This window comes from Sciurus vulgaris, assembly GCF_902686455.1.
Source record: "Sciurus vulgaris genome assembly, chromosome: 12".
NCBI lineage: Eukaryota > Metazoa > Chordata > Mammalia > Rodentia > Sciuridae > Sciurus > Sciurus vulgaris.
The window spans coordinates 95,227,730-95,371,908 of NC_136473.1; positions in this window are offsets into that span (position 1 = coordinate 95,227,730).

Consider the following 144,179-nt stretch of genomic DNA (forward strand, 5'->3'; position numbering starts at 1 on the left):
GATTACATTGTCTCGTCGAGGGACCCGAGGGATTTCATGTTGAGTTGACTCACTTTCTCTGAAAAAAAAAAAAAAAAAAAAAATCATATAAAATATTTTACTGTGCATCTTACGGACTGCCCATTCAAGTCTTTGTCACAAGAGAAAAAAATTTGAATTTTGGGAAACATTGTCATCAGAGTCATATAGTCTACAAGAGACAGTTCACGGGTGTTTTCAAGACTATTTAGGATTTTATCAGTATTCCACAGAAAGCATTTCAAACTCAACATAGCAGAAAACTGAGCCTCTCTCTGTCAACCCTCAGAGTCTACTCTTTCCTAGAGTCTTTATCTCCATTCATGGAAGCTCCCAGTCAGTTCAGGCCCCGATGTCATATCCAATGTCAGCAAGTCCTTTTAGATCTAACCACAAAATGTCTGGCAGTCAACTTAACTCTCATACCTCTATGCTGCTACTTACTCTCCTCCAGGTTACTTATCTCTTATTTGGGTTACTGTACAGTCTCCCAACTCACCTGCCTCTGTCCTTGCCCCCTGCAGTCTACTACCAAGTTAGCAACCAGAATCATTCTAATAAAACTCAAGTTAGCAACCAGTCATTCCAATAAAACTCGAGTGAAATCATCCCATGCTCTTCTTGTATTCATCCAGTGACTTCCCATCTTGTTCAGAGAAAAATTCTAAGTTCTTACTCTGACTCTAAGAACCACATCCAAGCATTGCCTTTTATTCCTTTGCAATATTTCTTAGCCAAGCAAAAACTCACAGATTACTTCAGTTTAATGGTTATTTTCTGTTCTTTGTGATTTTACGTATCATCTAAAGTGTGAACCTCGATTTTACTTTGACAAGGCTTCTCTTAATTTTAGGGCTTGCCTGTGTAACAACTAATAGACGACACTAATTGAATTAGCCATGTTTAAAGCTCATTTTCTCTTAAGTGATGTTGTGCCACAGAGAAGGAGGATTCCATATCCACAAAATGTTTAATAGAGAAAATGTAGGGGAAATGTCTGTTTTCTTTTAAAATCTGTGATCTTTAAGCTGAAATATCACTAAAGAGCAGTAGTGAAGGCATTTCAATTTTGTATAAGAAGCAGAGGGCAAAAACTGTGTATTCAAATTTCAGAGATAATTAACCTTGGATGAACAGATTGAGCAAATCTAAGGCTTGAAGGGAATATTTTCAAGGCAAGATCTTGATCTCAAGAAAGAGGCTAGGAAGAGCCTGGGAATCCTAACACCAACTTCAGCTTCCCGGCATCTTATTCCTTTGCAAACAGACAAGGAAGGATCTGCTTCATGGTTACCATGGTTTACTCCTCACCCAGATTGCCTATGAAAACAACAGTGTGTTCTCAGACTCACTTATATTTGATGATAGATTTAAAGAGTATTTGAAGAAAGTATGTGTGGATTACCCTCAGTCCCTGCCTAGAAATAAAACTCTACCCATCATTCAGAGCATGGTGTTCAGGAGGGCAGCCACTGGGGCCACCATCTTGGTTATGAGACCACCTCCAAAACTTACATATTCTAACTATAGGCAAGTTATCCAATTTCTCATTCCCTATTCTTTTCCTTCAAACTTCTGTTGATGATAACAGTTTTAATCTAATGGGGATGCTGTGAGGAGTTAACACATATGAAACATGTACCTGTAAGAGTACAATGAAGAGTATTTTTATGAACAGCTGCTACTCCTACTCTAATCTCTAAATATAAATAAATTAGACAAGTAGTTAGTGAGCTTATATTTTCTTATAAAAGATGTGAATTTTAATCTATGTGAATACTCTTACGTTTCAGTAAAGATAAACACAATAGCACTAAATCATTCTTTCCCCCCATTTATCAGTGCCTTTTTCATATTAATATATAGACTATTTGGAGGTGACCCCCAAAAACTCCAAGAGGAGAGAAGAAAAGTGAGAAAAAGAGGTTACTATGGAAGCCGAAACAATCAATCAAATCCCACTGGTAAAATCTGGGAGCCAGAATAGAACAGAACTTCAGCTATACCACTTAAAAGATGAGCAAGCAGGAGTACCCTGCTCCTGGATAGCATAGGCAAATCCAGGGTGACTCAGGAAAGAGCCAGTTCACAGGGCCAGGGAACATTCTCAAACAGAATCATAGATTCTGGCAGTTAGAAATCCCATTTCCATGCACTGGCACTAAATGCTCAGAGGCCATGGGCAGGGCACTGGCAGCATCTGGCAGCATCTGCTACTGAGTACCAAGAAAGGTCAGAACAAAAACACTTTTAAATTTCCTTACAATGAAACATCTATGTAGAATGTGTAGGTTTCCTATTTATATAGGAAATTAATCTTAAATTTAATCTTGGACGAGTTTGAGAAAGGAGAATTTTGAGAGTAGTTTATATTTTAAAACTCCCCTAAGAAATAACTAAAGAATTCATTAGAATCATAGAATGGAATAGAAAGGAAACAGGAAAAGCAAAAGAATATGAGTTTCCAAAGACATTTAGTGCTATTCCAATTCCTCACATAATGATGAATTTTATTGCACCGTAATTCTTATTTATTAAAATTTTTGTGTTTCAACAGCTCCAATGAGATGCAACTTTTTGTTTTTATGTTGGTCCAGGGAGCATTAGAGGACACCATACTCATATAACATATTAAGCACGCCATCACTTGCACATCAAACTCCAATAAATTTCTGCATCTTGTGATTTAAAATGAATGCAAGGTCCTGAAAGGTTAGAATGCATTGCAGTCTTAAATTTTCAAGTGTGAAACTCTGTGTCTGTAGAACTTGTAAAGAGTTTGAACATTAAGTTTCATGTTTGCCTGATAAAGTATTATGCATGATAACTTCTGGTTGATTTTAGTCTTTAATGACCCCTACAAGAAAAGAAGAAAATGTGAATTTATCAGGACCAACGAAATCTAGCAATTATGGCAGGCGGGGAGCAATATTAAAAATATAATAAAATATTCATAATTTATCATAATACAGGGACAAACCTGTTATGAGTCCCAGCTTTGGAGTTAGGTAGGACAGTTTAGTATCTGCTATGAAGAGCTGGGTTACAGGAAATTCATGAATGTACTAGATAAAGATCCATGCTTCATGAACATTGAAGCAAAAAGAGCAAAAAAGATAGTGGGTTACTGTCTGGCTAAGTACGGATAAATCTTAATCCAGAGCAGTGAATGACCATGATAGTGTTCAAATTGCTCTTGAGTTATACTTGTATACAAAGAAGACTATAAATATTTAATCAAAAGTATAATTGAATAAGTATGGGCATTTTTTTCCACCATGATACCATCATAATAATGAAAGTAATAAATAAATCCATCACATCCAAAAGTTCTTGTGTTCTTTTGTGGGTTTTTATTTGTTTGTTTTGCTTTGTTTTTAAATCAAGAACATTAAACACAAGATCTACTCCTTAAGTTTTTCATTGAAAAGTACTGTATTGTTAACTGGATACACTGGGTTGTACAGTAGAGCTCTAGAATTTGTTGTTCTGTATAACTGAGACTTCATACACATTGTGGAACAACCCCCAATTAACCCCTGGCAATCGCCATTCTATCCTGTGCTTCTGTGAGCCTGAGTATTTTAGATATCTCCTATGAGAGCAACTGAGTGACACGCTTACTTTACATTTCAGTTAGAATGAGGTCTTCTGGTTTTATAACTGCTGTTACAAAATAAAAAAGGAGTTCTTTATTTTTTAAGGCTGAATAACATTCCATTGTTTATAAATACTCCTTTTTTTTCTTTATCCATTCATCCGCTGTTTGTCGTTTTGGGGTGTTTTCACATATTACCTATTGTGAATAATGCTGCTGCTGGCCCACACTACAGAGCCATCAAAGCAGATTCTGTCTTTCAGTCAAGACAGGAGAAAAATCAGGATGTTTAATGGATCCTACTCTCACATGCTCAAGACTCAAATCTTTTTCAATCTTAAGAGTATTTAAATATCAAGAATGTTCTCATCAATTCAAAACATTGATAAGAAAATATTTGTCCAAGAAGCTAACGCCCTGTGTCACAGAAGACAAAAGGTGATGTAAAGACGAGACGATGCCAAAGTGAAAGTATTTCAAGTGATACCAGTTAATGAAAGTCATTAAGAAAAAGTAGCTGATGGACCACCAATAGCACTAGAGGAGATGAGATACTAAACAGTGGGCAAGTTCAGATATTTTGTGACATTAAAAGTCAGCTTGAGGGGCTGGGGTTGTGGCTTAGTCATAGAGTGCTTGCCTGGCACGTGTGAGGCACTGGGTTCAGTACTCAGCACCACATAAAAATAAATGAATAAAATAAAGGTCTATCAACATCTCAAAAATATATTTAAAAAGTCAGCTTGACAATTTAGTCTCCTCATAATCATTTCTCCGAGATGTAAATTGCTAGGTACTTATCTTCCTGACCTGTCTACATTGTCTTACTGGGCATGCACCGGGTCTGGCACATAGTGAATTCTCAAAAGATAAAAACAAATAAATAAAATGCTAAGAACCAAATGTCTTAAAGAATTAGTGGCTAAAAGAGACAACAGAGTAAAAAGTATTTACATAATATGTTAATTGGAAAAGCAACATAAAAATTATATGCCGTACAATAATAATGGTTTGAACATTTATACAGAAAAAAATCAGAAAATTTAGCAAAATGTTATCAGTAGTGATATCAATGTACTTATATTCTGAAATTGGAAAATTGCCCATTTTTTATTCTTAGTTTGTAGATGTTCTCAAATGAGCATACCTTGTTTTGTATTAGGAAAAATAAGAACGTATACAGCCTCATAGACAATTTCTAATACTGAAAGTCTCATTATAAAACAGCATCATGTCTGGCACTGATATAGTCTTATATCTCATTTTCATGTTAACTCAAATCGGTATAAATATTAACTAAATACAAGTTCAGACAAAATGCAAGATGAGATGACCCTCCTTGAAATGGTTTTTAGAGGGTGAAAACATTCCTATAATTTTTGGGTCTTTTCCTGATGCCTACTGTAGCAGCAGGCCATAAAATGTATACACAGTAAATATTGATGACTTGTTTGATCAGAGACTTAAGGGAAATTTAAGATTTGAGTTCTGGGAGATGAAAAATAAGGTATTTCTCTAGAGAGGGAAATGTTTCTTCATCAACACAGAAGTGGAAATGACACAGAGCATGGGAAAACTAATGGGTATTAAAGAAAATGTTGAAGACTTAAGAAAGGCTTTATTTCTTTCTAAATATTCCTTATAGACAGCCCCCATTTATTTCACAACCCCAATGGGAGAGGGGTCTGCCTTCAAAACTTACTTTTTAAAACTTTTAAGTGTCACCTGAATTACCCACTAAAAAGAAAAAAGAATATCTATGCTACTAATTATAAACTTAATAATTTCACTTTATTAGGTTCTATTTTTAGAAATAGAACATTATATCCTATTTTTAACATTTAATACAAATGTATTCATCAGACCCTGACTATAGGTGACATGGAGTTCTGATTGTTATCTTACAATTATATGAAGATTTTTTTTTCTTGCCTAAAGTATTCTGTGTAATTATGCCACCCACATGGGATGAACAAAAATGCCCTTGGATATAAATGGCAGGTTATTTATAAGATGAAAAAACAAGAGATTCCAAAAATACCCTTAAATTTACAAAACCTGTTTTTTACAATTTGATTTGCATTTCCAAATTGCTATCATTTCTGCCTTTCATACAAGTTATTTTTAATTGCATTTGTCATCCACTAGGTATCCTCATATGTAAAGTTCACTTAGAAAAAAAATCCCATGATTAACTAATTCAAACCCCCTAGTGAAGTAACTGGAGTTACATTCATCGTTTGTGTTTGCTGTTGATCTAGTTGCCTCCCTGTGTCAGTGATAGCTCTGAGACCAACCCTGCTGTCTTTCCAAGGACAAAAGGGGGGGGGGGCACAAAAACAACTTGCCATTTCCTATAGCAACAAACAGGGTAGGCACATATTTTATATAAATCTTGAGGATCTTGGTACATATATACTGTTTAAATTCCTTTAGTATTTTATTATTTATTTTATTAAGACCCAAATTCATACTTACTAATTTTAGCATTTCTGTTGACTTTGTCTTCATAAATTGTAAGTTCTCTCTTGGGACTTAGTGTATTCGATGCCAAAGATACAACCTAAATTAATTATGGGAGGGATATAATGTATACACAAGAATGGTAAGAAGACTAACAGTGATGCAAGCTATGTTTTCACAAATTAGTAGCTGAAAGGTGGAAGAGCTCTTCATTACCATTTCCAATTCCACTTCAAGCAGTTAAGTTTTTGCTTTCCCTTCTCCCTTAATTGCTTAGCATTTTCAGAGAAAATGCTAGCATTTGACTGCAATTTTAAAAGAAAATATGAATAAAAATAGTTTAACACATTAGACTATAACGTTCTTGCACATACATCAGCTCATGATTCACAAAATCCTATGAGTTTGATAGTGCAGGGATCAGGATACCTGTTGTACTTTGTTCTATGAAAATATGAGACTCATACAGGCTAAATAATTTGACCGAGGATTTCAAGACTAGTAATTAATTATAGATTAATTTTAACATAGGTATACTGAGTGTAAGAACTACATCTACATTGTTGGCTACTTTATCCCTATGCCTGCCAAAGTGTTTCAGCACATAGAAGGTGCTCAATTCAAATCCTAGAGAGGGTCTTGTTCTTGGAGACTGGAAGCCCTAACCATTTTTGATGCTAGTTTATAGTTGCTCTAAGGTCAAAACAGTGTCTAAGTCAGTGACAGAGAAGTAGAATACTGGGAAGCATCTTCCTGTGAGAGAACATCAAGGACTACTACCTGGACGAGAAGTATGATTTCAGCATAAGTACACATAGGTAATTACTAGGGCAGGATTTGCCTTGCTTGTGTTGGGTACAACTTAATGATGCTTTTGGATTTGGATCTCTAGATCAAGGGTAATAAATAGGTCTGCACAAAAATCAATCCTTCCCAAGAATGAGAATACTCCCCGAAATCACCCAGGACTCTCATAAGGTCTGGCTGTGCTTGTCACCTAACTGGGTACATTACATATAGGTAAAATCTGTAGTGGTGCCGGCAAGTGGAGAATAGAGGGCAGCAGATGTCTTTGTTGAAAATGCAAACATAAAGAATTTTAAGTTCTTTTCATTTTAGTGCCGAAAGTCATACCTGGCACCTCGTTTGTGCACAAATGCACAATTTTTATATCAAAAGTTATTTCACAGATCTATGCAAAAGGTCAGTCACCTGAAATCGGGTCAAGATTGGTAATGAATGGCGAACCAGTTGGGATGAGGGCATTGAGGGATTGTCATTAAGAGAAAATTCTGTAAAGTATGGTAAGGACATGAAGGTGAACTTCCATCCCTACCAATTCCCTCCCAGTGACCAGACCTTCATATGTGTGTACATATGTGTGAGCTAAGGTAATTAACAGATGACAATAATTATGAAATGGAAAAAAAGACTTCAAATATAAGAGGTAATTTAAGATTCAATGTGATATATAGCAAATATTTAACTCAATGTAAAAGTTAGAGTGATAAAACAATTTTCAAACTATTTTTGGAATTGGATCTGTGATCTGTATTAAGCTATTAAGCTGCATTAAAATAAACTTTAAAACATGAATTGATATCAACTGATAAGAATTATTACAGGTAGAAGAGAAATATAAATACATTGTCTTTAAGAAGGTGAAGGAAATTATGAATAAGTAATAACAAGGGCAGAGTTGTAGCTCAGTGACAGAGCACTTACCTAGCACATGTGAGGCACTGGGTTTGATCCTCAGCACCACATAAAAGTAAATAAATAAAATAAAGGTATTATGTCCATCTACAACCAAAAAATTTTTTTAAATAACTGGGGCAAAAGGTGTGGTGCTATCAGTACTAAGAAATGGAAAGGAAGCCAGGCAGCATGGCGCATGCCTGTAATCTCAGTGGCTGAGGAGGCTGAGGCCGGAGGATCTTGAGTTTAAAGCTAGCCTCAGCAAAAGTGAGGTGCCATGTAATTCAGTGAGACACTGTCTCTAAATAAAATACAAAATAAGACTGGGGATGTGGCTCAGTGGTGGGGTGCCCCTGAGTTCAACCCCAGTATCTCCCCCCAAAAAAAGAAATGGAAGGAAAAATTTATCTGAGCTATAAACATTAATTAGAAATAAATTTAAGTAAATCTAGAATGTCATTTAATTTTAGATTGTCTATCATTTTCCCAATAAATGGAATATAATTAAGCAATATGCATTCATTGTGTTTTAGTACATGTTAATATTTTGCCTTATTTTTTTCAGAAACTACTCTTTCCCAAAATGAATAAAACTGGTGTATATCATCACTATGCAGTTTTGTATTTATCTCTGTAACTATATAATATCAGTAATCTTGAGAAAAATTGCAACAATTTTAAAAAGAATAAACCAATTATGTCTATCAAAAGTTTTGAAGCATATTATGAAAAACAAAAGATAGACATAAATGTTTAGATATATTGCATTTATTACTAAGCAGGGGTTTCCCTCTGGGTGTTTGTAGCTCTGGGGATCAGAGTCTTTCCAAAATGTTTTCTTGAGACACAGAAATTAAACTACAAATAAAGATGCTTCAATTATATAAATTATCATACTTTCAATAGAACTGAAGGAATATTAAGGGGGAATCATGAGACATTTTAACAAAATGTCATTTGTTATTAAAAATGTTTTAAGCCATTAAACTCAATAGAACAAACTGCATAGTTAATTCTTTCCTCAGAAGAGGCCCTTAACAGGATTACAAAAAGTCCCTCATGTCTCTTGGAGACTCATTTATGTCTGAGATAATAAGAAGTCATTAGTTTTGCATCAAGGTTGAAAGACAGACACACATAAGAGTGAACTCTGACTAAAAGCCAACTCCCAGGTGAAGCATTAAACATGACAAGAAAGTTAACAGCCAATGGGAAAAAAAAAGAATTTGTCATGCCTCAGTTCAATAAAATGTTTATGGCACAGTTATTGGATCTACTCATATATTGCCAAGAAAAGAAATATGATTAAAGTTTCAAAAAGAAATTGACATTGAGTCCCCATTACCAATCCTCTTTTTAAAAAAGTGCCAATAACATCAAATCAACAAACCAAACTATTTTATCATGATAAAATAGTCAATTTTGCACAAGAAATTCTACATTGGAGTTAGATAAACATTAATAGCAATTGTGCATCAAATTAAAAGTTTTTTTTACATACTTCTCAGTGAAGATGAGACACTCAAAATTAATCATCACATTCAAAACACTCTATCAAAAGTGGCTATAATAAAGAATCATGTATGGTCTTCTGTTTCTTATAGTAAAACACAGTTTTTATTAACTATTTCTAAAATATTTTACTCCATTTATTTTCTAAATATTTTATTCCTTTTCTTTTGTTTCAAATTTTATTTTGATTTTTTAAATGTATTTGAAATATGGGGAAAAGACGTATGATAATTCAAATAAATCAGAGCTCTGGATCACATTACCATCCCCACTATTGATCAACTTCTTAACCTTGAACATGCCACCTTTAATTTTGATAGTCCTCAGTTCCCTAATATTTAAGTATTATGAGATTATCTTATAACATAATGAGGACTTTCTAATACTACCAATTTATGATTCAATATTTTGCATTAGAAGTAGAGCACTGTAAAAATTCCCAGATTCTAAATTCTGCATTTCCAAAGATACTTTGTTTCTTGCCTCCTGCCAAATCAAACAAGTACTTTCGGAAACTTTTTTAAACAGGGTGCTTTGATTTGAATGACCCCACCAAAACTCAAGGTGAAATTTAATCCCCACTGTGAGATGAGAGGTGGGAACAGGTGGAACTTTCAAAAGGTGATTAAAATGCTCTAACTAAATGGCTAGTTAGAGCTGTTCTTCTCTAATGGATAATGTCTATGGAAAGGATTATGTGAAGGTATTTTATATTCATTTTAGTATTAAACATCTTATGACTTCCTTCCTTGATTAATGTAAAATACAAGAATTTGCATCCTTCATCATGCCTGAGTTCATCATCATGTGAGATTTATGTAAATGTTAAGCCCATGTCATTCTGATACATTCTGGAAAATAATTTAAGTGCTATTCTTGATGTTAAAATATCAAAAGTATCCAGGTCTATCTGGGAAGTCTTTACAGAGCAAACTAATGGGTAATGGAAAGTAGAAGAGCTTCTAAGATGAAGGCAAAAGCTTTTCCCTTTTCTCTCTCTTGATGGAAGTTTCCGTAGTTTGGAAATAGAAGGGCTGAATTAGGAGGAAATCAGAAAAGTATTATAATATAGAAAAGGACCTAGGCCACAGAGACTTCTGGAAGTTCCAACACTACTGAGGTGAGATTGAGGCATTTGTTTTTACTCCCCTGCTAACAGTTGACATTTCATGAAGAGAAAACCTCTTAGGAATCTACACATTAAATTGAGCTTTGTCTTCCTCAAATCAAACCCTAGGGTGTTCCAATCCACAGAAATATGAGAGAGGCAGAGGCAACAGAAAATGATGAAGACTTAGATGTAGCTCCAAATAAAGGATGTGGAGTGCAGGATGGAGCAGGTGAGAAAGGTTTCCCAGAGGAAAAGAAGACTGATCACTGCTAATTACTGTTTATCCTGGAAAAAGTTGCTTAATTTAGCTAACCCTCTTCTTTCACTATAAATCAGGACCAAACTGACTAATTTATAGATATAAGACAGATATAATGATAGTAGAAAGAGAGATGCTGATATAGGGGGGAAATCAATAGATGTAATGCTTGAATTTATGTCATGAAAGAATGCAAAGATGACTGGCCATTTGAACCTGGGATGGAAAGAAAATGGCGGCACAATTGACATGGATTTTGAGCTCCTTTAAAGAGATTAACTGTACCCATGAAAGCTTTCTATTGTGCTGCTCTGTAAGCTGCTGAGGTTTCATGCCATGCCATGTGATATGAGGTTGTTTTCCAGTGAATCATAGTTTAGATCATTTTTTGGCTTCATCGCATTTGATAACCTCACTTCATCTAACATACAATTGCTACTTAGATACCCACCGCTATTTTGCTCAGGCTGAAATCAGTACGCTCAATTTTTTGCTGTGCCTCTTCAATGCCAGTAAACTGGTTACATTCTAAGACTTTGTTGGTGTTGCTTTTCATCCTTGATCCCTTGATGCTTAGGAAGAACACATAGGTGGCATTAGATATCAAAAACTGAGACATGATCTCTGTAGCAGGTCCACAGCCATAGCTTTGGGAACTCCAGTGCTTCACAGAACTTTTAATTTGGCTTCAAGCTACATATCACAGTGACACATTGCTCTCTCAGTCTGCCAAAGGACACATCGGACACACTTTTATTTATTATTACTCCTTTTCCAGCTATGGTTAATAAGGAACAACTCTAATTGAACATAGCTCTTTGATCTCTTATAGCATATTGCTTTGAAAGAGTTTATTACAGCTGTTAAAAGAAGCTGTAAAGGCACAGATCCTAATAAAACATCTTATTTGGTTAAACATTAGGGCAGGAGTTGTTCAATAGTTGTTAATATTTGTTTTCCTCATAAAGTTATTCCTGGATCTCAGATTTCACAGGATATAGCCAATTCAATAAAATAGAAATTGTTTCTATAATTTGACACTGGGTGCTATCTTTGTGACAGCAATAAGCAATGAATGGCAGGTCCCAGATGCAAATGCTAATAATCAATTTTTATACAGTGTCCAAAAACATGGCCAGTTACCATTTTATTCAAATTGTTGAGATGGGTAGAACCTGGTAAAGCAGCAGAGCATTGCAATGGGCAAATTGAACAAATGTTCAAGGTGTTCAAAATGGATGTGGGTAGCCAGCAGATGCTTGGGAGTTTGTGTGCTGGTGGTCAGGTATCTGCCACTGAATTGGCTTTTAAGGAAAGGGCCAGATCCCTCAGAAAAGAGATGTACAATAATTCATGTGGGTAAGGGACTTCAGTACTAAATGACTTGGACAGAAATTCAAGAACAGAGGTTTAGAAAAATCAGGAGTATACATGGATGAGCAAATAATCAGGTCAGGAAGTAGGGAAAGGGACCAATGTGAAAGAAATAGGGCATATGGGAATTATTACATCATCTCCCTGGACAGAGTCAGTTACTCTAATGACTAAGGCTGCCATCTCTATCAAGGATGGAAAACAAAATGACATTTTTCTCTCCCTTTCTCAATATGGTAGACGTTGTAAATACATCATGAGCTCTGTGCTATTGATCCTAGACCCAGCCTCATAATTCTTCTCCTTCCACTACTTCAGATAAGCACTGAAACAACTTTGCTTTACTAGTGAAGCCTTTTTTATATTCCAGATATATTCACAAAATTAGAAGCATAAAGGTAGGTAGGTAAGCAGGCAGATGCACATACATATGTAGATATTGTTGGTCCATAATCTATAACTAGCTCAAACTTGGACTTTTGTAAAGAACATGTTATTCTTTTGTTGTTGTTGTTTGCAGTGCTGGGGATTGAACCCAGGGCCATGTGTGTGCAAGGCAAGCACTCTACCAACTGAGCTATATCCCCAGCCCATGTGCTAATCTTTTGGATTCCCTTTATAATTAAATATTATTCTCCACAGAACAAAATAATAAAATAACTACAGAAACACCCTTAACTCATTTTTCTCCTCGTCTCACAATTCGATCACGGTTAAAATCCTGCTGTTCTCTCTTAGAATGCTCTTAGACCTGCATCTAGATCATTACAAAACTTTGTACTCTTCCCGTAAGTTTCTGCCTCCTTCTCAGACTCCTAACTTCTGTCAGAATCAATGTTATTTAAATTTTAATTTCAAGAAAACTCTTCCTATTTTTATAGAATTTGCAAAGTCTTAGTTGTCAAATGCATAACTAAACTTGGTATCAAAAAGCCTTCTTAATGTAATCGATGATTGTTTATTAATCAGATATTGAGAACACAAGCTATGTCTGAAATGAGAGTATACAACTGATGTACAACATGTCAATCACTTGTAGGCTATGAATGCCTAAAGTTACTTAGTGGTTTCTGTATCACAAGGGCTCAACACAGTACATTGTAATATGTGTTCAGTGAAAATGAATATATAAATATAAATACATGAATATGTATAAGAATCCTATTAAGGTAATTTTGTGACTATCAAATTAATAGTGACTGGACACTGCATTTGTCAGTAAGCTTTCCTTCACTATGATAAAAAACACAGAGATAAACAATTTAAAAGAAGAAAAGGTTTATTTTGTCCTTTGGTTTTAAAGGTTTTGATCCATGGTCTCTGGCCTGGGTACTTTGGGCCTATAATAGCCCGGTACCTGACCAAGGCAGGAGCATGTGTTAAAGAAAGACTATTCAGCTCATGGAGTCCAGGAGCAGAAAAGAGAGAGGAAGGAGCTAGGGTCCCCACATTCCCTTCAAGGGCACACCCCAATGACCAAACTCATTTCCACTAGGCCCCACCTCCTAAAGATCCCATCCCATCCCAACAGCTTCAGCAGCTGGGGACCATACTTTCATCAGAGGAGCCTTGGGGGACATTTAAGATCAAAACCATAACCCTGCATTTCTAAGCACAGGGAAGAAACTGGTTACGTCTTCCAGTCTTCCAACTGGTGATGACCCTGGAAACTTGGAGCAGAGGAATCCTTCAGGAAGAGACTCCCCACAGGGAATAGGCCAACAGAAGTTCCACCCCTCCCTGTTTTAGAATGTCCTGGAAGTGGGCTTATTTCCTTCTCTCTGCTACCTCCTACCCAGAGTTTTCATGCAGTAATGGACCAAACTTCTAATATGGTCATTTCTATACCTCTCTGTTTCAATCAAATTATTGAAGTTAAAATCCATATTTAGTCTGTTTACTTGGTTATTCTTTGATTTCACAAGTATTTATTAAGGTTCAGGCTGATGGGTGCTGGGGGCATGGAATGCTAAGCACCACACAACAGACGCTCTGTCCTGGCTCTAACGAATGTTCCATCTCAGTGAAAGCTCAGGTGATGGGACTTAGAGGCAGGGACACCCTGGGTAAAAAGTTTTATCTAGTACTTGCTAGTTCTGGATCATGAGGAGAACTTTAATTTCTTCTAGCTGCTTTTCTTAATGTCTAAATAAACCTTTTCTCTGGATTCCAAGAGCAGTTTCATTATTCTGAAACCTATATTAACTTAGATTTGGACAAAGAAATAAAATATGTATCTCAACAGAGCTAGTATTTTCCCCTTATTATATAAGTCTTTCATGGAGTATTAAGTTCTCTATTATAAGGGAGCATCAACAAAACATACACATGTGTATAATAAAATTAATTAATACGTATTTAAATTATTTAACAAACACAATTCTAAAGCTTACCAGATTCTTCAAGGCATATAATAAAAGTCAACAAGATTTTTATGTCAGTCTGAAGAAATGATTCCCATATGTCCATCCTCTACATACTCTTCAAAAATACAGAAGAATTCAGCATTCCTCATTCACAAAGTTATCACCATATTTGGAAACATCCCAGTTAAATCCATGTAAGGGGAAGGTTGTTAGCACAGAAGCTTAGTTGGGCTTAGTCTTTCCTTTCAGGACAGAAATGCAGCAAAGGAAAGTTACCTGCCACCTGACCTAAATTTCTTTCTTTTTTTTTTTTTAAATTTTCATGAGCATAATATACATGTATATATTACAAAAGAATAACTAAAGAAAGGAGTTATCCTTGCTTGATCTTCCTTACCCTCCCTGTCACCTGTCTCTGAAAACATTATTGACACCACGTTTTCACTGGGAGGTGGCAGCTTATCTAATAAAGTCCTTTTTAGATGTTTCCTTTTCTGTTGTCCTATTTATCACTCCTGCAAATATTAATGAGGTTACTATGTTCAATGCACTCAACTCTCCTGTGAGCAAAGTATGTAGCAGAAGAAGGAACAGTTTATAAAAATGATCTTTGAGCCTACCACATCATTTTAATTTATTTTTTAAAAGCACCTTACAAGAAATGTAACTCCACTGACCCTTCAGTCCATATTTACCAAGGGCATTTTACCCATCCGAGTGGTCCTATGACTGGTGGTTCTAACCATATGCCTACCTGTCTCCTGCCTTAACAGACAATACATCTCCTCCAAGTTTAAGTCCCTGTTTACACAGATAAGTTTTAATGACTGTGTGACAGTTAGTGTTATGCCCTAGACAGACTTTCCCCAGATGTGCTGCATGAAATTGACATTTTCAGGTTTCTTCAGCAGGATATAAAGATTTTATATAAATGGAAATTTTCCATTTCATAAGTGACATTCTAAATGTTATAACAGGTTTATACAGGTAACAGATGAGAACTTTTTCATTCTAACATGAAATAAGGAATTATGTTGAAATGAAATCTCTAATTTTACTGGGTTTTTCCTATTCAATTCGCCACTGATTAAATAAGTACCTAAGTTTTTAAACATTCTTCGATCCCTTTCTTTATTGTTCTTTATTCACAGCCATCAGAATACTGTAACAAACAAATTAAATTAATTGGCCAAGGTCTTCTCTTTTGTACCTATAAGAACAATAGCACAAAGAAAGTTCTGGTAATGGTTTGCTGGAAATGCCCATGCTTTCACTTAGAGTAATTATCAGTTGTTGCTAATTTCTTTGCAAATCTTACTAAAGGAAATCTCACAGAGTTAGAAGAGTCAGCCTCCTTGTTATCATATGGCTTAGCCCACACGTCATTGTATATTCTCTTCTCAGTGATTCCCCGTTATCTGAGAAGGTCCTATACACACAGTGTGTCTGTGCCGGCGGTCCTTACCCCTCCAACCACTGCTGACGATGCAAGAGTAGATGCCTGACCTAACTTAAGACACTTATGTTCTGTTTTCTTGGGCATATATCTAGGCACAATTTGCATTGATGACTCCTTTCACATGGGCATAAAATATAAAACAAATTGAATGTACTAAGTTACTGAGAGTTTTTTTTTTTTTTTTTTTTTTTGCCAGAGAAATTGCAACCTCACCTGAAATGCCCAAGATTTTTTGGTTCCTAAAACAACTCCTATGCTCCCAAGGTGCACGAGCCATGCAACCCTCAGGATAGTACATTTTCCAATGATTACCTAGAATGTGATCATTAAAAAATGAGAAAAGGACTAGAGATAAAAAAGGATAGTTCCTTTAGAGAACGGAATAAGAACTCACTGAGGGCATGCTACACAGCAAAGCACTTGCTCAGCAGGGTTTGGTTATTGCTGTGGGCAAGTTACTGCTCTCTGTTTCCCTGTCTTCAGTTTCCTGGATGAGATTTGTAATTCAAGTTATCCTATTCTTTTTTCCATTATTGTTGAATGCAAGTGGAGAAGGAGCAAATGATTTCTCTTTTAGTTTATAGATCACCAAAGTGACAGGAAATACAGACTTAATGGAGAGAACCAATCACCAGAGATCTGGCACATTAAACTGAAAGCTACAACCAGATGTGGCTTTGATTACCATCCACAGAAGTAATTTTGTGGGTTCTATGTGTGGAAGGGCTACAGGTGTATATTAAGGTAGCCACAGGTATACACTAAGGTATAGACAACTAGTGTCTATACATTAGTATCTATATATTTATCCCTTGTTTAATAATAGAACTTTTAAGTTTTAACTGATTACATTACCACATGGCTAAACTTTCTACTTCTAGAATTTCTTGCACCTTTTGTGGACATGTAACAAGGTATTAACCAATAGGGTATGAGCAGAGTTGACGATGTCACTTTCAGGATATACTGCTAAAAATGAATTCTTGATAATCTTCTGACCCCTGTTCTCAGTCTCCTGCTGACAGAGAGATGATGCATATGGTAGCAAACACCTGAGAGTGTGAGATTGATGTCTTATGTTAAGGTTAGAAGGTTAGCAGGCACCCACTCAGTCCCAGAGCTTGTACTTCTGAACTGTGACATGAGCGAGAAACAAAATTTAAGTCACTGTCTCTTTGCAACATGTAAACCTATAATTCCATATACTGGTCTTCTCCATTTTTTTTATCATTCATTTCCCAAATCAACACACAAAATGAATCTAATGGTACTACAGAGGAATTTTTCCTATTAGAAGACTGAGGAAGACAAAAGATTTTAATGAAACCATGTGTTGCATAGTCATACCTCAGTCAATTCTGGCTGCATATACAGTGGTGGACCTATAAGGTTAGATCACTTGGTGAAGCCAGAGCTGTCTTTGTTTGTGTAAGCACACTCCATGATGTTTACCCAATGACAGAATTTCCTAACAAATTATTTTCAGAAGGTGTCCCCATCGTTAAACAACATATGACTGTACTCATAGATTTTTCCTATTCTTGTCACATACGCAATTAATTGTAACATACAGTTGGGTACTCTCTTTTTGATTTTATTCCATCACAGGATTCCAAATTATTGATGTAATAATTAAAGCACCTTCTTTCTGCATATCTGTTACTACAGAAGAGTGGCAGTCATTGAGTGGAAGTGGACCTCTGTGGGAATATCATCCAGACCATGAGAAAGTGACTCAACAGATCACTGGCTTTTGATCAGAGTGATAGAGGAAGGAAATGAATTAACTATCTTCTTACAGGCAGTTAAATTTGCTATTTCCTGAGATAAATCATGGAAATTAAAAATCATTTTCTCTTGTTTTAATGAACTAAAAGTTAATAAAATTTCTTCTGAAACTGGTTTTCCTGCAGTGTTAATGTTTTATATTTTGAGTTTTTCTTTTACTTTTCCTCTTGATTTTATGCATTTTAATGGAGACTTGGGAGTTTGTTTATTGTCTGTCTCCCTCCCTTTTTGTAATAGAAGACTCACCAAGGAAACAGTTCTTGTCCCTCTTGTATTAGCAGTATCTCCAGATCCTAGAACAAAACATTGTGCAGAATATGTTCTCAATAAATAATTGCTTGCTGAAATTATTATTGATTATTTGAATCAATCAAATAATCAATCAAATGGTTTGAGAACCATTAGCTAGATGCCATTTCAAACTCCATACAACTCTCTTTGTATTTTTCCCTTGGGTTTGTCATCATTCTAAACAAAGTTCAATGTGTATTATGTATTATTTAGAAAACTGGAGAGTAGAAAGACAACTATTTTAACAATGTGAAAACAGAGTATTGACATCAAAAGTACTATCCACCTTGACCAAATTAAGTGCAAGGTTGTTTTCTTCTACTGATTCTTTAGTAAACATTTTTAGTGAATATTGGATAAAAATAGTCTGAACTTTGCAGAACAATGTAATTTTCCAGTTAAAAAATCGTTTTGTATATTATTTTTGGATTTTTCTTTTCCTTCTCTTCAGTAATAGTAAACATTCTTGAACATAACTTCAAAACTACGTTAAACAGGTTTGGATTAAATGCAGTTAGTGAGATCCAATATCAAGCACTTTTACACCAAACTTGCCCTCCATCTGTCCTATAAGTCATTTCCACAGACAAAACTAAGAGTGAACAAATAGCCCTTCCAGTAATGCTCTCTGGGTTAATAGATGTTGTCCTATCAGACAGATAAAGGGAAGCAAGTTTAAAGCTAATGGATCTTCAAAGAAATATCTTCTATTTCACTGTTTCTTAGATAATAACATTTAAAACACTAGAGGCTATGACCACCTGAAGCTCAGGATGGAGGTCAGCATCTGTTACCAGAGAAAGAAGTAACGTAATATGTTCTTTCACTACAATTTAATCTTCACATGTGTCCAGACTGACTCCCTACTCATAAGGTGACGCAGCTGCTAATCCACACTACATTTTGAACCATCTCAGCCATCTACATTATTGAGTCTTTTGTTTACAACTTCCCAAAACTTTTTTGGCATTTCTAAATATTAACCTAAAGATGCTCTCTACCCAAATACTAAGATATCTACTTAATTAAACAAATTAAAAGACAAATTAATATCCACTTTCTATTAAAGATCAAAAAAAAAAAATTAGCCTCGGATTGGACTGAAGAGTTGAGCTCTTGAGATTTATGATTGTGTAGACTCCTGGTTTGGAATGTCTCATGAGATTCAGTGACAGTCAATAACTTCTGGTTTTATCTAGACCACAGTGACCTTTTATGCATCCCATTGATGTAAGTAGAAAAATATTCTCTTTAGTTACAGTATTCTTCGTGTAACCTTTGGTTGCTTTCTGTGGATGGCTTTCAGTGGTGTCTGCAGGTTTCTACTCGGCGTTGACCTCAGGGCCAATACTGTGTTAGCTGTTTGTCTGGAGCACCCCAGTACCCTCTCTGTCCTTATTTTCCCTTTAGTCCCCTTTAATCCGAGGCCTTCAACACATACAGCTTGTTTCTCAAAAGTTGTGCTCAAGAAATGCTCAGAAGCAAAAATCTCACTAAAGAACATTTGCCTGCTATTTCGAATAGGAGGCATTTCTAGTAGCTCTGAATTTAGACCTATTAAAGTAAAAGACACCAAGTTCATACTGAAGTTCCTACCTTAGAATTCCAGTATTCAGCAGATTTCCTCCTCACCCTCTCAGGTCTGTTGTCCCTCCATTTTTTCTTTTCCTCGTGAGTAAAAGGGTCAAGTGTTTCCCTGTTAGCATTCACATGCGCAAGTGTAGGTCTGTTCATTTGCAGGATATGGCGAGTGAGGGTGGGGTGTGTGGGTGTGGTATGTGTGCGCAGTGTTTTAACATTATTGTCAACATGAAGGGAGGTCTTCGTGGGCGTTTACCATCATACCGGGCAGAATCATCACCTTTGTATCATAAAGTCACTTCTGTTGTCATTTATTCCCTGAGAAAATAGTAAAGAAAATATTTGAGCCACATGTCATGTGAGGGAAGATATCCAAGGGTAATGAAAAAGTGCTTACAATTTTGAAAGTTATAATGTTCAAATCTTCCTTCAACTTCTTTCCAGTATCTTATGGTTTCTCACTTCCTCATTTTATGCTCACAGATATAAATCTTCTATGTATTGTTACAGAGCTGGGGCCTTCTGAGAAACTGAGGCAGCACAAAGACTCCCTCTTCAAACCCCGTTTTTTTGCATCCAAGGCAGAAATATTTCAGACGTGTCGCTTAGAGTAACAGGAATGAGTTTACTGGAGGGATAGGAAAAGGAAAAGGAGACAGTCCCAAGGGAGAGTGGGTCTTCTCAGAGTGGACAGGGCCAATGTGCCTCTCCTGCTCTCCAATTTATTGAGGATCCCAGAAAAATTTCCAAAGAGTCCTGTCCAGGTCCACTTCTTGACTTTTGACTGACCACAGGGTGACATCATGTAGCCTAAAGCTCTGTCCTTGTCCCCAAAGCCAATCAATAAGAAGGACATGTTTTTGGTGTTTTTAGTGGGGATTTTTGGGGGGAGTGGGGATATTGGGTCTTGAACTCAGGGGCACTCAACCACTAATTCACATTCCCAGCCCTATTTTGTATTTTTATTCAGAGACAAGATCTCACTGAGCTGCTTAGCACCACATCTTTGCTGAGACTGGCTTGGAACTCGTGATCCTCATGCCTCAGCCTCCCGAGCCACTGGGATTACAGGTGCGCACCACTGTGCCCGAAGAGGACATGGTTTTGAGAAAAAGGAAAAAAAAAAAAAAAGAGCTTTATTGCAAAGGAGAGACAAAGGGGACTCCTGTCCAAGAGTCTGTGAGTCTGTCCATCAGCAGGAGCCGGAGACTTTTAAAAAGGGTGATTCAAAGGCTACATTCCATGTTTTCGGTTGGAATTGTAATACACTTGTTACTTTGGGGAACAGTCATTTCTGAGTCTTCTGGTACCATCCCCAAAGTCTGGATTACTTGGTTCCTATAGAGGGTGTGTGGTCAAGGATCAATAAATCTGCCTAAAACGGGGAGGAAAGGCAATCCTCTTTCCACTGAGATTATTGAGGGGGAGCCATTAGGGAGGAGTAGGTACAGAGAAAGAGAAAGAAGTGTCCATTTTAAAAATAAGTTGCACAGCAGCAAGGACTACATTCAAAGAATAAAGCGGACCACTCTTACAATCAGACTTTCAAGTACCCACTGCCATGGCCACTCTAGGTGACTTTGACCAATGCTGACCAGTTCTAACTAGATTCTTAATGGTGCTTTCTTACAGGTTTTGTAGTTAGGAGGAACTATCCTTGATACTGCCCTTTAACAGTGACGGTGACGAGTTCTGCTCCTTCTAATGTTGAAGTCTGAACACTAGAGAAGCACGCCAAGGCAAGCATATTAAGCAGGTTTTATTTAAAGGTAATAATACAGACTTCTCCCGGGAGGGAAAGGGGGCCATGGCTGATGTTCTAAAGTCCCAAGAAGTGAGTGCACCCTACATCTTTTATAGGTTAAGGTGTCTTTTGTTCTCCAGTTCTCTCCTCCCCTTATCTCTCCCTTCCTGCCTTGTGACTAGGCCTGGTTTTGCATTAAGTAAGAAGCCATGGGCAGGGGAAGGGCCAAAGTGATTCAGGCAGGTAAGGGCCCAGGGGGCATTAATTAGCAGCTCCTTGTTTGCAGTCCTTGATAAAGGCAGGTAAATTTGGTAATCAATGGGCTCCAGAGATCTTTGACATTCCATTCTCCCAGGGCAGTCTCCAACTTCCAGAGGCAGATGGCTTTCAATGGCTTCATTTCCTCAATTTGACCCAATCCCCTATGTCTACACTAACTACCTGTCCTTAATTCTGGCTTCATCCTTATCTCCCAGAGGTTCAGGTTCTGGTCACAAAAGCCTCCTTCAGGGTAACATGCATTCCTGTTATCATCATTATTTGGGGCCTGCATTTCTCCTGTGAAATATCCTGTTCACAGAGGCCAGGCAGGGCTGCAGGTAAATTGCTTCTTGGAAACAAAAAGCATGTGAGGGTCAGCACAATGGGCCCGTTTTATAGAATTATTCTCTTGACCTCCTGTTCCTACCATCCTCCTCTGTTTGTCCTCTAACCTATACATATGTATGTATTAGTAACAAATATTTTGAGAACTTTTTTGCTGCACATATTTTAAAGGAAAATGTTGGGCCATCCCTAAAGCCACATTTGGATTACCCAATCAGTTTCTTGAGTAGTGAAGCAATTTGCAGGACGTTCCCTGCCAGTCTGAACCTTCCATGCAAAGGAATCCCCAAGTGAACATGTCACCGAGCGATTTCAATTTGGTGTGTGTGTTATCAGCATGCAGCAGCAGGAATGCTGATACAACTGTCAGAGAGGAGGGGAATGTCACCAGAATCTCAGAAGCTAAGTGAGGGCCTGGCAGCCCTGTCGGCTCAGAACTCACCCCGAAAATAAGGAGACGTTCAATCTGCAGACGTGTTTCTGATTTTCTTATTCGGTGTCACAAGCAACTCAATCCCTTCCAAACACAGGAACAATATTGAGAGGTAGGTATTAAAATTTTATCTTGCAACAACTGACAGAGAAAGGTAGGCAGAGCAGAAAACAGAGGTAGAAAGAGCTTTGAAATAGAACTCTCCTGGATTAAAATCTTTGATCTTCCAATTACAGGTTGGAGGAAATTATTAGCACCTATTAGGGCCAGTCTCGTATGGAAACAGGGTATAAAATATTTACTTCATACAGCTATTGTGAAGCACACATGGGGTAGAATTTGTGAAAACAAACTCAGACATGTGTTCCTACAAGATTTTTGGTAAATGGTTGGGAATTATTGGATCACTATCACAAGTCTGCTTTGAATTCATTGTCTTCCAAGGCATTTGTTCTTACATCTGTTTCAGCACAGTCCCTAGCCATTATTGCTCATTTTTTCTGTTCTTTAGATTTAGTGACTTACTCATGTTCATATACCTAAGTTCTGTTATAACATCCTGAATATGGTAATAATTATAGCAAACAAATTTTAGTGGATATTTCCTATTAGCCAGGCACTCTTCTAAAACATTTTAAATTAATTTTTAAAATTCTCACAAGAGTCCTATAACGTCAGTATTGTGCTCTTCATTTTGCTAAAGCGGTGCTATCAGGTTTGTCCATTGTCAGAGCTAATACATTTCAGAGGCTGGATTCCAAACGTGGGCATCTGGGTCCGGACCGCAGCTTCTGATCGCCATGAAATTTTATCCAAGAGCAGGAAGGAGCGATCTAAATAAGGTGGCAGAGTGCCACCCAGTGATTTCTCCTGGAATAGCAGTGAATTAACCAGCAGTCTGGGGAGATGCAAGCAAATCATACCAAGAAATCCTCTCTTCCAGAGAAGAAGTAGTGCCAGAGGTGGAATTGCATTTGGTGCCATTGAGAAATCAAGCCATCACCAGGGGAGGTAAAAATGTGAGAAATATTTGGTTGACTTCATTTTTATTTTGAATTTATACTTAGAGCACTGATCACAATGAATTAAAGAAATTGTAAAAGCTAAACATGTTAAATGCTAAACATTTCCAACATTAAGAAAAATGTACTTAAAAAAACTAACAAATCCATATTCCAGGTATCTGCCTCAAATGAACTGCTGCAGTACCATGCTTCATTTACCTGCGTTCTGAGGCTCTAGGAAACACATTGAGTAACAGATTTTGTTTTCTGATCAAAAGATTCATTAATACTATTTGCCACTAAACTCTAGGAGGAAATAAATATATATTGATTAATAATTAATGGGCAGAAGTGTGAGTGGATCGATGAGAACCAGGCCTGTATGGCAGTGGTGTAAAGTGATTAAACACTAAACTCCTGCGTTACTAGTGAAATTGGGGAAGTATTTAAGAGTGTTATGCATTTGTCTGTTCATCACTCAGGGAGTTGTTTTCTCCTCGGACACAAACAGAAAGTTATTCTTTCAGCCCCAAAGCCAGAATGTCATAAAAATCTTTTAAGCATCAGTCTTGGTGAGAAAACTCTCAGTGTGCTTAGAAAGCACGAGCAAGAAAGAACATGGATGACAGAATAAACAACAGCAATAAACAACACAAACCAGTAAAGACTTTCCCAGAGAGTATCTGAATAATGGTGGACATTCAAGAAAATTAAGAACTCTTGTTAAAAAAAAAAAAAAAAAAAAAAAAAAACAGAATTCTGGAGGAAATGAGGTTTATTTGTTATTAGTTGTAGGGACCTTGTTACACATAAACTTCCATTTTACTAGAGCATCACAAGACTTCTTAAAGAGGAGAAGCAATATCAAACATCAACTGCTCCTCAGCTATAACAGTGCTCACTCTGAAAGAAGTAGTTCCAATCTCCCATTCCAAAGTCTAAGTCTCGTCATTCCTGTCCATCTTTCTGCTGTTCCATCTCTAGTAAGAACCATATTCAGAAAGAATCTGCATCCACTTAAGTGGCCCCCAGTTGATGATCACAAGCAGTTTGCGTGTCCAAAGGAGGTAAGTAATGCCTCTTAGAAAAACCTGCCCAGGTCAGTTAGTCTTTTTTGTACATCTGTGTTCTCAGGAGTATGTTGAGCACTTACAGTGTAACTGACACAATCCCCCAAATGTTCTCATTTTGCCATGACAAAAACCTGCTGCATAATTATCATAGATAAAGGAATTGAATGAAGCTCATAGAAGGTAAATAGCTTAACTAAGTTTGCTCATCTGGTAAATGTCACTCAACAATTAAAGTCCCAAAGATACTGAATAGGCGTGTATTGAACAGAAAAATGTATAAATGCATAATACAGAATATAAGGCATAATTTAGAAATGACAAAGGGAAAACAAAGCAGGAAAGCAGGTTGAGGTAATATATCATAGGTAGATTTCTGAAAATCTGACCACAGCTATAGAATTAAGAGAACATGGGGAAATGGACCTCTAACATGTCTCCAAAATTCCTTCACTGAAATATGCACAAATTCAGACAAGACTTTAGAGGAAAATGGATTGCCATCAAGTAAGGAATTCTCTAAGTATAGTCTGAATTATCTATCAAGAAAAGAATAATTGTGGGCCAGACAATATTACAACAAATTCAACCCTTGAACTAACTAAACAAATACAAAGGATGGGAAATAAGGGCCATCAACATTTCTATATTATAAAATTGGAGCTATACCTGTATTTAATCTTACCTAAGAAGTTTATTTCTAGGTAACCTATACAAAGAAATACTTTCAAAAATTAAAATATTTTTTCTGCACTGAAGTATTTAGCATAATGTTGTTTATAAAAGTTAATAAATATTACACTAAACAGACAAGGGAAATGTAGGTAACATTACCAGAACAAAGGTACAGAATGTCCAGCTGAATTTCAAATCCATATAATTAAAAAAAATAAGTAAAAGTACATCCTATGCAATATTTAAGGCACACCTAAGCATAAAAGCAATGGTGTCCATCTGGAACAATGTATGCTGCACTTTTATCAGCTAAGTTTGGAAGATTTATTTATTAAATAATAGTGAGCTTTTTGAAAAGCAGAATTCAAACTTCTACATGCAGGTGGATTTTAGCTAGGTCAAAAAGATGCAACATTTCATCTCCTTATGCAGTTTACCATCACAGTTTTTTCTATGCTTCCATTTCTTTAATGAATATGTTCTATGATTGAAATTTAAACAAGGGACATTTCTTTTTAGGACAATACTTTTGAAGTTGTACGATACAGTTACAGAAGAACTAACACCTCTACAATGGAAGTCTAGTTCATTAAGATCTTTAATGATTTTCAGTTCTATCTTCTATCTATATAGATATATAGGGAAAGAGAGAGTGCAGATAGATACATAATGATGCTTATGCTACAGTAATTCTAAACATAGTCATCTTTTGTTGGTCCTAACTTTATCCCTAGATATGGGCATGGAAAGTGTCAAGCACTTCTCAGATGCCAGTCATTGAAAGGAAAGGAAATTTCTGGTATAGTTTTAGACCCAGCTCTGTGCATACAACAAGAGGATTATAAAAAACCTAACAAACAAAAAATAACAGCAACAGAAACAGCCTTTCAGCCTATCTCCAGGAAGCAAGCATGCTAATTTGTAGTCTCCCCACACACACGCCTGCCTCATTATAAATCCACTCTCTACAATGCAGCAGCCAAAATGTAAACCTGTGCTTAAAATCCTTCCAAACAATTCCACCGCTCTCTGTTAAAGACCTGTCCTTAACATCGCCTGTAATTAGGGTGACTGGGCGCTCCAGGGGCCACCTGTTGTTCTGCTATAATCATTTGTAGTACCTCCCTTTCGCTCTCAAAAGTGATGGCAGTTTAGACAATAAATTACAGTTAATTTCCAAGTTCTGTTTTTTCCTCTCATCCCATCCCTCACTCTGTACCGGCCAGACATCCTGGATTTCTTTTGGACCCTGGACTACATAGTCCTACTTCCTAACTCAGGACCTCTTCACAGGATGCCTTCTTTGGTCTAAAACCCATTCCTCTAATGCCCCTTCCCCTCTTCTAGGTTTAGACCTCCTGGAACTCTACATATCAGTTAAATGTTAGTTCAAATATGCTTTTGTACAAATAATCTATTTCGTTTTCCACCAGAATAAGAGTAATCATCTTAATATTATTCTTTTGTTTTTTGTATTCTTTTGTTTTGTTTTTTTGGTGGTGCTGGGATTAAACCCAGGCCCTCATGCATGCTAGGCAAGTGCTCTGTCACGGAGCTATGTCCCCAACCTCTTATAATTTATTCTCCTAGCTCCTTATACTTTTCCATCATTGCAGAAGTGATATGACATTCATTGACAAGGTTATTTGATTAATGACCACATTTCCTACTTGACTATACATTCCTGGTTGTTTTCTTATTGTTTGTTTTGTTTTGCGAGTCATTGGAGTCAGTACCCATAATTGTGCCTGGCAGTTCATTGGTTCTTGATAATAACTTATTGATCTAATAATTGAAGGAGCTACCTAAACTTTTGATGAAGAAAGAACACATACAACCATAGCTACTTCAGTAGGACTACTTCAAAGGGAAGCTTGAGTGTGCTCTTTCATAAATAGTGGTGTGATGTTGGTTTGACTTGAGTGTTGCTGATTTCCTGTTACATTGATTCATAATTATTTGTCAAAATTAAAAAAGATTATCCTATTAGTGTCTGTTTGTTTACTAGCTACAATATAATTATAAGTCAAGTAATAAGCTCATTCTACTCTTTAAAGGCATTCACTTTTTCTCCAGTTAAAGCTGGTTTGTATTTCACCTACTCTACTATCTCCACAAAAACACTCTTCTACCTTAGTTTTATAGGTAAATGAGTATTTAATTGTTCATAACCACTTCAGATGTCTTGTTGATCTCTTTCCAGGTGCTTTTGCCAAATATTTTTGTTACAGATAATGTCTATGGGACTTTGGTTTTGTGTCTTTGTATTTTATTTTCGTGAGGGAAAGGGGGTTTCTAGAAGATCCAAACCTTCATGTAATCACCATCTTCTCAGAATCTCTTATATTTGGATTTTGCTGGGCACTTCCAATGTCTCACTCCCACATACTCAATTCCACATATCCTGTCTTGCATGGATTATTACAAACTGGTCAGTGAAAATGTGAAATGATGGTAGGTATTATACCAGTATAATAACAATAGCAAACACGTATTGGTCTTCTACCTTGCAGCAGAGAGTTTTAAGTGTTTTTCATGTATTAACTCAGGTATCTATCAAGAGGGCCATAAGCAATACAAATGTAACAGAGCATTCTAAAGCAATTAGCTTGGAACAAAGAAAAGTCATTATGAAAACACAGATACTGTGCCTTGGGGGAAGAATGCCAAGTCCTTGGTTCAAGGAAAGAAATAAGCAAAGTGAATGATTTTAAGTATATTCTGCACTTCAATTTCATGCTCGGTTTCAGGATGGTTAATGTTTGGCCTCTAACATTAATATTCTTTAATAGATACTCTGGACACCAGTATTGGCTGATGACAATAAACAGCTGCTCTGCTGCTGCAGCTGCCTTTAGAGCAAAGCTCCCACGGCTGAAGTCTCTGCCCAGCAGATTAAAAAGCATCACACACAGTATTATCCCACCTTCCATCTACTGAAGCCCCCGTGTTGGGACCAACATTTCCCCCACTAAGACAGGAAAATCTCGTTAAGGAACTTAAAGTACTCACATCAAATGCAGGTTCTGCTTCTTTTTAGGAGGAAGGGGTCATTTGCATACTACTGAGAAAAAAATTCCAACCATGATTTGAACAGAATAAACTTGATTGCAAGTCCATCTACATGCAGATACTGAGATGGAATCACGAATAATCATATTTGGGACAAATTGTTAAAGAATGGAGTATTTATATAATTCAGATAACCTGTCCTATAAAGTCTTCTTAGTGGTACCTAGTTGTTCATGAACACCCAAGTTTTACCAACTCAAGCATCTTCTTCTTTGAATGCAAGTATTAGGAACTATTCACTGAGGTTTTACTCAAAAATGCAACTTTTTTAACTTTAGTTCTGTTAGATATAAAAGTGAAACGGGCATTTAATTAAATGATCAGTTAATTAAATTCTATCCTGAAGTTAGCATCTCCCTAATTAGTGGTGCACATACAAATAAAAAAAATGTTATTTGTAATAGATGCATATTTGATTCTTCTACATTTTACACAAAGGGAAGAATCCAGTAAATAGTAAATCATTTTTCTTGCTTTCAAGAATCACTTCTAGTCTCACTTTAATAATGAATAACTTTTGTTTTCACATATTCAGTGGGGTATATATCACAACATGTAGAGAGTCAGTTTTCCTTTGTTTATATTAACAAATCCCTTTTTCTCCTAACAGGAACCTGTATTTCTACCCTGTTTCTCTGAAATTTAATTCATGAAAACACTTAATAATTGACTTTAGAATCTGAATGCTTATTTTTAATAAAAAAAAAGAATCTGAATGCTTCAAATATGTTACCAATAGATTGAATTATTTAGAATTTAACTAAATTATCTGTATGTAAATTCAGTTATAAGTTTAGTATATATGCATATACTTATAAAATTTCTAGAAAAAGATTTAGAAACAGACATCGTAAAGTATTGCCTTATGTAAGTACGAAGGCTACAAATTCCTAAGAACTGCCATTGGGGAAAAGGGAGACCACCAGCTGCTGTTGATGGTCGTCAAAGGCCTGAATCTAGGGAGCCAGTGGTGCAGATTCCAGTCCAGACCCGAAGGCCTGAAACCTAGGAGTACCAAGGACAGGAGATCAGTGTGCCAGCGCCAGCAGGCAAAGACCAAATTCAACCTTCTTCCACCTCTGTACTCCACAAAGACCTTCAACTGAAAGGGTCATGCACTTCTCTCAGTCCAACGATTCAAATGTCAATCTCTTTCAGAAATACCCTCATAGACATCCAGAAATAACACTTAACTACATATCTGGACTTTCTGTCACTCAGACATGTTGACAAGTAAAATTAACCATCACAATATCTCTGAAAATATCCAAAGCCATTCATGGTTTTAAGAGGCAAGCAACAAAACTTTTAAGCCGAACATCCCACTAATTTTAACTGGTGACTCAAGATGGATGATACAAGTGTTGTTTATTTGTTTCTGAAAATCAGACCAGATATCATGATTTTAAGAAAAATTTGTTCTTTTCTTTCTGCAACCAAGTTACTTGAGTTCAGCAGATTATAAAACACTTAACTCAGCCTCAGAGTATGGGATCATGGAATCTTGGCACTCTTGGCTTTTCTTAATAAGGAAGATCACTGATTGTTGTGAATAATGGGTGTATTTGCAGTTAAGACTGAGAAGCAATATAGAAAACAAGTATAATGAATAATCTCCATCTGCATAATGTCAAATACAATCCTAAGGAACTCATGTAACTTCAAGCTTTAAAATTAACTTGTTTATTTCTGTAATAATTTGGTACAAGTTCAGTTATAACATATAGAGACAGAAATATTTTCTAATCAAACACAATTATTTAGAGATTTAAGTTTTGCCCATTCTGGCTGTAGAACCTTGACAGTTGTGTAGATTATTTTACAGCTTCTATCAGTTTAAAATATCTGAAAGGAGCATAACAAAAATTAGAGAGTGTACTACCTGTTTGTTGATATAGCGTTAAAAAATTATAGATACCATAGAGAAGTTAGGATCTGAATTTTTATACTATCATTTCATGGTTTGGTATAAATCTACGGCCACATATGGCCATAAAAATATCTTTATTTTAGCCTAGAGCAGATTTCTTTTCTGCCATTGCTCAGGTTTGACTAGTTTCCCTGTGTGTGTCTCAGAATGGTCCTTGCCCTTCTTAGTAATTCAGGAGTTCCCTTTTATCAGGTACATGAATAATTCTAAGTAGTAACAGCTTCTCTTTTTTCCTAGTCTCAAAATTAAGCCTTTAAATGGAGACAATATCAACCCCCAGTGTTGCTTCAAAGACCCATGTCAGTGATCTCTAGACTTACCTGCTGCCTCCATTTGTATTCCCCTATGTCTTCCTGTTTTGAAAGGGGTATGAATCTGTCCAGGTTCTCCAATGAAAGTCTCAACACCAAACACTTGACTAAGAATTTTATGTTATTTCTAAATAACATAAATTTTATTTCTTTTTAAAATATTACATTTTGAGTTGAGTTTTGTACCGGGTGAGAGATAGAGGTTTAATTTCATTTTACTGCATATGGATTTCCAGTTTTCCCAGCACCATTTGTTGAACAGACTATCTTTTCTCCATTGTATGTTTTTGGCTCCTTGTCTAGCATGAGGTGACTGTATTTATGTGGGTTCGTCTCTATGCCTTCTATTCTGTACCATTGGTCTCCCTGTCTATTTTCGTGCCAATACCAGGCCGTTTTTGTTACTATTGCTCTGTAGTATAGTTTAAGGTCTGGTATTATGATACCTCCTGAGACAGACATCATCACCCTTTGTACATGTATGATTACACGAATGGTATGAATCTACATGGTGCACAACCATAGAAATGAAATGATGTACCCCATTGTGTACAATGAATCAAAATGCAGTCTGTAAAAAATAAAAAAAATAAAGTATTACAACCATCCTATATGATAGGTGTGATTATTCACTGTTACAGATCGGGAAACTCAGGTTCCCTGTAGTCATTTAACTTGGCCAAGTTTTCATAGACACAGCAACAGCAAAAGAAAACTTCAGATATCACTGACGCCAGGGAGCTAGTGCTACCAAGGAGCACTGCGTTAGTCAGGGTTCTCAAGAGAAACAGAACCATCTGAAGAGATCTATTATGAATAATTGACTCATATTATGGATGTTGAAAAGTCCCACAAACTATCCCCTGCAAACTGGAGACTTACTTCTTTTTTTTATTTATTTATTTTTATTGTAAACAAATAGGATACATCTTGTTTCTCTGGTTGTACATGAAGTACAGGTGTACCATTTGTGTAATCATACATTTACATAGGGTAATAGTTTTTGATTCATTCTGTTACTTTTTTCCTTCCCCCACCCCTCCCACCCCTCTTTCCCCTCTATACAGTCCCTCCTTCCTCCATTCTTGCCCTCCTCCCATCCCCCATTATGTGTCATCATCAGCTCAGAGACTTCTTAAAGGTTTAAGAACCTAGGGAGCTGATGGTACAAAGGCCCGTACAAGGGCAGGAGAAGACCATTGTCCCAGTTCACCATGCAGGCAGGAGACTCAGGGAATGACTTCCTTCTTCCACTCTTTTGTTCTAGTCAGGCCTCAGCAGACTGGATGGTGACCATTCACAGGGGGAGAATTTCCACTTTATTTAGTTCATGGATCCCAATGGGAAACATCCTTACAGACACACGCAGATATAATGTTCAGTGGTGGTCCCACTTGGTCACCCATCAAGGTGACACACAAATGGACCATCACAGTCATCAACAAAGCATTCAGTGCACAGGAGGCTCTGGAGTCAGATTATCTGCATTTGAGTTCTGATTTACTTTTTCACTAGTTTGGTGAACTCTGGCCCTCATTTATCCTCTCTAAGCCTCTTCATCATTGTACTAAGCACAATGAAAAGTCACAGCTTATAAGGATTTGAGAGACAAGGCATACAAACAGCCTGGCAAGGGGTTTGTTATAGCATAAAATTATCAATAAATGTTAATTATTAGTCATTATCACATTTTGATCTCTCAGTACATCAGTGCAAAGGGTTATTCTTCCTTGCACATTTTGAAAGAAAAAGAAAGAAAGAAAGGTACAATTTCCATCTGTGTGCAAAAGCCTCCTCCATTTCACTGACTATGGGCCACATAATTGGAAGTTCTTCTGACCGGATTAGTGTATCGTTTTGCCTGCAGAAAGATATTGCCGTTAGAGCATACACAAAGAACAGAAAGGTAAACACAAAGATCCAATCCTAACTGAGTTAAAATTTTGCTTCCCAATATTATCTATGTAAAACTTGCTTCCTTTCAACTACTGTTTATTGTATGTTTATCACATAAGCATTTTGCTAAACTCTTTTTACTCAGCATGTACTTCTCAGAATACTACTATAAAATAGGAGTTTTTATCATCATACAATAAACAAGAAGATGGAGGCCCAGACAGTTACTTAACCTTTCATAAATAATGTGACTACTATCTAATCAAGCCTGGGTGCAGCACCATCTTCTCATTTCAGGTCACTTTCTTTGTACCACCTCATGTATCAATCAAAATTTTTCACATAAAGAATGTTTACACTTTGGCATTCAGCATTAATTCAGGTCATCTCTAACATTTGGAGTAAAAAAAAGAAACCCACTATCTATATATTGTTAAATTAATAAATATATGACCAGTTTCTAGTTAATACAGCTAAAACAAAGATTGAAGTGATGATAATCAAGAAGACAATTCCACGCTGAATTTCTTGATCTTTTGAGACAGAAGCTTTACATTCTTCTTATTAGGAATTTTAAAACCCTGCTTCCTATGAAATTCTTAAATTGGGTTTCCTTCCTTAGCAACGGTATAAGCATAAACATCTTTAGAAGGCACATTAGTTTTATGTTGTTTAAGGATACGTTTTAACTCTGAAGTGACGCCCTTCCTCTCTATTCACTGACTTCTTTTACCCAGTTATCCTTCCTGCTAACATGTAAGACAGAAAGTTAGTGTCCCCTTAGAATCACAAAGTCATAAATATCAGAGGAAAAAGTGACTTTGGAAACATAGGATTTAGAACTATCATTTCAAAGATGCAGATGCTGATATCTAGAAGTCAGAATGGGCCTGGCAAGGCCATGGAAGTAAGGCATTAGAGAATCTAGATTTCATGTGAGACTATGATGTTATCTCCTGATACCTTCAATATTCCTTCAAGAATTAATTATATAAGACAGGCCTAGACCCATAAGAGTTGTTTCCTCCATAGAAGAACTTTTCAGTTTGAGTAGAAAGAAAAGACATATGCAGATATACAGATTTCATCAGGTAAGACAGAATTTCCATTAGAGAATGTCACCAGTGTGATGTAAGACATATATGTGTGTGTGTGTGTGTGTGTGTGATTTTATATAGGTACATATGGTGTACATATGTATGGATATATAACATATGTGTATGTGGTATATATATGTATGTATATATACCACATACACATATACATATTATGTGTGCATATATGCACACATATGCTATATGTGTGTGTGTGTATATATATATATATACACAAATTTATATATTTTAAAAACATTGCTAGAAGTAAAAATGGTACACAAAAATGGATGTGGTTTAAAGTTATAAATTCTGTGTCTATGAGCATCTTGAAATATAAAAATAAAATAATTGGGTCAAAGTTGAAGCTAAAGAGGAAAAAGAGAAAATCATGCTGAGTGACTGATAAGTCAGGGTGGCTGGGAAATCTTGTCAAGGAAACCTGCTCACACTCTGGCTAAAGTAGAGGAGGCACAAACTCCCAAAGAAGCTAATGGGAAAGGGCAGAGGCTACGTTCCTCACAGCAACTCCAAGAAATAAGAACCTTGCAGTTGCAATCTATTGGGTCTTCCCCTTCCTTTCAAGGCTGATTCAGGACTTCGGAAGAAAAAAACTAGGGTTATGATTCTGGCAATGTAACAAATAATTTGTCACTACTCAATTATTGGAACAAATTGACAAAAAATATAAAATGTCTCTATTACCAGTAAAAGTGAGAAAATATGAGAAAAAAATTTCATCCTGGAGCAGATCAATTATTTAAGCATTCCAGCATGTGGTCTCTCAAAATGTTGCACTGAAGCCCTCTAACTCCCTTTGACAAGCTGACATGCTTCAGCCATCTATTAATTTATCAGAACTATTCTTGAATCTACATCTTCCAACAACATCACCTTTCTGGGAAAAGATTTTCATTTGTTTATAATCACTTTCAACTTGAAAAGTAACCTTTATTCTTGTAATTAGGGATCAAATAGAGATCAGAAGTTACTGTGTACACATCCTTCAAAATGTTTTAGACTTCAATCAACTCCACTTTCAGCTTTTATCTTCTGAGGTCGGAGACCTCTTTTCTATGTATGCATCATTAAATGGAAACTGGTCAATCCCATTTCATCTGCAACTCTATTGAAATGTCCAATATCTTTTCTAAATGTGATCATTTACTGGAACACTACTAAAATCTTTTCTAAAATTTTCTTTGAGGCAAAGACACTAAAAAAGAGAAAAAAAAGAGGAAATAACATGTCCAGAAAGACCTAAGGTGTTGATTTGTCATGAATCCTATTTTGTTTTTGTTTTTAAAATGCTATCTGGATAGGCAGCAAATGAAATGTTGGTACAGAGTAAAAGTCATGCTAGTAAGTCACACTACTCATGTGTTCATATGAATAGCTTTCCTCTCCCCTCAAAATTAATTCTGTTCACATGTAACACTGACTGCTCTGATACTCCAGTTTCATTGGCAATTTCTCCCAGTATTTTATGGATATTTAATGAATTTTTTGAGAAAATAAGAAGCAACATTTATGTGAATATGATAATAAAAAGGGTAGTTATGCAATGCAACTTTAATTTCTGTTTAATGTAAACTTGCTGTCATATACAGTGATTTTGTGTTTCTTTTCCCCCATTTAAAATATAGCATTTAAACTACCTATATTTCTTAGATGATAGTTATGGAATTAGCAGGCGAGCTGGGGGTTTAATACATTTTAACACTGCATGTGTTTCTTAAATATGTTTGAATGAATAAATGAGCAGTTTTAGGCAAGCAAGCCACCTATACATCCCATAATAATGAATAACATTTTATTTGAATAATTTTTAAAATAGTTTAAACACTAATCTAAGGTATTAAATTGGACAAGAAAGGACTCTATTCTCAAATTTTGTAGTATTATTGATTCTGCTAGCTGCTAACTCACCCAAAAGACAAAGAAAAAATCAATTATTTTCATAGCTTCATTTAGAAAAGATACTGTATATCCTTTAACTTTTAGTTTGTTTTATAATTATAGCTTATCTAGGGACTATCTAGAAACTCTGAAAAATATATAAAGTTTGTCTTCAATCTTGCTTTTTTGATAAAATAATATAAAATTGTTTAAATAAACTACATTCAACCAAATTCTGAGGAGTCTTAAAGTTTATGTTAATTATAAATCATGTAAATTATAAATTATTATAAACAATTAATTTGAAAGAAGATATAAACACTATGAAAAGACTGATTTTATTCAGCATTATTTCTGTAGTCATTATATAAGGAGATAGTAAAATAAAAATTATAGATATATAACAAAAAGTATATATTAAAGAAAACATTTAACATTAAACAAAATGTTAAATTTCATTTTCTGTTAGAAATATAATTAATGAAATGTTTTAACATTTTCAATGTGCTTCCACATTTCCTAGATTTTCAAGAAATATTTGTTTAGCACATAGTATATGTCTCACACTAAGGCAGTGTCTGATTGACACAGAGGTCAACAGGATAGAGTTTTGAAAATATTTAAACTGCAAACCCAGGTGTTTTAATAAGATTAAATAAGAAGCACAGAAGCAGAAGGTATGTATAGGAGGAGACTAAAGCCAGATCTTAGGTAAAAGTTTTTCTTAACACATAGATATTTGAATTTTTACCAGATCCAGAAAACATTATAATGAAGACTGTGTATTTTAAGTCACTAACAAAAGAATGAGTGTTTAGATTCTACTATAAAAATCAGGGCAATAGATCCAAAATATCAACTAAGCCACCCATATTCAACAAATGGCTTGTAATAAGTATGTTAATCCTGCTAGAAAACTGAAATAACACTTTAAAACGAAAGAGAAATTTTTAATGATTACCCCAAAGATATGAATTTTATTCTCAGTTCTGAAATTTCACTGTCATGTGAGATAAAGCATTAAATCTTTCCAAACTGCCATTTATCAAAATATCTTGGTAGTAATTATATATTATGATCTAGAGTGAATTTATGAGGATGAGCTTAATTCCTTTCTTTGCCAAAATAAACAAGAGAAACTAGGGAAATGTCTATAATTATTATTTTAAGAGAAAAGTTAAACAGAGGAATAGGAATATTTTCCCAAGAGCACTCTATTTCAAATTCAAAATTAGTATTTCAAAATTTTTAGTTTATATAAGAAATGTACCTGAATCTTTTCCTAGTTAGTTAATATTAAATATATGACATGTCTTTCTGCTATATTCTAATATCAAATCAAGGAAAGATTTCAATTTTTTCTAACTAACATTAATGAAGTAATTCCAAACTACTATGTCTTTTAAAATGGAGAAAATAATCTATTGTAGGCAGTTATGTCTCTAAGCAAAAGGATAAAATAGTATTTAAAATTCAGGTCAAGAAACCAGGCACAATTGCACTTGCCTATAATCCCAGTGACTCCAAAGGCTGAGGCAGGAGGATCGCAAGTTTGAGGCCAGCTTCAACAAACAACTTAGAGAGGCCCTAAGAAACTTAGCAAAACCTTATCTCAAAATAAAAAAAATTAAAAGGATTGGGACGTAGTTAAGTAGTAAAGTGTCCCTCAGTTCAATTCCCAGTACCAAAAAAGGAAGGAAAGAAAGGAAATATTATAGTATTTTATTATAATTCTTGACACAATGATTGTACAGATTAGTGAGACTCACTTTGATGTTCCCATAAATTCATAAATCATGTGAACATGTCCAGTTAATATATAGTTAAATATAAGGAAGACATAATTTTAAAATCATATATAATTATAATGACATTAATTATAATAAGAGAGGTGCATTATATGTATTTTAAAAGAAATTATTAAACTTAAAATTTAAAATATTTTCTTGTCAAAGAGATACAGAAAATAATCCATCAGAGGACTCTCTTGCCTCTTAGATATTTTGCACAGGATAGTATCTTTTTCTAATATGGAACTTACAGACGATTCATTTATTAAGGAAGAAACTGTAAAAATCTCTGGAACTGAACATTCTTGCTCAAGACTGCATTGCCATAAGTTTCCTGGTGTGTATCTGGAAGGAATCCCTTAGTATGGATGCCACAAATGACAGCTTATAACAGGTTATTTAGGCCAGTGATTCTTGAGAAGCCAATATGTGTACTTGATTCATTCATTTCATATTCTCTCTGTTACCCTATCCAGTAGTTTTTTGAAAGGCAGAAAAATGGATTAAGGTAGGTTTTCATGCTCCCTAAATATGATAAATATAAATTTATAGACATGGATTTTCAAGCAGGGTCTTTATATGTAGATAAGGTTCTAATTAAGATGGGAAAAAGAAGCACCAAGCCACAACTCATTGTTTAAATCCTTGACTTCCATGATTTTATTCCTGAAGGTCATCGTTTCTGATAGTATATAAAAGGCGAATTTTACAGATGGTGAAAAAGTTCTAAAACAGAGAAAGGAAAAAATTTATGTAGGTGAGCCATTATGCCAAAGTTAAAATCACACAAAAAATTTCTGACCTTAAAGTTGCATTATTTTGTGTTGAAATGTTTTTTTTTTTTTTTTTTTTAATTAAGGAATATTCTTTATTCATTCTCCATCGATGGACACTTAGTCTGTTTCCTATCTTGGCTCTCATGACTAATGCTACAAAGAACATGGATAGGGGTTCACATATATATATCTTCAAGATACTGGTTTCACTTCCTTCGGTTGCATCCCCAGAAAAGGGATTGCTGGGGTATATGGTATTTCTACACTTAATATTTTGAGGAACCTCCATACCGTTTTCCATAATGGTTATATTAATTTATATTCCCACTAACAGTGTATAAGGGTATCCTTTTTTGCACGCCCTTGCCAACAATTGTTATCTCTTGCCTTTTTATAATACCCATCCTAGAAAGTGGTGTCTCATTATGGTTTTGATTTGCATTTCCCTGATGATTAGTGATGCTGAGGAGGTTTTCCTGCATTCATTGGCCATCAGTATATCTTCTTTTAAGAAATATCTATTTAAAAATTTTCCCTATTATTTCTAATTTTTGCTATTGAGAGTCTAAAGTATTTTTTAATACATCCCTTTGTCCCGTATATCATTTACAAATAGCTTCTTCCATTCTGCAAGTTGTATGTCCATTTTTTTTTTTTATTGTTCCCTTTGCTGCGCAGAAACTTTAGTTTGGTGTAGTCCCATTTCTTTATTATGTGCTTTTATGGCCTGAACTTTTGTTGTCACATCCCAGACCATCGTGAAGATCAATTTGAATTTTTCTAAACATCTCCTAGGAATTTTATGGTTTCCAGATCTTACACTGAAATCTTTAATTCATTCAACTTAATACAAATTAATTTTGTATACATTGCATAAAATAATTTCATTCTTTTGCAAGTGGATATCCATTTTTTTCCAAACCATTTGTTGAAGACACTACCTTTTCCCCAGTGTATATTCTGGGTATCTTACCAAAGATTGGTGACCACTTATGCACAGATGTACTTCTAGGTTTTCTTTTCCTTTGATCTATGTTTTTATGTCAGTAGAACTGTCTTGATAATAGTTTGGACATATATTTTGAAATCAGAAAATATAATGCTGGTAGCATACTTATCTTTTCTCAATATTGCTTTGCTTTCTTAGGGTATCATGTGATTCCAAACAAATTGTAGAATTGAAATTTATACTGGGATTGGATCAAATCGGTAAATGACTGAGTAGTTTAGACACTTCAGCATTTTTAATTATTTCAATTCATGAACATGGTATATATTTCTACTTATCTGGTTTTATTATATTGAGTTTGTTTTATAAATATAGTTGTGGGATATACAGAATCATCTCTAAGAGAGACTATAATAAATGCTTACATCAAGAAAAAGGAAATTTTCAAATAAACAATCTACTTCACACCTGAAGAAACTATAGGGAACAAAAATGTTTAAATGAACAAACTAAGCCCGAAGTCAGCAGAAGGAAGGAAATAATTAAAAGCTGAAAAGAATATAAAATAGATACTGGAATACATTAGACAGAAGCAATGAAATTAAGAATAAGGTGAATGAAGGAACAATCAAGAAACTTCCAATAAAGAAAAGGCCCAGAGCAGAAGCCTTCACTGGTTAATTCTATCAAACAGTAAAGAAGAACTAATATTAGTACTTCTTAACTCTTGACAAAAATGATAAGGGAGGAAACAGTTTCAAACTCAATTTTGTGAAGCCAGTATTACTCTTATATCAAAGTCACCTGAGGATACTACCAAAAAAAAAGGAAGAAAAAAATTAATTTTCAGATTAATATTTCTGATGAGGCAAATACACATTAAAAACTCATACCCCTTGATAAGTGGAATTTATTCTTTGGATACAGGGACAGTTCATCCTATGCAAGTCAATAAATATGAAATACCACATTAATATAATGAAGCACTGAAATTATAATCATCTCAATAGATGCAGAAAAGGGTCTTTAAAAATTTTCCATATTTTCATAATAAAAACTTCCAACAAATTAGGTATGGAAGAATGTACTTCAGCACAGTGATAATCTTGTATGACAAGTCCATACCCAATAATGGTAAAGAAATGAAATTTTCACTGTAAATCCAGAAATAAGTCTCACCCTTGAACTTCTATTCTACATAGAAGTGGAAGTCCTAGCCAGAGAATTTAGGCAAGAAAAAGAAAGAAAAGGTGTCTAACTTGGAAAATAAGAAATCTCTTTCTTTGCAGATGACCTAATCACATATATAGAAATTCTAACAACTCAAATAAAAAAAAAAAAAAAGAAAGAAGAAGAAGAAGAAAGAAGAAAGAAAAGAAAAATCTTGGGAAAATAATAAATTCAGTAAAATTCCAGGTTACAAAAATTAACAAACAGGCAGTTGTATTTCTAATACACTAACAAAGTATCCCACAAAGAAATTAAGAAAACATTTCTAAATGTTATGGTTTGAAGGAAATATTCCTAAATTTCTACTTCCTTCTAAAGTTCCAAATTTCTTTTATGTATACGACATTGAAAAGATACCAGGTAGAAGGCAAACAGACTACTCGTAAGGTATAATGTAACAATTCTTTGACATCCACTCTCCATAGACAAGCTTGAATTTAAAAAATGGGATTCAAAAATTGTTAAGTTTAGATGATAGCTTACCCAAATTTGGTAATGTTTGATCAACGTTCCTCTCCCCAAGTAGCCCCTGTTATTACTGAACCTGTGATTTTTTTAGGAGCTAACTCGTTGAGACTCCAAGTACTCATTCAATAAAATAGTACCTGTAGAGATTTCAAAACAAGAATTTTGAAATCATGAATGAGAAAGCAGAAATACTATCTAAGAGGAACAAAAAAACGTTCAGGAAAAAAAGCTAAAATAATGAATCAAAAAAGAGAAATAATCATCACCCTAAAGCTCATTATAGCAAGTAGAAGGTTTTGATTTTCCTTTGTCCTCCCTTGTCACCCTTTCCTGTTACCCTGCTGCAGCACAAGTGATCGCAGAAACACCTTCGGCCCACTGTCACTGAGTCTTCTGCCTCCTCCGAAGCTGTTGGAGGCTTCTCATTCATGCCAGCATTTTAGGTTTGCTATGAAATAATGTCAGGAGTGTCAACCTACAATTTCTGGGCTTCCTGCCAACTACTCACTTGTCGGTTTCTTCCTACAACGCAAAGAGGATACATCTGCTATCTCACCTTATTTTACTTTCCTTCATTTTCTTCCTTTTTTTGGATATGTACACACACACACACACACACACCACACACACACACACACAGATTTTCTAATCACTAACTACATTGTTCTTCTGCCCTAGTTATGATATTCTTAATTTCTTTGGTGAAATTTCAAAGCATTCATATGTATATGTACATGTATATGAATGTAGATCTAAGTTTAACATTCCATGGAAAAAATTTATAAAAGGGGTCTTAGTAAATAAAGTATTGTCTTCCACTGCCCTTGACATGCCCTTACACACGCTTTCTTTGTGTGGATTCATAGCTTTTACACTGGAAAAAACAACAGAAAATTTTAAAAATAAAAGTATTTGATAGCTGACTGCTGGCAAAGTTTAGGATGGCAACAAAGTCAAATCCAGAAGAAAGAACCCTAACTAACTAGAATTGTGGAATCCTGGCTCCCTCCACTTGTCTGCTAACCAAAGGTATTAACTTCTGAAATTAACAACATTGTTTAACCTTCTCTTTGTTTCTGATATATTGTATGGAGATGAACATCAGTGACTACCCTCTAGTTGCTAAAATTGTTCTATAGCAAAATGCGCCATTAAAAAGTTCACAGAGTTATACAGGTGAGGACAAAACACATGACAGTCAGGAGTCAGTGATTTTATCAGTGCCCCACCAGCTAGGCTGGTGACTGAAGAGTGGGAAACTTGGCAGGTCCTCTAAGTGTCTAAATTGGCATTTCCTCCAAGGAGTATTAGTAACGTCCATTTGTTCACAAAAGGCTTCTCAACAGTTGTCACAGGGAATGTTGATGGATACAACAGAAATTTTAGCAAAAAATTTCCAACTATTGAAGTTTCAAGAAAAGTTAAACTGTGATTCCAAAGCTCTGGTTATTGTCACCTGCATCTGTATCTGAGTGTTCCAGGTATAAAATTAAAGTAACTTATTTCTACAACTATTTTAACAACTTCAGAGAAACAGTAGAACAAAAACATAAACTAGAGATCTCAGCGTACTTAAGTAGGTTACATGTGCAAGGTAAAAGACTGATTTTCAGCACTATTAAGCTTTTGTCATCACCTCATAAAGAACATGGGCTCTTGAGCCTATTTGAACTGCCTGAGTTTGAATCTCAGCTTTATCACTTGCTCTTTCTGGGACTTGGAGATTATTGCTTAACCTTCCTGTACCCCCTCCATCTTCTTACCTTTGAAATGGGAACGATAAAATGTCAATAGGTGCATTATAAGGGTTAAATAAGTTAATATTTACGAAGGTCTTAGAATAATGAGTGCAGATAATAAATATTAAAGTGGCAAATAATTATAGCATTGGTATAAGTCAACATTTGAAAAGTACAAATATGTAGCATAAATAAGAGGAAAACAGAATGAGAACAGAGAATAGGAATGTGTATTCTGAAAAAACATAAATATTATAAAAACAAGATAAATTCTTTGAGTCCTTCAAATTTAAAATAATTATTTATAGCAAGTATATTACTACTATAAAGGGAGGTATAAAAAAAAATACCAGAATGTTATATGTTATTAATTTTTAATAAAGTGACTTGTGTTTAGTGCTAAACTACCTGCACTTTCTATTGTAGGACCCTATGCAGAATACTAAATCTTTCTATTCCTTTGTTAAAAAGAAAATAAATTTAAAAAAAAAACGTCTGAAAGGAATGTCAGTGGACTAGGTACATTAATTTATGTAAAGTGTTTCAAAAAGGGCTAAGTGCATGGTATGTACTCAGTAAATGTTATTAAAGGGTGTATTTTTATGCACTGTCACAGAATTGGATATAAATCACTGTAAAGTCAGCTTTCACTTCAATTAATTAGCATCTGCCAACCCACAACATGATCTAATTAGTAATAAACTCATGGTGGTGCCATTAGCTATTTTCTTGCCAGAGAAAACCTGACTGATCCCAAAAGTTAAACTAAATTTACAAGGTGAGGTAATCAGGAAAAGTTTTATTGCAAAACAAAAGTGCATATATAAAATGTATATTTGAACTTCCTTGATCTGCCCTTCAGAGAGAGAAAGAGATGAGAAAGAAAGAAAAGAGAGAGAGCCTCTGTATTTCTTATTAAATTAGCTCTATTTGGAATTGAAAAACATGTGTGCCTATGTAAAAATATTGATAGAATAAGATGCAGTTTGCATTCTGACAGAATTAGATGTGCACTTACTCCAAAGCCACTTTTCAGCATAAATAGGATCTTAATCAGATCCCTATCAAGCCCAGATACCTCACAAACAGATATCTTCCCAACTTAGAAAAAAAAGTACAAAAAGTCATCCTAAATTTTATTTATCTGTTTTTTCCCTTAGTTTTCTCAAATGATATTTCAGTCATTTAAAAGAAATATAAATCTAGATTCCCAGGTAGAGTGTATTGTACAATTTCAAAGTTCTATTAATTTTTAATTTGCCTTCTTGATGTCCTACTTATGTCTGGCGCTGAGCAAATGGTCATCAAATGTGAGAAGGCGTAGCTAGGAGTAAAATTCCCAATGCAATCACATCTGAACTGTTCCTTAACAAATAACAGATAATTCTGTGACAATATATAAGGAAATATATGAGTGTTTAGAGTTTGAGGATCAAATGATTCAGTATCGTTAAACTGCAGGAAAAGGAAGGATGGCTGGGGCGATTCAGGAAAACAGCATGACCCAGACCACGGGTACCTTCTCTGCCTGCGTAAGAACCTGCTCTTCATCATTGAAACAATGGGATGGATAAAGTCAGAGATACTGCTGACCATTGGTTGCTTATTTTAAAGCTGACGCTTTTTTTCCTTCCCCTTTTTCCTCCTTCCCTTCACAACCAGGGGAAAGCAGGATTAAATTCTTCCTGTCTGAAGCCAAGTTATCTGCCCTTTTGTTCCCTTTCCACAAGAGTAAAGAAACTCCAGGTTTAGAAACTGAAGCAACGCTTTCAAGGATATAAGTTGAACATTAATTAGATATACCTCTTCATGAAACTTGAAAACTGTCTTTGTAACCCCCCCTTTCTAACTTCCTGGCTGTTAGAATAGCAGCCTCTCCGAAGTGAATCTGTGGCCTTACTCCTTTGCTGACAAGCATAAAACATGTTCCTTGTTCCTCAAAACCTTGCCCTTGTAATGGGATCAGCATGAGAGACAAGGGTTGCACTTTTGGTAGTATTTCTGGAAGCACTAGATCAGGGAGAAGATGAGTCTCTTAACTTAGTCAATGTCATTAGGAACAGAAAGAAAATGGTTGTTTTCAAGGTTTTCAGAGGTAAGACACGGTGATTATTTAAATGCGCGGAGTAAGGAAGAAGTGGGTGTGAAGGCGGCCTTGGAGTAGAAGACCAGGCGAGTCTTCGTGGTATCTTCACAGGTAAAATGTAAAGGGGAAAAAATACCCAGGAAGAAGGGGGAATTTGATGATGGGCATGGTATCTGAGGAAATCTAATTTAAAGTCAAATGAGGAAGTCCCCCTAAGATGTTGGATACTGGATTTTGAGACGTCAGAAGAAGAGCCTGTGCTGTTAGCATTGTTGGATGTTGATAAGCTTTTTATTTCTTTTTTTTGTTTGTTTGTTTTTTGTTTTTCTCAGAGAATGAATGACACACGAGGGTAAGAAAAAGATTAGGAATATTAACACAATGGCCAGAAAATATAATCTGAGGAAGGAGGTTAAAAGAAGTAAGGGAAAGAACAGAAGGCCAGGGTATGTGTGTGTCACAGAAGCCAAAAGAAGAAAGAATTTCAAGAAGGAAGAAGTAGCCAAGAATGACAATGCTACATAGAGTTCAGGGAAGCACCATGCATTTATTGAGCCTGACAGTTTTAGTTTGTGGGTAATAATAGCTAAAAAAGTTGCAGTGGAATGCAGAGAAGCAGTAACTTGAGATATAAGTGGTAGTTGAGAAAATTAATTGAACGATGAATACCTACCATCTCGATTAATTTGGGTTCAGAAGAAAAGTACGTCGGTAATTAGAGGACCAGAGAGAGGTTGGAGGAGCATAGAATAGCTGGACATATTATGGTTGAGGAAATGACCCCATAGACCATAAGGGAGATCAATTGTTGAAAAAGTTGAGACTAATCTTATCCAAGCAAAATATTGCAGTACCCTAAGTTAAACAAGAAAAAAAAGTTTTATTCAAGGCAACTATTATGAAAGAGAGTCTAGAACTCAGTCTGAGCTCAACTGAGGAAACAAAGGGCTAGAGAATTTTGAAGATGTGGGCTGGGTGAATTCTATGCTCTCTGATCCAATCCTTTACTCAAAGAAAGAGTAAACTACTATCTTTAAGATGCAAGATTGTTTTCCAACTTGAAGCACAGTACTTATCCAAGTTAGGCTCCCACAGAAATGAGGAAATAGTATATCTAATTTTCTTAAAGATTATGTTTCAAAGCAATGGCTTCCAGGTTCTTAAGAAACCTAAAAGAAGCTTTCAAAAACTTTACATCTAAGAAGAGATACTTAAAATGACAAGTTTTCTAAAGTGCAATTTCTACGAAAAGGGAGGTCAGGAGTCTGGAATCTGACCTAAGGGGAAAAAGACTTTCTAAAGCTTATTCAAGCTGAGGGGGCCCCCTAAGCCTTCTTGGTCTTTCTGTAGACTCAGAGTCCTATTGTACATGCGAAAGAGTACAAATTAGGGGTAAAGGAGGAGATGTAGAAGTAAAAACAGGAAGCATATCCCACCAGCAGAAACTAGAGTACTGGAGGGAAGTTAGTAAGTTGATTATGATGGGGCAGGTAGTTGATTGAATTCAAGCCTGGGGCTCTCAATTTTCTCAACAAAGTAGGTGAGAAATACGATCTCTGACAGTGTTGTACTGGGTGAGGGGGAAATGGAAGAAGTCAAGGTTAAGACTTAAGAGGGGCGATAGAAGTGGGGCTAGTAGAACTATGACCCCTGAGAATATAACGGAACCACCATTGACCCAGCTGTCCCACCCTCAGTTTATACCCAAAGGGCTTAAAATCAGCATACCACAGCATACTACAGTGACACAGCCACATCAATGTTTATAGCAGCTCAACTTACAAGAGCTAAACTACAGACTCAACATAGGTACCCTTCAACAGATGAACAGATAAAGAAAATGCAGTGTATAAATATATATATATATGATGGAATATTACTCAGCTTTAAAGAATGAAATTATGGCATTTTCTAGTAAATGGATGAAGTTGAAGAATATCATGCTAAGCAAAATAAGCCAACCCCCAAAACCAAAGGCCAAATGCCTGTTTTCTCTGTTAGACTGATACTGATTCACAATAAAGGGTGGGGGCAGCTAGGGAAGAATAGGGTTACTTTATATTAGGTAGAGGGGAGTGAAGGGAGAGGAGGGATATGTGGGTAGGAAGAATAGTAGGGTAAACAGACATTATTACTTCATGTACTTACATGACTGCATAACTGCTGTGATCCTACATTATAAACAATCAGAATATTGAGAAATTATACTCCATTTATGTATGATTTATCAAAATGCATAAATGCATTCTTCTGTCATGTACAACTAATTAGAACAAAAATTTTTTTAAAAAAATGATTTATGGAGAAACACAATGTTTCAAAAAAAGGCATTTCCTATGCCCCAGCAGCATTTATAAAGCATTGTATTTCTGACTTGTTGGATTTTTCTCCTTCCACTTAAAAGGAAGAGCCTGTAACATAATTATATATTTTTTCCTTTTCTTGCTAATGACGTTTTCCAGTTCATCTGACTTTTAAAGTTCCATGTTGAACCTACAATAAAGATTTCTTGGCAGATTGTCTCCTCTGTGTATAGAATATGAAAAAGAGGCATTGAATTTTCTTACCAACTTTTCTGAACTTTGGTTATTACAGCAATGCTGGGTATGTTCATTTCTCTGCTCCTTTTCACAGTGCATTAACTTTAAAATAACATCTAAGTCCCTATCTAGCTGTTTTCACATTTTATTTTCTTCTATTGCCAGCCAATGAATTGTTCGACTTTCCAGTCTCTCTTTTGGGATTCTACTTTCATTGACAATAAGAGTTATTAAGATCTGTATAGTTGATTTTATCCTTACTTAGATCTGTTTATCTCTTGGGTAGCTTTTCTGTGCACAACTCCAATTACTTTATTTCTGTACTGTCCTTTCTTTGTACCAAAATTTGATTTTGTTCATTCGTGTCCCTTATAATGGATTCCTGAACTCCTTTTTATTCTTGTCATGGTTATTCACTGGATTTTTTTCCCAAGGTTTTTATGACCTGATATTAAAATCTATTTGCAAGTTTTGAATACACATTCCATTTCTAGAGTTTTGTTTTTCTTTGCCCTGCCATCTTGGACATTTCCATAATAGCCATTCTTAGAGTAATTCTTTTATTTGGTATAAAACTGTATTCCATAAATACATTTAGAATTCACAGCCTTATTTTTATTAAAAATACTATTAGAAGTTTTAAAATTCCTTCTTTTAATTATGATTCTTTTTATGAGGAAGAGATTAGACTAGGCAATCCCTGAGGTCCTTTGATACCTTAGGAAATTCTGTATGTTGTAAAAATGTTTCTAAACTTCATCTAAGGGTAAAAAACATTTAAATTAAATTGATATTTAAATTAAGCCTCTTCTTCTGAGTCAAGCCTGTGAAGGAGAGTAAGCAATTTCTAACCACCTATGATTTGAAGGCTCCTCCAGGCTTAAATATGCCCTCCCCATTGACCTGCCTTGATACCCTCTCTCCCCAGAAGTAGCATGAAATTCTAATTATAATGTGATTTTTTTTTTAACTAATAACATTTAACTCTATCTCTCTGAGGCTCCAGAAGCTATATAAGTACGGTTTCTAGGCCAGCAGTGAAGTCTTCCAGATGATCCAGCCTTCTAAGGGGCAATCAAGGCAGATGGGAAGGGTGGGTAGGAGATACTAAAGGGAAAGAGCAAATGAGAAGACCAGCTGGGGAAATTTTAAAAGTAAGTCTAGGGTTAGTCCTGCTCTTAAGTTACACTCAAGAACTTTTTTTATGATGTTAAGTTCAATATCCTCCTAGTAATTAACTTATCAGCCTAATACTATAAGACTTGAAAACAGATTGTCTCCTTCTGGAGGCTAAATCATTTTCCGCGGAGAACAAAAGACAAGTATATTTAGCCCTTCTACTTAAATAACACTAGAGCAGATGAGTGAAGCTGCTTTTAAATGTACTAAGATTTTGTTTAGCTGTTACCCTGATTTTAATAACAGAGGTGCTACTTCACTCTAAGAAGAAACAGGAGCATTGTGTTTCCCATAGAAATAAGCAACAATGTTTTTTAAAAGTCACTTTTGTGGTCAATGGCAGTAAAATTAATGCCAAAAGAAATGTTTCTGAAAAATGAAAGTGACTAATGAGTCTATTGTACAGATATACATTTCTACCTAAACACACACAAGACATTCTGGACCAAAAAAAAAAAAAAAGGAGGAAGTAAATAGCATTTGAACTGACAGCTATCATTGAATAAATTTTTGCTTTTATATTGTTTGTTTGCCTTTTGTTTTTCAGAATGGTGGGGTTTTGCACTAGGTAAAACAATGCTTTTATCCTCACAGTGTTAGTTGAATGATTTAGATCGTTAAACTCAATTTTGAGCCAGGCATGGTGGTGCATGCCTGTGATCTCAGCAGCTCAGGAGGCTGAGGCAGGAGGATCGCAAGATCCAAGTCAGCCTCAACACTTTAATGAGGTCCTAAGCAAGTCTCAAAATTACATTAAAAAAAAAATTAAAAAGGTGGGGACGTGGCTCAGGGGTTAAGGGGTTCTGGGTTCAATCCCTGGTACCAAACAATAAAAATCAATCTTGAGGTGTTAAAGATATTAGAAACAAAATACATGTTATCCAAGTCTGATATTTAAAAAAGGAAAATAATATGCTTCAAGGTTCAGAGTTGTAACATAAAATGAATGTTAATAATATCAAATAGGTGTATTAAATGTCTGTCAACTCCCAATACTTCCTCAGTTATTCATATGCTATGTAGGAAAAATTTTTTTTACATAGAGACTAACCAATGAAATAATCTCTATGCAGGAGTGAAGATGATGGAATAGAAATAAACTTCATGAGACTTTTTGACAGAGAAGAGCCAGGGCAACAAAGGGGAAAATATATTCCAAGGGAAAGAACAACAACAACGAAAGAAGTCTGAGATCCAATAAAGAAGTGACAGGAAACCCAAAGCCATGTAGAATTAGAAAGGCAACCCAGAGAAAGGTACAAACAAGTCTCAACTTCAACCCTGGCTCCCAGGCCAGGGTAGGTAACCCACCAGTGCAAGCATAAATATGCTGGAAATACAAACGACCCATCTGAGAGTTCCAACTGTAGGAAAAATCCATGGTTCTCACAAGCTTTAATCCAGTTGGGGGATTTGGTCAAAAAGTGACTCCTCTTAACACAATAAACTGGCTTTGCAAAACAATGCATTATACCTCTCAGCAAACTCTCAGTTCTCAATAGGACCCATCTTGAGAAAGGTCCTATTGTTAGGACTGAATCTGGGGATCACAGAAAAGAATAATCACAATCCAGTGTCCCCATGGGAACCCCACCATATTAACTAGGTAGAAGGAGGCCACAGGAAGACAGCCAAAGCTTTCCACAGTGCTGTAGCCTGTAACCCCAATCATTCCCCATTTATTCACCTCAACCTCTGACTTCCCCTTGAGTAGCAGGAAAACAGCAGAAGTTGTCCAGACCTGAATGGATTGCACAGCTAACCAACAGCATTGGCACATTTCCAAATCCTGATTAGCATTAATGTGGACCAATAGCACATTGACCCAAGTGCTACATGAATCCCCTAGGTTAGCTCACCCAGGAGGCAACCTCTATCAGGGCCCCCTCTTACCCGCAAGAGTTCTGCTTCTATTCTTCACACTTGAATAAATCTACTCTTTTCACTCTTGCCTTTCCATTATTCCTTGAATTTCAACCTTTGGGTTTGTGAGATAAGAACCTGGAAATAAGTTGGCCGTGAGTCGCTGGGGTCTATGGCAGCACTGTGGGGCATGGCCTGAATTAAGCTACCACACTGATAGCTGCATCGTGCCACTCAATGGCAGTGGAGAAGAATCAGGCTGTGACCCTCAGAGCTGACAAAAATAGACTTTGCCTGGGATTAACTGCAAATGCTAAAACAAGCTTTCTTGACTATAGAAGCCTGCAGTTTACACAGACTCCACCCCACCATCAGAAGTGGAGAATTGAGTTTTATCTCAGTCTATGTCTTTTGATTGATGAGTTTAGGTCATTAACATTCAGGGTTATTATTGAGATACGATTTGTATTCACAGGCATTTGGGCTTATTTTTGGTTTTTAACTTGACTTGGCTTCTACTCTGATTGGTTTTTCCTTTAAGGTAGTTCCTCCCTTTGCTGACCTCCATTGTTGTTTTTCATTTCCTCTTCATGGAATATTTTGCTGAAAAATGTTCTGTAGGGCAGGATTTCTATTTGTAAATTCTTTTAACTTTTGTTTATCATGGGAGGATTTTATTTCATCTTCAAATCTGAAGGTGAGTTTTTCTGGGTACAAGACTCTTGGTTGGCAACCATGTTCTTTCAGAGCTTGAAATATGTTGTTCCAGGCCCTTCTAGCTTTTAGGGTCTGGGCTGAGAAATCTGCTGATATTTGTATTGGTTTCCTCCTATATGTAATCTGATGTTTTTCTCTCACAGCCTTCAAATCCTATCTTTATTTTGTATGTTAGGCATTTTCATTATAATGTACCTTGGTGTGGATCTGTTGTAATTTTGTGCATTTGGTGTTCTGTAAGCCTCATATATTTGATTTCCCATTTTATTCTTCAGGTTTGGGAAATTTTCTGATATTATTTAATTGAATAGGTTGTTCACTACTTTGGTTTGTATCTCTGTGCCTTCCTCAATCCTGATAATTCTTGAATTTACTCTTTTCATGATGTCCCATAGTTCTTGGAGGTTTTGTTCATGATTTCTTACCATCTCTGTTTGGTCAACTTTATTTTCAAGATTAAATATTTTCTTCATTGTCTGAGGTTCTATCTTCAAGTGATCTAGTCTGTTAGTGATGTTTTCCATTGAGTTTTTATTTGATTTATTGTTTCTTTCATTTCAAGGATTTCTGTTTGTTTTTTATTTGTTGTTGTTTTGTTTCTGTTTTTGTTTTTTTGAGAATCTCTATATCTTTGTTGAAATGATCTTTTGCTTCCTGCAGTTGCTCTTTCAACTATTTGTTGAAGTGATCATTCATTGCCTGCATTTGCTCTCTTATCTCATTCTTTGCTTCACAATCACTTTAATTATGTATATTCTGAACTCATTTTCTGACATTTCTTCTACCATGCTGTCACTGGATTCTATTAATATAGAATCTAGGTTTGTTTGGAACATTTTCTTCCCTTGTTTTTTCATGTTGCGCCCCTCTAGCCTGCAGATCTGTGGTATTGCAGTTTCCCCCTTACAGACTTATAGTGATCCTATAGGTTTCCAAAACTTCTTCGGTAAGGAGGAGATCAATATTAGCAGCACCCAGTACAGACAATATGCAGCCCTAAACCAAATAGCCCCTATGACGACATTAACAATATTGTCATAAAAAACAGAAAGGATGAGTTCAATTATTATCTACAGTATAACAAATAGATTTGCAATAAGGTCTGCAGTTTCTAATGAAGGACAAAGAAGGTGGGGAGGGGTGTAGAATGTAACTGTTAATGGGATAAGAAAAGAATATATAGAAGTTCTAGATCATAGAAAGGGTAAAAGTGTAATCAAAAGAAGTTGATTGTTAGTCTGAGAAAAGGGAGAAAGAGACTCTGAAGAAACAAGTAAACAAAGAAAGTGGAGAGAGCAAGAAAAGTAAAGAAATAAAAACAAATTTTTCAAAAAGCAGAAAAAAAAAGAAAAAATAATCTATAAAAGTCATGTAGTATTCAAGCCTCCCAGTCTTCAGTAGCCTGATGCATGAGAGTTACCTTCCAATCTCTAGTAGGAATCTCAGGATGTGATTTGCCCCACCTAAAGATGGGAGTTTTGGCTTCCAGAATAATCCAAGATGGCCATACTGATTTCCAAATGTGTTGGCAAATGGGGAGCTGCAGCTCAGGCAGTGGGTGTGGTTGGCCAGGGTCCTGGAGGCGGGACTCATCAGTCCAGCCCAGAGTCCTGCAGGTCCTGGCTATTGTCTCAAAATGGCTTCAGCCACATGTAATCAAACCTGTGGGTGCTATGACAGTGGACTTCCAGGAAACAGCAGGGCTGGTGATCCACTGGAAGTCATCAGTACCAGTGGATGATCAGCAGGTGGTCTTTGGGTGGTGGGTGATGACTAGGTGAAAGGCAGGTGATGGGCAGGCAAGAGGCAGGCAAACCGGCAAATGGCGGATGATAGGTGTCAATCAGTGAGCAATCTGAACTCAAAAGTAGTCAATATGCTGGCAGACTGCAGGTGATAAATGGGGTAAACAGCAGGGAATCGATAAGCAGCAAAGACTATCTCACAGACAGACAGATATCCTCTGCTTGAAACCTAAGTCACAGAGCAACAAGGAACACAGCTTCCTTCTGTCTGCCATCTTGGATCTCCCGAGTTTTATCTCAAATACCAGTTTCATCTTTTGGTACCCAACACGGAGCACTCTTTGGACAGGGGAATGAAATGGACTGATGGAACTATGTTGCTTTTTGTTTGAAGTTCTATACTACGTTTTTAAAAAGATCTATTTCCATCTCTATCAAAAAATTGGGCACCTGTAAGTCAGTTAAAGTGGTTAACATGATCATTGGTCTAAAGACATTGGAGGAGGTGTGATCAATTCCCTTTGTCTCCAACAGGGGAATGTTGGTCAAGTTCTGCTTCAGCTTCTCTTGTCAGAACAAAAACCAGATTGACCTGACAGGTTCAAATGTCCACTTCTTACTTTATTTTAGACTGACTTGGCCTAATAGTAGAAGGTGCACTCTCCCATTGTTATTTGGATCCTAAGATGAAGTCTTATCCAAGGTCTTTGGGAAAGAGGCAACCCACTAATCCTCAGAGTGTGAGCCGGGCAGTCTCTGTCTCTCATGTGCACTGCAGAACCCAAGTACACCCATTTCTTATGCCCCTCTGAACACACATTGTTTCATTAGGATTTGTAGATAAAGCTATTGGGAATTTTTGAGTCCTTGAACCCCTTTTAGGATCCAAACCCTGTCCTTGTCCCTGGTGTGCTCCCATTCACAAGGAGGTTCCCATTACCTGGATTTCTAACCCTGCCAGTTTCCTTAGGGGGAAAAAAAAATATCCATGGATCTCATCATTTAAACTGATGCTCTAAGACATTAAGTCCATTGTTCCCTATCTACTATTAAATAAGGATAGCAGAATCCATTCTCTACTCCTCCTCTTCTCTGTAACTCAAATTTGGGACCCATTATAGTGAGGATATCTGTCCTGACCCTACAGATTACTTCTTACAAAACATAAACATAGAATTCTCACAGGGATAAGAGGGGACCCCAATAGAAGTTGCTGCCTGAATGTACTACTCGAGGGGCCATGGCCAGTGCTTACTGCCTGCACTCCAGCCCACCCTGTCTGCCACTCCCCAGTTCTGTGTCGAGGATTTGGCTTCAGTGTCATCAGTCACAGGTGGTTTCATTGGTGGTGGTGGGGGGGATGGCGTCTGAAGGTACCAGGACCAATGTTGAAAAATCACCCAAATCCTATGACTCCTACTTGGTGGTTTGATCTCCCCCATCCAACCACCCTCAGAGGCATCCAGGGGATATGCCACAACTTAGACATTTGCAACACTGTCCCACACACTGGAAACATCCAATCTGAGTATATGCCCAACCAGGGTGGCACATATACAACAGAAACTTGGTTGTGAAAAGGATTTTTAAAAGTTTAAACATCTACTGTGCATGCCATTTAAAAAGCTCTGGAGTGAGTACAATCCTGCCCAGCATGGTCCATAATCCACCAAAGCTTGGATGACGAGAAGAGTTCACTACGGCTCTGACATATGCCATGCTCCTGAATGCACATATCAAGAATCTTCAGAGAGAATACAGGCCTGGCATGACCAACATTCCTTCATCTTCCTTGGCCAAGAAGTGAGGGAACAGTCAGCTTTATAGCAGCTCAACTTGTTTGGTATGAACTGAGAGGTATCACAACAGGCTGCAGCAATGACTCACTATCACCCCCTTCCTGGTGGATTCCAACTTTGGAAGACATAGAAGTGTCTGTAAGACAAATAGGGAAAAGTTTTGACTCTTCCCCTACCACTTGTATATAGATCTTTCACTAATACTGTTTTTATTTCTCATTACTTTTTACACATTTTATCATATAGTTTGTTTTTGTGTTGTTTTTATGTTGTTTGTTTTCTTCTGTGTAGTGAAAGGATCAAGCCCAATATCTGGAGCATGATGATATAAATTGCAATTTTGTCTACTCAGAGTCTAGCCCCTCTCATATCTTGATGGGTCCCTCAATTTTAAGAATTAGAGAAATAAGCCAGAATGGTAGTATGTACCTGTAATCCCAGTCACTCAGATAGCTGAGGTAGGATAATTCCACGTGTTATTATGGTTTGAATATGAAGTATCCCATGAAAAGCTCATATGTTGGAAATATGATATCTAATGTGGAAATGTTCAGAGGTAAAATGGTTCAATTATGAGAGCTGTAAACTTGTCAGTGGATTAATCATTTAATAATAAATAATTTGAATATATTATAGGGTGGTAACTGTAGGCAGGTGGGTTGTGGCTGGAGAAAGTAGTCACTGGATTATGCCCTTGAGGATTATATCTTATCCCTGGTCTTCTCTCTCCCTCTCTCTTTCTCTCTCTCTCTCCTCTCTCTCTCTCTCTCTCATCTCTACCTCTGTCTATATCTGTCCTCCATCTCCTCCTTTGCTCTCCAGCTGCCATGAGCTGGGAATCTCTCCCCACCATGCTTTTCTGTTATGATGTTTTTCCTCACGTGGGGCACACAGCAATGAAACTGGTCAACCATGAACTGAACCTCAAAAACTTTGAGTCCACATTAATATTTCCTCCTCTAAGTTTTTTTTTGTTTGTTTGTTTGTTTGTTTGGTGAGGTATTTTGTTCACAGTGATAAAAGAATCCTTAAAACAAGAAGTTTGAAACTAGTTTTACTCTGTCTCAAAATTTTAAAGTTTGGGGAAAGCCTTGGGAGATTGCTCAATGGCAGAATGATTTCCTAGTACGTGTACTATCCTGGATTGAATCCTCAGTACTGTATGATAAAAAAAATAGGGAGATTAAAAAAAAAAAAAAAAAAAACCTAGTTATCACTTGATTCCAAATATTTATGCCTACAGGGGCCTGAACTCACTCCAGGACAGTCATCATCCACCCCCCAGGCTCCCTTAATCGCAGCAACAGAGAGAAATAACACAAATGTTGTGGACACCAAACCCATAAGTCACTCCTAAACCCTTCACCCTACACATTGATGAGAAAGTTGTAAGAGTAGCAACAGATTGTGCAGCGCACATACTCCACTGCTTACAATACATCTGTCTGAACTACCAGAAGGTTCTAATTCTTGTGAGACCTACTAAGAGTGGATATTCTCCATGTCTGTCATAGCGTGCATTGTATCACAACCTGCTAATCACAGCAAAATAGCTTCAGGGAAGCTGTGCTATGAAGTCCCTTTCAACATTACACAACAACTCAATATACCAGGGTACATCATTAAGAGAAGACTGCTTAATAAGAAGGTCCTCACATGAAAGTGGAAGGACCTTCATCTCAATGGATGCACAAATCTCAACATAGAAACAGAAGAAATATGAAATAATAAAGCACATGATACTTAAGTAAGGCTCATAGCTCTAGTAACTAAATTCAAAGATATCAAAGTGGATGAAATAACAAAGAATTGAAAAGAATATTTTAAAAACTTAATGGATTCCAAGAGGAAAAAAATAAATAGCTGAATGCAGTAAGGAAGACATGTAGGATATAAGTGAGGGATTCCATAAAGATACAGAGTTTTTGGTAAAGAATCAAACAAAAATCTTGAAAATCAAAATTTGAATAAGTCAGATTGAAAAAATCTCAATTGAAATCATCACACATAGACCAGATGAAGCAGAAGAACTAACATTAGGTCTTGAAAACAAGAATGAGGAATTATTACTTTCTGACAGTAATACTAAAAAAAAAAAATCTAAGAAAGATGAACAAAATACAAAGATACCTGGAATATCATTATAAGAACAAACACATGTACAACTGGAAGAGTAAAGATGTAGATTCAGTGTACACTGGAGGTGTACAGAACATTTTGAGGGAAATAGAGCAGAACATTTCCCAAAGATTGGGAAAGACTTGGACATTCAAATACAGGACCATTTAGAACCCCCAATACACATGATAGGAAAGAATTTCTCTAAAATATATTCTGATTAAACTGTCTACATACACAACAAAAATATTTAAAGCTGGACGAGAGAAGCACTAAGCCACATTTAAATGCAAGTCCATCAGAATAACAGAAGATTTCTCAGCAGAAGCCCTAAATTCCAAGAGGGTATGGAAAGACATATTTCAATCCTGAAAGAAAATAACTATCAGCCCAAATTACTATACCAAGGAAAGTTAATCTTCAGAGTCAAAGAGGGAAAACAGACCTTCCAAGATAAGTAAAACAAAGGGATTTCATGACCATTAAACCAGCATTACAGAGGATCCATGAGGGACTCCGATATCCAGAAGAGAAACACAGATAAACACCATTTCATGAGCATGCAAATTTCCATAGAACAGTAGATAAGCGATCTTGAATGGAATAATCATCTTCATTTCTTTCTCAGCAGATTCACTATTAGTGTATAGAAAGAATATTGATTTCTGAAGGTTGATTTTATATCCTGTAACTTTGCTGAGTTTGCTTATCAGCTCTAGAAGTCTTCCGGTGGAAACTTTAGGGTCCTGTAGATAAAGAATAACATCTGCAAATAGGGATAATTTGACTTCTTCCTTTCCAATTTGTGTGGTGAAAGACCTCTACAGTGAAATTTTAGGACACTGAATAAAGAAGCGAAGAAGTTACTAGAAGAGGTAAATACCTCTCATGTTTATGAATAGGCAGAATTAAGTTTTAATGAACTAAAAGTTAATAAATTCTCTGAAACTGGTTTTCCTGCAGTGTTAATGTTTTATATTTTGAGTTTTTCTTTTACTTTTCCTCTTGATTTTATGCATTTTAATGGAGACTTGGGAGTTTGTTTATTGTCTGTCTCCCTCCCTTTTTGTAATAGAAGACTCACCAAGAAACAGTTCTTGTCCCTCTTGTATTAGCAGTATCTCCAGATCCTAGAACAAAACATTGTGCAGAATATGTTCTCAATAAATAATTGCTTGCTGAAATTATTATTGATTATTTGAATCAATCAAATAATCAATCAAATGGTTTGAGAACCATTAGCTAGATGCCATTTCAAACTCCATACAACTCTCTTTGTATTTTTCCCTTGGGTTTGTCATCATTCTAAACAAAGTTCAATGTGTATTATGTATTATTTAGAAAACTGGAGAGTAGAAAGACAACTATTTTAACAATGTGAAAACAGAGTATTGACATCAAAAGTACTATCCACCTTGACCAAATTAAGTGCAAGGTTGTTTTCTTCTACTGATTCTTTAGTAAACATTTTTAGTGAATATTGGATAAAATAGTCTGAACTTTGCAGAACAATGTAATTTTCCAGTTAAAAAATCGTTTTGTATATTATTTTTGGATTTTTCTTTCCTTCTCTTCAGTAATAGTAAACATTCTTGAACATAACTTCAAAACTACGTTAAACAGGTTTGGATTAAATGCAGTTAGTGAGATCCAATATCAAGCACTTTTACACCAAACTTGCCCTCCATCTGTCCTATAAGTCATTTCCACAGACAAAACTAAGAGTGAACAAATAGCCCTTCCAGTAATGCTCTCTGGGTTAATAGATGTTGTCCTATCAGACAGATAAAGGGAAGCAAGTTTAAAGCTAATGGATCTTCAAAGAAATATCTTCTATTTCACTGTTTCTTAGATAATAACATTTAAAACACTAGAGGCTATGACCACCTGAAGCTCAGGATGGAGGTCAGCATCTGTTACCAGAGAAAGAAGTAACGTAATATGTTCTTTCACTACAATTTAATCTTCACATGTGTCCAGACTGACTCCCTACTCATAAGGTGACGCAGCTGCTAATCCACACTACATTTTGAACCATCTCAGCCATCTACATTATTGAGTCTTTTGTTTACAACTTCCCAAAACTTTTTTGGCATTTCTAAATATTAACCTAAAGATGCTCTCTACCCAAATACTAAGATATCTACTTAATTAAACAAATTAAAAGACAAATTAATATCCACTTTCTATTAAAGATCAAAAAAAAAAAATTAGCCTCGGATTGGACTGAAGAGTTGAGCTCTTGAGATTTATGATTGTGTAGACTCCTGGTTTGGAATGTCTCATGAGATTCAGTGACAGTCAATAACTTCTGGTTTTATCTAGACCACAGTGACCTTTTATGCATCCCATTGATGTAAGTAGAAAAATATTCTCTTTAGTTACAGTATTCTTCGTGTAACCTTTGGTTGCTTTCTGTGGATGGCTTTCAGTGGTGTCTGCAGGTTTCTACTCGGCGTTGACCTCAGGGCCAATACTGTGTTAGCTGTTTGTCTGGAGCACCCCAGTACCCTCTCTGTCCTTATTTTCCCTTTAGTCCCCTTTAATCCGAGGCCTTCAACACATACAGCTTGTTTCTCAAAAGTTGCTCAAGAAATGCTCAGAAGCAAAAATCTCACTAAAGAACATTTGCCTGCTATTTCGAATAGGAGGCATTTCTAGTAGCTCTGAATTTAGACCTATTAAAGTAAAAGACACCAAGTTCATACTGAAGTTCCTACCTTAGAATTCCAGTATTCAGCAGATTTCCTCCTCACCCTCTCAGGTCTGTTGTCCCTCCATTTTTTCTTTTCCTCGTGAGTAAAAGGGTCAAGTGTTTCCCTGTTAGCATTCACATGCGCAAGTGTAGGTCTGTTCATTTGCAGGATATGGCGAGTGAGGGTGGGTGTGTGGGTGTGGTATGTGTGCGCAGTGTTTTAACATTATTGTCAACATGAAGGTCTTCGTGGGCGTTTACCATCATACCGGGCAGAATCATCACCTTTGTATCATAAAGTCACTTCTGTTGTCATTTATTCCCTGAGAAAATAGTAAAGAAAATATTTGAGCCACATGTCATGTGAGGGAAGATATCCAAGGGTAATGAAAAAGTGCTTACAATTTTGAAAGTTATAATGTTCAAATCTTCCTTCAACTTCTTTCCAGTATCTTATGGTTTCTCACTTCCTCATTTTATGCTCACAGATATAAATCTTCTATGTATTGTTACAGAGCTGGGGCCTTCTGAGAAACTGAGGCAGCACAAAGACTCCCTCTTCAAACCCCGTTTTTTGCATCCAAGGCAGAAATATTTCAGACGTGTCGCTTAGAGTAACAGGAATGAGTTTACTGGAGGGATAGGAAAAGGAAAAGGAGACAGTCCCAAGGGAGAGTGGGTCTTCTCAGAGTGGACAGGGCCAATGTGCCTCTCCTGCTCTCCAATTTATTGAGGATCCCAGAAAAATTTCCAAAGAGTCCTGTCCAGGTCCACTTCTTGACTTTTGACTGACCACAGGGTGACATCATGTAGCCTAAAGCTCTGTCCTTGTCCCCAAAGCCAATCAATAAGAAGGACATGTTTTTGGTGTTTTTTGTGGGGATTTTTGGGGGGAGTGGGGATATTGGGTCTTGAACTCAGGGGCACTCAACCACTAATTCACATTCCCAGCCCTATTTTGTATTTTTATTCAGAGACAAGATCTCACTGAGCTGCTTAGCACCACATCTTTGCTGAGACTGGCTTGGAACTCGTGATCCTCATGCCTCAGCCTCCCGAGCCACTGGGATTACAGGTGCGCACCACTGTGCCCGAAGAGGACATGGTTTTGAGAAAAAGGAAAAAAAAAAAAAAGAGCTTTATTGCAAAGGAGAGACAAAGGGGACTCCTGTCCAAGAGTCTGTGAGTCTGTCCATCAGCAGGAGCCGGAGACTTTTAAAAAGGGTGATTCAAAGGCTACATTCCATGTTTTCGGTTGGAATTGTAATACACTTGTTACTTTGGGGAACAGTCATTTCTGAGTCTTCTGGTACCATCCCCAAAGTCTGGATTACTTGGTTCCTATGAGGGTGTGTGGTCAAGGATCAATAAATCTGCCTAAAACGGGGAGGAAAGGCAATCCTCTTTCCACTGAGATTATTGAGGGGGAGCCATTAGGGAGGAGTAGGTACAGAGAAAGAGAAAGAAGTGTCCATTTTAAAAATAAGTTGCACAGCAAGGACTACATTCAAAGAATAAAGCGGACCACTCTTACAATCAGACTTTCAAGTACCCACTGCCATGGCCACTCTAGGTGACTTTGACCAATGCTGACCAGTTCTAACTAGATTCTTAATGGTGCTTTCTTACAGGTTTTGTAGTTAGGAGGAACTATCCTTGATACTGCCCTTTAACAGTGACGGTGACGAGTTCTGCTCCTTCTAATGTTGAAGTCTGAACACTAGAGAAGCACGCCAAGGCAAGCATATTAAGCAGGTTTTATTTAAAGGTAATAATACAGACTTCTCCCGGGAGGGAAAGGGGGCCATGGCTGATGTTCTAAAGTCCCAAGAAGTGAGTGCACCCTACATCTTTTATAGGTTAAGGTGTCTTTTGTTCTCCAGTTCTCTCCTCCCCTTATCTCTCCCTTCCTGCCTTGTGACTAGGCCTGGTTTTGCATTAAGTAAGAAGCCATGGGCAGGGGAAGGGCCAAAGTGATTCAGGCAGGTAAGGGCCCAGGGGCATTAATTAGCAGCTCCTTGTTTGCAGTCCTTGATAAAGGCAGGTAAATTTGGTAATCAATGGGCTCCAGAGATCTTTGACATTCCATTCTCCCAGGGCAGTCTCCAACTTCCAGAGGCAGATGGCTTTCAATGGCTTCATTTCCTCAATTTGACCCAATCCCCTATGTCTACACTAACTACCTGTCCTTAATTCTGGCTTCATCCTTATCTCCCAGAGGTTCAGGTCTGGTCACAAAAGCCTCCTTCAGGGTAACATGCATTCCTGTTATCATCATTATTTGGGGCCTGCATTTCTCCTGTGAATATCCTGTTCACAGAGGCCAGGCAGGGCTGCAGGTAAATTGCTTCTTGGAAACAAAAAGCATGTGAGGGTCAGCACAATGGGCCCGTTTTATAGAATTATTCTCTTGACCTCCTGTTCCTACCATCCTCCTCTGTTTGTCCTCTAACCTATACATATGTATGTATTAGTAACAAATATTTTGAGAACTTTTTTGCTGCACATATTTTAAAGGAAAATGTTGGGCCATCCCTAAAGCCACATTTGGATTACCCAATCAGTTTCTTGAGTAGTGAAGCAATTTGCAGGACGTTCCCTGCCAGTCTGAACCTTCCATGCAAAGGAATCCCCAAGTGAACATGTCACCGAGCGATTTCAATTTGGTGTGTGTGTTATCAGCATGCAGCAGCAGGAATGCTGATACAACTGTCAGAGAGGAGGGGAATGTCACCAGAATCTCAGAAGCTAAGTGAGGGCCTGGCAGCCCTGTCGGCTCAGAACTCACCCCGAAAATAAGGAGACGTTCAATCTGCAGACGTGTTTCTGATTTTCTTATTCGGTGTCACAAGCAACTCAATCCCTTCCAAACACAGGAACAATATTGAGAGGTAGGTATTAAAATTTTATCTTGCAACAACTGACAGAGAAAGGTAGGCAGAGCAGAAAACAGAGGTAGAAAGAGCTTTGAAATAGAACTCTCCTGGATTAAAATCTTTGATCTTCCAATTACAGGTTGGAGGAAATTATTAGCACCTATTAGGGCCAGTCTCGTATGGAAACAGGGTATAAAATATTTACTTCATACAGCTATTGTGAAGCACACATGGGGTAGAATTTGTGAAAACAAACTCAGACATGTGTTCCTACAAGATTTTTGGTAAATGGTTGGGAATTATTGGATCACTATCACAAGTCTGCTTTGAATTCATTGTCTTCCAAGGCATTTGTTCTTACATCTGTTTCAGCACAGTCCCTAGCCATTATTGCTCATTTTTTCTGTTCTTTAGATTTAGTGACTTACTCATGTTCATATACCTAAGTTCTGTTATAACATCCTGAATATGGTAATAATTATAGCAAACAAATTTTAGTGGATATTTCCTATTAGCCAGGCACTCTTCTAAAACATTTTAAATTAATTTTTAAAATTCTCACAAGAGTCCTATAACGTCAGTATTGTGCTCTTCATTTTGCTAAAGCGGTGCTATCAGGTTTGTCCATTGTCAGAGCTAATACATTTCAGAGGCTGGATTCCAAACGTGGGCATCTGGGTCCGGACCGCAGCTTCTGATCGCCATGAAATTTTATCCAAGAGCAGGAAGGAGCGATCTAAATAAGGTGGCAGAGTGCCACCCAGTGATTTCTCCTGGAATAGCAGTGAATTAACCAGCAGTCTGGGGAGATGCAAGCAAATCATACCAAGAAATCCTCTCTTCCAGAGAAGAAGTAGTGCCAGAGGTGGAATTGCATTTGGTGCCATTGAGAAATCAAGCCATCACCAGGGGAGGTAAAAATGTGAGAAATATTTGGTTGACTTCATTTTTATTTTGAATTTATACTTAGAGCACTGATCACAATGAATTAAAGAAATTGTAAAAGCTAAACATGTTAAATGCTAAACATTTCCAACATTAAGAAAAATGTACTTAAAAAAACTAACAAATCCATATTCCAGGTATCTGCCTCAAATGAACTGCTGCAGTACCATGCTTCATTTACCTGCGTTCTGAGGCTCTAGGAAACACATTGAGTAACAGATTTTGTTTTCTGATCAAAAGATTCATTAATACTATTTGCCACTAAACTCTAGGAGGAAATAAATATATTGATAATAATTAATGGGCAGAAGTGTGAGTGGATCGATGAGAACCAGGCCTGTATGGCAGTGGTGTAAAGTGATTAAACACTAAACTCCTGCGTTACTAGTGAAATTGGGGAAGTATTTAAGAGTGTTATGCATTTGTCTGTTCATCACTCAGGGAGTTGTTTTCTCCTCGGACACAAACAGAAAGTTATTCTTTCAGCCCCAAAGCCAGAATGTCATAAAAATCTTTTAAGCATCAGTCTTGGTGAGAAAACTCTCAGTGTGCTTAGAAAGCACGAGCAAGAAAGAACATGGATGACAGAATAAACAACAGCAATAAACAACACAAACCAGTAAAGACTTTCCCAGAGAGTATCTGAATAATGGTGGACATTCAAGAAAATTAAGAACTCTTGTTAAAAAAAAAAAAAAAAAAAACAGAATTCTGGAGGAAATGAGGTTTATTTGTTATTAGTTGTAGGGACCTTGTTACACATAAACTTCCATTTTACTAGAGCATCACAAGACTTCTTAAAGAGGAGAAGCAATATCAAACATCAACTGCTCCTCAGCTATAACAGTGCTCACTCTGAAAGAAGTAGTTCCAATCTCCCATTCCAAAGTCTAAGTCTCGTCATTCCTGTCCATCTTTCTGCTGTTCCATCTCTAGTAAGAACCATATTCAGAAAGAATCTGCATCCACTTAAGTGGCCCCCAGTTGATGATCACAAGCAGTTTGCGTGTCCAAAGGAGGTAAGTAATGCCTCTTAGAAAAACCTGCCCAGGTCAGTTAGTCTTTTTTGTACATCTGTGTTCTCAGGAGTATGTTGAGCACTTACAGTGTAACTGACACAATCCCCCAAATGTTCTCATTTTGCCATGACAAAAACCTGCTGCATAATTATCATAGATAAAGGAATTGAATGAAGCTCATAGAAGGTAAATAGCTTAACTAAGTTTGCTCATCTGGTAAATGTCACTCAACAATTAAAGTCCCAAAGATACTGAATAGGCGTGTATTGAACAGAAAAATGTATAAATGCATAATACAGAATATAAGGCATAATTTAGAAATGAAAGGGAAAACAAAGCAGGAAAGCAGGTTGAGGTAATATATCATAGGTAGATTTCTGAAAATCTGACCACAGCTATAGAATTAAGAGAACATGGGGAAATGGACCTCTAACATGTCTCCAAAATTCCTTCACTGAAATATGCACAAATTCAGACAAGACTTTAGAGGAAAATGGATTGCCATCAAGTAAGGAATTCTCTAAGTATAGTCTGAATTATCTATCAAGAAATAATTGTGGGCCAGACAATATTACAACAAATTCAACCCTTGAACTAACTAAACAAATACAAAGGATGGGAAATAAGGGCCATCAACATTTCTATATTATAAAATTGGAGCTATACCTGTATTTAATCTTACCTAAGAAGTTTATTTCTAGGTAACCTATACAAAGAAATACTTTCAAAAATTAAAATATTTTTCTGCACTGAAGTATTTAGCATAATGTTGTTTATAAAGTTAATAAATATTACACTAAACAGACAAGGGAAATGTAGGTAACATTACCAGAACAAAGGTACAGAATGTCCAGCTGAATTTCAAATCCATATAATTAAAAAAAATAAGTAAAAGTACATCCTATGCAATATTTAAGGCACACCTAAGCATAAAAGCAATGGTGTCCATCTGGAACAATGTATGCTGCACTTTTATCAGCTAAGTTTGGAAGATTTATTTATTAAATAATAGTGAGCTTTTTGAAAAGCAGAATTCAAACTTCTACATGCAGGTGGATTTTAGCTAGGTCAAAAAGATGCAACATTTCATCTCCTTATGCAGTTTACCATCACAGTTTTTTCTATGCTTCCATTTCTTTAATGAATATGTTCTATGATTGAAATTTAAACAAGGGACATTTCTTTTTAGGACAATACTTTTGAAGTTGTACGATACAGTTACAGAAGAACTAACACCTCTACAATGGAAGTCTAGTTCATTAAGATCTTTAATGATTTTCAGTTCTATCTTCTATCTATATAGATATATAGGGAAAGAGAGAGTGCAGATAGATACATAATGATGCTTATGCTACAGTAATTCTAAACATAGTCATCTTTTGTTGGTCCTAACTTTATCCCTAGATATGGGCATGGAAAGTGTCAAGCACTTCTCAGATGCCAGTCATTGAAAGGAAAGGAAATTTCTGGTATAGTTTTAGACCCAGCTCTGTGCATACAACAAGAGGATTATAAAAACCTAACAAACAAAAAATAACAGCAACAGAAAAGCCTTTCAGCCTATCTCCAGGAAGCAAGCATGCTAATTTGTAGTCTCCCCACACACACGCCTGCCTCATTATAAATCCACTCTCTACAATGCAGCAGCCAAAATGTAAACCTGTGCTTAAAATCCTTCCAAACAATTCCACCGCTCTCTGTTAAAGACCTGTCCTTAACATCGCCTGTAATTAGGGTGACTGGGCGCTCCAGGGGCCACCTGTTGTTCTGCTATAATCATTTGTAGTACCTCCCTTTCGCTCTCAAAAGTGATGGCAGTTTAGACAATAAATTACAGTTAATTTCCAAGTTCTGTTTTTTCCTCTCATCCCATCCCTCACTCTGTACCGGCCAGACATCCTGGATTTCTTTTGGACCCTGGACTACATAGTCCTACTTCCTAACTCAGGACCTCTTCACAGGATGCCTTCTTTGGTCTAAAACCCATTCCTCTAATGCCCCTTCCCCTCTTCTAGGTTTAGACCTCCTGGAACTCTACATATCAGTTAAATGTTAGTTCAAATATTGCTTTTGTACAAATAATCTATTTCGTTTTCCACCAGAATAAGAGTAATCATCTTAATATTTATTCTTTTGTTTTTTGTATTCTTTTGTTTTGTTTTTTTGGTGGTGCTGGGATTAAACCCAGGCCCTCATGCATGCTAGGCAAGTGCTCTGTCACGGAGCTATGTCCCCAACCTCTTATAATTTATTCTCCTAGCTCCTTATACTTTTCCATCATTGCAGAAGTGATATGACATTCATTGACAAGGTTATTTGATTAATGACCACATTTCCTACTTGACTATACATTCCTGGTTGTTTTCTTATTGTTTGTTTTGTTTTGCGAGTCATTGGAGTCAGTACCCATAATTGTGCCTGGCAGTTCATTGGTTCTTGATAATAACTTATTGATCTAATAATTGAAGGAGCTACCTAAACTTTTGATGAAGAAAGAACACATACAACCATAGCTACTTCAGTAGGACTACTTCAAAGGGAAGCTTGAGTGTGCTCTTTCATAAATAGTGGTGTGATGTTGGTTTGACTTGAGTGTTGCTGATTTCCTGTTACATTGATTCATAATTATTTGTCAAAATTAAAAAAGATTATCCTATTAGTGTCTGTTTGTTTACTAGCTACAATATAATTATAAGTCAAGTAATAAGCTCATTCTACTCTTTAAAGGCATTCACTTTTTCTCCAGTTAAAGCTGGTTTGTATTTCACCTACTCTACTATCTCCACAAAAACACTCTTCTACCTTAGTTTTATAGGTAAATGAGTATTTAATTGTTCATAACCACTTCAGATGTCTTGTTGATCTCTTTCCAGGTGCTTTTGCCAAATATTTTTGTTACAGATAATGTCTATGGGACTTTGGTTTTGTGTCTTTGTATTTTATTTTCGTGAGGGAAAGGGGGTTTCTAGAAGATCCAAACCTTCATGTAATCACCATCTTCTCAGAATCTCTTATATTTGGATTTTGCTGGGCACTTCCAATGTCTCACTCCCACATACTCAATTCCACATATCCTGTCTTGCATGGATTATTACAAACTGGTCAGTGAAAATGTGAAATGATGGTAGGTATTATACCAGTATAATAACAATAGCAAACACGTATTGGTCTTCTACCTTGCAGCAGAGAGTTTTAAGTGTTTTTCATGTATTAACTCAGGTATCTATCAAGAGGGCCATAAGCAATACAAAATGTAACAGAGCATTCTAAAGCAATTAGCTTGGAACAAAGAAAAGTCATTATGAAAACACAGATACTGTGCCTTGGGGGAAGAATGCCAAGTCCTTGGTTCAAGGAAAGAAATAAGCAAAGTGAATGATTTTAAGTATATTCTGCACTTCAATTTCATGCTCGGTTTCAGGATGGTTAATGTTTGGCCTCTAACATTAATATTCTTTAATAGATACTCTGGACACCAGTATTGGCTGATGACAATAAACAGCTGCTCTGCTGCTGCAGCTGCCTTTAGAGCAAAGCTCCCACGGCTGAAGTCTCTGCCCAGCAGATTAAAAAGCATCACACACAGTATTATCCCACCTTCCATCTACTGAAGCCCCCGTGTTGGGACCAACATTTCCCCCACTAAGACAGGAAAATCTCGTTAAGGAACTTAAAGTACTCACATCAAACGCAGGTTCTGCTTCTTTTTAGGAGGAAGGGGTCATTTGCATACTACTGAGAAAAAAATTCCAACCATGATTTGAACAGAATAAACTTGATTGCAAGTCCATCTACATGCAGATACTGAGATGGAATCACGAATAATCATATTTGGGACAAATTGTTAAAGAATGGAGTATTTATATATTCAGATAACCTGTTCTATAAAGTCTTCTTAGTGGTACCTAGTTGTTCATGAACACCCAAGTTTTACCAACTCAAGCATCTTCTTCTTTGAATGCAAGTATTAGGAACTATTCACTGAGGTTTTACTCAAAAATGCAACTTTTTTAACTTTAGTTCTGTTAGATATAAAAAGTGAAACGGGCATTTAATTAAATGATCAGTTAATTAAATTCTATCCTGAAGTTAGCATCTCCCTAATTAGTGGTGCACATACAAATAAAAAAAAATGTTATTTGTAATAGATGCATATTTGATTCTTCTACATTTTACACAAAGGGAAGAATCCAGTAAATAGTAAATCATTTTTCTTGCTTTCAAGAATCACTTCTAGTCTCACTTTAATAATGAATAACTTTTGTTTTCACATATTCAGTGGGGTATATATCACAACATGTAGAGAGTCAGTTTTCCTTTGTTTATATTAACAAATCCCTTTTTCTCCTAACAGGAACCTGTATTTCTACCCTGTTTCTCTGAAATTTAATTCATGAAAACACTTAATAATTGACTTTAGAATCTGAATGCTTATTTTTAATAAAAAAAAAAGAATCTGAATGCTTCAAATATGTTACCAATAGATTGAATTATTTAGAATTTAACTAAATTATCTGTATGTAAATTCAGTTATAAGTTTAGTATATATGCATATACTTATAAAATTTCTAGAAAAAGATTTAGAAACAGACATCGTAAAGTATTGCCTTATGTAAGTACGAAGGCTACAAATTCCTAAGAACTGCCATTGGGGAAAAGGGAGACCACCAGCTGCTGTTGATGGTCGTCAAAGGCCTGAATCTAGGGAGCCAGTGGTGCAGATTCCAGTCCAGACCCGAAGGCCTGAAACCTAGGAGTACCAAGGACAGGAGATCAGTGTGCCAGCGCCAGCAGGCAAAGACCAAATTCAACCTTCTTCCACCTCTGTACTCCACAAAGACCTTCAACTGAAAGGGTCATGCACTTCTCTCAGTCCAACGATTCAAATGTCAATCTCTTTCAGAAATACCCTCATAGACATCCAGTAACACTTAACTACATATCTGGACTTTCTGTCACTCAGACATGTTGACAAGTAAAATTAACCATCACAATATCTCTGAAAATATCCAAAGCCATTCATGGTTTTAAGAGGCAAGCAACAAAACTTTTAAGCCGAACATCCCACTAATTTTAACTGGTGACTCAAGATGGATGATACAAGTGTTGTTTATTTGTTTCTGAAAATCAGACCAGATATCATGATTTTAAGAAAAATTTGTTCTTTTCTTTCTGCAACCAAGTTACTTGAGTTCAGCAGATTATAAAACACTTAACTCAGCCTCAGAGTATGGGATCATGGAATCTTGGCACTCTTGGCTTTTCTTAATAAGGAAGATCACTGATTGTTGTGAATAATGGGTGTATTTGCAGTTAAGACTGAGAAGCAATATAGAAAACAAGTATAATGAATAATCTCCATCTGCATAATGTCAAATACAATCCTAAGGAACTCATGTAACTTCAAGCTTTAAAATTAACTTGTTTATTTCTGTAATAATTTGGTACAAGTTCAGTTATAACATATAGAGACAGAAATATTTTCTAATCAAACACAATTATTTAGAGATTTAAGTTTTGCCCATTCTGGCTGTAGAACCTTGACAGTTGTGTAGATTATTTTACAGCTTCTATCAGTTTAAAATATCTGAAAGGAGCATAACAAAAATTAGAGAGTGTACTACCTGTTTGTTGATATAGCGTTAAAAAATTATAGATACCATAGAGAAGTTAGGATCTGAATTTTTATACTATCATTTCATGGTTTGGTATAAATCTACGGCCACATATGGCCATAAAAATATCTTTATTTTAGCCTAGAGCAGATTTCTTTTCTGCCATTGCTCAGGTTTGACTAGTTTCCCTGTGTGTGTCTCAGAATGGTCCTTGCCCTTCTTAGTAATTCAGGAGTTCCCTTTTATCAGGTACATGAATAATTCTAAGTAGTAACAGCTTCTCTTTTTTCCTAGTCTCAAAATTAAGCCTTTAAATGGAGACAATATCAACCCCCAGTGTTGCTTCAAAGACCCATGTCAGTGATCTCTAGACTTACCTGCTGCCTCCATTTGTATTCCCCTATGTCTTCCTGTTTTGAAAGGGGTATGAATCTGTCCAGGTTCTCCAATGAAAGTCTCAACACCAAACACTTGACTAAGAATTTTATGTTATTTCTAAATAACATAAATTTTATTTCTTTTTAAAATATTACATTTTGAGTTGAGTTTTGTACCGGGTGAGAGATAGAGGTTTAATTTCATTTTACTGCATATGGATTTCCAGTTTTCCCAGCACCATTTGTTGAACAGACTATCTTTTCTCCATTGTATGTTTTTGGCTCCTTGTCTAGCATGAGGTGACTGTATTTATGTGGGTTCGTCTCTATGCCTTCTATTCTGTACCATTGGTCTCCCTGTCTATTTTCGTGCCAATACCAGGCCGTTTTTGTTACTATTGCTCTGTAGTATAGTTTAAGGTCTGGTATTATGATACCTCCTGAGACAGACATCATCACCCTTTGTACATGTATGATTACACGAATGGTATGAATCTACATGGTGCACAACCATAGAAATGAAATGATGTACCCCATTTGTGTACAATGAATCAAAATGCAGTCTGTAAAAAATAAAAAAAATAAAGTATTACAACCATCCTATATGATAGGTGTGATTATTCACTGTTACAGATCGGGAAACTCAGGTTCCCTGTAGTCATTTAACTTGGCCAAGTTTTCATAGACACAGCAACAGCAAAAGAAAACTTCAGATATCACTGACGCCAGGGAGCTAGTGCTACCAAGGAGCACTGCGTTAGTCAGGGTTCTCAAGAGAAACAGAACCATCTGAAGAGATCTATTATGAATAATTGACTCATATTATGGATGTTGAAAAGTCCCACAAACTATCCCCTGCAAACTGGAGACTTACTTCTTTTTTTTTATTTATTTATTTTTATTGTAAACAAATAGGATACATCTTGTTTCTCTGGTTGTACATGAAGTACAGGTGTACCATTTGTGTAATCATACATTTACATAGGGTAATAGTTTTTGATTCATTCTGTTACTTTTTTCCTTCCCCCACCCCTCCCACCCCTCTTTCCCCTCTATACAGTCCCTCCTTCCTCCATTCTTGCCCTCCTCCCATCCCCCATTATGTGTCATCATCAGCTCAGAGACTTCTTAAAGGTTTAAGAACCTAGGGAGCTGATGGTACAAAGGCCCGTACAAGGGCAGGAGAAGACCATTGTCCCAGTTCACCATGCAGGCAGGAGACTCAGGGAATGACTTCCTTCTTCCACTCTTTTGTTCTAGTCAGGCCTCAGCAGACTGGATGGTGACCATTCACAGGGGAGAATTTCCACTTTATTTAGTTCATGGATCCCAATGGGAAACATCCTTACAGACACACGCAGATATAATGTTCAGTGGTGGTCCCACTTGGTCACCCATCAAGGTGACACACAAATGGACCATCACAGTCATCAACAAAGCATTCAGTGCACAGGAGGCTCTGGAGTCAGATTATCTGCATTTGAGTTCTGATTTACTTTTTCACTAGTTTGGTGAACTCTGGCCCTCATTTATCCTCTCTAAGCCTCTTCATCATTGTACTAAGCACAATGAAAAGTCACAGCTTATAAGGATTTGAGAGACAAGGCATACAAACAGCCTGGCAAGGGGTTTGTTATAGCATAAAATTATCAATAAATGTTAATTATTAGTCATTATCACATTTTGATCTCTCAGTACATCAGTGCAAAGGGTTATTCTTCCTTGCACATTTTGAAAGAAAAAGAAAGAAAGAAAGGTACAATTTCCATCTGTGTGCAAAAGCCTCCTCCATTTCATGACTATGGGCCACATAATTGGAAGTTCTTCTGACCGGATTAGTGTATCATTTTGCCTGCAGAAAGATATTGCCGTTAGAGCATACACAAAGAACAGAAAGGTAAACACAAAGATCCAATCCTAACTGAGTTAAAATTTTGCTTCCCAATATTATCTATGTAAAACTTGCTTCCTTTCAACTACTGTTTATTGTATGTTTATCACATAAGCATTTTGCTAAACTCTTTTTACTCAGCATGTACTTCTCAGAATACTACTATAAAATAGGAGTTTTTATCATCATACAATAAACAAGAAGATGGAGGCCCAGACAGTTACTTAACCTTTCATAAATAATGTGACTACTATCTAATCAAGCCTGGGTGCAGCACCATCTTCTCATTTCAGGTCACTTTCTTTGTACCACCTCATGTATCAATCAAAATTTTTCACATAAAGAATGTTTACACTTTGGCATTCAGCATTAATTCAGGTCATCTCTAACATTTGGAGTAAAAAAAAGAAACCCACTATCTATATATTGTTAAATTAATAAATATATGACCAGTTTCTAGTTAATACAGCTAAAACAAAGATTGAAGTGATGATAATCAAGAAGACAATTCCACGCTGAATTTCTTGATCTTTTGAGACAGAAGCTTTACATTCTTCTTATTAGGAATTTTAAAACCCTCTTCCTATGAAATTCTTAAATTGGGTTTCCTTCCTTAGCAACGGTATAAGCATAAACATCTTTAGAAGGCACATTAGTTTTATGTTGTTTAAGGATACGTTTTAACTCTGAAGTGACGCCCTTCCTCTCTATTCACTGACTTCTTTTACCCAGTTATCCTTCCTGCTAACATTGTAAGACAGAAAGTTAGTGTCCCCTTAGAATCACAAAGTCATAAATATCAGAGGAAAAAGTGACTTTGGAAACATAGGATTTAGAACTATCATTTCAAAGATGCAGATGCTGATATCTAGAAGTCAGAATGGGCCTGGCAAGGCCATGGAAGTAAGGCATTAGAGAATCTAGATTTCATGTGAGACTATGATGTTATCTCCTGACCTTCAATATTCCTTCAAGAATTAATTATATAAGACAGGCCTAGACCCATAAGAGTTGTTTCCTCCATAGAAGAACTTTTCAGTTTGAGTAGAAAGAAAAGACATATGCAGATATACAGATTTCATCAGGTAAGACAGAATTTCCATTAGAGAATGTCACCAGTGTGATGTAAGACATATATGTGTGTGTGTGTGTGTGTGTGATTTTATATAGGTACATATGGTGTACATATGTATGGATATATAACATGTGTATGTGGTATATATATGTATGTATATATACCACATACACATATACATATTATGTGTGCATATATGCACACATATGCTATATGTGTGTGTGTGTATATATATATATACACAAATTTATATATTTTAAAAACATTGCTAGAAGTAAAAATGGTACACAAAAATGGATGTGGTTTAAAGTTATAAATTCTGTGTCTATGAGCATCTTGAAATATAAAAAAAATAATTGGGTCAAAGTTGAAGCTAAAGAGGAAAAAGAGAAAATCATGCTGAGTGACTGATAAGTCAGGGTGGCTGGGAAATCTTGTCAAGGAAACCTGCTCACACTCTGGCTAAAGTAGAGGAGGCACAAACTCCCAAAGAAGCTAATGGGAAAGGGCAGAGGCTACGTTCCTCACAGCAACTCCAAGAAATAAGAACCTTGCAGTTGCAATCTATTGGGTCTTCCCTTCCTTTCAAGGCTGATTCAGGACTTCGGAAGAAAAAAACTAGGGTTATGATTCTGGCAATGTAACAAATAATTTGTCACTACTCAATTATTGGAACAAATTGACAAAAAATATAAAATGTCTCTATTACCAGTAAAAGTGAGAAAATATGAGAAAAAAATTTCATCCTGGAGCAGATCAATTATTTAAGCATTCCAGCATGTGGTCTCTCAAAATGTTGCACTGAAGCCCTCTAACTCCCTTTGACAAGCTGACATGCTTCAGCCATCTATTAATTTATCAGAACTATTCTTGAATCTACATCTTCCAACAACATCACCTTTCTGGGAAAAGATTTTCATTTGTTTATAATCACTTTCAACTTGAAAAGTAACCTTTATTCTTGTAATTAGGGATCAAATAGAGATCAGAAGTTACTGTGTACACATCCTTCAAAATGTTTTAGACTTCAATCAACTCCACTTTCAGCTTTTATCTTCTGAGGTCGGAGACCTCTTTTCTATGTATGCATCATTAAATGGAAACTGGTCAATCCCATTTCATCTGCAACTCTATTGAAATGTCCAATATCTTTTCTAAATGTGATCATTTACTGGAACACTACTAAAATCTTTTCTAAAATTTCTTTTGAGGCAAAGACACTAAAAAAGAGAAAAAAAAGAGGAAATAACATGTCCAGAAAGACCTAAGGTGTTGATTTGTCATGAATCCTATTTTGTTTTTGTTTTTAAAATGCTATCTGGATAGGCAGCAAATGAAATGTTGGTACAGAGTAAAAGTCATGCTAGTAAGTCACACTACTCATGTGTTCATATGAATAGCTTTCCTCTCCCCTCAAAATTAATTCTGTTCACATGTAACACTGACTGCTCTGATACTCCAGTTTCATTGGCAATTTCTCCCAGTATTTTATGGATATTTAAATGAATTTTTTGAGAAAATAAGAAGCAACATTTATGTGAATATGATAATAAAAAGGGTAGTTATGCAATGCAACTTTAATTTCTGTTTAATGTAAACTTGCTGTCATATACAGTGATTTTGTGTTTCTTTTCCCCATTTAAAATATAGCATTTAAAACTACCTATATTTCTTAGATGATAGTTATGGAATTAGCAGGCAGAGCTGGGGGTTTAATACATTTTAACACTGCATGTGTTTCTTAATATGTTTGAATGATAAATGACAGTTTTAGGCAAGCAAGCCACCATACATCCATAAATAATGAATAACATTTTATTTGAATAATTTTTAAAAATAGTTTAAACACTAATCTAAGGTATAAATTGGACAAGAAAGGACTCTATCTCAAATTTTGTAGTATTATTGATTCTGCTAGCTGCTAACTCACCCAAAGACAAGAAAAAATCAATTATTTTCATAGCTTCATTTAGAAAAAGATACTGTATATCCTTTAACTTTTAGTTTGTTTTATAATTATAGCTTATCTAGGGACTATCTAGAAACTCTGAAAAATATAAAGTTTGTCTTCAATCTTGCTTTTTGATAAAATATATAAAATTGTTTCAGAAACTACATTTCAACCAAATTCTGAGGAGTCTTAAAGTTTATGTTTAATTATAAATATGTAAATTATAATATTATAAACAATTAATTTGAAAGAAGATATAAACACTATGAAAAAGACTGATTTATTCAGCATATTTCTGTAGTCATTATATAAGGAGATAGTAAAATAAAATTATAGATATATAACAAAAAGGTATATATTAAGAAAACATTTAACATTAACAAAATGTTAAATTTCATTTCTGTTAGAAATATAATTAATGAAATGTTTTAACATTTTCAATGTGCTTCCACATTTCCTAGATTTTCAAGAAATATTTGTTTAGCACATAGTATATGTCTCACACTAAGGCAGTGTCTGATTGACACAGAGGTCAACAGGATAGAGTTTTGAAATATTTAAACTGCAAACCAGGTGTTTTTAATAAGATTAAATAAGAAGCACAGAAGCAGAAGGTATGTATAGGAGGAGACTAAAGCCAGATCTTAGGTAAAGTTTTTCTTAACACATAGATATTTGAATTTTTACCAGATCCAGAAAACATTATAATGAAGACTGTGTATTTAAGTCACTAACAAAAGAATGAGTGTTTAGATTCTACTATAAAAATCAGGGCAATAGATCCAAAATATCAACTAAGCCACCCATATTCAACAAATGCTTGTAATAAGTATGTTAATCCTGCTAGAAAACTGAAATAACACTTTAAAACGAAAGAGAAATTTTAATGATTACCCCAAAGATATGAATTTTATTCTCAGTTCTGAATTTCACTGTCATGTGAGATAAAGCATTAAATCTTTCCAAACTGCCATTTATCAAAATATCTTGGTAGTAATTATATATTATGATCTAGAGTGAATTTATGAGGATGAGCTTAATTCCTTTCTTTGCCAAAATAAACAAGAGAAACTAGGGAAATGTCTATAATTATTATTTTAAGAGAAAAGTTAAACAGAGGAATAGGAATATTTTCCCAAGAGCACTCTATTTCAAATTCAAAATTTAGTATTTCAAAATTTTTAGTTTATATAAGAAATGTACCTGAATCTTTTCCTAGTTAGTTAATATTAAATATATGACATGTCTTTCTGCTATATTCTAATATCAAATCAAGGAAAGATTTCAATTTTTTCTAACTAACATTAATGAAGTAATTCCAAACTACTATGTCTTTTAAAAATGGAGAAAATAATCTATTGTAGGCAGTTATGTCTCTAAGCAAAAAGGATAAAATAGTATTTAAAATTCAGGTCAAGAAACCAGGCACAATTGCACTTGCCTATAATCCCAGTGACTCCAAAGGCTGAGGCAGGAGGATCGCAAGTTTGAGGCCAGCTTCAACAAACAACTTAGAGAGGCCCTAAGAAACTTAGCAAAACCTTATCTCAAAATAAAAAAAATTAAAAGGATTGGGACGTAGTTAAGTAGTAAAGTGTCCCTCAGTTCAATTCCCAGTACCAAAAAAAGGAAGGAAAGAAAGAAATATTATAGTATTTTATTATAATTCTTGACACAATGATTGTACAGATTAGTGAGACTCACTTTGATGTTCCCATAAATTCATAAATCATGTGAACATGTCCAGTTAATATATAGTTAAATATAAGGAAGACATAATTTTAAAATCATATATAATTATAATGACATTAATTATAATAAGAGAGGTGCATTATATGTATTTTAAAAGAAATTATTAAACTTAAAATTTAAAATATTTTCTTGTCAAAGAGATACAGAAAAATAATCCATCAGAGGACTCTCTTGCCTCTTAGATATTTTGCACAGGATAGTATCTTTTTCTAATATGAACTTACAGACGATTCATTTTATTAAGGAAGAAACTGTAAAAATCTCTGGAACTGAACATTCTTGCTCAAGACTTGCATGCCATAAGTTTCCTGGTGTGTATCTGGAAGGAATCCCTTAGTATGGATGCCACAAATGACAGCTTATACAGGTTATTTTAGGCCAGGTGATTCTTGAGAAGCCAATATTGTACTTGATTCATTCATTTCATATTCTCCTCTGTTACCCTATCCAGTAGTTTTTTGAAAGGCAGAAAAATGGATTAAGGTAGTTTTCATGCTCCCTAAATATGATAAATATAAATTTATAGACATGGATTTCAAGCAGGGTCTTTATATGTAGATAAGGTTCTAATTAAGATGGGAAAAAGAAGCACCAAGCCACAACTCATTGTTTAAATCCTTGACTTCCATGATTTTATTCCTGAAGGTCATCGTTTCTGATAGTATATAAAAGGCGAATTTACAGATGGTGAAAAAGTTCTAAAACAGAGAAAGGGAAACAATTTATGTAGGTGAGCCATTATGCCAAAGTTAAAAATCACACAAAAAATTTCTGACCTTAAAGTTGCATTATTTTGTGTTGAAATGTTTTTTTTTTTTTTTTTTTTAATTAAGGAATATTCTTTATTCATTCTCCATCGATGGACACTTAGTCTGTTTCCTATCTTGGCTCTCATGACTAATGCTACAAAGAACATGGATAGGGGTTCACATATATATATCTTCAAGATACTGGTTTCACTTCCTTCGGTTGCATCCCAGAAAAGGGGATTGCTGGGGTATATGGTATTTCTACACTTAATATTTTGAGGAACCTCCATACCGTTTTCCATAATGGTTATATTAATTTATATTCCCACTAACAGTGTATAAGGGTATCCTTTTTTGCACGCCCTTGCCAACAATTGTTATCTCTTGCCTTTTTATAATACCCATCCTAGAAAGTGGTGTCTCATTATGGTTTTGATTTGCATTTCCCTGATGATTAGTGATGCTGAGGAGGTTTTCCTGCATTCATTGGCCATCAGTATATCTTCTTTTAAGAAATATCTATTTAAAAATTTTCCCTATTTATTTCTAATTTTTGCTATTGAGAGTCTAAAGTATTTTTAATACCATCCCTTTGTCCCGTATATCATTTACAAATAGCTTCTTCCATTCTGCAAGTTGTATGTCCATTTTTTTTTTTTATTGTTCCCTTTGCTGCGCAGAAACTTTAGTTTGGTGTAGTCCCATTTCTTTATATGTGCTTTTATGGCCTGAACTTTTGTTGTCACATCCCAGAACCATCGTGAAGATCAATTTGAATTTTTCTAAACATCTCCTAGGAATTTTATGGTTTCAGATCTTACACTGAAATCTTTAATTCATTCAACTTAATACAAATTAATTTGTATACATTGCATAAAATAATTTCATTCTTTTGCAAGTGGATATCCATTTTTTTCCAAACCATTTGTTGAAGACACTACCTTTTCCCCAGTGTATATTCTGGGTATCTTTACCAAAGATTGGTTGACCACTTATGCACAGATGTACTTCTAGGTTTTCTTTTCCTTTGATCTATGTTTTTATGTCAGTAGAACTGTCTTGATAAATAGTTTGGACATATATTTTGAAATCAGAAAATATAATGCTGGTAGCATACTTATCTTTTCTCAATATTGCTTTGCTTTCTTAGGGTATCATGTGATTCCAAACAAATTGTAGAATTGAAATTTATACTGGGATTGGATCAAATCGGTAAATGACTGAGTAGTTTAGACACTTCAGCATTTTTAATTATTTCAATTCATGAACATGGTATATATTTCTACTTATCTGTGTTTTATTATATTGAGTTTGTTTTATAAATATAGTTGTGGGATATACAGAATCATCTCTAAGAGAGACTATAATAAATGCTTACATCAAGAAAAAGGAAATTTTCAAATAACAATCTACTTCACACCTGAAGAAACTATAGGGAACAAAAAATGTTTAAATGAACAAACTAAGCCCGAAGTCAGCAGAAGGAAGGAAATAATTAAAAGCTGAAAAGAATATAAAATAGATACTGGAATACATTAGACAGAAGCAATGAAATTAAGAATAAGGTGAATGAAGGAACAATCAAGAAACTTCCAATAAAGAAAAGGCCCAGAGCAGAAGCCTTCACTGGTTAATTCTATCAAACAGTAAAAGAAGAACTAATATTAGTACTTCTTAAACTCTTGACAAAAATGATAAGGAGGAAACAGTTTCAAACTCAATTTTGTGAAGCCAGTATTACTCTTATATCAAAGTCACCTGAGGATACTACCAAAAAAAAAAGGAAGAAAAAAATTAATTTTCAGATTAATATTTCTGATGAGGCAAATACACATTAAAACTCATACCCCTTGATAAGTGGAATTTATTCTTTGGATACAGGGACAGTTCATCCTATGCAAGTCAATAAATATGAAATACCACATTAATATAATGAAGCACTGAAATTATATAATCATCTCAATAGATGCAGAAAAGGTCTTTAAAAATTTCCATATTTTTCATAATAAAAAACTTCCAACAAATTAGGTATGGGAAGAATGTACTTCAGCACAGTGATAATCTTGTATGACAAGTCCATACCCAATAATGGTAAAGAAATGAAAATTTTTCACTGTAAATCCAGAAATAAGTCTCACCCTTGAACTTCTATTCTACATAGAAGTGGAAGTCCTAGCCAGAGAATTTAGGCAAGAAAAAGAAAGAAAAGGTGTCTAACTTGGAAAATAAGAAATCTCTTTCTTTGCAGATGACCTAATCACATATATAGAAAATTCTAACAACTCAAATAAAAAAAAAAAAAAAAAGAAGAAGAAGAAGAAAGAAAGAAAGAAAAGAAAAATCTTTGGGAAAATAATAAATTCAGTAAATTCCAGGTTACAAAATTAACAAACAGGCAGTTGTATTTCTAATACACTAACAAAGTATCCCACAAAGAAATTAAGAAAACATTTCTAAATGTTATGGTTTGAAGGAAATATTCCTAAATTTCTACTTCCTTCTAAAGTTCCAAATTTCTTTTATGTATACGACATTGAAAAGATACCAGGTAGAAGGCAAACAGACTACTCGTAAGGTATAATGTAACAATTCTTTGACATCCACTCTCCATAGACAAGCTTGAATTTAAAAAATGGGATTCAAAAATTGTTAAGTTTAGATGATAGCTTACCCAAATTTGGTAATGTTTGATCAACGTTCCTCTCCCCAAGTAGCCCCTGTTATTACTGAACCTGTGATTTTTTTAGGAGCTAACTCGTTGAGACTCCAAGTACTCATTCAATAAAATAGTACCTGTAGAGATTTCAAAACAAGAATTTTGAAATCATGAATGAGAAAGCAGAAATACTATCTAAGAGGAACAAAAAAACGTTCAGGAAAAAAAGCTAAAATAATGAATCAAAAAAGAGAAAATAATCATCACCCTAAAGCTCATTATAGCAAGTAGAAGGTTTTGATTTTCCTTTGTCCTCCCTTGTCACCCTTTCCTGTTACCCTGCTGCAGCACAAGTGATCGCAGAAACACCTTCGGCCACTGTCACTGAGTCTTCTGCCTCCTCCGAAGCTGTTGGAGGCTTCTCATTCATGCCAGCATTTTAGGTTTGCTATGAAATAATGTCAGGAGTGTCAACCTACAATTTCTGGGCTTCCTGCCAACTACTCACTTGTCGGTTTCTTCCTACAACGCAAAGAGGATACATCTGCTATCTCACCTTATTTTACTTTCCTTCATTTTCTTCTTTTTTTGGAATATGTACACACACACACACACACACACACACACACACACACACACAGATTTTCTAATCACTAACTACATTGTTTCTTCTGCCCTAGTTATGATATTCTTAATTTCTTTGGTGAAATTTCAAAGCATTCATATGTATATGTACATGTATATGAATGTAGATCTAAGTTTAACATTCCATGGAAAAAATTTATAAAAGGGGGTCTTAGTAAATAAAGTATTGTCTTCCACTGCCCTTGACATGCCCTTACAACACGCTTTCTTTGTGTGGATTCATAGCTTTTACACTGGAAAAAACAACAGAAAATTTTAAAAATAAAAGTATTTGATAGCTGACTGCTGGCAAAGTTTAGGATGGCAACAAAGTCAAATCCAGAAGAAAGAACCCTAACTAACTAGAATTGTGGAATCCTGGCTCCTCCACTTGTCTGCTAACCAAAGGTATTAACTTCTGAAATTAACAACATTGTTTAACTTCTCTTTGTTTCTGATATATTGTATGGAGATGAAAATCAGTGACTACCCTCTAGTTGCTAAAATTGTTCTATAGCAAAATGCGCCATTAAAAAGTTCACAGAGTTATACAGGTGAGGACAAAACACATGAACAGTCAGGAGTCAGTGATTTTATCAGTGCCCCCACCAGCTAGGCTGGTGACTGAAGAGTGGGAAACTTGGCAGGTCCTCTAAGTGTCTAAATTGGCATTTCCTCCAAGGAGTATTAGTAACGTCCATTTGTTCACAAAAGGCTTCTCAACAGTTGTCACAGGGAATGTTGATGGATACAACAGAAATTTTAGCAAAAAATTTCCAACTATTGAAGTTTCAAGAAAAGTTAAACTGTGATTCCAAAGCTCTGGTTATTGTCACCTGCATCTGTATCTGAGTGTTCCAGGTATAAAATTAAAGTAACTTATTTCTACAACTATTTTAACAACTTCAGAGAAACAGTAGAACAAAAACATAAACTAGAGATCTCAGCGTACTTAAGTAGGTTACATGTGCAAGGTAAAAGACTGATTTTCAGCACTATTAAGCTTTTGTCATCACCTCATAAAGAACATGGCTCTTGAGCCTATTTGAACTGCCTGAGTTTGAATCTCAGCTTTATCACTTGCTCTTTCTGGGACTTGGAGATTATTGCTTAACCTTCCTGTACCCCCTCCATCTTCTTACCTTTGAAATGGGAACGATAAAATGTCAATAGGTGCATTATAAGGGTTAAATAAGTTAATATTACGAAGGTCTTAGAATAATGAGTGCAGATAATAAATATTAAAGTGGCAAATAATTATAGCATTGGTATAAGTCAACATTTGAAAGTACAAATATGTAGCATAAATAAGAGGAAAACAGAATGAGAACAGAGAATAGGAATGTGTATTCTGAAAAAACATAAATATTATAAAAACAAGATAAATTCTTTGAGTCCTTCAAATTTAAAATAATTATTTATAGCAAGTATATTACTACTATAAAGGGAGGTATAAAAAAAAAATACCAGAATGTTATATGTTATTAATTTTTAAATAAAGTGACTTGTGTTTTAGTGCTAAACTACCTGCACTTTCTATTTGTAGGACCCTATGCAGAATACTAAATCTTTCTATTCCTTTGTTAAAAAGAAAAATAAATTTAAAAAAAAAACGTCTGAAAGGAATGTCAGTGGACTAGGTACATTAATTTATGTAAAGTGTTTCAAAAAGGGCTAAGTGCATGGTATGTACTCAGTAAATGTTATTAAAGGGTGTATTTTTATGCACTGTCACAGAATTGGATATAAATCACTGTAAAGTCAGCTTTCACTTCAATTAATTAGCATCTGCCAACCCACAACATGATCTAATTAGTATAAACTCATGGTGGTGCCATTAGCTATTTTCTTGCCAGAGAAAACCTGACTGATCCCAAAAGTTAAACTAAATTTACAAGGTGAGGTAATCAGGAAAAGTTTTATTGCAAAACAAAAGTGCATATATAAAATGTATATTTGAACTTCCTTGATCTGCCCTTCAGAGAGAGAAAGAGAGGAGAAAGAAAGAAAAAGAGAGAGAGCCTCTGTATTTCTTATTAAATTAGCTCTATTTGGAATTGAAAAACATGTGTGACTATGTAAAAATATTGATAGAATAAGATGCAGTTTGCATTCTGACAGAATTAGATGTGCACTTACTCCAAAGCCACTTTTCAGCATAAATAGGATCTTAATCAGATCCCTATCAAGCCCAGATACCTCACAACAGATATCTTCCCAACTTAGAAAAAAAAAGTACAAAAAGTCATCCTAAATTTTATTTATCTGTTTTTCCCTTTAGTTTTCTCAAATGATATTTCAGTCATTTAAAAGAAATATAAATCTAGATTTCCCAGGTAGAGTGTATTGTACAATTTCAAAGTTCTATTAATTTTAATTTGCCTTCTTGATGTCCTACTTATGTCTGGCGCTGAGCAAATGGTCATCAAATGTGAGAAGGCGTAGCTAGGAGTAAAATTCCCAATGCCAATCACATCTGAACTGTTCCTTAACAAATAACAGATAATTCTGTGACAATATATAAGGAAATATATGAGCTGTTAGAGTTTGAGGATCAAATGATTCAGTATCGTTAAACTGCAGGAAAAGGAAGGATGGCTGGGGCGATTCAGGAAAACAGCATGACCCAGACCACGGGTACCTTCTCTGCCTGCGTAAGAACCTGCTCTTCATCATTGAAACAATGGGATGGGATAAAGTCAGAGATACTGCTGACCATTGGTTGCTTATTTTAAAGCTGACGCTTTTTTTCCTTCCCCTTTTTCCTCCTTTCCCTTCACAACCAGGGGAAAGCAGGATTAAAATTCTTCCTGTCTGAAGCCAAGTTATCTGCCCTTTTGTTCCCTTTCCACAAGAGTAAAGAAACTCCAGGTTTAGAAACTGAAGCAACGCTTTCAAGGATATAAGTTGAACATTAATTAGATATACTCTTCATGAAACTTGGAAAACTGTCTTTGTAACCCCCCCTTTCTAACTTCCTGGCTGTTAGAATAGCAGCCTCTCCGAAGTGAATCTGTGGCCTTACTCCTTTGCTGACAAAGCAATAAAACATGTTCCTTTTTCTCAAAACCTTGCCCTTGTAATGGGATCAGCATGAGAGACAAGGGTTGCACTTTTGGTAGTATTTTCTGGAAGCACTAGATCAGGGAGAAGATGAGTCTCTTAACTTAGTCAATGTCATTAGGAACAGAAAGAAAATGGTTGTTTTCAAGGTTTTCAGAGGTAAGACACGGTGATTATTTAAATGCGCGGAGTAAGGAAGAAGTGGGTGTGAAAGGCGGCCTTGGAGTAGAAGACCAGGCGAGTCTTCGTGGTATCTTCACAGGTAAAATGTAAAGGGGAAAAAATACCCAGGAAGAAGGGGGAATTTGATGATGGGCATGGTATCTGAGGAATCTAATTTAAAGTCAAATGAGGAAGTCCCCTAAGATGTTGGATACTGGATTTTGAGACGTCAGAAGAAGAGCCTGTGCTGTTAGCATTGTTGGATGTTGATAAGCTTTTTATTTCTTTTTTTTTGTTTGTTTGTTTTTTGTTTTTCTCAGAGAATGAATGACACACGAGGGTAAGAAAAAGATTAGGAATATTAACACAATGGCCAGAAAATATAATCTGAGGAAGGAGGTTAAAAGAAGTAAGGGAAAGAAAGAAGGCCAGGGTATGTGTGTTGTCACAGAAGCCAAAAGAAGAAAGAATTTCAAGAAGGAAGAAGTAGCCAAGAATGACAATGCTACATAGAGTTCAGGGAAGCACCATGCATTTATTAGACCTGACAGTTTTTAGTTTGTGGGTAATAATAGCTAAAAAAGTTGCAGTGGAATGCAGAGAAGCAGTAACTTGAGATATAAGTGGTAGTTGAGAAAATTAAATTGAACGATGAATACATACCATCTTCCGATTAATTTGGTTCAGAAGAAAAAGTACGTCGGTAATTAGAGGACCAGAGAGAGGTTGGAGGAGCATAGAATAGCTGGACATTATTATGGTTGAGGAAATGACCCCATAGACCATAAGGGAGATCAATTGTTGAAAAAGTTGAGATAATCTTATCCAAGCAAAAATTGCAGTACCCTAAGTTAAACAAGAAAAAAAAAGTTTTATTCAAGGCAACTATTATGGAAAGAGAGTCTAGAACTCAGTCTGAGCTCAACTGCAAGGAAACAAAGGGCTAGAGAATTTTGAAGATGTGGGCTGGGTGAATTCTATGCTCTCAGATCCAATCCTTTACTCAAAGAAAGAGTAAACTACTATCTTTAAGATGCAAGATTGTTTTCCAACTTGAAGCACAGTACTTATCCAAAGTTAGGCTCCCACAGAAATGAGGAAATAGTATATCTAATTTTCTTAAAGATTATGTTTCAAAGCAATGGCTTCCAGGTTCTTAAGAAACCTAAAAGAAGCTTTCAAAAACTTTACATCTAAGAAGAGATACTTAAAATGACAAGTTTTCTAAAGTGCAATTTCTACGAAAAGGGAGGTCAGGAGTCTGGAATCTGACCTAAGGGGAAAAAGACTTTCTAAAGCTTATTCAAGCTGAGGGGGCCCCCTAAAGCCTTCTTGGTCTTTCTGTAGACTCAGAGTCCTTATTGTACATATGAAAGAGTGCAAATTAGGGGTAAAGGAGGAGATGTAGAAGTAAAAAGCAGGAAGCATATCCCACCAGCAGAAACTAGAGTACTGGAGGGAAGTTAGTAAGTTGATTATGATGGGGCAGGTAGTTGATTGAATTCAAGCCTGGGGCTCTCAATTTTCTCAACAAAGTAGGTGAGAAATAATGATCTCTGACAGTGTTGTACTGGGTGAGGGGGAAATGGAAGAAGTCAAGGTTAAGACTTAAGAGGGGCGATAGAAGAGGGGCTAGTAGAACTATGACCCCTGAGAATATAACGGAACCACCATTTGACCCAGCTGTCCCACCCTCAGTTTATACCCAAAGGGCTTAAAATCAGCATACCACAGCATACTACAGTGACACAGCCACATCAATGTTTATAGCAGCTCAACTTACAAGAGCTAAACTACAGACTCAACATAGGTACCCTTCAACAGATGAACAGATAAAGAAAATGCAGTGTATAAATATATATATATATATGATGGAATATTACTCAGCTTTAAAGAATGAAATTATGGCATTTTCTAGTAAATGGATGAAGTTGAAGAATATCATGCTAAGCAAAATAAGCCAACCCCCCAAAACCAAAGGCCAAATGCCTGTTTTCTCTGTTAGACTGATACTGATTCACAATAAAGGGTGGGGGGCAGCTAGGGAAGAATAGGGTTACTTTATATTAGGTAGAGGGGAGTGAAGGGAGAGGAGGGATATGTGGGTAGGAAGAATAGTAGGGTAAACAGACATTATTACTTCATGTACTTACATGACTGCATAACTGCTGTGATCCTACATTATAAACAATCAGAATATTGAGAAATTATACTCCATTTATGTATGATTTATCAAAATGCATAAATGCATTCTTCTGTCATGTACAACTAATTAGAACAAAAATTTTTTTAAAAAAATGATTTATGGAGAAACACAATGTTTCAAAAAAGGCATTTCCTATGCCCCAGCAGCATTTATAAAGCATTGTATTTCTGACTTGTTGGATTTTTCTCCTTCCACTTAAAAGGAAGAGCCTGTAACATAATTATATATTTTTTCCTTTTCTTGCTAATGACGTTTTCCAGTTCATCTGACTTTTAAAGTTCCATGTTGAACCTACAATAAAGATTTCTTGGCAGATTGTCTCCTCTGTGTATAGAATATGAAAAAGAGGCATTGAATTTTCTTACCAACTTTTCTGAACTTTGGTTATTACAGCAATGCTGGGTATGTTCATTTCTCTGCTCCTTTTCACAGTGCATTAACTTTAAAATAACATCTAAGTCCCTATCTAGCTGTTTTCACATTTTATTTTCTTCTATTGCCAGCCAATGAATTGTTCGACTTTCCAGTCTCTCTTTTGGGATTCTACTTTCATTGACAATAAGAGTTATTAAGATCTGTATAGTTGATTTTTATCCTTACTTAGATCTGTTTATATCTCTTGGGTAGCTTTTCTGTGCACAACTCCAATTACTTTATTTCTGTACTGTCCTTTCTTTGTACCAAAATTTGATTTTGTTCATTCGTGTCCTCTTATAATGGATTCCTGAACTCCTTTTTATTTTCTTGTCATGGTTATTCACTGGATTTTTTTCCCAAGGTTTTTATGACCTGATATTAAAATCTATTTGCAAGTTTTGAATACACATTCCATTTCTAGAGTTTTGTTTTTCTTTGCCCTGCCATCTTGGACATTTCCATAATAGCCATTCTTAGAGTAATTCTTTTATTTGGTATAAAACTGTATTCCATAAATACATTTAGAATTCACAGCCTTATTTTTATTAAAAATACTATTAGAAGTTTTAAAATTCCTTCTTTTAATTATGATTCTTTTATATGAGGAAGAGATTAGACTAGGCAATCCCTGAGGTCCTTTGATACCTTAGGAAATTCTGTATGTTGTAAAAATGTTTCTAAACTTCATCTAAGGGTAAAAAACATTTAAATTTAAATTGATATTTAAATTAAGCCTCTTCTTCTGAGTCAAGCCTGTGAAGGAGAGTAAGCAATTTCTAACCACCTATGATTTGAAGGCTCCTCCAGGCTTAAATATGCCCTCCCCATTGACCTGCCTTGATACCCTCTCTCCCCAGAAGTAGCATGAAATTCTAATTATAATGTGATTTTTTTTTAACTAATAACATTTAACTCTATCTCTCTGAGGCTCCAGAAGCTATATAAGTACGGTTTCTAGGCCAGCAGTGAAGTCTTCCAGATGATCCAGCCTTCTAAGGGGCAATCAAGGCAGATGGGAAGGGTGGGTAGGAGATACTAAAGGGAAAGAGCAAATGAGAAGACCAGCTGGGGAAATTTTAAAAGTAAGTCTAGGGTTAGTCCTGCTCTTAAGTTACACTCAAGAACTTTTTTTATGATGTTAAGTTCAATATCCTCCTAGTAATTAACTTATCAGCCTAATACTATAAGACTTGAAAACAGATTGTCTCCTTCTGGAGGCTAAATCATTTTCCGCGGAGAACAAAAGACAAGTATATTTAGCCCTTCTACTTAAATAACACTAGAGCAGATGAGTGAAGCTGCTTTTAAATGTACTAAGATTTTGTTATAGCTGTTACCCTGATTTTAATAACAGAGGTGCTACTTCACTCTAAGAAGAAACAGGAGCATTGTGTTTCCCATAGAAAATAAGCAACAATGTTTTTTAAAAGTCACTTTTGTGGTCAATGGCAGTAAAATTAATGCCAAAAGAAATGTTTCTGAAAAATGAAAGTGACTAATGAGTCTATTGTACAGATATACATTTCTACCTAAACACACACAAGACATTCTGGACCAAAAAAAAAAAAAAAGGAGGAAGTAAATAGCATTTGAACTGACAGCTATCATTGAATAAATTTTTGCTTTTATATTGTTTGTTTGCCTTTTGTTTTTCAGAATGGTGGGGTTTTGCACTAGGTAAAACAATGCTTTTATCCTCACAGTGTTAGTGAATGAATGATTTAGATTATTAAACTCAATTTTGAGCCAGGCATGGTGGTGCATGCCTGTGATCTCAGCAGCTCAGGAGGCTGAGGCAGGAGGATCGCAAGATCCAAGTCAGCCTCAACACTTTAATGAGGTCCTAAGCAATGTCTCAAAATTACATTAAAAAAAAAATTAAAAAAGGTGGGGACGTGGCTCAGGGGTTAAGGGATTCTGGGTTCAATCCCTGGTACCAAACAATAAAAATCAATCTTGAGGTGTTAAAGATATTAGAAACAAAATACATGTTATCCAAGTCTGATATTTAAAAAAGGAAAATAATATGCTTCAAGGTTCAGAGTTGTAACATAAAATGAATGTTAATAATATCAAATAGGTGTATTAAATGTCTGTCAACTCCCAATACTTCCTCAGTTATTCATATGCTATGTAGGAAAAATTTTTGTTTGATATAGAGACTAACCAATGAAATAATCTCTATGCAGGAGTGAAGATGATGGAATAGAAATAAACTTCATGAGACTTTTTGACAGAGAAGAGTCAGGGCAACAAAGGGGAAAATATATTCCAAGGGAAAGAACAACAACAACGAAAGAAGTCTGAGATCCAATAAAGAAGTGACAGGAAACCCAAAGCCATGTAGAATTAGAAAGGCAACCCAGAGAAAGGTACAAAGCAAGTCTCAACTTCAACCCTGGCTCCCAGGCCAGGGTAGGTAACCCACCAGTGCAAGCATAAAATATGCTGGAAAGTACAAACGACCCATCTGAGAGTCCCAACTGTAGGAAAAATCCATGGTTCTCACAAGCTTTAATCCAGTTGGGGGATTTGGTCAAAAAGTGACTCCTCTTAACACAATAAACTGGCTTTGCAAAACAATGCATTATACCTCTCAGCAAACTCTCAGTTCTCAATAGGACCCATCTTGAGAAAGGTCCTATTGTTAGGACTGAATCTGGGGATCAGAGAACTAAGAATAATCACAATCCAGTGTCCCCATGGGAACCCCACCATATTAACTAGGTAGAAGGAGGCCACAGGAAGACAGCCAAAGCTTTCCACAGTGCTGTAGCCTGTAACCCCAATCATTCCCCATTTATTCACCTCAACCTCTGACTTCCCCTTGAGTAGCAGGAAAACAGCAGAAGTTGTCCAGACCTGAATGGATTGCACAGCTAACCAACAGCATTGGCACATTTCCAAATCCTGATTAGCATTAATGTGGACCAATAGCACATTGACCCAAGTGCTACATGAATCCCCTAGGTTAGCTCACCCAGGAGGCAACCTCTATCAGGGCCCCCTCTTACCCCTGCAAGAGTTCTGCTTCTATTCTTCACACTTGAATAAATCCTACTCTTTTCACTCTTGCCTTTCCATTATTCCTTGAATTTCAACCTTTGGATTTGTGAGATAAGAACCTGGAAATAAGTTGGCCGTGAGTTGCTGGGGTCTATGGCAGCACTGTGGGGCATGGCCTGAATTAAGCTACCACACTGATAGCTGCATTGTGCCACTCAATGGCAGTGGAGAAGAATCAGGCTGTGACCCTCAGAGCTGACAAAAATAGACTTTGCCTGGGATTAACTGCAAATGCTAAAACAAGCTTTCTTGACTATAGAAGCCTGCAGTTTACACAGACTCCACCCCACCATCAGAAGTGGAGAATTGAGTTTTATCTCAGTCTATGTCTTTTGATTGATGAGTTTAGGTCATTAACATTCAGGGTTATTATTGAGATACGATTTGTATTCACAGGCATTTGGGCTTATTTTTGGTTTTTAACTTGACTTGGCTTCTACTCTGATTGGTTTTTCCTTTAAGGTAGTTCCTCCCTTTGCTGACCTCCATTGTTGTTTTTCATTTCCTCTTCATGGAATATTTTGCTGAAAAATGTTCTGTAGGGCAGGATTTCTATTTGTAAATTCTTTTAACTTTTGTTTATCATGGGAGGATTTTATTTCATCTTCAAATCTGAAGGTGAGTTTTTCTGGGTACAAGACTCTTGGTTGGCAACCATGTTCTTTCAGAGCTTGAAATATGTTGTTCCAGGCCCTTCTAGCTTTTAGGGTCTGGGCTGAGAAATCTGCTGATATTTGTATTGGTTTCCTCCTATATGTAATCTGATGTTTTTCTCTCACAGCCTTCAAAATCCTATCTTTATTTTGTATGTTAGGCATTTTCATTATAATGTACCTTGGTGTGGATCTGTTGTAATTTTGTGCATTTGGTGTTCTGTAAGCCTCATATATTTGATTTCCCATTTTATTCTTCAGGTTTGGGAAATTTTCTGATATTATTTAATTGAATAGGTTGTTCACTACTTTGGTTTGTATCTCTGTGCCTTCCTCAATCCTGATAATTCTTGAATTTACTCTTTTCATGATGTCCCATAGTTCTTGGAGGTTTTGTTCATGATTTCTTACCATCTCTGTTTGGTCAACTTTATTTTCAAGATTAAATAGTTTGTCTTCATTGTCTGAGGTTCTATCTTTCAAGTGATCTAGTCTGTTAGTGATGTTTTCCATTGAGTTTTTTATTTGATTTATTGTTTCTTTCATTTCAAGGATTTCTGTTTGTTTTTTTATTTGTTGTTGTTTTGTTTCTGTTTTTGTTTTTTTTGAGAATCTCTATATCTTTGTTGAAATGATCTTTTGCTTCCTGCAGTTGCTCTTTCAACTATTTGTTGAAGTGATCATTCATTGCCTGCATTTGCTCTCTTATCTCATTCTTTGCTTCACAAATCACTTTAATTATGTATATTCTGAACTCATTTTCTGACATTTCTTCTACCATGCTGTCACTGGATTCTATTAATATAGAATCTAGGTTTGTTTGGAACATTTTCTTCCCTTGTTTTTTCATGTTGCTCCCCTCTAGCCGTGCAGATCTGTGGTATTGCAGTTTCCCCCTTACAGACTTATAGTGATCCTATAGGTTTCCAAAACTTCTTCGGTAAGGAGGAGATCAATATTAGCAGCACCCAGTACAGACAATATGCAGCCCTAAACCAAATAGCCCCTATGACGACATTAACAATATTGTCATAAAAAACAGAAAGGATGAGTTCAATTATTATCTACAGTATAACAAATAGATTTGCAATAAGGTCTGCAGTTTCTAATGAAGGACAAAGAAGGTGGGGAGGGGTGTAGAATGTAACTGTTAATGGGATAAGAAAAGAATATATAGAAGTTCTAGATCATAGAAAGGGTAAAAGTGTAATCAAAAGAAGTTGATTGTTAGCCTGAGAAAAGGGAGAAAGAGACTCTGAAGAAACAAGTAAACAAAAGAAAGTGGAGAGAGCAAGAAAAGTAAAGAAATAAAAACAAAATTTTTCAAAAAGCAGAAAAAAAAAGAAAAAAATAATCTATAAAAGTCATGTAGTATTCAAGCCTCCCAGTCTTCAGTAGCCTGATGCATGAGAGTTACCTTCCAATCTCTAGTAGGAATCTCAGGATGTGATTTGCCCCACCTAAAGATGGGAGTTTTGGCTTCCAGAATAATCCAAGATGGCCATACTGATTTCCAAATGTGTTGGCAAATGGGGAGCTGCAGCTCAGGCAGTGGGTGTGGTTGGCCAGGGGTCCTGGAGGCGGGACTCATCAGTCCAGCCCAGAGTCCTGCAGGTCCTGGCTATTGTCTCAAAATGGCTTCAGCCACATGTAATCAAACCTGTGGGTGCTATGACAGTGGACTTCCAGGAAACAGCAGGGAGCTGGTGATCCACTGGCAGTCATCAGGTTACCAGTGGATGATCAGCAGGTGGTCTTTGGGTGGTGGGTGATGACTAGGTGAAAGGCAGGTGATGGGCAGGCAAGAGGCAGGCAAACCGGCAAATGGCGGATGGTAGGTGTCAATCAGTGAGCAATCTGAACTCAAAAAGTAGTCAATATGCTGGCAGACTGCAGGTGATAAATGGGGTAAACAGCAGGGAATCGATAAGCAGCAAAGACTATCTCACAGACAGACAGATATCCTCTGCTTGAAACCTAAGTCACAGAGCAACAAGGAACACAGCTTCCTTCTGGTCTGCCATCTTGGATCTCCCGAGTTTTATCTCAAATACCAGTTTCATCTTTTGGTACCCAACACGGAGCACTCTTTGGACAGGGGAATGAAATGGACTGATGGAACTATGTTGCTTTTTGTTTGAAGTTCTATACTACGTTTTTAAAAAGATCTATTTCCATCTCTATCAAAAAATATTGGGCACCTGTAAGTCAGTTAAAAGTGGTTAACATGATCATTGGTCTAAAGACATTGGAGGAGGTGTGATCAATTCCCTTTGTCTCCAACAGGGGAATGTTGGTCAAGTTCTGCTTCAGCTTCTCTTGTCAGAACAAAAACCAGATTGACCTGACAGGTTCAAATGTCCACTTCTTACTTTATTTTAGACTGACTTGGCCTAATAGTAGAAGGTGCACTCTCCCATTGTTATTTGGATCCTAAGATGAAGTCTTATCCAAGGTCTTTGGGAAAGAGGCAACCCACTAATCCTCAGAGTGTGAGCCGGGCAGTCTCTGTCTCTCATGTGCACTGCAGAACCCAAGTACACCCATTTCTTATGCCCCTCTGAACACACATTGTTTCATTAGGATTTGTAGATAAAGCTATTGGGAATTTTTGAGTCCTTGAACCCCTTTTAGGATCCAAACCCTGTCCTTGTCCCTGGTGTGCTCCCATTCACAAGGAGGTTCCCATTACCTGGATTTCTAACCCTGCCAGTTTCCTTAGGGGGAAAAAAAAATATCCATGGATCTCATCATTTAAACTGATGCTCTAAGACATTAAGTCCATTGTTCCCTATCTACTATTAAATAAGGATAGCAGAATCCATTCTCTACTCCTCCTCTTCTCTGTAACTCAAATTTGGGACCCATTATAGTGAGGATATCTGTCCTGACCCTACAGATTACTTCTTACAAAACATAAACATAGAATTCTCACAGGGATAAGAGGGGACCCCAATAGAAGTTGCTGCCTGAATGTACTACTCGAGGGGCCATGGCCAGTGCTTACTGCCTGCACTCCAGCCCACCCTGTCTGCCACTCCCCAGTTCTGTGTCGAGGATTTGGCTTCAGTGTCATCAGTCACAGGTGGTTTCATTGGTGGTGGTGGGGGGGGATGGCGTCTGAAGGTACCAGGACCAATGTTGAAAAATCACCCAAATCCTATGACTCCTACTTGGTGGTTTGATCTCCCCCATCCAACCACCCTCAGAGGCATCCAGGGGATATGCCACAACTTAGACATTTGCAACACTGTCCCACACACTGGAAACATCCAATCTGAGTATATGCCCAACCAGGGTGGCACATATACAACAGAAACTTGGTTGTGAAAAGGATTTTTAAAAGTTTAAACATCTACTGTGCATGCCATTTAAAAAGCTCTGGAGTGAGTACAATCCTGCCCAGCATGGTCCATAATCCACCAAAGCTTGGATGACGAGAAGAGTTCACTACGGCTCTGACATATGCCATGCTCCTGAATGCACATATCAAGAATCTTCAGAGAGAATACAGGCCTGGCATGACCAACATTCCTTCATCTTCCTTGGCCAAGAAGTGAGGGAACAGTCAGCTTTATAGCAGCTCAACTTGTTTGGTATGAACTGAGAGGTATCACAACAGGCTGCAGCAATGACTCACTATCACCCCCTTCCTGGTGGATTCCAACTTTGGAAGACATAGAAGTGTCCTGTAAGACAAATAGGGAAAAGTTTTGACTCTTCCCCTACCACTTGTATATAGATCTTTCACTAATACTGTTTTTATTTCTCATTACTTTTTACACATTTTATCATATAGTTTGTTTTTGTGTTGTTTTTATGTTGTTTGTTTTCTTCTGTGTAGTGAAAGGATCAAGCCCAATATCTGGAGCATGATGATATAAATTGCAATTTTGTCTACTCAGAGTCTAGCCCCTCTCATATCTTGATGGGTCCCTCAATTTTAAGAATTAGAGAAATAAGCCAGAATGGTAGTATGTACCTGTAATCCCAGTCACTCAGATAGCTGAGGTAGGATAATTCCACGTGTTATTATGGTTTGAATATGAAGTATCCCATGAAAAGCTCATATGTTGGAAATATGATATCTAATGTGGAAATGTTCAGAGGTAAAATGGTTCAATTATGAGAGCTGTAAACTTGTCAGTGGATTAATCATTTAATAATAAATAATTTGAATATATTATAGGGTGGTAACTGTAGGCAGGTGGGTTGTGGCTGGAGAAAGTAGTCACTGGATTATGCCCTTGAGGATTATATCTTATCCCTGGTCTTCTCTCTCCCTCTCTCTTTCTCTCTCTCTCTCTCCTCTCTCTCTCTCTCTCTCATCTCTACCTCTGTCTATATCTGTCCTCCATCTCCTCCTTTGCTCTCCAGCTGCCATGAGCTGGGAATCTCTCCTCCACCATGCTTTTCTGTTATGATGTTTTTCCTCACGTGGGGCACACAGCAATGAAACTGGTCAACCATGAACTGAACCTCAAAAACTTTGAGTCCACATTAAATATTTCCTCCTCTAAGTTTTTTTTGTTTGTTTGTTTGTTTGTTTGGTGAGGTATTTTGTTCACAGTGATAAAAGAATCCTTAAAACAAGAAGTTTGAAACTAGTTTTACTCTGTCTCAAAATTTTAAAGTTTGGGGAAAGCCTTGGGAGATTGCTCAATGGCAGAATGATTTCCTAGTACGTGTACTATCCTGGATTGAATCCTCAGTACTGTATGATAAAAACAAACTAGGGAGATTAAAAAAAAAAAAAAAAACCTAGTTATCACTTGATTCCAAATATTTATGCCTACAGGGGGCCTGAACTCACTCCAGGACAGTCATCATCCACCCCCCAGGCTCCCTTAATCGCAGCAACAGAGAGAAATAACACAAATGTTGTGGACACCAAACCCATAAGTCACTCCTAAACCCTTCACCCTACACATTGATGAGAAAGTTGTAAGAGTAGCAACAGATTGTGCAGCGCACATACTCCACTGCCTACAATACATCTGTCTGAACTACCAGAAGGTTCTAATTCTTGTGAGACCTACTAAGAGTGGATATTCTCCATGTCTGTCATAGCGTGCATTGTATCACAACCTGCTAATCACAGCAAAATAGCTTCAGGGAAGCTGTGCTATGAAGTCCCTTTCAACATTACACAACAACTCAATATACCAGGGTACATCATTAAGAGAAGACTGCTTAATAAGAAGGTCCTCACATGAAAGTGGAAGGACCTTCATCTCAATGGATGCACAAATCTCAACATAGAAACAGAAGAAATATGAAATAATAAAGCACATGATACTTAAGTAAGGCTCATAGCTCTAGTAACTAAATTCAAAGATATCAAAGTGGATGAAATAACAAAGAATTGAAAAGAATATTTTAAAAACTTAATGGATTCCAAGAGGAAAAAAATAAATAGCTGAATGCAGTAAGGAAGACAATGTAGGATATAAGTGAGGGATTCCATAAAGATACAGAGTTTTTGGTAAAGAATCAAACAAAAATCTTGAAAATCAAAATTTGAATAAGTCAGATTGAAAAAATCTCAATTGAAATCATCACACATAGACCAGATGAAGCAGAAGAACTAACATTAGGTCTTGAAAACAAGAATGAGGAATTATTACTTTCTGACAGTAATACTAAAAAAAAAAAAAAATCTAAGAAAGAATGAACAAAATATACAAAGATACCTGGAATATCATTATAAGAACAAACACATGTACAACTGGAAGAGTAAAGATGTAGATTCAGTGTACACTGGAGGTGTACAGAACATTTTGAGGGAAATAGAGCAGAACATTTCCCAAAGATTGGGAAAGACTTGGACATTCAAATACAGGACCATTTAGAACCCCCAATACACATGATAGGAAAGAATTTCTCTAAAATATATTCTGATTAAACTGTCTACATACACAACAAAAAATATTTAAAGCTGGACGAGAGAAGCACTAAGCCACATTTAAATGAAAGTCCATCAGAATAACAGAAGATTTCTCAGCAGAAGCCCTAAATTCCAAGAGGGTATGGAAAGACATATTTCAATCCTGAAAGAAAATAACTATCAGCCCAAATTACTATACCAAGGAAAGTTAATCTTCAGAGTCAAAGAGGGAAAACAGACCTTCCAAGATAAGTAAAAACAAAGGGATTTCATGACCATTAAACCAGCATTACAGAGGATCCATGAGGGACTCCGATATCCAGAAGAGAAACACAGATAAACACCATTTCATGAGCATGCAAATTTCCATAGAACAGTAGATAAGCGATCTTGAATGGAATAATCATCTTCATTTCTTTCTCAGCAGATTCACTATTAGTGTATAGAAAGAATATTGATTTCTGAAGGTTGATTTTATATCCTGTAACTTTGCTGAGTTTGCTTATCAGCTCTAGAAGTCTTCCGGTGGAAACTTTAGGGTCCTGTAGATAAAGAATAACATCTGCAAATAGGGATAATTTGACTTCTTCCTTTCCAATTTGTGTGGTGAAAGACCTCTACAGTGAAATTTTAGGACACTGAATAAAGAAGCGAAGAAGTTACTAGAAGAGGTAAATACCTCTCATGTTTATGAATAGGCAGAATTAATATTGCTAAAATAATCACATTACCAAAGATTATCTATAGAGTCAATGCAGTCCCCATCAGAATATCAATGATATTCTTCACAGAACCAGAAAAAAAAAACTCCTAAAATTTATATGAAGAAAAAAAGACCCAGAAGAGTTACATTACTCTTGAGCAAAAAGAGTAATCCTTAAAAGCATAAAATGGATAGAATTAGAGAATATCATGCTAAGTGAAATAAGCCAATCCCCAAAACCCAAAGGCCAAAGGTTCTCCCCAGTTGTGGATGATGATGATATATATATATATAATAGGGCTGGGGGAGGTGAGGGGTGAGAGAAGAATGGAAGAAATTTAGATTGCATTGAGGGAAATGAGGGGGGTGGTATGGAAAATGGTGGAATGAGACAGACATCATCACCCTATGTACATGTATGATTACACGAATGGTGTGAATCTACATCGTGCACAACCATAGAAATGAAACGATGTACCCCAATTTGTGTACAATCAATCAAAACGTAGTCTGTAAAAAATAAAAAGAATAAATAATAAACACATTTTAAAAAATAAAAAAATAAAGTAGAGAGCATAGAAACAAAAACAGCATAGCACTGGCATAGAAACAGAAACAGACCAGTAGAATAGAGTAGAAGACACAAGACAAACTTATACAGATACAGTCATCTGATTCTTGACAAACGTGCTAAAACTATGTTAGAGAAAAGGAGCCTCTTCAACAAATTGTGCTCAGAAAATCTGATACTCATATTAATAAGAATGAAACTAGAACTCTATATCTCACCCTGAACAAAGTTCAACACAAAATGTATCAAAGATCAAACTAGAGGAACAGAAGCTTCACAATCTGCAGAAGAAGAAAAATGGTGGGGGGGAATTCAATATATGGCACAGGCAATGAACTGCTGAACAGATTACCTCAGGAAATAAGAGCTAAAATCAATAAATGGTATGTTATAAATTTAAAAGCTTCTGCACAACAAACAATTAACAGAGTGAAGAGACAACCAACAGAATGAGGAAAAATACCTTTGCCAGCTACTCTTCCAAGAGAGGATTAATAACCAGAATTATAAAGAACTACCAAATCACAGCATCCAAAAAAAAAAAAATACCCAATCAATAAATGGGAAAATGAACCGAACAGAATCCTCAAAAACTAAAAAAGAACTGCCATCTGATCTAGCTATACCACTACTTGCTACTTATTCAAAAGAACCGAAGTCACCATAGTTTAGAGATGCATACATACCCATATTTCTCGCAGCGTAATTCACAATAGTCAACTTAGGAAATCAGTCTAGGTGTTCACAAATGAAAGTATAAGGAAACTTGAATGTACACACACACACACACACACACGAGTTTATTCAACTATAAAGAAGAATGGAATTATGAAATTTCAGGAAAACACATGGACGTGGAGACCATAATGTTGAATGAAATAACTCAGACTCAGAGAGACAAGCATTCTATTTTCTCTCATATGTAAAAACTAGACCAAAAAATATCATAAAAGTAAAAAACGATACACTAAATTATAGGTAGGGTATCAGTGGGGAGGGTAGAGGAGATGTTTTTATAGTGGCATGTACATATATGTCACAACGAAATACACCATTCTGTTTAATTAATATGCACCAATAAAAGTCAGTAAAAAGGGAAAGTAAATAATCAAATGAGAATTACAAAAGAATCAAACATTATCAATACAGTAAGTCATCAAAACTCTAAGATGAAAAATAAAAGAAATGAACATAGAATATTCAAAAAGACAAGAAGAAAAACAACAAAGTACAAACTTTTCAACCATAACCCTAAATTTAAATGGTCTTAATTCTCCAATTAAAAGATGTAGGCTGGCTGATTAAACTAAAAATATAAAATTCAACAATACGCTGTCTATAAGAAATTCACCTCGCCAATGAAGATATACACAGACTGAAAGTAAAAGGACAGAAAATGATATTTCAAAAGCAAAGCAGAAGCAATTATTCTTCTATTCACCAAAGCAGACTTCAAGCCAAAATCTATCAGAAGAGAAAAGTCATTAAATTTTGAAAATGGGAACAATTCCTCAAGAAATTATGATTGTAAATGTATGTGAATTGAATACTGGAGCTTGCAATTTTATAAAGCAAATACTACTGGACATAAAGGGAAAGATAGGTTCCAATACAATACTAGTGGGAGACCAACAGATAGATTATCCAGACAAAAATCATCAAACATCAGAGTTAAATTACAGTAATCACATTAATTTAATTTAATTAGTGATCAAATGGACTCAACAGGTATCTACAGAATATTCCATCCAACAACTGAAGAATACACATTCTTTGCATCAACACAAAGAACTTTTTCCAAAACTGATCATGTATTAGTCCATAAAGTAAGTCTTAAATACAAAAAAATTAAAATAATTTATTGCATGATAAAATAATGTATAAGATAATGGAATGAAACTGAAATCAACAAGAAAAACTACAAAAGTTATAAAAACACATTGATCAACCATATACTTTTGAATGGAGTTATTATACTGGGGGATTTAAAATTCATAGAATCAAATGACATTGGAAACACAACATATCACAACCTATTAGATACAGCAAGAGCATTACTAAGAGGGTATATCATAAGTATGAGTACTTATATGTAGAAAGTAAAAAAACAGAGAGACTTGAAATAAATAAATCATGTTTCTCCAGATCTTAGGAAAACAAGAACAAAACAAATTGCAAATCAGTTGAAGAAATGATAAAGGTCAGAGTAGAAATAAGTAAAATAGAAACTAAAAATGATACAAAGGATGAATGAAATGAAGAGCTGGTTGTTTGAAGAAATAAATAAAATTAAAAAATTCTTAGCTAAATCAATCAAAGAATGATAGAAAACCTAAATTGATGACATTAGAGATGAAAAGGGGCTATTACAATGGATTACACTGAAATATAGAGGGTCATTATGGAATATTTTTGACATTCATATGCAAATAAAGTGGAAACTCTAGAAGAAATGAACAAATTTCTGGGCATATATGACATACTGAAATTTAATCAAGAGGATATATAAACCTTTATTAGATTAATAACATCACTGAGATTGAAGCAGGAATGAAAATTTTCCCAACAAAGTCTAGTGCTGAACTGTTATATTATGAATTTTATCAGATATTTAAAGAAAAACTAAGAATGCTATTTCTCAAACTATTTCATAAGATAGAAATGGAAGGAACTCTTCAAACTCATTCTGTAAGTCCAGTATTATCCTAATCCGAAAATCTGTTAAGGGAACAACAGAAAAGAAAACTATAGGCCAATAGCCTTGAGGAATGAACATGCAAATATCTCAATAAAATACCTGAAAATTGAATTGAACAAGACATTAAAAAAGATTATACACCATGATTAAGCTGATTTCATTCTAGAGATGCAAGGATGGTTCAACATATACAAACCAATAAGCATAGTACAGCACATAAATAGAATCATGAATAAAAATCACAAAATCATATCAGTAGATGCAGAAAAATCCTCTAATAAAATTTAATATCTGTCATGGTAAAAGCCATGCATAAACCAGGTTATAGAAAAATAATACCTTACCATAATAAAGGCTATATATGAAAAATACATAATAAATATCATATAGATTTGGGAAACAGCATTTTCTCTAAATTCAGAAACAACGTAAGAGTGTCCACTCTCAACACTCTTATTCAATACAGTACTTGAAATGTTAACCAGAGAAACTAGACAAGAGAAAAAAATAAAGGGGACACAAATAGAAAAAGAGGAGGTCGAATTATTTCTACTTGCACATGACATGATTCCATACTTACAAAAACCTACAGACTTCACCAAAAGACCCTTAGAATTAATAAAGCAATTCAGCAAAGTGGCAAGACATGAAATCATCCACATACAAAAGTCAGTAGGTTTTTTTTTATGTGCCTATAATGAGAAAGAATAAGGAAAACAATGCCATTCATAATTGTTTAAAAAAAAAAAAACAGATGGTGAAAGACAGCTACAGTGAAAATTATAAAGTGATGAAGAAAGTAGTGAAGAAGATATTAGGTGATGGAAAGATCTCTCAAGTTCATGGATTGGAAGAATTAATATTCTCAAAGTGGTAACACTATTGATAATGATCTATAGATTCAGTGCAATCCCCATGATAACACCAATGTCATTCTTCACAGAACTAGAAAAAAAAAAAAAATGCTAAAGTTTACATTGAAAAATAGAAGACCATAGCTAGCCAAAGCACTCCTGAGCAAGAGAAATGCTGGAAGTATCTCAATATCTAATTTCAAATTACACTACAGAGCCATAGTAACAAAAACAGCACAGTACTAAGAGTCTATTTCAATGGCCCGGGAAATAGAAGCCAGAATTGACAAATGGGGTCACATTTTTAAATCTTCTTTGCAGAAAAGGAAATCATCAACAAAATGGGAGAAAAATTTGCCCATATTCATGGAACAGAGGATTAATATCCAGAATATATAAAGAACTCAAAAAACTTGATGACAAAAGAAAAAATAATCCAAGTAACAAATGGGCAAATGAACTCAAAGAAGCAGCAATAGCTAATCTATACTGAAAAAAAACGCTCCATATCTTTAGCCATCAAGGAAATGTAAGTCAAACCAATGTTGAGATTTCATCACATCCCAGTCAGAATGACCATTATCAAAGCAATAATAATGATAATAATAATTATTGACTCCATTTACCTCATTATTTCCCTTTCTATTTTTCCCCGCCCCTCCCCCTTTTCTTACAATGGCATCCAACAGCCTTCTCTTCCTGAAAGTCTGCTTCCTGCGGCGCATTTACCACCCAATTAGGTATCAACACCCCCACCCTGGGCCCTATCCAACCTGCAGGCAAATGCCTCGCTGGCAATATGCAGATAGCATAGTCAGCTCCCTTCCGAGACTGTATATAAGGCAACGGACTTTTCTAATAAAAAAACTCCCCCTCTCCTGGCAGCAAGTCTCTATTCGTTCTTTCATTGGTGCCGAAACCCAGGACAGGGTCCCCTTCTACATTGAAGGCCCCTGTTCCCTTTCGCCCTCCGGAGACCTCCTGCCACGTCCGCCCATGCAGACGCTGGCTCCCGCACGCACCACCGCCATCACCCAGGTAAGCCCCCAGCAAGCGTCAACCCCATTCCAGCTATAGCAGGACTCTTGACCGTGACCCTCGGCAAAGTCCTGACGCTCCTCTGGGGCGGGGACTGCACCCCACCAGATCTTTATGGTCTTGGTGGACCCTCCGTCGCCTTGCTATTCTCATCCGCTTTGGGGCGTGAGGAGTCTATAATAGGTGGAGACTTTCATTTTCTCCCGTTCTCTCCTTTCACTCTGCCCTTCCCTTCTCCTCCTAACCAGAAAATCCTAGTACTAAGTTCCCTGTGGCCCCCGCACTTCGCCTCCGGCTCTCAGCCAAAAGGATCTGGTGTACGGGTGACGACCCTTACCCATTTCCTTTTCCTGACTCCCTACTCGGAGTCACCCGGTCGCGGGGATCTTTGGAGGACGCTCCTTAGACTTCCCCCACCGTTTCCTGCCCGGGATTTTTCCCCTCTTCCTCTGTCCTCCTCCTTACTCTCCCCTTTCCCTCCTCTCAATATGGGAGCTTCTTTATCTCTTCCAGACACCTCACCCCTCAAATGCCTCCTCCAGAACCTCGCTTCACTCTCCCTCACACTGGACATTAAGCCCAAACTTTTGATCAAATTTTCCACTCAAGATTGGCCTACCTATCCCTTAGGTAATGGAAGCCATTGACCCCCAGAGGGCTCCTTGGACCCAAATTTAATTCGGGACCTTTTCAACTATTGCCAGCGACTGAAAAAGTGGAGGGAGATTCCCTATGTGAGGCTTTTAAACTGCTTAGACAACACCCCAGACTTTGCTTCTCCTGCCCCCCCACCCCCCACCCCCCCCCACCCCCACCCCCGGTTCTCCTTGCCTGCAAAGCACCCTCTGCCGCCACCCCTCTCCCCACCCCTCTGACTCTTCTGCCTCTTTTGATCCTGCTTCCCCCTTCGGCTCCTTCTTCCCCTCCTCCCCCTCCGCCCCCCCCCGCAGCCACAGCCCCACCCCTCAGGGACTCCCCCTCCTTCTGACTCTTTCAGTCCCCCTGTTACTCGATCTAGGGGACCTCCTCCTACCGCCCTTACGGTGGCCCCCCTCCACGAAGTGGCCGGAGCTGAAGGTGTGGTTAAGGTTCATGTGCCCTCTTCCTTGGCCGATCTAACCCAATTAGAAAAAAGACTAGGCTCCTTCACCACCGATCCTACTACCTACATCAAGGACTTCCAATGGGTGCTCCAAGCACATAGCCTAACACACCATGATATCTTCATGCTCCTAGCCAACACACTTCTCCCCGAGGAATGCTGCAGGGTCCGGGACGCTGCCCAAACCCATGCCAATGATACCCACCCTATAGATCCCAACCACCCACCCGGCCCACATGCCGTCCCTGAACAAGACCCAAATTGGGATTACAATACAGCTCAAGGAATCCAGGCCCGAGACCGCTTTGCCTCTTGTCTGATAGTCGGCCTTAAAAAGGCTGCCCGCAAAATTGTTAATTTTCAAAAGATTCAGGAAATAATTCAGAGGAAGGAGGAGACTCCATCGGAGTTTTTGAATAGGCTGACTCAAGCCCTCCTGCAGTATACCAATTTAGACCCCACCTGACATGATGGCTGGCATGTCCTTATGACGTATTTTTTGGCCCAATCCTACCCTGACATTAAAGCCAAATTTAAAAAGCTGGAGCAAGGCCCGCCACCCCGCAAACTGAGATTTTATCAGTGGCTTTCAAAGTCTTCCATAACCGGGAGGAGGAAAAGGAACACCGGAAACAGAGGGTTGATGAAGCCAACTTTCAAATGTTGGCCCAGATCATGAAACCCTCCCCTGGGAGTTCTCCTATTTCATCTAACCCCAAGCCTCCACCGGGGGCCTGCTTCAAATGTGGCAAGGAAGGACATTGGTCAAAGTCTTGCCCCTCTCGTAGGCAACTCACCATGCCGTGCCCGAAATGCCAAAAGAGAGGACATTGAGGCTCTGATTGCCCTCTCACCAGAAGGGGTGCATGGTCAAACAACCCTCAGCCACCCAAAACACGGCAACCATCTGTGGTGGGACTGGCCGAAGAGGATGGGACCCTGGGTCCTTTCCAACCATGCCTACAACTAAACAGGAACCCAGGGTAATCACAACTGTGGACGGTTGCCCCATTTCCTTCCTCCTGGACACTGGAGCCACTTTTTCGGTCTTGAGGGAGTTTCAGGGCCCCACCAAACCCAGCACCTCTCCTATAGTCGGGGTAGGAGGAAAACAAATCTTTCCCCAAAGGACCCCCCCCCTTAACTTGTTATATTCAAGATGCCCACCTCCCTTTCTCCCACTCATTTTTAGTCATGCCCCAATGTCCTATTCCGTTATTAGGGAGGGATATCCTCTCCCAACTGAATGTTTCTATTACCATGCCCCCCTCCCTCTCACCCACGACCTCCTTCCTTCTGGCTCTTATTTCAGAAGATCACAATTCTAGGGGTCACAATTCTATACAGGAGACCCCCTTTCCCATTTTAACACACCCTGTTAATGACGCGGTATGGGACATCACCAGCCCCTCCGCTGCCCATTGCCCATCAATATCCCTAAGGCTGAAGGATCCCTGTAAATTCATACATCTGACCCAACACCCCCTGAGTACCACCACCCTCCTCGGGCTTCAACCTATCATTGAGGACCTTTATCAAAAAGGGTATCTCCGCCATATGCACTCACCCTTCAACACCCCTATCCTAGCAGTCAAAAAGGCAAATGGAACGTATCGCCTAGTTCAAGACCTCCGCATGATCAATACTGCTGTTGTTCCCATTCATCCCTTAGTCCCTAACCCTTATACTTTGTTATCCCAGGTCCCGGCTTCCTCTACACACTTTTTGGTCTTAGATCTGAAGGATGCCTTTTTTTCCCATCCCTCTTGACCCTTCTTCCCAGGACATTTTTGCTTTCACTTGGACTGACCCCTACACACGACACTCTGAGCAGCTTACTTGGACTGTCCTCCCCCAGGGGTTCCGTGATAGCCCCCACATTTTTGGACAAACCCTAGCCCAGGACCTTAAGTTCTTCCATACATTGCACCCCAAATCTATTCTCCTGCAATATGACCTCTTACTCTGCAGCCCCTCCTGGGAACAATCCCAAACAGACACCGCCTCACTCCTCAATTTCCTGGCTGACAGGGGGTATCACGTATCCCCTTCCAAAGCTCAAATCTCCCTCACAACCGTGACATATTTGGGCTTTCAATTATCTCCACAGAGGAAGGCAATAACCTTAGAAAGGAAACACCTCCTACTTTCCCTTCCTGTCCCAAACACCAAGGCAGAAATCTTGTCCTTCCTGGGACTGGCTGGATATTTTAGAGCCTGGATTCCAAACTTTTCTTTGCTAGCTCAACCCCTCTATGAATTGGCGAGGGGAGAACCCAGAGAGCCTCTGTCCTCCTCACCCGGTCGCCCCTTCCTCAGGCTCTGACAGACCCTAGTCGAAACTCCAGCACTTCACCTCCCTGACCTCACCAGACCTTTTTCTCTCTATGTCCATGAAAATGGTGGACAAGCTTTAGTGGTCTTAGGATAAACCTACAGCCCCTCCTTCGCCCCTGTGGCATACTTATTCAAACAGCTAGATCCCACTGTACAGGGATGGGCCCCCTGCTTGAGAGCCCTATCAGCTGGGCACTTATTACAGAAGGAAGCCTATAAACTAACGTTTGGGGCACCACTCACCATCCTTTCACCCCGTCACCTTAAGGACCTACTCACCTATAAAACCCTTCAATCCCTGCCACCATCTAGAATCTTAGCTCTTCTATCTTCTTTCCTAGAAAGTCCTACTATCTCCTTTCTCCCTTGTCCACCCTTAAACCCCGCCACTCTACTCCCAATACCCTATTCCCCCAAAACACCACTTCACAATTGCCTGGAAGCTCTCCAAAACTTCATACCCTGTCACTCTTCCATTTCTGAAGGCCCCCTTCCACATGCTGACCTCACCTGGTTTATGGACGGATCCTCTTTCCGGGAGGACCGAATGCACTATGCAGGTTATGCAGTGGTCTCCCTCGAATCAATCATAGAAGCCCAACCATTACCGGAGGGAACCACCAACCAGCAGGCTGAACTCATAGCTGCTACCCAGGTCTGTACCCTTGCTGAAGGGAAAATTCTTAACCTATACACAGACTGTAAATATGTTTTCCATATCCTCCTGTCCCATGCGGCCATATGGAAAGAACAAGGGTTACTCAATACAAAAGGAAATAATGTAACAAATTTAGCATTAATTACCAAACTGCTCGAGGCTTCTCAGTTGCCTCAATGGTTAGGGGTCACCCACTGCAAAGCCCATCAGAAAGATAATTCCCCAATAACCCAGGGTAACTGCAAGGCGGATCTTGCCACACGAGCAGCAGCTGTTGCAATGGGCCCCCTGAATCCTGGGCCCACCTGTGACTCTCTTCTTCCCGTCCTGACACCCGAATTGGAGACCTCCCAAAACACCCCACAAGCAGACCCTCACTCCCCTCCTCCTGATGATAAATGCCCCCTCATTCACCTCCTTCATGACTTGTTCCGCTCAAACCCCCAAACACTCTCCCACTTCTTGCAAACCTTCTTTCCACTAACCCCATCAGACAAAGCCCTATTACAAAACCTTTCCCTTACTTGCACCATTTGCCAGTGCACTAATCCCAACACCCCCCTCAAACCCAAACCCTATCCTTCTCATCAGGCTAGGGGAATTACCCCCGCGGCTGATTGGCAAATTGACTTCACTAACATGCCTCCTGTTCGGCGTTTTAAGTATCTCCTGGTCTTTGTTGATACTTTCTCGGGTTGGGTGGAGACATTCCCAACATCTAACAAAAAAGCCTCCACTGTGGCCTCCATCATCCTTTCCCAGATCATCCCGAGGTTTGGGATGCCCACATCCATCCAGTCAGATAATGGTACAGAATTCACTGCTCAAATAATACAGAGAGTATCTCAATCACTCTCCCTCCCCTGGCACCTACATTGTCTCTATCGGCCCCAGGCATCAGGAAAGGTGGAGAGAGTCAATAGAACTTTAAAGGACATTTTAACTAAACTATCTCTGGAATTACACCTTGATTGGACCCGTCTCCTGCCCCTTACTCTGCTTAGGGTCAGGGCCCTCCCAAAGAAACCCACCAACCTTTCCCTGTTTGAAATCATGTTCGGTAGGCCCCTCCTACCTCCTGGTATTACAGCTACCCAGGGACCTATACCACCTACTATAGTTTTACCTTTACTCTCTCACCTCCGTGTTGAATTATGGAGATACCAGGACTGGCTACTTCCAGACCCATCTGCTTTACAGAACAATCTATCACTGCACCCGGGCCATTTGGTTTTCTATAATCCTCCTGAACCCAGGGCTTCTCTGACTCCAAAATGGGAAGGACCATATCCTGTAATTTTGTGTACCCCAACTGCTGCAAAACTCTCAATGTCTGATAATGGCCTTACCCCTTGGATTCATATTTCCAAGTTGAAACCAGCGGAACTTGCCGACACCGCCTCTGCCTCCACCCCAGAGTCCTCTACCCCTTCATATACCTGCATCCCTTCGCCCTTTAACCCCCTACGCCTCCACATCTTGCATACACCATTACTCTTTCGACTACTGAGCATGATTCCTCCACGCCATAAACCCTTTCAAACCTCTTCCACCTATCATTCTGTCACTACTTCCCCTTAGCCTTGTAGCTTATAACCCCAACCCTTCTCTGGCTACCATGTACAAATTCACTGTTCAGGAAAAGTACATCACAGCCTTTGGGGTCTCAAACGTTCGCATGGTTACTGAGAGCTCCTGCTTTATCCACAACTGCTCCACCATCTCCCTTGATATCTCCTGTCCCCAATGCAAACTTCTTAATCCTGCCAATGCTGCGAACCCTTTCATCTGCCTTCCCAAAGACCAAAAGGCTGACTACTGCCGTCGCTGGGAAGATATTTATGGGGGATGCCCCTACTGGACTTGTAACATTTACTACTCGAATGGGAAACAGGGATAAAATAAGTTCCCCACTTTTAGACTTAAATTTCGTAGACGTGTCCGGCCCGGCACGCCCGCAGCTTCCGCAATATGTGGGGTGGATACCGCGCAGGGTGCTATGTTTATACCATTCACATTAACAATCCCAGAGACTCCTTTTGGAATGATCTCATTGATAATGTGGTCTATGCACAAGATTATGCTTCCAAACCCACGGGATTTATGTCCCTTACTCGCTCGCTGGTGACCACCCCCAGAGCCAAAACCAAGGTTATTGAGTATGTCCAGAAATCCGAGTCGAAACTTAACAAACTCATTGATGAAGCTGGGTACAAATAACGCTGCCCCTCTTACCTGGCTCACCCTGCTAATTCAGACCTTACACCTCCTAAATCTTTTGAACTCAACCACCATCTCCATCCCCACCTCGCAATGCTTTCTTTGTGCATCCCTAGCTCGGCCCCTCCTTGCAGTGGTGCTGCTCATGGTGGACAACTCCACTCCCTCCACTTACAACTTTCCCTCCTCTGGTCAACCTGTGTTCATCCCTCATCTCCCTCTCCAAGAGACTTTCCTCTCAAACGACACCTCCTTCCCCTTCATCTGCCTGTCCCCGGTCGGCACCTCTTCCCCCTCCCTCTGCGCCACTACCTACCCTGTACCAACAACACCCAAATTTGTTCAACCAGGGCACTTCCTCTGGTGCAAAGGCTCTCTGTTCTCCTCCACTGCCAATGGTACTGGTACTGCTTCCTAGTCACAGTAATCCCTCAGCTGTCCTTGTCCTCCTCCTCTGAACTTCAACAGCTCACCCTCGCGTCCGTCGGGCTATTTTCCTGCCGGTTCTTATTGGCCTCACCCTCACAACTTCAGTAGCAGGAATGGGTCTCTCGGGAGGGGCATTGGGTCACTCCCTTTGGGCATCCAGAGACCTCCAAGAGAAACTGCAATCGGCTCTGGACGCCACGGCGGAGTCCTTAAGTTCATTCCAGCAGCAAGTAACCTCCATTGCTCAGGTAACCCTACAAAACAGACAGGCTATCAACCTCCTCATGGCAGAAAAGGGAGGAACTTGCCTCTTCCTGAAGGAAGAATGTTGCTACTACATTAATGAATCTGGCTTTATCGAGCAGAATGTTGTTAAACTACAGGATCTCTCTGCTCAACTAACGAAGTCGCCCGCTGCTAGTCCTTTATCAGACTTCTTCTCATCACCTTTCCTCACCTATGTCCTCCCATTTTTATGGCCCTTCCTTGGACTTCTCCTCTTCTGCTCCTTTCTGCCCTGTATCATAAGTTTCCTTCAAGGCCAGCTCCAAAAAAAAATCACTAATCAAACTTTCAACCAGCTTCTCTTAAAGGAATATCACCCCCTCCCTTCTGAAGATGTCTCCAGCCCCGGCTTCAACCCTCTCCATCTATAATCAGTGGAAGTACTTCCTGACGGAGCTCCATGCCGACGCCTGGCTCAGACCTCCTGTACGCTCCCTCCTAGGCTGGTCCGAGGCAGTACAAATGCTACTCCTGCAAGGGATGTTCCCTAATCTGATGCCCAACGTCCTCGCATGCTTTGCAGCCCTTTTCTGGGAAATATGAGGTCAACTCTTCCTCCCTATCCCCCACGCTGCCCCCACTCAGCAGGAAGCAGTCAGAGAGACTGGGAACCCCCCTCATAAAAAAACAAAAAGGGAGGAATATTGACTCCATTTACCTCATTATTTCCCTATTTTCCCCCGCCCCTCCCCCTTTTCTTACAATGGCATCCAACAGCCTTCTCTTCCTGAAAGTCTGCTTCCTGCGGCGCATTTAGCCACCCAATTAGGTATCAACACCCCCACCCTGGGCCCTATCCAACCTATAGGCAAATGCCTCACTGGCAATATGCAGATACCATAGTCAGCTCCCTTCTGAGACTGTATATAAGGCAACAAACTTTTCTAATAAAAAACTCCCCCTCTCCTGGCAGCAAGTCTCAATTCGTTCTTTCAATAATAATAATAATAATAATAATAATAATAACAAATATTAATGAGAATGTGGAGAAAAAGAAACCATTATAACGCTGCTAGTGGAAATGTGAATTAATTCTGTCAACATGAATTTTTGGTGCCTCAAAAATTAAACTAGAACTACCCTATGATCCAACTGTACCACTCCTGGGTATGTAACTGAAGCAAATAAAGTGTGCATACAAAAAAGATACCTAATACCCATGTCTGTTGCATCACAGTTCATAAGAGCCAAGTCAAGGAACCAGCCCATTGATAGATGATTGAGTAAAGAAAATAGGGTACATAGGCACCATGGAGTACTACTCAGCCATAAAGAAGAATGAAATCATGTCAAGTTCAGGAAAATGGATGGAACTGGAGAACAGCAAGTGAAATAAGCCAAAAAAAGATAGACACATATCGTGTCTTTTCTCTTATATGTAGAAACAAACAAACATACCTGAAAGTAGAAGAGAAACTGGTAGGTAGGGAAAGGAACCAGTGGGAGTAGGAAGAGAGGAGAACAGGAGAGGGAAAAGAGAGGGTAGCTATGATCAATGCACCATAAATCATCTAAGGGAATGTCACGATGAGCCACTAGCTTACATGATTAACAGGTGTTGACAGTTATATTTCAAAAAGCAGACTGGGTATAATTGTCAACTTTTGGTCCAAGTAATAATGGATTTTTCTTTATGTCTGATATTAGTAAAATACAAATGTTTTCTTGCCCCACCTCCATGAACCACCATGCACCCTCCCCTAGATCCAACCACCCACCAAAACACGTGGGATGAATAAAGTCATTATTTAAAACAACTATTATTGCATAAAGTTATAATATTTAGTGATGAGCTTGCTATATGTACAATAGTAATGTAAATCTCTGTATTTTTTGGTGATACTACGCCACTTTCACATGAGAGAGTCACTATGCAAATACTTGTATGCACGTTGCTCTTTGGAAAGATGACATTTTCTGCACTGATATTCCCCACAAATTGTGACATGCTTTAAATGTCTTCTTTCCCTTTTTCTGTGAAGTATATGCATTTACCGTGGGGCCCATCGTACTTAAAGGAAATATTCTGAAGTCAGTGCACAAGAAGGAAATCAATATCTGGGCAAAATTTCCCTTGAAAATAGCTTAAACGAGTGATTAAATGAGTGAGTAGTATCCCTAGTCGGTTGCCTGTTCTCTCTTTCTTGGATGAAGTGATTTAAATTTACAGGCATGCTTTGTAGAGAGATATGGTTAAAAAGATACGGTTAAAAGAAAGGATGCATGTTATTGAACACAAAGAACAGAACAAGAGCAGGCAGATGGTGGCTATCTGCCCATGATAGATCCAGGTCACATTCACCCAGGGTACACAGTATGCTCCTAAGATAACCCACATTGCCCAAAAGTAGTTTCCCTCTCTTTTTCCTTCTCTCCATCTCCAAATAGGAATCTTGCATTTGTGCAATTTAAATTTTAACATGATGGTCACTATGCTGGATCTCCCTGTGTCCTTGCGACTTTGAATGCTAAGATAAGACATTTTAAAAATGAGTTTCGGTGGTGGGGCCTCCTCCTGTCCTATAGGACACACTGTCTCCACTCATGAGTTGTCTGTCTTGCCTGTGAAGCGTCTCGCCGCTTGCCTGGCCACCGCCGTGTGCAGCGTCCCGTGTCTGTGCTGAGCCTTTTGAGGTGGTGCTGCGGCGTGATTTCACTCCATCTCCTTGCGTCTCTCTCGCTTCAACTTGTCAAGCAGCTGCCACTGACAAATCCTGTTGTCATCCTGGAGGATGCATTGCTGGCAGAGACTAAATAGCTTGCCAACAGTGGGCTAAACATTCTACCCTCTCTGCCTTAGCATTCACAGGGAGAACAAATATCTGCTTCGTCTCTCCTCTCTTTTCAAAGGGTTCTCCCTCAATTCTCTGTCGGTCATGCCAATATACATTTAAAATAATGCATTTCCCAACCCACCCCTCCCACCACTGGGCACACAAGGAAAGAATGAATCTGAATGGTACCGTGCTCTAAAAGATTGAAATATGAAGCTTTTAAATTGCCAGTGTAAATAAAGCACAGAGTGAAGACAAACTCATTTTATACTCCAATTTCACTTTTCCATTTCTCTAAATGGCACTATTCCCGAGCTATCCCAGAATTAAGACAGGTACTATTATAGTCAGCGGCGACTGGACTTGACCCTTTCAGATTGCCATTTCCAGACAAGACGATCTCATTCTCAACCTGGACACGAAGCAATTGGCGATTTCAGAGAATGAGACTTTGTATGGCATGAGGGCTGCTTGATAGAGCTCTTCATGGAATTCGGGGCTGACATCTGTGCCTCAGCTCATAAAGAATATTTTCATGAACATTCTTTCTCTCTCTTGCTGGAGAAGACATCTCACAATTGAAGAAACAAACACTACAGTTTGTATATAAAAAAAAGTGTCTGAAGATATAGATTACATCCATATCATGATACAACCATGATAACTAAAACCACAAAAGTTATTATTCACACCTTGGGTTATACCCCTCTTTCTCATCTCAGAAAAGGTGGTCTGTAGAGAATAAACTGACAAATCACTGAGCAATTTAAGAATTTTAAAAGTAGAGACTGGGGAACATATCTAACTGGTAAATTGCTTGCCCAGCATTCATAAAACCCTGGGTTCAATACTCAGAACAACAAAACACAACCTTTTACCTTGAGGTTGAAAGAGGTACATATATAACCATTTTTTGTTTTTATTTTATGTCAAGTTTAAAATTGTCATACATATAGGTTAATCTACATGCTTAGGAAGTAAACGACACCTTTTATTTTGCATTAGGTAAATCAAAATTTCCTGTCTTATGATTCAATACTTGATGTCATACACAGTTATGTACCAACCTACAAATATAATACCGGGATATGTGTATGGACAAAATGTAGCAGTAATTGGGGAATTTCACCTAAATGTCTGACCAAGATACCTCATCACCAATATTTTCACCATTTTACATGAATTTTGCTCTTCAGAAAATGGATTTTTTATAAAAACAACTAAAACTGATGAGGCAACTTTGGTTGCAAGAAAAAGAAATAACTAGTCCAGATAAGAGTGATTGGTAGTAAAATAAGCATGGAGCAGTAAGGCACCAACTTCCTTTGAAACGTCAAGGCCAAGACTCCTAATGCAGCCAGTCTCAGAAAGACAGACACTGGGAGAGAGTATGGATTCAGACTGACACTATAATCTTAGTGGAAAGGGAAGTTATGGATTTCATCCTGGTGCTATCTTATTAAGTTGAATACATGGCGCTCACACTGTCTTCTACCTTTCTCACTGAAAGCATTTCTGTACCCTTAGCTCCTGTTTCTTAGCAACCCCAACCTATACAGAAGACAGTATAGATTATTTTGAGGCTCAACCAACTCTGCTGACCTTTCAGCTGCAGCTCCTCACACTGACCATTTCATCCTACAAGTTTGTAGCCACACTCCTAAGACAAAAAAAATTGATTATTATAGCTCATCAGGTTAATTAGGTCCTTGGTTGCTGTACAACCCACATGTTAATTATCCTAGGAACAAGTGACCCTGGTTGGTCTAATTAGCTGTGGCTGTGACATCCATGGCCACAGGCTAGATAGTGAGGTCTTTAAGAAAATCTTCTTAGAGAAAGATTTCAAGACCTATGGTCATGGTAATTATCTTCCACTGCCACTTGCTACATGCATAGCTAAGAGAAGAAAAATGAATTGATCATCCAGTAGGCGATTAAGGTAAAATAGGAACACGAAACTTACTAACCAGAAAGCACGCAAAAACCAAATATCTGGTATAATTTTGCCTGCTTTTAACATGTAACTAAAAGAAACTTGAAAGTAAATACTGAGTAGAGCTTAGGATCCTTCTGTCACGGTAAGTGCTTTTAATTTCATCAATAAGGACTCCTTTTATGATTTTCTCCAAGGTATTTTAAACATGTGCATTTTTAAGCATAGAACGAATGATGTTTACATTTTATAAGCTATTCCAGAGGCGCAGAGATGCCAACTCTTCAGATCATTGTATAAATTTGCATATTCTTGATACTAAACCTAAGAGCACATACAATAATAAATTCTGACAGAGCAAACTTATAGATCCATGAAGTAAATTTAAATAAAACAGTAACAAAAGTAATGCTGCTGCAAATTACAGAATTTTAATATAGCCCAGTCAAGAAGGTTTGTTGTGGAAATGCAAAAGAGAATCTGCTCTATGTGAGTACAGTCAGCTGGAAAAGAGAACCTGTGAATCTCACTAAGTGAGCAAAGGATGTTAGGCCAAGTGCAGAACCCATTCCTCTTTGCATCGAAGTCAACAACACAAATGGGTAAACACAAAGTAGCCTTTTTAATGAATAGTAGCAAAATGATATTTATTCACTTATTTACGTAATTATTTAATAAATGCAGAATATCTGTATCTAATGAACAATCAGCACCAATTTAATGCTCAAACATTAGTAATACACCTGATCATACGAAGAGCACAACAAGGAGGCTCATTATCATTCCAAATGTCTACATTTTTTTATGGAAATTTAACCAAAATAAGACAAACTGCAGTTATAAGAGACATAAAAGTTGGAAAAAAGAAGCACGTTTCTGTCTTTGAAAATAATATAAGAATCCTATACAAGTTCAATGGCCCATATAGATAGAAACTATTAAAATTAATAAAAGATAATAATGATAAAAAAGATAAAGTATACAAAAATAACATATACCAGTTAGAAACAAAAAATAGTAAGAAAATATAATAAAACTATTCTCACAACAGCAATAAAAACTATTTCAAGGGCTGGGGACATAGCTCAGTCTGTAGAGTGCTTGCCTTGCAAGTACAAGGCCCTGGGTTCGTATCCCCAGCACCACAAAAAAATTTAAAAAAAAAGAAGAAAGAAAGAAAGAAAGAAAGAAAGAAGAAAGAAAGAAAGAAAGAAAGAAAGAAAGAAAGAAAGAAAGAAAGAAAGAAAGAAAGAAAGAAAGAAAGAAAGAAAGAAAGAAAGAAAGAAAGAAAGAAAGAAAGAAAGAAAGAAAGAAAGAAAGAAAAAACAAACAACAACAACAACAAAAAACTATTTCAAGACATACAGGACCACATTTTGCAAAGTGGCAGCTTCTAGTCACATAAGCGTCTAAAACTATCTTGACCAGAGCAAAATGCTCTGTCCAAAGCAAAATGCTCAGTCAGCACAAATTACTCATGTCAGCTTGAGAACGTGTACAAAAAAAAAAAAAAAAATCATTAGTAAACCTTATATCGATTCCATGTTGAACAGAATTACTTTGGATATGATGAGTTGAATATGTATTATCAATGTTAACCACCTGTTCAGAAAACTTGGATTTTAAGATGTAGATCACATTTGTAAACAGCTTCATGTTTCCATTGGACAGCACTTTTGTATACATAAGCAAAAAAGAAAAGTGTAAGGTTTTAGGGAATAATATAAAACATTACTGAGGGATGTAAAGTAACATTAGAATGTTAGAGATAAATCCTACTCTTGAATCTAATTTTAAATGTACAAATAATATTTTATACACTGAATACAGTTTCAGTTCTATGTCAAAATGTTAACTGGACTTCACAATGTAATTAATTCTAATCTTTACTAATTAATTTAGTAGTTTATATGTAAAAATTGACAGGAAAATATTTAAAGGAAACAATGGGAAATTTCTCATAAGTAGATAATAAAATCCAAATAAATTTGTAATGTTTAGGAAACTGCTGTAATAGTATGAAAACAGTTTAATAGAGTAGAATCAAAACGCAGAAGTAGACTCAAGTTCAGAGATGTGTGTATAATTAAAATATTAATGCATCACCATAGTGACATCAAATAAATGAAAGTCCAAATTAGTTTACTAGGCTGCAACAACTGATTTAAATATTAAGTGGAGGTAAAAAATTAGGCAAAGATCTGATTATCTGCATTAACAGATGTCAAAATTGATCCCAATTAATTAAACAGTAAATTGCAAAATGTAACAAATTTCTTTAAAAGCAAATGTTTATGTGATATTGTTGAAAATAAAATGTACTATAAGCAAATGATATAGGTCCTGTGCATATTGCAGACATTATTACCTCATGAGATGGGAACTTGTTATGCTGCAAATGTGAGGTGTCCCCCAAAAGCTCACATGTGAGACAATGCAAGAAGGTTCAGAGCAGAAATGATTGGGTAATAAGAGTCTTAACTCAATCAGTGAATTAATCCTTAGTGGGATTAATTGAAGTGGTAGGGTGTGGCTGGAGGAGATTGGAATTGGGGTGTGGCTTTGGGGTATATATTTTGTATCTGGAGAGTGGAGACTTTCTCTCTGCTTCCTGATGATGTAAGCTGCTTTCTTCTGCCACGCTCTTCCGCCATGATGTTCAGTCTCACCTTGAGCCCTGAGGAATGGAGCTGGCCTCCTATGGACTAAGACCTCTGAAACTGTGAGCCCTCAAATAAACCTTTCCTCCTCTGTAATTGTGCTGGTCAGATCATTTAGCCACCGCAGTCAAATAGCGGATTAAAGCAGAACTATTCTTATATTATTTGTATTAAAGGGAAAATGAGACTCCAAGAGGTTGAGTAGCTTGTCCACGTCACCCAGACTTTGTGTCTACATAGCCTATGTTCCCAATAACTACACTATCATAGAGGAAAGGAATAAGTTTCCATAAAAGAAAACCATAATCAATATCAAAAGATGTAATTCTTCTAATTTGGAAAAATATTGGCAAAAAGTTCTCATAGATCAATAAAAATAGATTTTCAAAAAGACAAGTAAACAAGAAAGATGCAAAAAGTTATCATATTAAGAAGGATTATTCATAAGGTGGTGTTTTAGTCAGTTTTTCACTGCTGTGACCAAAGATCTGACAAGAACAATTAGAGGAAGAAAAGTTCATTTGGGGCTCATGATTTCAGAGGTCAGTCCATAGCAACCAGCTCCACTCCTCGGAACACAGGTAAGGCAGTGCCTCAGGGCAGACGAGTATGGCTGCTAACATGATCAGGAAGCAGAGACAAAAGACTCCCATTCACCAGATACAAAATACACCCTGAAGGCACACCCCACTCCCAGTGGCCCACCTCCTCCAACCAGTCCACCTTTAGTTACCACTCACTTAATCCCTGTCAGGGAATTAATACACTGATTGCGTTAAGGCCCTTATACCCAATCATTTCACCTTCAAGCCATCTTGCATTGTCTCACACATGAGTTTTGGGAGGACACCTAATGTCTAAACCTTAACAGGTATTTACTATCATGATTAATATAAGAAATGCAAATTAAAGTGAGGGTCGGTTTTTCAATTAGCATCTGGCTAAATAGACACAACTAGATGGCATCTTGCATTGAAGGTACAGCAAATCTGTTTCAGGTTTAAACACAGGGCCTTGAGCCAGGAAAGGTGCTCTCCTTTGAAAGGAGCTTTGAAGGGGATTCATTGTATACAGTTCACGTTCTTTATTAAGAGCTAGCTGAAAATCTGGACAATAATATTTGACTATTAATATTAATCTAATCATTTAATTTGACTGTAAAAAGAAAAAAGCACATAGTCATTTGCAAGTATAATGCCAAAATATCTGGTGAGTAGGTTTGCAGAAGATCTTCCAGGTGATTTTTTTCCAGTATCAACAGGCGAAGTGAGAAAAGATTGCCATATCTGGGCATCACTCAGCACCAAGCCATTTTATGACTAATTATATTCTGTCACTTCCACATTTTTTTCCAGTCAATTGAGATTTTAAAAAATTGTTAGTCATATGAAAAGACTGACTGGTTTGAAAATTCATCTTTTAAGCCAATTTATAATAAATGAAAAACAATACTGGGACCTTGCCTAAATAAATGGACATACTTGACTTTTTAAGATCAATGTATTAATCATAGTTTTTGAACACCAAGTTAAACTCATTATTGTCTTCCCATTAAAATAAGATTGCATGCCCAAAGATAATGGAAAATGAAAGAGCTATACATCTGAGTAATAAAGGTTCAGCTATGAGTTTAGTAATAGAGTCCGATGACAGCTTATTGAACAGATATTTTTTTAAAGTGGAACAGTCTCAAACAACAATATAACGTGTTTTATTCAGCTTTCTTCTTGCTGTGACAAAAATACTCAACAAGAACAACTTAAGGGAAGTAAGTTTCTTTGGAACTCAGGGTTTCAGCGGTCTTAGTCCGTAGACAGCCAACTCCCTTGTTCTGGGCTGGAGGTGAGCTAGCACATCATGGGAAAAGGACCTAGCAGAGGAAAGCTGCTCAACTCCTGAAGGGACCTGGAAGCAGGGAAAGAGGGAGAGATGACCGGGTCACCTGGAAGATGTACTCTGGTGACCCACTTCCTCCAGTCACTCCCACCTACCCACAGCTACCACCCAGGCACACCATTCAAACCAGGGTGGACTGATTAGATGACAGCTTCCATAATGTTATCCTTTTACCTCTGAACATTCCTGTGGCAACAGGAACTTTTGAGGGACACCTCATATTCAAACCATACATAAAGCAAAGCTAAAAGATTTTCTTTTATTAGGGAACACTTGTTTCCCTAGTGGATCAGAGACTCGAGTTAGACAGGAAATAAGATTTCTGCAGTGAAAATTAAGTTTTAGAGACAGAGAAAACTTTGAGCTAGTACTTCATCTTGCATATGAAACGTATATATAGCATATGTGGTGAAATAAATTACATTATTAGGACTTTTTTATTCACTGGAAAAACTTTTATAGTTGTTTCCCTGAGACTTCTAGTCAGAGATTTTCAGTCAGTCCTGTGATTACAAACAAATTGACCTTTAAGAAATAGATAGATGTTGGGCATGGTAGCAGACACCTGTAATCCCAGTGGCTCAGGAGGCTGAGGCAGGAGGATTACAAGTTCAAAGCCAGCCTCAGCAAAAGTAAGGCATGCAACAACTCAGTGAGATCTGTCTCTAAATAAAATACACAATAGGACTGGGGGTGTGGCTCAGTGGTTGAGTTCCTGTGAACTCCATCCCTGGTACCACACCCCCAAAAGAAGAAAGAAATAGAACATAGATCATAGATCATATTTATCCCCTACCCACTGTGAACCCTCAAAGAATCCTTTAAAAGTTCTCAAAGTCCCTTAGTGTGGCCCACACTGGGTGCCTGAGGACTAGAATTTTTTCTTGTCTGCTAAAGGCACTTCAGTTTGTGAAGTAAGGAGTGTGTTCTTTGCAACCTAATGGTCTAATATGGAACTGGAACTTGGAAAGACTTGCCGGAGGAGTTGAAAACATAAATAATGATCTTTTATTCAATGCAAGTCCATAAATGAAAAACACAAACACAATAGCTAATTATTTTATTTGGAACAGATTCTAAATAGAACTTTAGTAGTGACTGCTTGTAAAAAACTAAGAAGAACCCAACACTTTTACTTGAGCAAAACAATCTTATTGCTTACAGAGAAGAGTAATTTTTCTCTTGATTTTTGAAAAATAAACACTTTACTTCACAGTAACATATGTGTTCTTTTCACAGAATCCCATCTGGTTCTTGCTAATTAATACAGGGCAGGTATTTATTGGAGCAAGAACAAAAAGAGTCCATTAATGTATGGAAGGTGACTGACACAAATGACAGATCAAAGGAAAAAATGAGTCACCAATGTTTCTTTCTGCTCTTTACATTTACATATGCCCGATTCGAGGGATTTCATATGTGAACACTTATCACTCGAGGACATCACTCTTCTACTTACATTTTCTCCTCTGCAGAGGCTAATGTGAATTAGTAGACCAACTGCTGAGGTAAACTGGCTAAAGTCAGCCAGCAAAATCTGCTAAATCGGAGAGTCGGTGTGGAACTTGCTGACTCTGCGGAAAGTGAAGTTAGTTCAGAATAAGCTGTGTTCTAACAGTGTGCGCTAGAAGAGACCAGGCAGCCCTTTGGGAAAGAAAAGTTGTGTGTGCTTTTGATTTCTTCCTTGAATCCTTGTGTGATTTTTCCGGGCCTTTTCCCTCACTCCCCACCGTTCCTCATACAGTTGACCTGTGCACCTCCGTTCTCAGTGCTGCGTGATCAAGTGGATGCTCTTGATGGAGAGCCCAACACCACTGTGGGTGCCAGGGGTCTTTCCCCCTAATTAATTTAAATGATATCAAATTTTACTTTCACTGTCATTCTCTTATGATAGTATCATAACAGCACACTGATGGCATGAATAAATAAATGAACAGACAAGATGAGACAATAGAACTGGAATCCAAAACCTCTGTAGCAACCGGTCCAGAAAGCTGAGCCACAACCTTTGATCCATTGGCCCAGAACAGTCAGGACTTGGTCAATGACTACCAGCTTCTCTAATTTCTATCCCCACTTTGGACTGATGATCAACAAGAGAAAATCAAATATGCCTCCCAAATCAACCACATAAGACACCTGGATTCTAGTTAGCTGCCCTCAGCTTTCCCAGGCCAAAAATATCCAGTAAGAACACATCTATAGCTTTTGCCTTTATTCAGGATAGTCTCCCCATACCATGGCCTACTTTGAGTCATTGGTAAAAGTTAGTGCTGGCAGCCCTACCTGAGTGAATAGCCTCTTTTTTGTTCTCTTGTTGGTAATCTGCATTTCTACAACACGCCCCATGGACTATCAGAGCTCCCTGCCACCTGCTGTAAAGTTGTTAGTGTCTTAAATCTCATCACACAAGGGAGTCAATTCCAGAAACCTTGAAACTAATTCCAGAAACCTATTCTTAAAATCCTGCTTCTCTAGAAAGACTCTCTGTGCCAAAATCTGTGATCTCTATTATTTAGGAGTCCCCCAAAAAACAGAACCAATGGAATGTGAATACAGAGAGAGAGAGAGAGAGAGAGAGAGAGAGAGACAGGGATAGGCAGACAGATGGAAAGATAAGAGAGATACAGAGATTACAGTGTGACTCACATAATTATGGAGATTAACGAATCCTAAAATCTGCAGGTGGCAAGAAGCAGATCCAGGAGAGTCAATGATGAAACTCCAGTCCAAAGGCCATGGGGCTTCAGGCCCAGGAAGAGCCAATGTTTCAATGAGAGTCTGAGGTCAGGAGAAAACCAATATCCCTACTCAAATACAGTTAAAACAATGGGGTTCCCTCTAAGCCTTTTGTTCTATTCAAGCCTTCAGGTGATGATGTCTACCAATAACAGAGAGGTCAATCGGCTTTACTCAGCCTTACTAATTCACATGTTTATAGCATCCAGCAACACTTTAAAAAGAAACATCAAAAAGAGCATTTGACCAAATATTCGGGAATATTGTGGCCCAATTAATGTACAGTAAAATTAAACATCATAGTATTATTCCTAGAAGAATATGCCAAATAACTATGGATTGACTTTTTTAGCATAAAAGTTGATGTGTGTGTATGTGTATATATGTATGGGTAGTATATTATAAAAATGTTAATGAAATCTAATCTGATATTATACCATCAGGATATATCTTTATAGGAGAAATTTTGGTGATAAACCAAATATTTCATGAACATAGTTTTGACAGAAGGAAATAAAATAGAATTGGGGTTTTAATAAAGAATTTTCCATGTAGAGATAAAACAACTTAGCAACAATGTGAATTTTTGTGTCTTTAACTATTAATTACTTTGTGGAAATTTTCTAAGTTGTGTTCAGCAAGAGGGTTTCACAGGATTGTCAATGGTCTTACTGGAAGATAGGGAAGATGGTTTCACAAATTTGAGAAATTCTGGGTTAAATCAAATTTTGAAAGTTCTCTTTAGGCAAGACTATAAGTCTGTAGTGTCTGCATGAGTCTTGTGAATTTCCAAGAGGGAGAAACATACACCTTTCCTAACTCTACTATACCACAACACTCTTTCTCCTGGAGTATTTCGGATTAGTGCTCTGGAAACAGATTTGGGAAAATGCTTCTCTTGAGCATTTTAAGTTTGATATGTTTCTAATGTTCTTTTCATTTTGAAGGAGTAAAAATATCTCTTTGTATTATGAAAATGTTATAATAACATCTTATATAAGTACAGCACTAATTAGCTTCAAAGTACTTCCTCCACTGTTATTGCATTTTAGCTTTATAAGATTTTTTTTAAAAGGCAGGTATAATGATCCTCATCATATGAATAAAAATTTAGGACTGAGATAATTTAAGAGACTTGCCTAAGGTCACACAACTAGTTTAGTAATAAAAGTTGAGTTAGTGCTCTTTGTAAAGATACCCAGACAAAAACTCTTTTCCCTTAATTATACCATTTCTACAGCAATGATTCATTAATGTCTATTCATACAATACTTTAAAATAGAGTAGATTACTCATTTCTGAAGTCTCCTCAGCTAGATGACGATTAGCTTTCTAAGACTGGGTTTCAGTACTAGCTTTCCTGACCCTCTGTGGCCTTGGTTCCTGAGTTGTTTCCTTAGTACTTTGGTCTTCAGGTCCTTATTTGTAAAATGAGGACTAAAAAAAATTGCACAATCTCATTTCTAAAACCCTTGGATCAAGATATATTTCTTGGCTTAAGCCATGTTATAGTTAATAAATCATTTCATATTCCATATATCACAGTAGCAGCTGTGCCCATATTTTTTCAGCTAAACATATAAAGTATCATGCTGAGTGAATTTGGTTATAGACTATGATTAACCTCAAATCAATTCAACTCAGATTTTTTGCTGCCAAACACATTTAATCATCAAATGAACCGCTTTCGGTTTTCAGAGCTTCCTGGATATCAGAACTTTGCTAAAAATATAGGAGTACTACCTCATGGAATTGTAAAAACACAGAAAGATTTTAGAATACACATAACGGTGCCTGGCACACAGTATCAACACAGTAAATGTCAGCTATTGACACAGTTATTTTGATTATAAGGCACAATTGCATTTGTTACACTTACATTCATTTAAAAAAAAATGTACCCATCTAACATCATGAAATGCACCCATCCAGCATTTCTACATCATAAAATTTTCGTATCACAAAAAATACAGAATATTTTATTTCCTGAACTGTTCTGAGAATAACACACACAGAGACACACACACACACACACACACACACACACACACACACACACACACACACACACCTAATAGACTCAAGTAGAGTCAAAGAGCATCCCCCCGGGATTTCTGTGTCTGGAAACAGAGTGAACTTATTGCCAATGATTAAGATATTAAGAGAACAGCAGCTGCAGCATCTGTATTTCAAAAACCCCAAAGAAACAAAGGAAAGAGAGGAAAGAAAAACGGAAGTAATATGCAAACTCATGCAGTACCAAAAAAATAAATAAAAAAAAACCTAGACAGATCAGGTTCCTTTTGCTTGTTTGTTTGGAGTCACAGGCTCCAGTGTTCTGGAACCTGTGCCGTCCCTGCATTCTGGAGAATGGTGTGGATTCTAGGACCCAGTGAAGCATCACACGTCCTTGCAACAGATGTTTTACTCTTTCATTTTTCGTTTAAGCCAGTTTGAGTTTGTTTCTTGTTCTTTTTTAAAATTTTTTTTATTTGTTCTAATTAGTTGCACACAACAGTAGAATGCATTTATACATTTAGATGGATCATACATAAATGGAGTGTAATTTCTCATTTTTCTGATTGCACATATTGCAGGATCACTTTGGTCATGCAGTCATACATGGACATGAGGTAATAATGTTGGTTTCACTCTACTGTCCTTCCTACCATTTAACAGAGGAGGTAACAGCTGTATCTATAAAGCTGTTGTATTAGGACTTTTCATAAAACAAAAAAACAGAAATGAGATATCCTAGGAAAGCACTGAAATAAGTCATGGAAAAACTCTCAAGGTGAAAAATGGCACAGTCATTAAGACTGTGTTCAAAGGAATTAAATAATCAGCGACTAAGCGAGAAACTATTAAATGAAAAAGCAGAATGCAATTGTTTAACCTATATTAGCTACACTTATTTATAAATGAGTGAGTATTTAGAAGAAAAAATATGCAAATGTCAGGGTGGTTGTGGGTTCTGGAATCACAGGTTACGTGGTGCTCAGATGTCCCACACTTAAGAAATGGGTGCATATCTTCATATTTACAGAAATTATAAAAATCACATTTGTTCACATATATGAATAATCCTTAGTGTAGCAAATCATGAGAAATCCCAAATTGATAGAGCCAAATTACCAAAGTATTTATTTTATAGAAAGTCAGAGAATGAAGAGGAGAGTTATTTTAAGTAGAATTTATTCTCTAAGCACATTCACACAAATATACTACAGAAGTATCTCTCTCAATAAATTAGATTCTTAAATGACTTGTTCTTTAAACAAATAATAAGAAACATGATAATTACTTGAAGTATGTTAAGTTTTTCCTTTAATTAAGAAATAAAGCCCACAATGGATAAGATAATTCTTATGCTGAAAAGGCATGCAACTCCAATTATGTGTGCAAGCACTGTGCATTGAATTGGACCCTTTATCTTTTGAAATAGCCTTCTAAAAAGCATACATTACCTGGCCTGCTAAATACTTAGTTCAAATACTTCTACTGATTTTTACCAAGAGATCAGCTTCGTATAAAACTAACAGCAGAGGATAATGATCAATTTCTGAAAGGTAGGGGGATGAAAAATATGAATAAATTAAATAAGCAATAAGCTGTAAAGATCAGGCTGCTAAAATAAGGACATTTTCCTGCAAGGATTTTTTTCATACAGGCCATAGTGATGGCATAACACCTACAAAGTAAAAATAATAAATACATAAACATATATAACTGTACAGATTCCCTTAAACAAAATAATTCAATCTCATTTTTTGAAACTGCAGTTGGTATCATGCCAGGTAATTCATTTGAACATCACTAAATTTAAAAAAAAAAATGTGTCATACAGGTCTTGAAAATGCTCTTAACTATCTCCAAACTCGTCATAAATACTTCATTTACCAAGAACCCATCTGCCTTCAATTTTCATAAAAATTCAGAGAATGTTTATCAGATTCAGAGGTGACATTTTACTTTAAAAAACTAATTCTGAGTCTTTTCAACAACTGATCCTTTTTTCTCTTTCCACATACTGATAGCCATTGGGGAATCCATAGCAAACCTTTATTACCTAAAGACTCCTTTAGCTTTTATTTAATCCCTTTATTACCTATTCCACTTTGCTTCATTCACTCTTATCTTCTGTGTAGTGGGTTCCTACATTGCTTTCTCTAATTTTAATTTGCAAAGCAAAACTATTCTAAGCTATTTTGCCATTTTATTGTTTTGCTCTGTATTACTTTTCCTTTCAAACATCAAGCTAACAAACTTGCTTCTTTATGTTTCTTAAGTTACTGTCACTTTCTGTGAAATTAAAACCAAATTAGCCCAATCATTTTATCAGCCTGCTCACCTCCAGATTTAACTCAACCAATATTTTTAGTGCTTGCATGTAAACCAGCAACTGTCAAAGATATGGTGAGCTGCAGGCACCATGTGTTCCTTCTCAGTTTGCACATAAATCCAGGTTTGCTCAGTTCCTTGAGTCCACATGGCTCACCATTTGGATATTCTTTCCTTGTTAATCTGATTTACTCTGATAAATCTCTTAATTTTATTTTATGTTCACATCAGCGCTTGAAAAGCAATTTTCCTGTGATTCTAATCTTCCAAATTTATCTCAATCCAAAAAGCACTTCAGTTCTAGTTCATGTAAGCAACCAATTGAAACATTTTGAGAAAAATGCCAGGTAGCAAATCTGCCAGAAAGGTGGTAGAGGAGAATAAGGAAAAGAGGAAGGGGAGGAGGGGAAGACAACACAGAAAAAGAATAGGATTGAAAAGAAAAGATGGGGTGAAAAACTGGAAGCAAACCCATGAGTCTTTAAATGTACTCAAAGAATAATTGGCAAATCTGAGTATATCGTCATCTCGTACCTTCAAGTCCTATGCTTCTCTCTCTACTTTGGGCTACTTACAATTCTTTTTTTTTTTTTTTTGCTTAATCCCTCGCTCAGTTGCTGAGGCTGACTTTGACCTCCTGCCTCAGCCTCCAGAGCCTCTGGGTTTACAGGGGTGTATCACTCTACCCCGCTTAAATCAGTCTTTTAATATTTTTATTAAAAATTTTTTTTTAATTTTACAGACTGCATTTTGATTCATTGTACACAAATGGGCTACAACTTTTCATTTCTATGGTTGTACACAATGTAGATTCACACCATTCATGTAATCATACATATACATAGGGTAATACTGTCTCATTCTACTATCTTTCCTTCCCCTACCCCTCCCACCCCATTTTCCTCTACACCATCCAAAGTTTTCCTTCATTCTTCTCTTCCCCCTGACCAACTCCCCTCATTATGTATCATTATCCACTTATCAGAGAAAACATTTGGCTTTTGGTTTTTTGGGCTTGGCCCATTTCACTTAGCAGGATATTTTCCAACTTCATCCATTTCCCAGCATATGCCATAGTTTTATTCTTCTTTATGACTGAGTAATATTCCATTGTATATATACACCACAGTTTCTGTTATCCATTCATCAATTGAAGGGCATCTCAGTTGGTTCCACAATGTAGCTATTGTGATTTGAGCTACTATGAACATTGATGTGGCTGCATCATTGTAGTATGCTGATTTTAAGTTCTTTGGGTATAAACCAAGGAGTGGGATAGCTGGGTCAAATGGTGGGTCCATTCCAATTTTCTGAGGAATCTCCATACTGCTTTCCAGAGTGGCTGCACCAATTTACAACTCCACCAGCAATATATGAGTGTGCCTTTTTCCCCACATCCATGCCAACACTTATTGCTTGTGTTCTTGATAATAGCCATTCTAATTGGAGTTAGATGAAATCTCAGGGTGGTTTTAATTTGCATCTTTCTAATTACTAGGGATGATGAACACTTTTTTGTATATTTGTTGATCACCTGTATATCTTCTTCTGTGAAGTTCTTTAGCCCATTTATTGATTGGGTTCTTTGTTATTTTGGGTGTAAAGTTTTTGAAGTTCTTTGTAAACTTTGGAGATTAGTGCTCTGTCTGAGGTGTGTGTGGAAAAGATTTTCTCCCACTCTGTAGGCTCTCTTTTCACATTATTGATTTTATTTTTTTTTTATTTTTTTTTTTTTTTGCTATAAAAAAACTTCTTAGTTTGAATCTATCCCATTTATTGATTCTTACTTTTATTTCCTGCACTCTGGGGGTCTTGTTAAGGAAGTCTGGTCCTAAACCAATGTGATGGAGATTCAGGCCTACTCTTTTTTTTGTTGTTGTTTTGGTAGCTAAAGCATTTTATTAAATTAAGTGTGAAATTTGCAAATGGTTTCATAAGAAATTTTAAAAGCAAAGTTATAAACATTTTCAATAAAAAAGTACAGAGTTAACAGCAAAATTACATTTTCTTTATAGTACAAATAAAAACATTTTGTTTCTGATGTACCATCTGAAGATCTTATATTCTCCAACTGATAGCTGCAATGTTATATTTTAAGGAAAAAGCTCATGGTTAATTCAATCATTTATTAATAACAAGTTCATCATTTAGACCACAAAAGTCAACTGCTCCAGCTTTAAGGAAAATAATAAACTTTGTCGTATTATAACATGAAGTTACAAAAGACTCTTCAGGATACAGATGTGTCCTGGCCTTTTTTCTCTATTAAATTCTGTAAAGAGGTATTAAGTAATACCGTAAACTTGAATTACACTTCAAAAATAAGCACCATTAACATACATTCTACATAAACTTACTTTACCTTTAAAACGATATATTTTTTTTTTTTTTTGGCCATGGAAACATTTAAGTCTATTCCTTACACATAAATAAAAATAAGCAATATTTAACCACGACACAAAAAACATCAAATTTCACCTCATTGCACAATGAAAAAACACTTAGAAAAAGCACTTGCAAAAAACAGCACTCATAATTTTTGTCTTTTTTTACACATTTTGACATTTTCTTACATTGAGAGCAGTTAAAACATTGTCAGAGCAATTTCCTGAGTTTCAAAAGTTTCCAATTTCCAGCTCAGAAATAACTAATCATGTTATTACATGTGTCCTTTTCCTAAGCATACAAAGCATCTGAATTTAAAAAAGAAAAAGACCATAATAAAAGGACAGAAAACCAACCAAAAGAACTGTGAGTTTTTTCCTTTCAAAATGTTACAATATGTAAAACATTTTAGAGTCACACTATCTACTATATAATATGTACCATATTTAAAGGTCAGGTCACTTTTTCTTCTGTGTGGTGAAGGGTCTCAGGTCTAATTCCTTCATCCTTGGTCCATTTTGAGTTGAGTTTTGTACAGGGTTAGAGATAGGAGTTTAATTTCATTTTCTAGCATATGGATTTCCAGATTTGCTAGCACCTTTTGTTAAAGAAGCTATCTTTTCTCCATTGTAAGCTTTTGGCACCTTTGTCTAGTATGAGATAACTGTATATATATGGGTATGTCTCCATGTATTCTATTCTGTACCATTGTTCTACCTGTCTATTTTGATGCCAATACCGTGCCATTTTTATTACTATTGCTCTATAGTACAGTTTAAGTTCTGGTATTGTGATACCCCCTGCATCATTCTTCCTGTCCAGCATTGCTTTGACTGTTCTGGGTCTTTTGTTCTTACAGATGAATTTCATGATTGCTTTTTCTATTTCTATGAGAAATGTCATTGGAATTTTAACTGGAATTGCGTTAAATCTGTATAGCACCTTTGGAAGTATGGCCATTTTGATAATATTAATTCTGCCTATCCAAAAACATGGAAGATCTTTCCATGTTCTAAGGTCTTCTTCAATTTCTTTAATGTTCTGTAGTTGTCATTGTAGAGATCTTTCACCTCTTTGGTTAGACTGATTCCCAAGCATTTTTTTTTTTTTTTTTTTTTTTTTGAGGCTGTTGTGAACAGAGTTGTTTTCCTCATTTCCCTTTCAGATGTTTCATCACTTATGAGTAAAAATGCTTTAGATTTATGTGTGTTGATTTTTATCCTGCTATTTTGCTGAATTCATTTATGAGGTCTAGAAGTTTTCTGGTGGAGTTTTTTGGATCCTCTAAATATAGAATCATGTTATCAGTAAATAGTGACGGCTTGAGTTCTTCTTTTCTTATTCATATCCCTTTAATTTCTTTAGTCTGTCTAATTGCTCTGCCAAGTATTTCAAGGATGATGTTGAATAGAAGTGGTGAAAGAGGGCATCCCTGCCTTGTTACAGTTTTTAAAGGGAATGCTTTCAGTCTTTCTCCATTAAGAGCAATGTTGGCCATGGCTTAGCATAGATGACCTCTACAATGTTGAGGTATATTCCAACTATCCCTAGTTTTTGTAGTCTTTTGAGCATGAAGGGATGCTGTATTTTGTTGAACACTTTCTCTGCATCAATTGAAATAATCATATGATTCTTAACTTTAAGTCTATTGAGGTGATGAATTACATTTATTGATTTCTGGATGTTGAATCAATCTTGCATCCCCAGGATGAACCTCACTTGATAGTGGTTCACTATCTTCTTAAAATGTCTTTGTATGCAATTTGCCAAGATTTTGTTAAGGATTTTTGCTTCTATATTCATCAGAAATATTTATCTAAAATTTTCTTTCCTTGATGTGTCTTTGTCTGGTTTAGGTATGAAGGTAATACTAGCTTCATTGAATGAGTTTGGAAGGGTTCCCTCCTTTTCTATTTCCTGGAACACTTTGAGAAGTTTTGGAATTAGTTCCTCTTTGAAGGTCTTGTAGAATTTGGCTGAGAATCCATCTGGTCCTGGACTTTTCTTGGTTGGTAGACTTTTGATGGCTTCTTGTATTTCATTGCTTGAAATTGATCTGTTTAAATTGTGTATGTCCTCCTGGTTCAGTTTGGGAGGATCATATGTCTCTAGAAATTTGTCAATGTCTTTAATATTTTCTATTTTGTTGGAGAATAGATTTTCAAAGTAGTTTCTCATTATGTTATGTATTTCAGTGGTGTCTGTCATGATATTTCCGTTTTCATCACAAATTGTAGTAATTTGAGTTTTCTCTCTCCTTCTCTTTGTTATTGTGGCTAAGGGTTTATCTATTTTGTTTACTTTTTCAAAGAACCAACTTTTTGTTTTGTCAATTTTTTGAATTGTTTCTTTTGTTTCAATTTCATTGATTTCAGCTCTGATTTTAATTATTTCCTGTCTTCTACTCCTTTGGTGTTGTTCTGGTCTTCTTTTTCTAGGGTTTTGAGATGTAATGTTAGGTCATTTAGTTGTTGACTTTTTATTCTTTTCTTGAATGCACTCTGTGCAATGAATTTTCCTCTTAGTACCGCTTTCATAGTGTCCCAGAGATTTTGATATATTGTATTGTCATTCTCATTTACCTCTAAGAAATTTTTAATACCTCCCTGATATTTTCTGTTAACCATGCTTCATTCAATAGCATATTATTTAGTCTCCAGGTGTTGGCGTAATTTCTCTTTTTTATTTTGTTATTGATTTTTAATTTCATTCCATTGTGATCTGATAGAACACAAGATAGTATCTCTATTTTTTTTTTTTTAATTTACTAAGGACTGCTTTGTGGCATAACATATGGTCTATTTCAGAGAAGGATCCATGTGCTGCTGAGTAGAAAGTGAATTTGCTTATTGATGGATGGAATACTATATATATGTCTGTTAAGTGTAAGTTTTTGATTGTGTTATTGAGTTTTATGGGTTTTTTGTTTAGTTTTTGTTTGGAAGATCTATCCAGTGGTGACAGTGGTGTGTTAAAGTCACCCAGAATTATTGTGTTGTAGTCTATTTACAATTCTTTCCAAAACAAAACTGTAAACCTTCTTAGCTATCCCATGGCCACTTCATGGACAAATCTTTAGGCTCTCTTGAAATTTTCTGACTCTGAAAATTGAACCAACAGCTCTTCAAAATTCTCTTTAACTTATAATGCATGGCTACTTTCATATGAAAACAATGTCATAAAAATATACTTCAGGCATATCAATATCTTTCACTTGTTTTCAGTTTTTTCTTCCTCTTTGAATTATTACCTCACTCAACAAATATTTATTAAATAACTATATGCCTGCATAATTATGGTATCCCTCAGGAATATGAAGAGATATGACAGAGAATTCTAGCATATTTTTTAATTTTTTTTTTATTTTTACAGACTGAATTTTGATTCATTATACATGAAATGGGGTGCAACTTTTCGTTTCTATGATTGTGCATGATCTAGCATACTTTGATGGACAACATCATGATGATGGTCTTTGCTTCTATTTTATATTCTACAGCTCAGTGACACAAAAAGATCAAATGTAAATTTGACAAAACTATAATTCCCATCATTCACTCTGTCCATCCCTCTTCTTCACAAACTCCTCTTCCCGTTTCATTCAAATAAGTTCTGACATCCTTATGGTGAACTTCACATTTGCCTATAAATAAATGCCCTGTGTGGTATGCCTCTGCTTATCACTTCAGGGTTATTTAGACTTCTTTCTTCCAGGCTCACCAAGGGACCCACACCTTCATTTTGTCCCTTGCACCTAAACCTTTTTGTCCTTTGTAAACATTTATGTTTTTTGTTGTTTTTTAGATAGAATTGAATCTTTATACTATTACTTCAGCTATTATCTCCTCAGAGAAGCACCTTTTCAAAAAAATAGTCTTTTACAAAACCACCTTAAGTTTTATTATGAACAAGACCTTTGGGCCACACTTTGTTGCTCATGTTTTTAGGGTTGCACATTCCTCACTTCTCACGTGACCTTTGCAGCTCACACACAGGCAGTTCTCCTTCAAGAGTTCTGAGGAATTCTCTCTGCTCTTTGATGGAGGGGCTGCTTCTTGATCATTAAGTGCCCCCAACCTCTACCAGATGTCTCCTCTCCCATCCTTTTTCTTATTTCCTTAAAACACTTTCCATGGCATGTAAATATGTTATGTAATTCTTTTTGTCTTTTCTACACATATCCTTAAGAAGTTCTGCCCATTTTTCTGAGGATAAAGATTTTTTCTACAGTATTTATAGTAGGTATTAAATAAGTATTTGGAATTAACAAATGAAGATATAAGTGAGTGGGATTTCAGAGAAGAAGTCAGTTGAATGTTCTATGGGGCACTAGATGGGTTGGTAGAATCTGGCATCAAAGTTTACCAGAGAAGAGATCATTGACTAGAGTCAATGAAGGGTCAGCAGGAATTAGTTCAAGACATATCTGAGAAAGGTATTCCAGACTTCCACATCAAAAGTCAAAAACCTGAGAGTAGAAACTTGCAGGAATTAGGAGAATCCAGAATTTAATTTGGCAAGGGCTTTAGTTACATGTTGTGTAGTGGTTAATCATAAGTTTTCTAAGATAACTAAAGCAAGAATAATAAAAGCCGGTGAGTCACACTAATTAATGTAATTGGATTTTATTTGCAATATGTGTCTACTAAAGGATTTTGTACAAGAAATTTAATTTTAGATAGATCACTCTGATGACAATATTGAAAGTGGTCTCCTAGGTTTTCGACTTAAGCAATTAGGCAATCAACACCATTCTCTGAGACAAAATAATCTGTTCAAATGTGAATGAAGAAATTGGAGTCCTGTTTTAGACATGTCTCAAATTCATATAGAAGTGTGATTATAGATCCTAAAGGCAAAGAAATATAGAAGATCTGAGCTGTGGGTAGCTGTTCAGAAATATTACTCCTTTCTTCATATAGTGTTATATTCCCCTGCATCATATCATAAGGCAAGACCAAGGCAGTAAACTGTGAGAGAGATTGCTGCACATCACTGCTGCAAAGATGTTTTAGGAGACAACATGCAACTCATATTTCAATGAGCGTCCATGAATGTAGCTGTCAGCCCTGTTAATCTGTGAGAAATACATCTTTATTGGGTCAAGCCATTGAGTTGTTGGTGGCTGCTCATTACTGATGAAAATCTTAAACTCTCTATACTAATAAAGAAATTGTTAGTTTATTAGTTGTCTGCAGAGACCAGGATGGCCGTTAATGCAGAAACCAGGGAGGGGCAATGGGGATGAAGAAAAGACAAACAGACACACATAGAGAAAAAGGTGGGGCCAGGTGGGAAGCCAATCCCTGATGAGCCTTGACTGACCCAGAGCGAGCTCAGTACGTTTATTATATAGGTTTTTTCATCAGAAAGTTATTTGGAAGAAAGTGTTAGCAAAGCAGGCAGTCTGAAGGACTCAGCAAAACTTGTGAGACATCTAGATCATTGTGTTATACCCAGAATTCTCTACCGACCAGGAGTCGGTGCCTGAGTCCAAGGTTCCAACTGACAGAGCTGCAATATCTTTGCCTGTAGCCTCCTTGGGTCAGCATCACCATAGCAACTGGGCCATCATGACCTGCATCTTTGCACAGGAAGTTCCCAGGCAAACACAGCCATGAGGGAGTCAGAAGCCATGGGTCAAGTCACCGCTCTCCACAGTTGTCTGCTTATGCCTGGTAATTAAAGCCACAAAAGCAGTTGAAATTTCTCAGGAGTGTGTAAGAGGAAAAGTGTACTGAGTCCCAGAACACCATCATTTGAAGGAAGCAAAGGGAGAAGGAACACTCGAGACACAAATGAATTTAAAATAGACTTAAGCAGGAAATATTCAAATAAAGAACTGGAGATGGAACCTGAGTTTAGGTATCAATGATAACCTCAGTAAGAGATCTTTTATTGGGACTGTTTGAAGGCCCAGTGTTGTAGGTTTAGGATCAGCCAGGAGGTAAAAACTACTTTTCAGAAAATTGACCATAAAGGGTAAGATCCTATATATTCCATAAAAGGAAGAATGAAATTGAATGCAGCATTAGAATTTATATTATTTCACTCTTTAGTTTTATCAATAGCCATAAATATTGTATGTAACAATATCAATACAATACATTCAGGGTCTTAAATACTGGGAGAAAACCAGTGTGAAAACATTAAGATGAAGACCAATGTAAGTTACCTGAAAACAAGCAAATTGCTACTTATTTGTATGGGGTCCATCAAGAGTATAGCCAACAAATTAGGTACTTGCACAAACATGCATATTATAACTAAATGGATCCTAAAAAATTAACAATTTGACAGTTTGGTGGGATATATTTCTCTACATTTTCAGAATGCATCTATCTATTAATTTCAAAAGAAAAAACGCCTGTGTTCAAAGTTACTATCTCTTTTAACAATGTTTCATCCTATATCTTGAATTTACCTAGAGATAGGTCCATGTGCATTTTGTAAATAATGTGAATTATTATTTGGTTAACTACAATATTACAGTCTCCTTCAGATAGATAAAATCTGTTTTTTTAGATAGTGAATATCTTGAAGACATATGTAGGCTAAATTAGTTATCCTGAGTTGACTATTTTTTAGAGCACAGACTCTTGTAGGAGAGAATAGAAGAAATAGTAAATAGCTCAGACTCAATAATTATTGGGGATTATAAATTTATAAAAATAAATAATACTTTGAGTCTCAAGAAATAGTTTGTTGTCTTGATGTGCATTAAATGCCATCCTGAATATCCATGGTGTTTAAAAGTTGTTTCAGTGGATGTTAAACTTAAAATGTAAATTTATGCAGCAATTAGAAAATCGTTTGTGTAGAAATGCAGCAATTTTGAGATAATATAAAATTGCTACAAGCTTTTCGACAGGGTGAGAACCTTACAGGCTCATGATAAGCTGTCGGATGAAGCCTTGTGTTGTTATGGACACTCTCAATTAATGCTGACGGGATGAGAAACTATTTATTATCCTTGCTAAGTATATCAAGATTCATCTTTTCTTAATCAGATTCCCTTCTGGTTGTAATTAAAATTTGGTCTTTGTCAACTGTAAGTCGTGATGTGCTATCATACAAATTAGAAGTTCATAAATTTTAGCTATAAAGGAAGATAGTTAATTGTTTTGTGTCACTTCAGATAGTTACCTAAATACCATTCCACTCCTAAATATGACAGATTCATGGTGTTTGGATATTCTAGCAAGGCCATCACAAATGCATACCTTAGTGTGAACTCTAAATAATCACATGCTGTAAGATGTTGTTGAAGGTTTTCTCTAGCATTAACTCCATGATTATAAAAGTAAAACTTCAAAACAGGGAAAATCCTGGCCAAAAATACCTTCTTCTTCTTCTTTTTTTTTTTTTTTTTTTTTTTTTAATTACTGGAGTTTTCCATTTTTTTTTAAATTTATTTTTATTGTAACAAATGGGATACATCTTGTTTCTCTGTACATGAAGTAGAGGCATACCATTTGTGTAATCATACATTTACATAGGGTAATGGTGTTTGATTCATTCTGTTATTTTTTCCTTCCCCCCCCCCCCCGCACCCCTCCCAAAAAATACCTTCTTTAAAACAGAGCTATATGAAGTGTGATCTACAACCTGTGGAGGACCCCCAGGCAAAATTGGCACATTATCCACGAGTCAGAATTTAGAAAACGTTGTTGTGATATGGCATTGTTGAGACATTTATTTTTTTCCCTGTTGATTCATTTTTATTTTGTTTTGTAAGGTTTTAGTCTCCAATAAATTGGAGAGAAGAATACAGATAACCTGAGAAGCACAGAGTATTGCTTACCTTTATGTATTTAGGTAAATGTTACATAAAGTATCGAATGATAAAATATACTTAAAATACTCAGTGCTCTATGTGGTAATAAATCACAAATAATTTGACCACAATGTAAAAAGTGTATATGCTCTATTATTAAATGTTTGTTAGATATAGAATTAAAATCTTATTAGTCCTTGATTGTCCTGCTTCTTCTTGTCCCAAGATACAGAAACTGAAGCTCACCTTCATATCCTGTTTCTGTGAGACAAAGTTTTTGTAAGTTCAGGTCCCTGAATGGGCCCAGCTTTATTCTTCAAAGATGAAGCTCTTGTGCCCAGTCACATTGACATGTTTTTAATTTCCAAAAGCTATGTTCCTTCCTTCTTTCCTTCCTCCCTGCCTTCCTCACTCCCTCTCTCTACTCTTCCCCCTCATTCTTGGGCTTTTACTTCTTTCTTTCTCTCTCCCCCTCTAGTCAGAATTTGTGGTGTCCCCCAAATTCTCATGCATGAGATCATGTAAGAATGTTCAGAGGTAAATGATTAGATCATGTGACTTAATTGGTGGTTTGATCCACGCAAATGGATTAACTGGGTGGTAAATGTAGGCAGATAGGGTGTGGCTGGAGTAAGTCACTGCGAGTGTGCTTTGGTGTTTGTATTTTGCCCTTGGTGAGCAGAGCGCTCTCTCTCTCTCTCTCTCTCTCTCTCTCTCTCTCTCTCTCTCTCTCTCTCTCTCTCTCTCTCTGTCTCTCTCTCTCTCTCTCTCTCTCTCTGCTTCCTGTCATGTCCTGAGCTTGTTTCCTGTGCCACACCCTTCCACCATAATGTGCTGCCTCACCTTGGGCCCAAAACCATGGTGTCCACCACCCCCAGACTGAACCTCTGAAACTGTGAACAGTAATAAACTTTTCCTCCTCTAAGTTGTCTTGTGGTATATTTTAATCACAGCAATGAAGAGCTGACTGAAACATTGCTCCTTCCTGTTCCTTGTCAGTCTTGATTGTTCTCTCTTATGGAAAATGCTCTAGTCTCATGAACTCTGAGGTTCTGAGGTTTGGTTTCCAGCCCAAACAACTCTTTTCCTTCAGGTAATTTTCTGTCAGTGAAATCTTTGCTCATATCTGTCAAAGAACCTTCAGTCATCCCAACCTAATCCATTCTGACAGCTCTGTACAAATGCAGATCTTAGGTAGCAGGGCTTGGGGCAAGACATTCTCCCTCAGTGACCAACTTTACAAAGAAGAGTTCTCATATATATGAGTCAAATAGAGAGGAAAATAGAAGGTAGTCTATAAGGGGAACGACATGTCAGGTTAGGAAAGGCCAAATATTGTATTTAGTAGATAATGAGAACATTGGTACAGGGTACATTTAATGAAAATTTCAAGAAGATGAAGACCATTATAACTTTGAACCATAATATTATAATTTTGAAACACAGTGAGACAAACTCCTTGCTACCATAACCAATGTTAAATGGATAGTCCTAGAGAATAGAGGAAACTAATTCCTAAGCTTTAATCACTGCGTGTGTCCATATGAGGTAGCCTAATGGAAAAACAATAAAGATGGATTCATAGACAATGAATATGTATATATATGTACACATATAAAAAATTTACTTATATATCCATGTATGTACATAGATAAAGTCATATATACATGAAGGATTAATAAGAAAAAAATCATTCTTTTGTTTTGTTTTTACTTTTTAATAAAATTTATAGAAACACAATACCACCTATAATCCCTGGATGAATCTTCCATTCCTATCCACACTCACTCCTTTCATCCTTCCTTACAACCCCACATCATTAGAGCCAGCAGCAACTCAACTAAGATATGTTTCCTGCACTATAGAGTCAGGAAAAACTAAAAGTTGAGAAAATCTTTAACATTCAAAGGGAGTCTCAGATTTAGTACTTGTAAGGTCCAAGAATGAGTTGGGAAGAGAATGAGGCCTCTCACTTGTGGTTAGGAAAAGGATTTCCATTTCCTTACCAACCCCATGAATTTATAGCTTTGGGAAAATTTTAGGACATTTCAACAAAATGTTGAATAAAATTTCTTCAGGGTCAGAAGAGCATTAGGAATTAGATCATATAGACATGTCTATTCCTAAAATAATTTTTGGCAAGGGAATGGGATTGCATTACACCTATCTCTGAGAGTCAGGGGATCTTCACATGAGGTGCACAACTATGTGGCTGAGGATACACACCCTAATAATGTCAAGTTTTCATACAGGAAGTAGGGAGAATTAGTAAGCCAGAAACCACCAGGATCTGCTGTTGGGTCAATATGCCTATTCCTATTTTGTAACTGAGAAAGTTAGAGTTGGGTATGTTTATTAAATGAGCCAGTCTCTCACAGCATATTATGTGCAGAGTGAGAATTCAAACTAGATTTGTCAGAATGAAGAATCTTAACAAATGTCATTGCTTCTGGAAAAGGATGCTTTCAAAATGAACATCAGTATATCAAGTTAAAAATACTATATTCCAATCTTGCATAATGTGTATGAGGATTAGGATTTTCTTCTTGAAATTTAGAAAGTCCAAATAATCGGCACGAGTTATTTCTTCCCTGAGGAAAGATATTAGTGAAATTGATAGAGCTGGAGCCTCAGGAACTGAGGGTGAATAACTGAAGAGGTGTTAGCTGAAAAAGGGTGCCCAGACTCCAGGGATTTAGAGAAAACCTCTGGGAAGTGGGTTGAGATTATTCCAGTACTTATCTGATATAGACCATCCATATTGCAATTTGGTGAAGACTGGTGAAGATTCCTTTTATATATTAAAAATAAAAGCAGTGATAATAATAATGGCCCTGATTCTTGGCCTATGGATTCTTGGCCTTGGAATGGGTACAGTGAAAGGTAAAGATTTCTAAAATACTGCTCTGTAATAGCTGGTTATTTTTTTCTTGAGATCTGTGCTCTCTGGCTTTTCCCAGAGCTCACAAGCTGAGACTCTTTCTTTATTCATATAAAAGGATTCTTTTATTGGTATAAGTTTTACTTATTTGTTTTGTTAAAAAGGAAGGCCTTCTACCATTAAAGAGACAAGTGATTGGAATTGTAATTTTATTTTCTATATTCCCATGAAAAAAAGCTTGAATTAGCATGGCCCCAACTAGTTACAGTAGCAACTATAAGTGGTAGGAGATCCCTCCCGAGGCTACAAATGGAAATTGCAAGACAATGTGCTAGTTATAGGAATATAGAAATGAATAGGCCTGCTCTATTCATTTCTATAGTGCCATAAAAAGCTTCACATGTGCAAATCTGTTGAAGAACCATAATGAATGTGAAGTGAATGCTGTAAGAGAACATAGGACAGATACATAAGTAAAGATCAGGAGCTTATAAAAAACTTTCTGATAAGAAATGTTTAGATGGAGTAAAGAATTCACACAGGCCGACAAGAAAATGAGCATTCCAATTAGTCAGAGCATGAATGTGAGTAACAAGGGAATATCCAGGACGAATGGAACACAGTCTGGCATTTATTATTGGAACACAGACTAAGTCTGGAGGATTTGCATTTGAAGAGATGGGCTGGGTCCAGACTCAAGGAATTCTTGGTAGCAAGTTAAGGAGTTTGATATCTTTGGGTGGCAAGAAGGAGATGTGATCAGATTTGCATCCTGGAAGACAATTTTAATATTAGAGGAAGATTTAGAGGGAGATTATGATCGGAGTTAGAGAAAATAGGTACAAGATACCTGGCAGTCTTTTTAAGAGAAAAATTATGAGAATCTGAATTAATGTATAAAGGTATAAGAAAAAGGAAATTTAGTGATTAACTGGATATTGACATAAGGGAGATAGACTCAGTCTGTAGTTTAAGAAACTGACTAGATAGTGATGCCAGTGATCAGTAACAAAAACATGAACTCTGTAAGACCCCCCAAAAGGAGACCCTAACTCTGTCCCACGGACCCACGGCAACCCCAATCAACCGCAGGAGGCGTCACTTGATGCAAACCGCAAGAGGCTTTTATTCCAGCGCGCTGGGACCCAACTCATGACTCGCACAGGAGTCGAGGAGTCGAGTCCCTAGCAGAAAATCTTACAAGTTTATAAAGGCAGAAACCACACATCGGGAGGGGTCGCACACGGAAGGGGAAAAGGGGAACAAAGCCGCCGGGAAATTCCAAAGAGGGTCTGGGTTTGCTGATAACATACATGTTTCACCATGTTTTACAACAGGGCGTAGATTCTGGTCAACAGTTTCTGGTAATCTTATATCCTATATATCTTAACTGTCTGAGCACTATCTTGCTCAGTTTACCCTTTTACTCTCTGTTTGGGGCTGTTTCCTGGAACAGCTTTAAGGGCTTTGTTCTCATCACTGGGAGGGAGACCTTAGGGAGTTGAGATAAAACAGACAGCTTAAAAAAATGTCCATTCTTTCATTAGTGGTTTATAATTGGCAGGATCAGGCATGGTCTTGAATTCTGGAGTGGTAAAATCGCAAAATGGAGTATCATTGAGATCCAGGAAGAAGAAAGATTTGAATGTAGATTGTTATCAGTGAAATCAGTTTACACGAGAATTTGAGACAAATACTTTCTCCAGAAATAGAATCAATTGTGAGACTTCAAATGGGCAGTTTGAAAATGGTGAACACACAAGTCAGATTGCATGTGATGTATAATATTAGTGATATGTGAACAGAGACATGCCATCTCATAAATCTATGCAACCAGTTGTTGGGAGAGGATACATGATTCACAAGTATGCTGAAGTCAAAGGAGGATGTCTCTATGTTTTGTAAGCAGAAAGAACAGTAGTGGATGGAGAAGAAGATGTTAGAAATGCTATTGTAACAAACAAATTTTGTAATTGTGTTACCAAAGTTTGATAAGGATTAGAAAAATACGTGAAATATTAGAAAATATGTGAAATATAGATAAAATAAGATTCCAAAGGTATGGTTAAAACAATGGAAAGACTTGAAACATAAGATTAATGAAATGCCTTGAAGCAATATAACTCATTGAGGAAAGAAATTGATACAGATTCCTTATGGATCATAAACTAGGTCAGGATTTTGGTAATTGGAACCAAGATGGAAAGAGGATTTACGTGATCACCATGAAAATGCTGAACTCTGTGAGAGGGTGAGGACATTTAAAAGCTTGGAGAAAAGTCGAAGCATATATGTTTGTCTTAATTTCAGATCTCTTCTTCTCATTTCAGTCTTAATATTTAGTAGGTCCCCATTTTCACAGTACACAGAACACAAAGTGCTCAGAACAAGAAAAGACTACAAGTGGCAGGGCCACATAAAGGGATGAGAAACTCCCCAGGGTTGTAAGTGATTCACGGTAGATATTTGGCAAACATGATGAAATTACAAAAGTCCCAGGAAGATTCAGTTCTCAAAGTGAACTTTGAGAAATTGCACATCTAGGGTTAGACCTCTATGAGCATCAAGAATTCTAAATTAGAACAAAGCGTTCTCTTAGCCCAGACAGAAATCTTGACATTAGCACCATATTATGCATTTCGACCAGAAATATAAAGACACATTACTGATATTAGCTAGGAAAGTTCTTGCTAATTTTAGATTACCTTCATACTTAACGATTGCTAAATTCTTAGCAAAAAATGGTCAAAAATATAATCCCAGTTCTGCTCTCCTTTGGAATTTTTTGATCTCTCATTGTTCAATTCTATTATCCATCATGTTCTGTATATCCTATTTTACTTTAGATGCTTATCTATTTTGTTTTTTTGCCTGGTTTGCTTGACTGTGCTGGACTATTTTCTTGATTGTGTCAAGGTTTTTACTCAAAATCAAAAAACAATGAAGTGAATTGAGCTGCTATAAACATTGATGTTGGCTGCATTACATGGACATAGGGTGATGATGTCTGTCTCATTCCACCATCTTTCATATCCCCTCCCCCTCCTCCCTCTCATTTCCCTCTACATAATCTAAAGTTCCTAAATTCTTCTCCAACTCCCCACCCCGCACTCCCATTATATATCATCATCCACTTATCAGAGAAAACATTCGGTCTTTGGTTTTTTGGGCTTAGCTTATTTCACTTAGTATGATATTCTCCAGTTCCCTCCATTTATCTGCAAATGCCATAATATTATTCTTCTTTATGACTGAATAATATTCCAAAAAATTAAAAAAAAAAAAACAAATTAAAAAGAAACAGTGAAGTGAAATGTTAGGCAGATTTTTTTTTTCATCTGATGAGTAGTAAGTCCATGCCCACTGCTGTCAGAATGACCAACTGCTAAAAGGCTCTTAGAATAATTCGGTTCAAAAGTCATAAGACAGTCACTTCTTTGACAATGAATTCTGAATCTATGTATTTATCCTATAGAAATACTTTATAATTATACAAGAAAAACAACTTTGTGTTCGAAAATATTTACTGAAGAGCTACAAATTGCAAATAACCCCAATATATAACTATAGGAATGTGAAGTTGGTGCACTTCATTGAATAGTACACAGATATTAACATAATATGCATGTTTTCATATCATAGTTAACTGTCAGTGTTACTTGAGAAGGGGAAACATGATACTACATACATAAAATCACAATTATATAAAAAAACAGGAAAATGTATAAGAAAATGGCCTTCTTTGAGAGATCATGAATATTATTATTATTTATTTTATTTTATTTCTCCTACATGTACATATTTTCCACATTTTCTACACCTTACATGTATTCATCAAACAAAGCAATATTAAATTTTTTCAAATAATACTGATGAAAGAGTATTTGTTCATCACTGAACCCAAATAAGCAACGGGTTGGTATGAGTTGATCAGGCCACCAAGGACACCAATCATTAGAATTATTGTCTTGAACTTATGAGCTCAAAAAAATGACTGAAAGAAATACAAATGTATTGTGTTGGTTCATTAGTTTATAAAGCCATTACCTCCTGTGACACTATTAGTCTGCTATCAATGTCTAATTTGACTATGCCTACAGGCCCAGGAAAAATCAGATCTAAGAGAAATTATTCTTTAATAGGGGAGAAAATTTATGAATTTATGAAGCATCTGGGCTGAGCTAGGAAACGCAGGTTGAAGAGTGTTTATTACCTAAGTTCCAGATACTCTCAGTTGTAAAATGCACGACTAGCTAAGGTACTGCTGTACATTTAGAATGCCACCAATTAAATTACAACACAATGCCATCCACACCTTGGAATTTACAGTCTTTTACACTTGTAAAGGTTACAGTGGATTTTCTAACAGAGATTTTATCATGTCTTATGCACATATAAGAAGGAAAATAGAAACAAATGTACTTGTTAGAATGTTTCTAACATTTCTATACCTTCAGTCCAACTTCTCAGAATAATTTTTCAACACAGAGCCATTTATGTCTGTGTTTTTCACACAATATTATTAAATAAATTGGTGATGAAATATTCTGCCAAGCTTTCCAAGTTTTGATAGTGTCACTTTCTTTATCAGACCAGAAGGTGACACATAATCTTATGTGATAATGTGATACATAATCCTGTCTTGGCCGGTTCTAAAATGGTTCATAGAAAGAAATGCTGAGGGGATGCCATTGGCTAATTAGGAGCAACAACCAAGTTCACCCACAGGTGTCAATAAACCCCACTGGCTGGCAGTGATCACAGGTTCCTAGACATGGTAAAGCTCATCCCAATGCCACAGAAGGTAACTTGCTGTGAAAAAGCATCTCACAGCCTATGAAAGAAGGTCCCAAGGTATAAGATAGTAGGAGAGAAAAGAACATGTGAACCCTGGAGGTCGGGCTGTGGAGAGAGGACAGTTTGGGAATAAAGGCACCTTTAAGAAGGAAGACTGAGATTCCACTAAGGACAAACTTATCTGCTTATCTCATTAATAATTAATTCCATATACTGCAAAAAATGGACAGATTAGAATCTAAGTATGTATTTTAGATTTCTTGTGTTCTGCCATCCTTATACATATATTCACTAAAAGGGATACAAAGTTAATTCACAAACACGTACATATAAATGTATATAAATATATATGTATATATATACAGTTATTCTTAATGAAAGGGTATCTTATTGGATACACACATATACGAACAATGAAAGAGATGGTATATAACAAAACAATACCCAACAAAGGGGTATACAATCAATCAAACTTTATAGTAATGTTTAATTATGTATTTAAAATAAGTAAAACAGATGTTAACCATACCTCTTCTGGTTGCCCAAGAGACAGTTATTCCAAATGCAGAGCTAATGCATACCTTTTACATCGTCAGTACCTGAAAGATGGGTTTTATCTCACCACTGTATAGCTACTTTCCTTTCTTCTCTCATTTTATCTTCATTACTACTTTTTTTAATTTGATATCTCTAGGTCTCTTTCCTGCTAGTTTTGACTCTCACCCTCCTCTGCTCCTGGTTTGGTGGAGGTTTCTGAAGTCATGCCATTCTCCTAAATAAGCTGAAGGCTGAAAACTTTGCTGATTATGAAATCATATGCCAACGTAACTTTTGAATTCTTTCTAGGCATATGACTCATGACTTTTTGTTTGCATTTTAAGTATCTGCTTGAATTTGGATTTTAACGTTCTATACTTTTACCTCTATCTACACAATCATTACCTTGTTGTCACTTCCATTTTTAGCACTATTCTTTTTCTCCAGTTCCATTGCTGTAGACTTGATGGTTAAAATTTATACATATTGAATGTATACAATGTGATATTTTGATATATGGGCACAAGGAAATGATTACCACAATCTGGATAATTAACAAATCCATCACCTCACATGATTTTTTTTTATAGGTTGTTTCGTGATTGAGATAATGATATTTGCAGCCAACTCT